The sequence below is a fragment of the Globicephala melas genome, chromosome 16, assembly GCF_963455315.2.
Source record: "Globicephala melas chromosome 16, mGloMel1.2, whole genome shotgun sequence".
In the NCBI taxonomy this organism is placed as follows: domain Eukaryota; kingdom Metazoa; phylum Chordata; class Mammalia; order Artiodactyla; family Delphinidae; genus Globicephala; species Globicephala melas.
Window position 1 is genome coordinate 34,613,038 of NC_083329.1, and position 144,179 is coordinate 34,757,216.

Below are 144,179 nucleotides of genomic sequence, written 5' to 3' on the forward strand. Positions count from 1 at the left end.
TTTGGAGGTGGGGGGATTGGAAACAGCAGTGGTATGGGAGGAGAACTCGTTCAATGGTAGCAACACACAGCACAAAACCCACATCCTGGTTCTTAAATGTCCCTGGTCTTTGCTTCTCTCCAGAATCCTGGCCTCTGCCCGTCTCGCTGGGTCCCCTCTCCATTGCGGTTGCCACAACGTCTCTCCATCCCTGGGCTTCCTTTGGGATTGCCCACAGTGACCTCAGCTGCTTCTCACATTATCAGGCCAGGCACCAAGTTCCCTCGGTCTAACTCCTCTGCCTCTGCACAAGCCCTAGCACTTTTTACTACAATGAAAAGGCCCATCAGAGTGTTGTGTTAAACAAAAGTCAGAGTTCTCAGCTTCCCAGCTCCCGTCCCTACATCCTCTGAAGCCTCTGGCACTGAGCTAGTACAGTTGTTCACGTGGACCATCGCGGTAGCCTTTTACCTGGCCTCTGTGACATCATTCTTGGCTCTCTCCAATGCGTATTTTATACTAAAGCTAGAGTGGTCGTTCCAAGACACTAATGTGCTCACATGGCTTAACATACATCAGTGGTGTCCCATCGTGCTTCAGACAACATCTAAATCCTCCGCGTGCTTGCAGTCTCTGCCTGAGTCCAGCCCTGCCCCCTCCCCACGCTCACCTCAGGCCACTCTTCCTCCCACTTTCTCCACCCACTGGTTTTCCTTCAGTTCCTCAGACACCTGCAGTTGTCTCTAGTGGCCAGACCTTGGTCATGCTTTTTTCCTCCACCAGCTCTGCTCTACTCCCTCTTTTCATCTGGTACCTGCCACTCCTCCTTTGAGTATCTGCTTGGAGAGAACTTCCCTGGCCTTGAGTTGCACCTACGACTTACTCTCCCTTTGTCATACTTATACCCTTAGAATTGTTTAACGCCTGCTGTCCTTCCTAGAGTGTGAATTATGTAAAGGCAGGAGCTATGACTGTCTTGCCCATTACTCCACCAACAACTCCTAACACAGTGTTAGGCACAGATACTCAACGAATAATTATAAATTCAACTGAACATCTGAGAGGATACCACTGGTGCCATGGACACTAGTGATAATGGAAAACCCCGGTAACTCCGAAGTGGACTCATCACTCTTCTAAGGAAATCAACAGGGCTGCATTATGCTCATATGCAGGTGCCATTTCGAAAGGGGGAAAAAAAAAAGAAAGTGCATCCAAAGCTGCCTCGCTGGTGCTCACAGAAACACTGCTCTGCAATTGTTCTTTCTTCACCCAGGGGAGAATATGTTTCAAGCCACGTTTCCAGAATTGTACAGTTGCATGTGAAATGCCTGAGCTCCTGCTGATGAAGTGATTTCTGCAGAGAACTGGCTGCCTTCCAAGAGGAAGGAAGGGCCCCTGAGATGTCTCTGAAAAAGATGAAAGACTATCCGAAATAGCAGCTTAATGTTGTGCCACGTATGGGATTTTCAGAGTCACAGCTGGTTGGAAAACCATTTCCGGCTTCAAGCCATTGACTTACTGTCTCCATGACATGAAGCTCTCAGAGCTTTATTTATTTCCTGGTTACCCAGGGGCGTCTCTCTGCCTTTTTCCTCCCCTGGTCATTCCTTCTTGTTGAGTATTTCCAGTTGTGTGATACTAGCATTTGTCTAAGTGTCCACATAGAATAGAAACTCCATGCAGATGGTACCATATTAGTGCTTTGTCTCTTTGATCCTGCATAGAGCTACATCTTAACATGTATTTTTGAGTAGATGAGTCCTCCATCAAAAGGTTGAGTCCAAACAAAAAAGCATACAGAAGAGAATCCCCTCTCGATATAAAAGAGAACATTGATACCAATCTAAACCCTCAACTTAAACATGCTTACTCATGCCTGTGTTATGCACAGTCCAGTTCCTATTGCTGTATACCAAATTATCCCAAAACTTAGTGGCTCAAAACAACAGCCATTTTTATTATGCCCACAGGTTCTTTGGGTCAAGAATTTAGACAGAGCACAAAGGGGATGGCTTGTCACTACTCCGTGACATCTGGGACCTCAGCTGGGAAGACTCAAAGCCTGGGGGTGACTCAAAAGGGAGCTGTCGACTGAAAAAATGCATAACCTAAAAGCTGAGAATTATATTTTACTTGGTGGACATGCTGAGGACTTAAGCCCAGAAGACAGCCTCTCAGATAACTATGAGGGACTGCTTTGAAGAGGTAAGGCAGGAGCCAGGATATATAGGAGTTTTTGCAACAAAACCCCAGGTAGTTGGAACATTGAAAGATTACTGTAAATTAAGGAAAACCAGATATTAATAAATTCATTAATTTAATAAAGTTAAATCAAGTTAATACATTTAGTGCTTTTCTATGTATGGGAAGATGCAATAGTCTGGGCTCATTGAAATCATTCCTTTGTTATACACCTTAGCTATCTAGGGCCAGTATCCTGCTTTTCTCCATCCTGAATCCCCTGAGGGTGCACAGTCTGGGACAGCTACAGTGGCTGATGACTCGATGGCCACAACATCCTTTGTTTACTGAAAGGCAGGCGACATTCTTCGTCCACAGGGCTGGAATCATCTGCAGTTTCCTTCACTTACATGTCTGGTACTGGGCTGATTTGACTTCAAGGCCAGGACTACTGACTGAAGCACCTACATGTGGCATCTGCATGGGGCTTGGGCTTCCTCACAGCATGGCCGCCTCAGGGTAGCTGGACTTCTTACATGACTATGAATTTCCAGTGAGCAAAAGGCAGAAGCTGCATCACTTCTTATGACTCAGCCCCAGAAGTCACAGCATTACTTTCCTGCCACTCAAGGGGAAGGGAAACTGATTCTGCCTCCTAATAACATCTTAGCAAGTCTGCATTGTAGAAAAGGATGTGGGAGAGGAGAGATTTTTGCAGCCATCTTTGAAAGATTCAATCTGGTACACTCCCCCAAGCTTCCCCTGCTGAGAGTTGGGGAACCAACTTCCAGGCATTGGGTACTGGCGGAAGGACCTGCAGCCAAGGTAATCTCATGTTCATACCAAATCTTTTTTTTTTTTTTTTTTTGCTGTACGCGGGCCTCTCACTGTTGTGGCCTCTCCTGCTGCGGAGCACATGCTCCAGACGCGCAGGCTCAGCGGCCATGGCTCAAGGGCCCAGCTGCTCCGCGGCACGTGGGATCTTCCTGCACCGGGGCACGAACCCATGTCCCCCGCATCAGCAGGTGGACTCTCAACCACTGCGCCACCAGGGAAGCCTGGGACTTTTTTTTTTTTTTTCCCAAGAAGAGGTCCCTATCTTTGTCTTCTTAATCAGGATTGATTTTTGGCTTACAAAATGGTTTTTGTTTAGATGTAAATAGACAGGCAAGATGAGACCAACTGTTCTCAACTGTGTTCTTTACCATGACGTTGATAAGTGTTTGTTGCGGAAAAAGGACTTAAAGTTTGGAAGAAGTTTAAAAATGATTTTACTCTTAGAAATTAATGCACATTAAAGACTGAGAAGCCCTGCCATAAAGAAACCTTTTAAATTTCAATTTGGGCACCTATTAGGTGACCAAGAAAATGTTAATTTTGAGAGACCAGAGTCTTATCCCAGGCTCTGCACTGACTGTCTCATGACCCTGGGGAGCTTGCTTCCCTTTTCTGGGCCTCAACTTATTCCATTTGTAGAATGAGAAAGTTAAATTACATGATAATGAAGGTCTGGTGGTCCCCAGGGGCAGCTATCCGTTCCCCAAGCCACCCCCAGATCAACCCACAACAGTGTGTTCCGTGCACACCAAATTTCAAGAGAATCCCCTTTTCAGGTGGCTGACCCAAAGAAATGACAATTTAGAAAACCTAGAGCAGATGCCAAAGGTCCGTCTACTCTTAACCTGCTGGGACAGACTTGCCCCATCAGCCTCATGGGGTTGTTGTGAGATTTGAGTGAGAGTGTGTAGCAAAGATGCTGCATATGCCAGACAGATGTTATTCACCATTGTAAGTAACATTTATCATAACAGCTCAGAGGCGAGATCAGAGTCTGAACTGACTCGTCTTTAGAGTGACCAAACTGAGGAGCGGGTGGATGATACACACCATTGATTACTTGAAGCTGAACCTGTAAACCTTATTCGTCAGGAAGAAAGTTTCACACAGGTTAGAATTCATGGGATGGAGGTGGGGCGAACAGGAGGGGTGTCGAAACCAGTTGAGCAAACACAAGTTTCCACAAAGCCTTTGTGACTTTGGGCAGAAAGGACCGATTTTGGTGGAAAGAGCCATCAGAAGCTTGTGGTTGTGGTTGCTCTCACTGTGGCCCCCGAGAGACCCTTGCCCTGTGTCATTACAGGCCATCTGGGATTTGGGTCGGGGAGTGACATGTACCAGTCAGCCTAGGCTGTATGAGCCCACAGGCTGTGACAGTAGCCAGCATTTAAGTGTTTAATAAATGCCAGGGCTTGAGCTAATCGTCTTACGAGCTTGTTGCATTTAGTCCTCCCAACGACCCTCTGAGTTGGGTCTTGTTATCATTCCCATTTTATGGATGAGGAAACTGAAGTTTAGGAAGGCCACATCCTTTACCAGGATTCAAACCCAGGTCTTCTAATTCCACAGGCATGCCCAAATCCTGCTCTGGCCCTTGGCTTCACAGAGTTTACACTATTTGCTCCTTGAAGGGGAAAAAAAATTCCTATTGAGCATCCACAAGGGGGGAAGCACCAAGCAGGCAATCTTCAATAAGCCTTCAATAGCCCTGTAAGGGGGGTGTTACCCCCACTTTATAGATGAGACTGTGCACAGAGATATTAGCATGGACAAAGAGACACAGCAGGAAGTGGGAGGTTTACACCTGATCTGCCCAACCCAAGAGTCCTTGCTCTTCATCTTTCTATGCTCCTGACCCTCCCTGAGCCATCCCGGATCTGCTCACAGATATGATTGTTCCCTTCTTGGGATTCCATGGCTCTGTGATGATTCTCTCCCACAGCACACCCTGCCATGAGCTCTATGGGACCAGTGCATAGAGATACCATCTCTACCAGGTGGAGAGCTCTGCCAGGGTGGGGCTAGGTCTTACCTCATCTCTGTTTTCTGTGCCCCGGTGCCAAGGGAGCAGAGAAGGCGGTCCAGAGCAGGACTGTATAGAAGCTTGGTTGTAGAGTCCTTGGGCAGAGTTCTGGGGGCTGAGACTAGCAGGAAGGATCCTGAGATCTTATAGGCAGGGAGTAGTAAGTTGGGTCAAAGGTCCCATTAATGGAGGGCAGAGGGGTGGAGATCCTAAGTTCTTTGAGGATTAAGCACCTGCACAAGGACTTAGGGAGGAGTGGGGAGGTCAGCAAGGGGGTCAGAGATACAAGAGGCTCTGAGAGCTGATGCCAGCCAACAGGCCAGTCCCTAGGGCTTTATAGACACACGTCCCCCACCACATCCTTGTTGTTTGGAATGCCCTTTAAAAGATGCCAGAGAGACCATTGTGTCGCCCCTGCTGTCACCCCTCTGTCCACACAGTGCTTCATCCGTGTCCTACAGTCGCTCGTTTAGAGGCATCAGACACAGTGAGCAGAGGCGGACTGGGGACAGGGAGACGGTGAGGGCAGCCCCCAACCCCGCCATGTGTCTCAGCTCTGGGCCAACCAGCACTGAGGAGCCAGGGTTACCAAACCCTCTTGCATACTGTCTGGGGCAAGGAATGATGCAACCGCGGGCCTTGCTGCAAGTTGACGTGGCTGCCAGAGCTCCAGGAAATCTTGAAAAGAGGAAGAGCGGCTCAGTAAAGGCCGAGCCACCAGGGGAGCGAGGGCAGAGCCCTGCCAGGACTGTGAGGCGACGGGGCAGCTTTTCCCTCCTGCAGCTGCACCCCGAGGGGCTGGATTGGATGGCTGACATTTTCTGCTTAGGGTTTTGGAAGCCCTGAGGTTCTGCAAAGAGGCCTCGGGGGAGCTGCAAGACAGAGGCCAGGTGGCCGGAGGCCTGAGTCCCTCACCCCCATGTTACATGAAGCCGCTCTTCTCTTTGGTTTGTGTGCTTGGCTGCAAGCGTCTCTCCCTCCTCCAGCCTGTGCTGTCCAGCGCTCTGCCTTCCTCCCCCGCCTCTGCTGAAGAGCCCATGTGCACATACACATGCACAAGCCATGAAGAAATTCCACTCGGTTCCTTACTGCACGTTCACAGTGACACATTCAAAATTCAGAATCCAGAAGGGGGTGAGGAGATGGTCTCCCCTTAGCGCTGCTCCATACGTGCGGGGCCTCGCAGAGCAGGTCCCCGGGCTCCCTCATCTCTGCTCACCGCCCTTCTCTCCTCCTAACCTGGACCCTGGCTCCTTCTAGGGGAGTACAGCCCACTCCCCTAGACAGGGAAGAAGCCTCAGGAAGGGAAGGCGATGCTGTGGTGAGTCATTCGACTCCTGGGAGTGGAGGAGGGAGGGAAGGCTGCCAAGGTGGTCGGGGGCCCAGTGGGGTGCGGGGGAAGCCACCTGCCCTTTCTTGCTTTCTGGCACAGCCTGGAGAGTGAAACTGAAAAGCTGACGTGCAAAGGTGGTTTACTCTCCTGAGATGATTCACAGAGCTCTGGGGGCCGTATTTGCCGTAAGATCATTCATCTCCTTTGTGAACTTGTGTACAGAGTTCCCAATGCTGTGATTCTGTTCCCTCCTAGGTGGTCTCTGAGTTCTGACCCAGCTTAGGAGGTTTCTGGTCCTGTGGGCTCCGACCTCCCTTAAGGTCAGGCTGCCATACCGGCCACGGTAAGGAGGCAAGAAAGAGGCAGGCCTGTAACAAATCAACCCATAGTGATACAGAAAGGACTTCACCATGGTCCCCAGGCATTTGAACAGAGGAACTCAGAAGGAATGAAATGCCTCCATCGGGGGATAGAGCTCCCTGATGTCTCACGTCTGCCCTACATGCCCCAGCCTGCTGTCCTGAGTAGGATTCTAGGTGGAAGACCCAGGCATGGGGTGCTTCCTGCTTATCGACACAGGCTTATAAGCTGTGTGTGTGTGTTGGGGGTGGCAGTGGGAGGGAGAATGGCTCCTTTTCCAGGGCCCTCTCTGTGCTCTTGGGTGGGATAGAAGGACCACCCCTCTGGCACAGAGAACAGCTGGTTGTCCTCCCCCACTGGTGAGTCCTTGAAAACTGGGATCGATGAGAACAAAACTGTAGGCGGCTCTGGAGGAGACAGTTCAGTGGTAAAAGAATGCTGATCTGGAGTGGACGCTCCAGTTCTTCTTCATCTCACCTCCACAGAACAAAGCACGTGTTTCCAGCTTTCAAGGGCCGGAGCAGGGCAGTAGCTGGACCCACGTGGTGTGGCGCCGGGATCCAAGTTCCTTGGAGACAAAGCTTGGTGATTTCCTGGGGTCAGGCTTTACTCACAGGTGGTGACACCCTGGGGGTGTCACACAGAAGCAGCTCTACCCTGCTCACCAACGTTATGTGTCCCCAGCATCCACCACTGCTTGCCCTGTCCTGGTTGGGGGAGGGGATGGTGGCCACATCAATACCAGCAAAGAGTCTGGGAAGAAAATGCCCGGCAGCATTTCCAAGCTGGTTACCAGCTGGGCTACCTTTCTGTCTAGATTCCTGCCCACTTGTGAGCCCTGGGGCAATTGCCGCTGTGTCCTGGGACCTCCTGTCCTGACCCTCTGGGTGGGTCTCAGGCTTTTCTGTGTGTGAGTCTTCCAGCTCACGTGATGCTTGGTACGTGATATAAACACCCCCACCCCCCAGTGATGTTTGGAAGCTGCGCCCGCTTGTCTGTACTGATAGTCTCACTAGCCAGAACCATCCTGGGATCCATGAGTCATATCATATTTAGGTCAGTCAAGAAAGTGGCCTGGTTGTAAAACTCCATATTTAAGGAGCCGAAATCCACCCAAGAGCTCATCAAGACGGCAGTGCATTGCAGCAGGGGCAGCCCAGCCACTTGTGACATGTGCATCTCTGGGCTGTGTGAGTGACAAATGCTCCCAGTCACTCCCTGTGGTCACCAGTGTCCCAGCCCAAGGTGAAGTGGGGCATGAGTGGGGCCATTACTGCACATCTGGGCTCTGCCAGTCTCTGGAGCCCCACGTTGGAATCCCAGGGAGGACCATGTTCAGTGGTTGACCGGGGGCAGTCAAGTGGCAAGGACATGACTTCAGGAGTCCCATGGACCTGGCTTGCATCCCAGTACTAGTGCTTACTAGCTGGTGACCTAGCTGTGGGCCCCAGGGTACAATGGGGGGCCCTGGCTTTCAGTGACCTCAGTGTCCCTCCCCTCGAGAAAGCTCTAGGATTCTGCCATCAAGAATGGGAACTGGCCTATTTTGCCCAAATGTACTGTTTTCCAAAGGAAATAAACCCTGGTTACTCATTACCTGACCTACATGCCCTGTGATTGCAATGGCTGGGGGCAGAGCTAAGATTTCTAAGGAAGAATTGGAAAGGAGGGAATGGACAGCACTCAGGTGAGGCTGGGCTCACATCAGTTGGGCAGAATACTGAAACTCAGGTTGACGCTATTCTCCAGAAAAAGCTGTATTTTAGAAGCGCCCCTTAGTCTTTAAACACAAATAAGCACTGTTCTATTTTTTCATAGTTACAAAAGGTAAGAAGAGTTTATTATATCTATCATATTATGTAATTATATTATTTATGATATGTTATATGTATTATGTCATATTTTTATATTGATATAATACACAGTAACTATATATTATATATGCAAACTTACGATTTTAAGTACACTATAATATATATAATACATATAACTATAATTAAACGTTACAGACATGATGATTTAGAAAGTGAAAGTCTCCTGGAGTTCTATGGCTGCCTCCTTCCTGCTGGCCCCAGCGCCCGGGCGAACACACAGTTGACAGTTTGGTTTATATTCTTGTGGGTATTTTCTATGTGAAAACAAAAATAAATCTTATGACTTTTATGGAAATTGGATCACACTAAACATGCTGCTCTGAAGGCTGTTTTTCATACTTAACCACCTGTTTTGGATATCTGTCCGCGTTAACACATATTGATTTGTTTCATTCCTTTTAACAGGAAGAGGTCTTCTTAATGCATTAGGGAATCTAGAAAAAGGAGGTAACCATGAAGTATATAAAGCTTGTTTTTTGTTGTTGTTTTTCTTTCATTTTCAGTATTGTTTCTGCTGTATTTAGGAAATGGAGAATATCTGAAATTAGTTTTTAAATACTTCAGTTATAGTTAAAGAAAAAGATCACAGGAACGATAGGGATTGCTGTAGGAAATCAGTGAATAAATGGAAGATGCACTTCCCTATTCTAACCATTCCTTATTATTTTGTTTTTGTCCATTTTGCCTTCAACTGGACTGTTTGGACAATGGAAAACTTTCTGTGGTAGGCAGAATAGTGGCTTCCAAAGATGTCCATGCCTTAATACCAGGAACCTGTGAATGTTACCTCACATAACATAGCAAGTGAGACTTTGCAGATATGATTAAATTAGGGATCTTGAGATGGGCAGATTATCCTGGATTATCTGGGTGGGCCTAATGTAATCACAGTGGCTCTCATAAGTGAAAGAGGAAGCAGGAGGGTCGGAGTGCTACACTGCTGGCTTTGAGGATGAAGAAGGAAGGGGCCATGAGCCAAGGAATGCGGGCAGCCTCTAGCAGCTTAACAAGGTAAGGAAACAAATTCTCCCCTAGAGCCTCCGGAAGGAATGCAGCCCTTTTGACACCTCGGCTTTAGCCTATTAAGATCCATTTCACATGTCTGATCTCCAGAACTGTAAGATGATAAATATGTACTGTTTTGAGCCTCTAAGTTTGTGGTAATTTGTTACAGCAGCAATAGGAAACGAGGACACCTCCATTCGTTTGTCTCTAGCATGCTGACACTTGGCCCTTCCTTGGATCGAAACACAAATGCTGTGTCTTACTTAAATCATGACGCATCTGTGGTTCCAGATGACCAGGAAGTAGCCAGTCGACTTGTGGGAATCATTTTAGGTTATCAAGATAAAAAAGAAAAATGACAGAGAAGAGCCCAGTGACCTCCAGAGAATGCACATGGACCTCCTGGTTTACAAGGCCACCAGAGAGGTAGGGAGACTTAGTATTCTGGCTCCATTTAATGGTTGGATCACGGAGGCTCTGTGAGGTCACTTGCCCAAGGTCACGGAGTGGGCTAGGGCCTGAGCAGGGCTGAGATGGTCTCTTCCACCTGGTTCTGTGATGGTTCCTGGGCTCCCTAAGGGGAATGACAGCTTTGGGCACCACTGAGGGGTGGCAGGAGGAGGGGAGGGCCCACATTTGCCCATCCAGCCAGGCCCTTCCTCACACACCTCAGCTGGTAGCCAGCCAGGTTTCCTGCTTGGGGAGGTGCCGTGGTACCCAATCCTGTTTCCAGATGACCAGGAGCTAACTCTCAACCTCCTTGGATGCTCAGGACCTGTGTTTGGCTGGAATTTCCTAATGTTCTCATGTAAGGGGTCAAAGAAGAGTGCTTGGCATCTGTGACCTACACATAGAACTGCCCAACTTTTCCTCTGACCACGGGAACCTCAGAAGTGACAGTCAAAAGGGAAAAGTAGGTCACTTGGTACAAAGTGGGGGATTTATTTCTAGGTCTCCAGATTTTTCTCTTGGACCTGAAAGTGATTGTAGGCCCTTGGTATCTCGGAGGTCAAGGCTGACAGGCCCACACATAAACAAGGGCAGTTGTGTAACCCAGTGGCCATTTTCATCTCCTCCTTTTACTTAATAAATCACTCCGAGCAGTGATGAGCGGGGCTCCAGTGGGGCTGGTCATGCTCTTGGAAGAAGCCCACCCAGCTGTGAAAGCTGGAGACGGAAGCCGCATTGATCGGGCACCTCCTGTCCAGGCACTTTACAGACATTATTGCTAGGGTTAGGTCCTGTGCTTGCCACCCCGATCCCTTTAGGGTCCTAGCAGGTGGGGTAAACCAGCGGCTAAATGAAGATCATACTGCCTGCTCTTATCAGGTAACTCCCAAGCACAGGCTCCTTTGGAAAGTCGGTTTGGAGAACGTGCTGAGATCTTGTCTGGTTGCCAGATGCCACCACACTTGGCTCTCCCTCTTCTTAGGCAGCGGGACCACATTCCTCCGACTCACTGGCAGTCAGGTGTGGCCATAAGAGGTAGACTGCAGGCCTCCAGAACCACGCCCCCAAGGAAGGCCTTGCTGCCCAGGGCCAGGAAGTACAGTCAGCAGAGAGTCCTGGCTGTCAGCTCCTTCGGGGTTGGCTTCAGCTGCGGAGAGCTGCCTCGCCCCATGTCCAGCCCTTCCAAGGGGCTGCCTGATTGCCTGAGGCCTGACAGAAAGGCTGGCCATTTCGGCCCAAGAGAGGACAACTCTGACCAGTAGTATTGGCTCCATTGCTTTGTCAGGACTGTGTTACAGCTTGACCTCTCCCACTGCCCAATTCTGCTTCCTCTCCTTTTCCTTTCACAGGTATTGATTCCCAGTAACCTTCGTGTGCCCCCAAACTTCATGTCAGCACCTGCGTCCGGAGAATCCAGCCTGCGACTGTGTGTGACCGAGCGTTCTCCAGGGTGGTGTGAGCAGAGTGGAGGTCAGAGGAGAGGGTGGGTGAGGGACAGAGCAGACCTGGAAGGAGAGCCTGAGTGGGGTGAATGTCTGCTGAGTAGGATCAACACGCTCCATGGCACACCCCTGCTTATTTGCAACTGCTTACTGTTTCTAATCTAGTGTGTCTTTCCTTTTTACCTGATTAATATTTGCTAGAAGTTTATAGATTTTATCAGCTTTTTCAAGCTCAAATCTCCTTTTGAGTTTATGCCGCAATTATACTGTTTCTATGTTTTCTAATTGAATTATTTATTGATGCTTTTATCTTCTTCTCTTTGTTTTTCTTTGTTCCCTCTCCATTGCCCCTTTCCCTGAAAGTTTATTTGTTGAATTTATTAATTTTATCTTTTAGTAATAAAAATATTTAGAGCTATAAATTTCCTCATGAATACCCTTTGCCTATAACCTAGGTGATCAAATATATAGTGTTGCCACCGTCATGGTTTTCTAAGTAGTCCTTATTATAGACTTAATTTCTTCCTTGACCCAGAGCAAATTCTAATCTGTACTACATTTTAAAATTCTAAGGATATCTATTACTTTTTCGGAAGACAAAAAAGGAAGCAAAAAAATCATTTAAGGTTATACAGCCATTAAGTGTCAGACTCAGGACTAGAGTTCACATTGACTGACTCCTGGTCCGAACAAGGAGAACGTGTTTTATCCATACCTAGCAGAATAGTTCAAGCTTGGGAGTTTCTGGAAAGCCTCACTAGCTGAGGGAGCATATGAAATGGGAAATCGTGATGTTTAGAGTCAGAGAGACATGAGTTCAAATTCTGCCTTGGCTCCTTGACGCCTGTGTGACCTTGGGCAAGCTTCTAGGTCTCTCTGAGTTTCAATTCCTTACCTACAGCATGGTGATGATAACATCAATTTTATGCTGTTGTAAAGATTAAATGAAACGTGAAATAGTGTACCTCATACACCACAGGTGATCAATAAACATCCATCTCTGCTCCTTCAAGTAATATTCTATAGATGCTTGAGGTACTGGATAACTGGTTTAAAAAATTAAACAAAATGGTTTCTTTTCTTATTACAAAGTGTTCATTGCAGAGAAATTAAAAAGAAACACACAACAAACAAGGCAAAAAGACAAAAATAAAATCATGTATAATCCCAGTGATAGCTACTATTAACAAAGTGTGATATGATCTTTCAGAACATACACACATTCATATATATTCACCCTCAGTCACACACGCACCCTCAAAAGTTGGATGATACCTTAGAGCTATTCTGCAACCACCTTTTCCCCCTTACACAGTTAATGCACAATGGCACTGCTGCTCACTGGTTTTGTTTCGTCTGGTGAACGAGCACTTGGTAACTGGAGGTGGGCAGGCTAAGGCTCTGTGTGTTGGGAGTGGAAAGGCCGGCCTAGACTGATGGGAACATGGTCGTAGACGGGGGTTCACAGGCATTTCCCTGAGGCTGACACACTGAAGCCTGGACAACCAGGATGACAGCAGGTTTGTAAGAATCAGGGCAAGAGGCTACAAATGAAAGATGAAACTCAGGCGGGTTTCTGGTTTGCTCCACTGATTTGATGAGTGTTTCACCTGCCCAGTCAAGTCAACAAGTCAGGTAGGGTTTTATCTGAGTTGACTGATCCCGTTCTGTGCTAGGTGGGGACACAGGAAATGCCTCTGTTCTCAAGTTGCTGATATGCACACAATGAACCACAGCAAGTTTGAAAATACTAAGAGCCACCTGAGCAATGAAGATGGGTAGGATGGGTGTGAAAAAGAGGGAGAGACGCCTTCCAGCTAGCTTTTTTGTTTGGGGGTTGGTGGTAGTTCAGGACAAGGTTTGGCAGGGGAGAGAAAATTCTATTCTGGGGAAGTTTGGAGTGCAGGAGACCTGAGCACCTCAGAAGCACGGGGCTGAGGAGTGATGTGACAGTGCAGGGTGTGCTCGGGAGACAGTAAAGGAGCGATCCTTTTGGAAGCCAGTACTGGGGAATATGCAAAATGAAAGTGGAACACACGCTAGGCTTTGGAGTTGGGAGGTCAGATAAGCACTTGATACCAAGGTACGTGGTAAGAACAGAATTTTATAAAGATTAACAGTAGAGACCTTAGGATAAATGGGGAAGAGTAAGCCTATAGTCAGAGAAGCCAGTCAGCTATGAAGGACTGAGGGTCTAAACTAAGAAGGGGTCTGTAGGAATGTAGTAGAAAGAAGGGTCAAACCTGAGAAACAGCATAAAGATGAGCCTTGCAGACATGAGGTTAAAGAGAATGAAAAGTCAAAACGAGACCAATGTTTACAAGCCAAGCGAATCAGGAGAATAAGATTGCCAGTGACAGAAATAGACACCTAAGGAAGGCATACTGAAGGCCTTATGAGCAGAGCTGGTCTATTTGCAGGTGGAAACACAGCACAAGATTATGCTCCTTGAGGAACCCTACTGAAATAAGTCTATATTTTTTTCTATCACAACGTGTGTGTGTGTGCGCATGTGTGTGCGTACATAGAAAATGTCAAGTTGGGTTGCCAAAAAAATCTAGCAGCTTAACTCAGTGGTGACTAATGCTTCTATGGTATGTATATCAGAGTTGTAATATCTAAATGGCAGGAAAACATTGATTTGTATAATTGTCATGTAAGTCCTGGAGAAATTTTCTTGCTATGATACACATTTTAATGCTTTACAAGGTAAGTATTCAGAACTACATTTGCTTCTTATGTTTGTAAAGAATAAGCAAATGACGTATGGAGCTGAAGATCAGCCTCCAGCTGAAATATAAGAGGCACTAAATACACAAATGTCAAATTAACAAATAAATAAACATTGGTGCAGATAATCTACAGAGAACAATGTATTTAAAAGTTGTATGCATTGGATAGGGTAAAAAAAAAAACCAAGGGGCAGGCCTTATAGGCTGAGATGAAAGGGAAGAGGCCATTTACTACTATAAACTTTTATAAATTTGGGGCAACATATAACTACAAAAATCTTAAGATATAAATGTCCAAGATTAAAAGGAAGGGAAGAAGGGAAGTCATCAGTTATAGGAAATGAGGAAGAAATGAAAAGTCAGAAGAAGTAAGCAGGATTAGGTGACTCACGGGGGTCATGAACTCTCTAATGGATTTTAATGCCCACATGAATTCAACAGATATGCCTTAAGCCTATTCAAGGTGAGGAGCCATAGCTGATCCCACTTCATAAAGCCTAGAGTTTAAAAGGGTTACTACGTCTATGAAAAGGGGATAGAAAAACTTTACTCATAACCCCCAACCTGTACCACTTAGGTGAGGGGGTCCAAATTTACACAAGTGGGGAAGAAACCCTAATCCAAGGAAAAAAAATTGGTGTGGGAAACCCATAGGGCCTTGGTTGAGAACAACATGAAACTACTCTGCTAGGGGCGCTTGCGCCATTCAGGGCACAAAATGAAATAAAAAATGCAAAAATAAAAAATTATAAATCACTCAAGGAACCAAATCACTATGAGAGCCAGTGTATGAACAAAACAAGAACTAGTACTTCGAGAACTGAGAAGAGTAAAACAATCTAAAAGAGAGTATCAAATAATTATGCTGAAAATTATTTTTAAAAAAACACATGAAAGAAAGAACAGTATGTAAAAAGAGCAGGTGGACTTGGAAAGGAACAAAAAGAATTCCTAGAAATAAAAAATACAACCACTGAAATAAACATTGGTTAAACAACAGTTTAGGCACCGAGAGGGATTTAATGGTTGAGTGAGATGGTCCAACCTATGTTTAACAGGAGAGGTTAGAGGGAAGAGGGAAGAGCAATATTCAAAGAGGAAATGGTTGAAGAGTTTTCTAAAATTGAAAGAAATTCCTAGTTTCAAGAACCATAACAAATCCTAAGAGGGATAAAAAAATACACAATATACACATCGTCTTTGATGTTTTGCAGTTTCAGGAGAAAAAAAATATCTTAAAAGTAGCCAGAGTAAAAGAGATTATCTACCAAGGAATGACAATTATACTGACAGCTAACTTCCTATCAACAATGAAACTCAAAGACAGTGGATTATACATTAAAAGTCCTAAGAGGGCTTCCCTGGTGGTGCAGTGGTTGAGAGTCCGCCTGCCGATGCAGGGGACACGGGTTCGTGCCCCGGTCCGGGAAGATCTCACATGTTGCGGAGCGGCTGGGCCCGTGAGCCATGGCTGCCGAGCCTGCGTGTCCAGAGCCTGTGCTCCCCAACGGGAGAGACCACAACAGTGAGAGGCCCGCGTACTGCAAAAAAAAAAAAAAAAAAAAAAATGCCTAAGAAAACAATAAGCACCACAATAGAAATGCATGCTTGATGAATCTATCTTTCATGAATAAAGGTGAAATAAAGTCATTTTCAGACAAGTGGAAAAAGAATTTATTACCAACAAACTGTCATTAAAACAGCTTCTAATACATGTAATTTAGGAGGAAAAAAATTGATCCCAGAGGTGGCTGTGAAGAACGATAGAAGAGGGAATGGTGTGCAAAGAAACTATAAATACGTGGTTAAATCTAAACAAACTATTAATATATAGAATAATATTTTATGGAGTGTATTAAAAATTCATATTATAAAAGACAAAAGTCTGGCCACAACTAGATCTCTGCAATGCATGAGCTATAATAATAAGGTAATAGTAATAATACCAAACGCATAATGCTTATTATAGGTTAGGCATGATATAAGCACTTCTTTATTTATATACATTTATGTTAAATATGTCTCATATAGGTATATATATGTTTTATGTATAAGCATATATCTATATATCTAATTCATATATATGCACACATTACTTATATTTATATAAAAGATATATACATATATATACACACACATATATACTTCTGTTCTACCTAGGCTTATTTAACAATTCTATGAGCTATGTATTATTATTTTCTTTATTTTACAGACAGGTAAACTGAGGTCAAGAGATGTTAAGTAATTTGTCCAAAGTCACATAGTCATTGACAGATCTGGGATTCAAACTGAAGCAATGTAGCTCATAACCGTTAACAAAGGATCAATGTCCAGAATAAAGAAGTAACTCCTGAAAATCAATGAGGAAAAGAATAGAAGTTAGGCAAAAAATATTGAACTGGCTATTCACAGAAGACATCTGAATGGCCTGTAAACATACAAAAATGTGCAACATCATCAATTTTGGAAAGACAAATTAAAACACATTGGTCAGATTAGCAAAAAAAAAAATCTACTAAAACCTGGTGTTGGGAGAACGTGGAGAATTACAACGCCTATAATGTGGAAATTCATGCTGGAAGCACTACTCTGGAGAGCAGCTGGATGATACCTGGTAGAGCTGAAGATATGCAGCCTGTGATCCCGCCACTCCACACCTGGGCTGCAACCTTGGGGGACTGTGCATGCATACTTAGTATAGGCAAGGTGCTCATCACAGCCTGGGCCACACTGGAGAAAACATGGAAACATTAGTTCTTAGGAGGATGGATCAACAAACTGTGGTATATTCATTTAACAGGATTCTATTCTGCATTAAAATGGGTGAATTAATGTATAATCAGGGATAAATCTAGAAAAGACAATACTGAGTATAAAAAGTTGTGTGAAGATAGGGAGAGTATGATATATGGTATATGCAACTATAACGATATTATATAGTTGACCCTTGAACAACATGGGTTTGAACTGTGAGGGTCCACTTATACACGGATTTTTTCAACAGTAAATACTACAGCGCTACATGACCTGCAGTTGGTTGAATCTGAGGTTGGCAAATTGTGGATACAGAGGAACCACGTAAGTTATATGCAGATTTTGGATTTTTTGACTGCACGATGGTCGTGACCCCAACCCCTGCATTGTTCAAGGGTCAACTGTGTTTAGAGAGACACATGTGTAGTACAAATGTAAGACAGTGTGGGAAGGATTCACACCAACTGCAGCTTAATGGGGAAAAGAGTGAGTATGTTGGGTTTGGAGAGGAGCACAAAAAGGGGCTGCCACTGCATCTTTAATTTTTAATTTTTTAAAAAATATCTGGCAGAATGTTAACATTTGTTAGATCTGAGTGTGGGGATGTGATGTTTTATTAAGTTAATCTCTGAAATTTTTCTCTATATTTGAAATGTTTCATTAAAAATAAACTACTCAAAACTAACACAACATTGTAAAGCAATTATTCTCAAAGATGCTAAAAAAATAAACTGCTCATTTAGTTTTGAATTTTAAAATGACATCTTGTTACACATCTGCAAAACAGTATTAAAAGCCCTTGCCTACTGAGACATCTATAAGGATAAATCCTAAAGCATTGTTTCTAGAATAAGAATATTCTCCTAACACAATTTTAATGCCTCAGAAACACTTTGTGTTCTTTAATCTGCGGTCACACCTGATGTCTGAGAGTCAAAAACCTCCAGAAGGCTTCAGAAGCAGTGGTTGTAAGATGTAATCCCATTGGTACCACGGTTCCTCTGGCATCACATTATCTGGTTTACTATATGCCAGGCACTGTGTAAGTGCTTTACACATCTTAATTCATTTATTCTTCCCTAGAACCCTATCAGAGAGATAGATAGGTTTATTATTTCCATTTTATAAATTATTTTCACTTGATAATTGAGGCATGGGCAGATTAAGTGACCTGCCCAAGGAAACACAACTATTGAACAGTAAACTCAAACCCAGGTAGTCTGGCTCCAAAGCACAGTTCTTAACCACTCACTGGACTAAAGGCTGTGTGTGGTCTGGGTGAATTGATCTTGTACCCTCCCCTGTGAAAACTCTCCTTAGTCTTCCACCCAGCTACCTTCTTCTTCCATCCATCACCCATGACATTCTCTCCTACTTTCTCATAATCTCCTCTCTTCTTCCATTAAGCATAGAAAATACGGGAAAAAAGGGCCAAATTAATGGATTTGGAGGGGAATACTTAAGATCTGAAGTTGTCTATCGGTGGCCAATGAAATGTCATACTTAGTTCATTTCTAGGTGGCCTTGATGGTGGTATAACGTTCATTTGGTGGAATATCTGTGATCATACAGCCATTGGCTACACATTGTTTTGTACTGAAAAATAATGCTAGAAGTTAGTTACATTTGGTGTCAACAACACATATCTTTTGAAGGTGTATGTATTAGCAATTTTCCTCAGCACCAGTTTAAGAGACAGTGTAACAAAGAGAGTAGTTTGCATTGATATTTTAAACTTGTGGTTTTAATTCATTGCCTAATGTTCAAAAAATGAACTGAAGCCTGGCTGATTATATAACTTTAATATCTGAAAAAAATTTATCCAGAAATTAACAACGTAATACAATACACATTTGTACAAAAAAGAGGGACTGTTAAAACTTCTGATCATACAGACAAAAATATGATTAATTAAGGAAAGATTAAAAAAGGACAGGACATTTTGTAAATACTGATAAATACTGTGCAATGCTTTAATTTACTGTGGCAGATACAAAAATCAAGAATTCATTAACAGATTATATATAAAAAAAAGCAACTATATGAATTTTCTAGCTGTTTAAATTAACGAAATGTAACAGTAGTGGCTCTTTTAAAAAATGAGGTATTAATTACACTGTAAACCAAAACCAGAGCATAAATAAATAAAGGCAATGTGCAATTTAGTGATAAATGATTATAAATTTCAACAACAGACAACAAAAATTTTCCAGTTATTTATGGACTCTGTCATTTAAAAATTTGGCTTGTGTACTTCTTATTTAAAAATGACATAGCTATTGATACACAAAGCACATCATTAAACATGCAGACCAAACCAACACAATTTTTCCGTCTCTACCAAATAAAAACTTTGTTTACATTTTATTTAAAACACTTAAATCTGGTTTCTTACACATGATTCTTTTGTGCTTATTAGTTAGTAGTAACCTATGTTAAAATCTTACTTTCTAGTTCAAGCAGTATAAGAGAGAAGCAGTTTTATTTGCATATGGATTAAAAACAGAGCAAACAAAACAAAACCAACATGCCTTTAAATCTTAGGTGTTCCAAAAATTGTAAGAAAAATCCTTTAAATAGTATGTCCAAGTGGAAAAGCGGAGTCACTTCTGTCTCAAGAGAACAGTAAACTAACTAACTCCTTTTCCTCTAAGATTCACAAGTTGGCTTCAGAAAAAAAGCAGAACAAGCTGATTAGTTCCTCCACCCTAAAAGAATTCTGCTGGTGGGGTGTAGGAAGCATAGTAGGAAGATAGTAGTGTAACTCAGAAAAAATTTGGGGAAAGTATTATTTGCATGTGAACCATGTGCTGGTACTAAGTGCTGGCTTCATTATTATTGCAAATATATATTCAGAGTTTTCTGAAGGAAAGCTATCAAAGTATAATAGAGAATTCTTGATTTGGAAATATCTATAACATGCTAATAAAACTGCTTCATTTGCTGTAAATTAAAAAGAAAACCATTTACTGTCTGACTTAAAAAATGCAGTTTCCTTTTACATGCTACTTTATTAAGAAACTCCAAAAAGGGTACTTTTGAATTTGCTATATTCAGAATCCAGTGGAAAACAAACATTTCGGCCAAAATGTTGAACTTTATTTTTACACCAAGCTACGTCATTTGGACACAAATATTATTGTATTCACTTTTGTCAAATATCTTATCCTACTTTTTTCCAAAAATTAGTGTTTCAGTACAACTGGTGATCAAAAAATATTAGAAATAAGTCTTGTACATCAATCAAAGTATATATAAAAACAGTTCTCTTTTTTTGTGCTTGTGATTGACTTAATTTATCAGTGATTAGTCAATTCTACTTCCTTTCTATATAATATTCTGACCCTTAAGAAGAAATGATTATACAAATATTACAGAGTGCTCCAAGTAACTAGCTTACTGCGCATATGCATGCAGACTAACAATATGTAAAAGAATATAACCTTGAATCCAATTAATCTGAAAATAGTTACACTCTTGTACAATCATCTTTATTGATTTGTAAAAGCTGTATACACATCTAAAACCCTGAATTTACTTTGTAAAAATAAATCTTTAGCAATAAATGGCACTATCAAAATCCCATTATTCTCAGGCTATTATGTAGTTATTTACATGCTTTTCAGCAATGGTTGAAAAGAATCTTAGAGGACCAAAGCCAGTATATCAAAAAACCCTGTAAATTGCATTTGCAATTATACTGTTGTTTAACCGCTATATGAAAATATGGCTACATGCCTTACATTAATGATAATGTAGCTATCTGTGTTGCTACCGTGTGCTAGCAGCGCACAAGGTGCCACTGGGCTCCACTCTGTCATCTGTGCATTCTTTACTGCACGATGCTTTCCCAGTGGAACACCTGTGACAACTACTTATGGAGAATGATAAAGTGCTATAAAAAAGAGGGACTGGACCCACACCTGTCTCTGCCATCTGGTCTTTTTCTCACTCAAGCAGTGTTGTGTTTTTAGAAAACCATGCCTCTACTGAACATACTTCATATTTGATTTAAAAAAAATCAGTATTTTAAAGTTGGTGAGCTTTGTCAAGGTGTTTTGAGACAGAAACATGAAAAGGTTAAAGGCACAGTAAGAGGGAAGTGAATGCTACATATAAAATATATTTCAAGTCTTCTAGGTTACTCAAGTCCAAAACCTTCTGAATTTGAAATTCCAATAATCAGTTTCTGTTTCAGGTCCTTTTTGCTCTTGTAGGGGGGAAGGCAAAGTTGATTGAAGCAGGTGTGGGCCACAGGCAACCTAGAGAAAAAAATTTTTTTTAAAGATACCAAGTCCTAAAACAAACACAGAATGACTGGTAAGCAACTTTCAAAGTACCTGGATACACACATTCAAATCTATTTTACTATAATGAGATGACTCATCCACTCCTTTACTGAACAAATACTTTTGGAGTACCTGCTGTGTATTAGGCACCATTCTAGACACTGGGGCTGGGTTTACCAACAAGACAATGTCCCTGCTCTCACAAAACTCATATTCTAGAGGCATTATTTTTGGAGTCAGACAAATCTGAATTTGAATACCATCTCCTGCACTTTCTGGCTGTGAGACCTTGTTCAAGCGGCTTCATGTCTCCAAATCTCAGTTGCCTCATCACCATCATAAGGCAAACTATTTGAATGGGTGGGAAGATGAAAAGAGCTGTCTACATAAAACACCCAGCAGAATAGTAGATAATATAACTGTTACTACTTTTTTAGTCTTGACTGTCAAAAAATAATAAAAAGAACATTTCTGGGACACTTGATACCCATGCTCCTCATGTTGCTGTCCTCAAGGTACAAGCAACATTCATCCTCTGAATCTTTTTGTTCAGCTCTCCCAACCCTCTACCCGATGACACTGTTATCTTTATTCAAAATTCCTACAGGTTTCTTAGACCCTTTCCCTCAGTCTTTAGGAACTCCACAGCATCAGAACAGCTGTCGGTGGCGGTGAGAAAGGAAAGGACAGATTTCAGTTCTAATTTATGAAAGGAAGAACTGACAAAGCTCAGGGAATATATGGGGCAGGAGAAAAAAATGATTATAATCAAAGTAGTGTCTACTCAAATTAGCTTTAGAAATTACAAGGAGATTGGGAAAAGAAGTAAGTAGATTAGCATTAACCCATCAACACTATAGAAAATAATTTAAAGCCATCATCGGCATCACTTTCATATGCAAAGAGCACTAGATAAAGAAAAAAAGACTAGCACTAGTGGTATTCCAGCACAAGAACTAATTATAACAGCCAAAAACTCACCTTAGTATTTTAAATAAAAAACACCTTTAAGTAAAAATGAAGGTTAGATAATCTATGAAAAGCAAGCTAGATTCTGGAAGCAACTACAAAGCAGTTGACTTATCAAAGTAAAAAGTTGATGCACAGGAATTATTATCAGTTCGTACTGGTAGTTCTCAAAATTCATACAGAACCTTAAGCCATAGTCTCTCTTATTTCAAAGCCATGCTTACTCCCAAGAGTTTTCTATGAAAACCATTTCAGAATCAAAGAATCCTCTAATTCCAAACATATTATTATTAGCCAAACCTACAGATTAAAAAAATTACAATTTGGAAATTTACCAGTTAGTAGAAGTTTCATTCTTTGAGATTTTAAAGTTCAAATCAGCCATTCCTCCTACAGGTACTCTGTCACTTCCTGTGGTAAAATGTAGCAACTTTTTTTGAAGATCAAGAGGAAATCCAAGCACAACATCCCAAAAGTATCTAGAGAACACCAAAGGATATTTATATAAAATGTCTTGACAAAAATCCTGCAGATCAGAATAAAGTAATATAAAGTAAGCTCTAGGGAAACAACTTCCCTTAAAGGTACATAATACCCTTAATGTGAAATTGAGGAATGACAGGCTTCTGATATAAATTAGATTTTTGACTAACATCATTATAAAAATAGTCCAACAGTAGAGAGTACAAAAGCCATTTTTCTCCTATATAATTTTCCTTATTTTTCAACACAGTGCTATTAAAAGGCTATTTATAAGCATGGCATCCCTGCAATTCTAGAACCAAAGTAATTAAAAAAAAAAAAGTCAAATCTCTATGCTTTTGTAGAAACTTACTTATATTACTTTCTCCTAAGGGGACTGCTAAGTGATTTCATATTTAATATTCTCACATTATTTTCAAGAGATAAAATAAAGCAGTGTGGGCTGTACAGTATTTCAGCTGACTTAACTTGATTCAAAGATTGTAAGTTATGCAAATAAACGAACCACACTCTCTTTCATTCTCTCTTCAGCACCCTCACTCTCAGAAGTAAAAAAAGCTCACCGTATAGTCAGGTCGGTCTTCGCATAGCCATCATACTGAGTACTTCTCTGCAGGGCGTGCATATCCAGTTCAGGACTTCCACACACCAGAATTTCAACCTCTTCTGGACGAAGCAGCTGCCAATGATTATTTATCAAAAATGATAAGAAAAAGTGATGATTGAAAAAAGTGAAATTGGAACTATTTTCACTGAACCAAAGAACAAAAATCATGACGTTCTTATAGTAAATCAAACCATTTTTGCTAAAGAAAAATCTCCATTCATATTTTTCCTACTAAGGTAAGGTATTTTTGCTTCTGAAAGTTTATAAATCTTGTCAAACTGTTAGGTTCCCCCTTTTGCAAATAATAGCAATTAGCAGTTTGCTAGAAAAACAAGCAGATGACTAAGCATAAGTCCAAATTACAACTCTTCCCTGAAACCCAGCCTGAAACTCTTTCAGCTATCAATACGCTAGCATCTATTGACATGCCTGGTTCCAACATCCATAAAGCCTCCTGTGTACACTGTAGAGTTTGAGTAGTAGGTTAGTCTGTCTTGTGTTGTTCACTCGTTTTTTTTTCACTTACATAGGTTGTCTCCCACCTAAAGAGATTACAATTTAAAAACAGAGACCTGCTATGCTATTTATTTATTTTCCCTCCCTCCACCCCCATAACTATAGTGCGTCACAGACCAAACTCAATTCGAAATCAACAGGTGCTCCATTTCCAAAGGTACTTTCAATAAACATGAGACAAAGATCACTCTAAAAGAAGCTCTCTCCTATGCAAAATAATTCACATTGAAGACCTTGCTCCCAACCCCCCTTATAAAACTGCATGGAGGTGCAAATGGCTTGATGGAGTGTGCCCAGGGGAGCAGCGGTGAAGAGAAAACACGCTTTTATCTTATGACAATTCCGACATTTCTCAACGGCAACTGACCCATACTCACAAGGCTAAGAAAAAGTCAAACCAACTGGAGTCCACCATGACTCTGGTGACAAACTACATCCTGTGGGTAAAAGGCAACTCAAGAGTTGCTGGGGGGACCCCTGAAGAGGCAGGAAGCAGTTATAAACCTGTTCCTTAAACAGTAAGAAGGTGTGGCTTTTGCCCTGGAGCTTATTGTTGACTAGTTTCTGTGCTTTGCCCTGCAGTATTAAAGACCTGGAGCCCTTGGGATCTCTTCATCCACGCTGCTTGAGGAAATTTTTTAAAGCCTTAAAAGCCATAGCATAAGACATAGTGTAAGGTGGAGTGGGGTGGGGAGGGAATGGAGTTGACTGGTCTTTTTTCCCTTTAGAAAATTAAGGCTGAAATGAGAGAACTATTTTTATTTCTAGCTCTGACTTTAAAAACTAGAAAACTGACTAGGGACTCTGTTGTGAAGTGCCTGGCGTGAGTCCTCCCCACGCGGCCCCTATGAGCAAGTGAAACAAGACTAAGCACAAAGGAAAAGAAAAGAAGAAAAGAGTCTTCACAGGCTGGTAGCCGAAGAGGAAGCCAGAGGGTTTCCAAGTACATGTTGCTGCTGGCTTTGAAATGGAGGGGAGCATGTGAGAGAATCGGAGAGAGCTGGGAGTCACCCCATCCAAGTCTTCAAGGAAATGGGAATTTTAGTCCACAACCACAAGGGACTGAATTCTGCCATCAATCTAAATGAGCTTGGAGGTTTGTATCCAGGCTGTGAGGGAAGAGGACAATACAAGTTGATGATCAATGATTTGTCTATAGACTTCAAGCCATATCTGTGGAACTCTTTATAAATATATATATATATATATTTTTTTTTGGTGATACACGGGCCTCTCACTGTTGTGGCCTCTCCCGTTGCGGAGCACAGGCTCCGGACGCGCAGGCTCAGCGGCCATGGCTCATGGGCCCAGCCGCTCCGCGGCATGTGGGATCTTCCTGGACCGGGGCACGAACCTGCGTCCCCTGCATTGGCAGGTGGACTCTCAACCACTGCGCCACCAGGGAAGCCCCGTGGAACTCTTTATAACCATGCGGCTGACAGGGTCTTGGTGCTCCGGTCGGGTATCAGGTCTGAGTCTCTGAGGTGGGAGAGCTGAGCTCAGGACACTGGTCCACCAGAGACCTCCCAGCTCCATGTAATATCAAATGGCAAAAGCTCTCCCAGAGATCTCCATCTCAACGCTAAGACCCAGCTCCACTCAACGACCAGCAAGCTACAGTGCTGGACACCCTATGCCAAACAACTAGCAAGACAGGAACACAACCCCACCCATTAGCAGAGAGGCTGCCTAAAATCATAATAAAGTCACAGACACCCCAAAACACACCACCGGACGTGGTCCTGCCCACCAGAAAGAAGATCCAGCCTCATCCACCAGAACACAGGCACCAGTTCCCTCCACCAGGAAGCCTACACAACCCACTGAACCAACCTCAGCCACTGCGGGCAGACACCAAAAACAACGGGAACTACGAACCTGCAGCCTGCAAAAAGTAAGATAAGCAAAATGAGAAGACAGAAAAACACAGAGCAGATGAGGAGCAAGATAAAACCCACCAGACCTAACAAGTGAAGAGGAAATAGGCAGTCTACCTGAAAAAGAATTCAGAATAATGATAGTAAAGATGATCCAAAATCTTGGAAGTAGAATGGGGAAAATACCAGAAACGTTTATCAAGGACCTAGAAGAACTAAAGAGCAAATAAACAATAATGAACAACACAATAAATGAAATTAAAAAATCTCTACAAGGAATCAATAGCAGAATAACTGAGGCAGAAGAACGGATAAGTGACCTGGAAGATAAAATAGTGGAAATAACTACTGCAGAGCAGAATAAAGAAAAAAGAATGAAAAGAATTGAGGACAGTCTCAGAGACCTCTGGGACAGCATTAAATGCACGAACATTTGAATTACAGGAGCCCCAGAAGAAGAAGAGAAAAAGAAAGGATCTGAGAAACTATTTGAAGAGATTATAGTTGAAAACTTCCCTAACACGGGAAAGGAAATAGTCAATCAAATCCAGGAAGCGCAAAAAGTCCCATACAGGATAAATCCAAGAGGAAACATGCCAAGACACATATTAATCAAACTAACAAAAATTAAATACAAAGAAAAAATATTAAAAGCAGCAAGGGAAAAACAACAACATACAAGGGAATCCCAATAAGGTTAAGAGCTGATCTTTCAGCAGAAACTCTGCAAGCCAGAAGGGAGTGGCAGGATATATTTAAAGTGATGAAAGGGAAAAACCTACAACCAAGATTACTCTACGCAGCAAGGATCTCATTCAGATTTGACAGAGAAATTAAAAGCTTTACAGACAAGCAAAAGCTAAGAGAATTCAGCACCACCAAACCAGCTCAACAACAAATGATAAAGGAACTTCTCTAAGTGGGAAACACAAGAGAAGGAAAAGACCTACAATAACAAACCCAAAACAAATAAGAAAATGGGAATAGGAACATACATATCGATAATTACCTTAAATGTAAATGGATTAAATGCTCCAACCAAAAGACACAGACTGGTTGAATGGATACAAAAACAAGACCTGTATATATGCTGTCTACAAGAGACCCACTTCAGACCTAGAGACACATACAGACTGAAAGTGAGGGGCTGGAAAAAGATATTCCATGCAAATGGAAATCAAATGAAAGCTGGAGTAGCAGTTTTCATATCAGACAAAATAGACATTAAAATAAAGACTATTACAAGAGACAAAGAAGGACACTACATAACGATCAAGGGATGAATCCAAGGAGAAGATATAACACTTGTAAATATCTATGCACCCAACATAGGAGCACCTCAATACATAAGGCAAATGTTAACAGCCATAAAAGGGAAATCGACAGTAACACAATAATAGTAGGGAACTTTAACACCTCACTTTCACAATGGACAGATCATCCAAAATGAAAATAGATAAGGAAACACAAGCTTTAAATGATACATTAAACAAGATGGACTTAATTGATATAGTACATTCCATCCAAAAACAACAGAATACATTTTCTTCTCAAGTGCTCATGGAACATTCTCCAGGATAGATCATATCTTGGGTCACAAATCAAGCTTTGGTAAATTTAAGAAAATTGAAATCATTCCAAGTATCTTTTCCCATCACAATGCTATCTATATCAATTACAGGAAAAAAACTGTAAAAAATACAAACACATGGAGGCTAAACAATACACTACTAAATAACCAAGAGATCACTGAAGAAATCAAGGAGGAAATATAAAAATACCTAGAACCAAATGACAATGAAAACACGATGACCCAAAACATATGGGATGCAGCAAAAGCAGTTCTAAGAGGGAAGTTTATAGCAATACAATCCTACGTCAAGAAACAAGAAACATCTCAAATAAACAACCTAACCTTACACCAAAGCAATTAGAGAAAGAAGAACAAAAAAACCCCAAAGTTAGCAGAAGGAAAGAAATCATAAAGGTCAGATCAGAAATAAATGAAAAAGAAATGAAGGAAATGATAGCAAAGATCAATAAAACTAAAAGCTGGTTCTTTGAGAAGATAAACAAAATTGATAAACCATTAGCCAGACTAATCAAGAAAAAAGGGGAGAAGACTCAAATCAATAGAATTAGAAATGAAAAAGAAGAAGTAACAACTGACACTGCAGAAATAAAAGGATCATGAGAGATTACTACAAGCAACTATATGCCAATAAAATGGACAACCTGGAAGAAATGGACAAATTCTTAGAAAAGCACAACCTTCCGAGACTGAACGAGAAAGAAATAGAAAATATAAACAGACCAATCACAAGCAGTGAAATTGAAACTGTGATTAAAAATCTTCCAACAAACAAAAGCCCAGGACCAGATGGCTTCACAGGCGAAATCTATCAAACATTTAGAGAAGAGCTAACACCTATCCCTCTCAAACTCTTCCATACTACGGCAGAGGGAGGAACACTCCCAAACTCATACTACAAGGCCACCAACACCCTGATACCAAAACTAAACAAAGATATCACAAAAAAAGAAAACTACAGGCCAATATCACTGATGAACATAGATGCAAAAATCCTCAACAAAATACTAGCAAACAGAATCCAACAGCACATTGATAGGATCATACATCATGATCAAGTGGTGTTTATTCCAGGAATGCAAGGATTCCTCAATATATGCAAATCAATCAATGTGATAAACCGTATTAACAAACTGAAGGACAAAAACCATATGATCATCTCAATAGATGCGGAAAAAGCTTTCAACAAAATTCAACACTTTTTTTTTTTACATTGCAAAATACTTCATGCATTGATTTATTTTAACAGCTTTATGGAGATATAATGCACATACTTTAGAAGGCATCCATTAAGTGTACATTTTAATGGTTTCAGTATATTTGCAGATACACACAATTATCACCACAATTTGTGACGATTTTTGTTACTTGAAAAAGAAACTCCTCTGCCCTTTAGCTATCATTGCTAATCTTCTTATCCTCCTCCAATGCCCCAGCCTAGAAAACCACTACTCTACTTTCTATTTCCATATTCTGCTCTTTCATATTAAAAGAATTATACATGGCCTCTTGAAGGGCTTCATTCACTCAGCATAATTTCTTCAAGAGACAACTATGTGTGAATATTTCCTTTGTTTTATGTCACAATAATATTCTACTGATTGGATAAAACATGTTGTTTATCTATTCACCTGTTAATGGACATTTGGATGTTTCTCCCGTTTGCTTACTATGAATCACATTATTATAAAATTCATATATAAGTTTTGATCAAACATGTGTTTTCATTTTCTTGAGCGTGTACCTAGGTGGGATTGATGGGTCATATGATAATTCTAGGTTTAATATTTGAGGATCTCCCAGAGCTTTATCCAGAGCAGCTTTGCCATTTTATCTTCATTCCACCCCATATGAGAGATCAAATTTCTCCGTGTATCCTCGATAAAACTTATTGCCTCACTTTTTGATTTTAGCCATCCTAATTGTTGTCAAGTGGAATCTCACTGTGGTTTTGATTTCCATCTCCTTGGTGACTAATGATATCCAGAACCTTTTCATATGCCCTTGAACATTTGTGTATTTTACTTGGAAAAATGTGTATTCAGATCCTTTGTCATATTTAAATCGACACCTCTTTATGATAAAAACCCTCCAGAAAGTAGGCAGAGAGGGAACTTACCTCAACATACTAAAGGCCATATATGACAAACCCACAGCCAACATCGTTCTCAATGGTGAGAAACTGAAATCATTTCCACTAAGATCAGGAACAAGACAAGGTTGCCCACTCTCACCACTATTATTCAACATAGTTTTGGAAGTTTTAGCCACAGCAGTCAGGGAAGAAAAAGAAATAAAAGGAACCCAAATCGGAAAAGAAGATGTAAAACTGTCACTGTTTGCAGATGACATGATACTATACATAGAGAATCCTAAAGACGCTACCAGAAAACTACTAGAGCTAATCAATGAATTTGGTAAAGTAGCAGGATACAAAATTAATGCACAGAAGTCTCTTGCATTCCTATACACTAATGATGAAAAAGTCTGAAAGAGAAATTAAGGAAACACTCCCATTTACCATTGCAACAAAAAGAATAAAATACCTAGGAATAAACCTACCTAAGGACACAAAAGACCTGTATGCAGAAAACTATAAGACACTGATGAAAGAAATTAAAGATGATACAAACAGATGGAGAGATGGAGAGATGTTCCTCCATGTTCTTGGATTGGAAGAATCAACATTGTGAAAATGACTATACTCCCCAAAGCAATCTACAGATTCAGTGGAATCCCTATCCAACTACCAATGGCATTTTTTCACAGAACTAGAACAAAAAATTTCACAGTTTGTATGGAAACACAAAAGACCCCAAATAGCCAAAGTAATCTTGAGAAAGAAAAATGGAGCTGGAGGAATCAGGCTCCCTGACTTCAGACTATACTACAAAGCTACAGTAATCAAGACAGTATGGTACTGGCACAAAAACAGAAACATAGATCAATGGACCAGGATAGAAAGACCAGAGATACTCCCATGCACATATGGTTGCTTTATCTTTGATAAAGGAGGAAAGAATATATCATGGAGAAAAGACAGCCTCTTCAATAAGTCGTGTTGGGAAAACCGGACAGCTACATGGAAAAGAATGAAATTAGAACACTCCCTAACACCATACACAAAAATAAACTCAAAATGGATTAAAGGACTTCCCTGGTGGCGCAGTGGTTGAGAGTCCGTCTGCCAATGCAGGGGACACGGGTTCGTGCCCCGGTCCAGGAAGATCCCACATGCCGTGGAGCGGCTGGGCCTGTGAGCCATGGCCACTGAGCCTGCGCATCTGGAGCCTGTGCTCCCCAACGGGAGAGGCCACAACAGTGAGAGGCCCGCGTACCGCAAAAAAAAAAAAAAAAAAAAAGGATTAAAGACATAAATGTAAGGCCAGAAACTATCAAACTCTTAGAGGAAAACACAGACAGAACACTCTATGACATAAATCACAGCAAGATCCTTTTTGAGCCACCTCCTACAGAAATGGAAATAAAAACAAAAATAAACAATTGGGACCTAATGAAACTTAAAACCTTTTGCACAGCAAAGGAAACCATAAACAAGACCAAAAGACAACCCTCAGAATGGGAGAAAATATTTGCAAATGAAGCAACTGACAAAGGATTAATCTCCAAAATATACAAGCAGCTCATGCAGCTCAATACCAAAAAAACAAACAACCCAATCCAAAAATGGGCAGGAGAACTAAATAGACATTTCTCCCAAGAAGATATAGAGATTGCCAACAAACACATGAAAGGATGCTGAACATCACTAAGCATTAGAGAAATGCAAATCAAAACTACAGTGAAGTATCACCTCACACCAGTCAGAATGGCCATCATCAAAAAATCTACAAACAATAAATGTGGCAGAGGGTGTGGAGAAAATGGAACCCTCTTGCACTGTTGGTGTGAATGTAAATTGATACAGCCACTATGGAGAACAGTATGGAGGTTCCTTAAAAAACTAAAAATAGAACTACCATATGACCCAGGAATCCCACTACTGGGCATATACCCTGAGAAAACCGTAATTCAAAAAGAGTCATGTACCACAATGTTCATTGCAGCTCTATTTACAATAGTTAGGACATGGAAGCAACCTAAGTGTCCATCGACAGATGAATGGATAAAGAAGATGTGGCACATATACACAATGGAATGTTACTCAGCCATAAAAAGAAACGAAATTGTTATTTGTAGTGAGGTGGATGGACCTAGAGTGAAGTAAGTCAGAAAGAGAAAAACAAATACCGTATGCTAACACATATATATATGGAATCTAAAAAAAGAAAAAAAAATGGTTCTGAAGAACCTAGAGGCAGGGCAGGAATAAAGACGCAGACGTAGAGGGTGGACTCGAGGACGTGGGGAGGGGGAAGGGTAAACTGGGACAAAGTGGGAGTGTGGCATGGACATATATACACTACCAAACGTAAAACAGATAGCTAGTGGGAAGCAGCAGCACAGCACAGGATCAGCTCGTTGCTTTGTGACCACCTAGAGGCGTGGGATAGGGAGGGTGGGAGGGAGACGCAAGAGGGAGGAGATATGGGGATATATGTATATGTGTAGCTGATTCACTTTGTTATAAAGCAAAAACTAACACACCTTTGTAAAGCAATTATACTCCAATAAAGATGTTAAAAAAAATCTTTATTATTTTCCTCAAAACAAAAAAAACCCTAGAAATCTTTTTTTTTTTTAAATTTTAAAAGCCTATCTACTAAAATATTTAAGGAATTATTTGTCAATATCATAGTATTACAAAACCTAACTGAAAGCATGAAGTTTTAAACTCACCATTAGGGCATTTGAAGCACACACACTATGAAATCCATAATAAAATGCAGCAAACTGCTTATAGATGGATTTGTTGAGAAGAAAGTCAATATAAAGGTGTACATATTCTGGAAAACAATTTTATATCTGTTAAGTAGTAAAAGTAAATGGCAAATACTAATGCGCTTTAATTAATAAATCGTGTTTTAACTTACCTTTCCTATTTTGATTGGTAACTGCAATTTTATCACCACCTGGCTTTAAATTATAGGACTTAATTATTCCGAATTCTTCTTGAAACACCTGATGGGAGATTCCAACACAGTGTATTTATTGGTATGCTGATATATTAACAGACTTCAGTGAACAGGTTTGTAAAATTTAAAAAGAAAACTTTTTCCCCCCTCTTCTAAATATACAAACTACAGAATGGCTAGGCTTTTGTGATATTTGTATTAAGAATAGAGTCGTGGAAGCATTTTGGGGTAAAAAAGTAGGGCCTTAACCCTCTTGAATACAGTTAAATACTTTACTGATGTTAACAAAATTTGCGCGGGCAGTTAGGGGAGCACTCAGGTCTTTGGAGCCATGTGGATTACTATAATTCCCACCTCCTGATTATTGTCAGGGGAGTGGAAGTGAGAGAGTTTTGGCCTGGTCGGTTAGCTTCTGCTTCTAGCTTCTTGCATTGAAGCGACAGAGGGCGCTTGTTGTTAGAAGCTGAAAAGCTCTGAGAAAGTAACTGAGTCAAGGACATAGGCCAGGTGCCTGGCAGAGTGCCCTCACCCTTGTTGATGTTCTTTAAGCACTTTCCTTGACTGCTCACCTATATGTGTCTGCCTCTTTAGCTCTACTTTATCAGGTTAAGATCCTTTAAGATAGGGGGTGGTATGTACTGATCAGTCCTTGTTCACCTTTTCTAATGGTGGGTGTATGGTAACAAAGGGTAATTTTCACATATGAAATACCTGATTAACGGAAAGCTATTTGCCCTTAAGGATACCTGAAATGTTGAATAGAAATCTTCTTCAACATTGCCTTCATATGACAGGAGTTCACTTAATCCATGGGCCAACTCCTATAAAGAGAAATCTGTTATCTGTGTCTTTAAATCAAATAGTACTACCCAAAATAGTTAAGCAGATCTACTACAGTTCAGTTACATGTGAGACAGTAGATAAACGCAGACTTTGAAATAATGATAATATTTGATATTTTTTTTTCCAGGGCACAAAATGCTAGTTAATGATTTCTACCATGTAAAAGGCTTGGAAAAATTTATTGGAAAAGGTCACATAAAGGAACATACTCAATTATACCCACAGAGGAATAATTCTGGGGTCTATTCTTATTCAGTGAGCTAAGAGCACGGTTTCCATCATAATTCACTGCTATCTGTAACATCACTGTTTATGAATTTGCAGTATTTCTCACTTTCCGTTTATATTCTTAAAAAACTCTGTTAATGTTTTAGGATTCATCTTTTAAACATAAAAACACACAGTTCATACATGTTAAGTGGTTTTTACATTTCAGTTACGGTGCCTTCCTCTCCCAAGAACAACTTGAGAACACTGGAGGAAATATTTTCCTACATTGTAACTCATGATTTCCCTGAACAGAGATCGAAAAATAGAAAAACTAAGCCAGTATTTTTTAAAATTTCAGGTTTTATGAAAAAAAGTTTTAATTTATTTTAAATATTAGTAGAAAATATAAGGAACAGCATGATTAGAATGACCTTACACACTTTACATATTAAAATTTCCATTCCATTAAAATAAGAAAAATTTAAACAAATCTAGGCTGGCATAGGTTCCGATATGATTTTCATCATTTGTTTCAATTATTAATAAAATTATGGATGCTGAAAATTATAATTGGGAGATTTGCAGTTTTTTAAACAATTCAAGGGACTAGTAGATGAATCTAATGGAAAGTATTTACCATCTTCTTTCAAAGATTAAATTTTTAATGATAAAATACAAAGTCAATTAGGTAGTACAATTATATACTCAGATCTGCTTTATTCAGGACTGTAGCGCCTTTTATTCCCAGCCTTTGTATTTTCAAAACCCAATTTCTGTTGATTTGTTGTTGTTGTTTATCTGTTCTTAGACTCTTAACTGTAATACGTTATCTCTAAAATATTAATTACCCGTATAGTTCAACACCTTTATAATTTTGTAAATGTAAAATTAAGAGTGTGTGAAGATACAGACTACTGATTTTACACACTGTTTGAATACCCTGGTATTATTTAATAGAGCATATTTGAGAGTGACTTAAGCAAAAAGAAAAGAGCTACTGCAGTTCCTGATTCAAGGTTACACTTAGCCTCTCCTCCATTCTCAACTAAAACCTCAAGGGTAATTTTCACAAGGCTGTGTGGGGAAGATTTGTTGCTGCTGCTGGACAGTTCTGATGCTTTGAGTCATGGATCCGTCTCTATAAAACCAATGGAGTTTTCATTAACATGGCCATCGAAAAGCACTGGCCTATTAACACTGTATTTATTGAAGGCTCCATCACTGAATATTTTGCTTACTTTCTGTATTTTTTGTCCTTATTCACAGATACTGTGTTTAAATTAAGAAATGTATCACTATACGTTTCTCTTTGCTTTCCTGTTTACTCTTCTTAAAACACATAGTGTACAAATACAAATGGTAAACAAAGTACTGAATAAAAAGGCACTTAAAACTTTTTATCGATATATTTTACCATATATGAAATGGGAATTAGGTGTTAATTTTTAATAGATGCCATTATTAAATCGATAATCCATTTTTAAATTTTAAAAAAATTTCCCACATTCCACTATCCTAACATGGCTGTTTTCTTGCTTCCTTTCAATCTTTATTCATGCATGCATAGAGACTCAGTTTTTTCTACAGTTGATCTCATAGCATATGCACAATCTTGATTCACTATTAAAGAGGCAATATAAGAACATGAAATTAACTCAGTATCACCTTCAGCTCCATAATATAAAACAACATATTGGTATAGTCATTCATAAAATATCCATTATTATTAACTAAAAACACCTGGATCTAAATGAGTCAAATTCAAATAGCTTTAATCATAAAATTAGACAATTTATTGGTAAAAACCAATAATAAAATTAGGAAATTTATTGGTAAATGATCTAACAAAAACTGCATATATGGGACTAAAAAATCACAGAAATCTAAATGAGAAGGTGGCTCATCTGTTAGTGTGTGTATATATATATATATATATAATATATACTAACTAGTATATATATCAGTGTATAGATATAACAATAACTCCCACTGTTACACAAATAAGGAAATTAATTGAATCGTCCAGGGCTCATAGGTAGTGTGTGGCCAAAATACAAGACTATAAAGGGCAAATCTTTCAGTTTCTTAAGTAGTCTGCTCTATACCTTTTGCAATTTTTTCCAACTACTGAGTCTTATAAAAATACAGATTTAGGCTCTTAATCTGAAAGAATCCAAACCAATTTCCAAAAATGTATCTGATATCACATGAAGAATGGTTTTCTAATTAGTCACATGTTCTGGAGAGGTTTCTCAACTTTGATAGGAAGGTTCCAACCCTACACCAAACTCATTTGACCATCCAGACACAGAGATATTTAAACAGGCCCTTAATCCACATCCAGGTACTTACTAAGAATATTATGGGGAATTCTCTGCTGACCAATGGCTACCAAAACCCAGCTGTAAAAAAGCATTATTACTGTAGAGGATTTTCAGGATGATGTGTATACTATCCATTCTTCTACTACGTTTTTGCACTGGATTAAACTTGATGATTGGAAATCTAATTTCTGAATTGAGGAATGTTATCAGAGACAGGCCTGTGAAATTCATTAATTTTATTCAGGGATGGTGTTGCAGATGTTGTTAACGATATTGCATAGTGACACGTTAATAAGAATCCACAGTAGCGATCAGGTACTAAGTACTTTATTATCTCATGTAATCTTCCCAGTATGGAAGTTCTACTATCCCATTGTTCACATAAGGAAATTAGAGCTCAGAAACATAAACAACTTATCCACATTCACAGAGCTAATACGTGGCAGAGGCTGGATTCAAATCTCTGTCCCTGACTCACAGCCTGTTCTACTAATGTTAGAGGAACTTAGAAGTGCTGCAAAGCGGGTTATGTGTCTCTATAAGGAAGGAGAAAATTAGACAAAAAAGGAGATGGGTTACAAAGGTAGAGGGAAACCATATTTAAACATAAGAATAGCGTTAGGAGGAGAGAGACTGCAGTAGAAGAGAGATGATCTAGAATTACGGGATAAGATGCTAAACGACTTTATACTTACAGGCATAATTTGACACAGGTCATCAGTGGTAACACTGCAGATGCCTACTGGCATACTTTGGTCATTAGGAACGATGGGAGGGCTCAATAATTTCTTGTAGCAGCAGGGGGGGAAACGAATATCCAAAGTAATGCTGTTATAAACAGCTAGTCCCATAAGCTATGCATACTAAATGTTAAGCATTAACATAAAATCCATGACAACAAATGAGTTTTGAATTATGCATCAGTCTATTTCTTGCATACTTCTTTCAGATCTAACACTGACTTTCTAATTAATCCCACATACTTCCTCTTTCCTTTCATTTATTTTCCCTTTATTTTACATAATATATTGATAATTACCAAAAATCATGTAAAAAGGAGAGGATCAGGTGAGAGTATTTAATCATTTCCCTAGAAAAGTTTATCTAAGATCACAATAGATAGCAATTTCATACATTTCTATAAAGTATTTAACATATAAGAAAACTTTCTAAATTTAAACAAAGATGTAGGTGATTTCATAAGCAGCAGCAATTTATTCAGAACTCACTGCAGAACACCACCATTGATTTTGGTGATCATTTTGGCTATTTTAAAACTAAATACAGGGCTTCCCTGGTGGCGCAGTGGTTGAGAGTCCGCTTGCCGATGCAGGGGACACGAGTTCATGTCCCAGTCCGAGAATATCCCACATGCCGCGGAGTGGCTGGGCCCGTGAGCCATGGCCGCTGAGCCTGCGCGTCCGGAGCCTGTGCTCCGCAACGTGAGAGGCCCGCGTACCGCAAGAAAAAAACAACCAAAAAAACCAAAAACCAAAACAAAAAAAACCCAACTAAATACAGGCTATGTAGAGAGAGCTGTATTGAGTAGTCCTATGGATACACACACACTGACATCTACATACACATGCACTACTGATATGTTAATAGGACAATTATTCTGCCACAGTAATACTTGAAAGACTTATTACTTGGAGTTTACTTAAAGTGTTAAAGTTAAAAAGCTACAGATGTTATATTTATAAACTTTGCCCGACTGCATTTTGTTTATCAGTTATACAGCAGAATGTAATTTATCCATTTTCTAAAAACGGTGTTTTAGATCAAATTTCATAATATTTCAACTGTCAAATAAACATTATAGTATCAAGTGCTTAAGGAAGTCAAATTTTATTGACTTAAAAGGAAATCTAAATATATGGGCTGGATAAATTATTGAAAACAATTTAAAAGATTAGAAGACAGCCAATAATTCAATTTGCTAAGGCAGAATGAAGGCTAATAATAATTTAAGGAACAGATATGTGATTTTACAGGTAACCATATCAACAGAGACTGAGCAATGTGTTCTAGGATAAAGATACTGAAATTAAGTTCTAATGTATGCCTGTAATTGTGATAATAGCAATAACAGTAATAAGCATGATACTACTGTAGTTACCATTTATGATCATTTACTATAGTGACAAGTTCTAAGCATTTTTCATTAAAAATTACAAAAAAAAAATTATAATCCTGAAGGAAGGTTTTTAACAGATGAGGAAGTAGGTTAATAGGATCTGCTTCAGGGCACTTCCATACCCAGAAGAATCATGCTGCATTTCGCACTAAATCAAGTTGCTCTGGTTGAAGCAGGGGTGGGGATGTTGGAATTCTGCTGGAGCCACTGAAGTGTCATGTGGTGCAAACAGAGCCGACTTTGAAAACCCTGCACTATATTATGTCGCCCCCTACCCTTAGTTCCAGTGCCCCTTTGGTAATTCTACTCCTAAAAAACTGTTAGATTATGGCTCTTCATACACTCTTCAAAACATTTTATAATTATTTCTATAGGTTTTACTATAACACTTCTTGTAAACTCCAAGGCCTTAATATTTAAAAATAATTATATTAGAAATACAATACTGTGAGAACTACTAGAACAATAAATCTTTGGTCCTGAAATTTAGAAACTGGAACTATGTATGGAACCAACTCTATTTTCTAAATCATCATACCTGTTACTTCTCAATTTTTTGTTCTCCTCATCTTTGACAGATCTCTCCACCACTTACGTGATCACAATCCACTGTCATCCCACATGTTTGTATATATTATCATGCTGTTTAGGGCATCAGTCTTACTTTCTGTAGGTTTCTTTTGTGTGTGTGAGATAAATACACATAATAATGAGATAATAGTGGCTATAATTTAATTTTAGATTGTTTAATTTGTAATATACAACATGTAAATACACTTAATATGCTCTTTTGGGTAATGATTGAATAGAAACTAATGCCTACTGCAAAAAAAAAAACACACACACACAAAAAGCAAATTCACAATATTACATATACCACTCTAAAAATGTGGTATAAGAGCTGATACTTTATTACAAATATTAGAAAGTCAAAGTATCAGCCAAATCTAAGCCATGATAAGAATGTAAAGTAATGACAAACATATTTATCAGGAAATTCAAGTAGCTCCTAGTGTGGTGAGAAGCATCAATGACTCAGGCCTTCAATGAAGTCGAAATATTCAACAAGTGACTACTGGAGATAAGAGAGTAAAAACAGGAGTCTAATAATTGTTAAACATTCCTTACTGTGGGCTTAGCACTTTGGACCTTTAGATCCGACAACACATACAAAATTTCAGATTAAGTTTACCATCACAAGGTGTGGTTTTCCTCACTACCTTTTCTTCCATCCAGCCTCTCAATTTTCATATACATTCTTCAGGATTTACTCCAACAAATGCAAGAAAGACAGACATTCAAAGCTCTCCATCAGATGGCTCTTAATTCTTATTTTGCCAGCACCTTCCATACCAGCACCTTCCATAACTCTCGGAGCACCCTCTGCTCCCATCAAGTGGACCTCTACATTGCTCTGTAACAGGGCCAGCACAACGCTGACTTGTCCCCAGCCTTTCTCCCAGTCTATGCCCTACTCTCTCCAGTCCTGTGTTAATTGGTTCCATTTTAAAATTTGGGAAGAACACACTGAATCGTTTCCTTCTCAGAACTCTTCAGAACTTAATGCCAAATGGTCATTTGACTCTGAGAACAGACCACCCTGAATTGGTGGTCATCTGTCTGTCTAGATGGTAAGCTTCTTAAAGGTAGTTTTCTTTTCCTTCCTTTAACCTATGTATCCCCAGTGTTTGCTTATTTATTTATTCTTCCCTCCTTTCTTCCACAATTATATTTTTTAGAGTTTAAAAATGAATGCAGAAGTCATCCTGTCCAGTCTCCCAGCCAATGCAGGAATGCCCTCTCCAACACACCTGATAGGGATCAGAGGATGGCATAGAAATTTATATAATTTTAAAAAACACTATAAAATAATGCCGTATGCTTTAAATGTTCCCATTCCATTCAACTTTTAATTTTTTATGAATGTCCCAGGATTTGAGGCCACATTAAGAGTTAGACTTAATTTCCATACTTTCAATTTAGAAAACTGGGTGAAATAAGCACAAAGCGAAAGAACTAACAGAAAAATAGTTCACTATGAATAGGAAAGACACTATGACTTTTAAAAAATGTCTTAAATTTCTGATAATTTAGGTTATATATGAAATAGGAAATAATATTTATTTTGAGATAAGGTTTTCAGAGAAAAGTATGAACAATTCAGTCACTCCTTCCAATTAACTAAATCTGCTGATATTACATAGCTGTGATATTACGAAATAATAAAGATTACTGAAAAATCTACCAGTAATTTGACAAGAATGTTTAATCTGAATAAAATGCTTATTAACAGTTTTCCAAAATTCAGATAAAATTCTTAAAACTCTCTAGTCTACTAGCACCTCCTAGTGGAAAGTTTAAAGGATACAATTCCAACCAATCGGAATTCAGAATAGTTGTCACATTTAAAGCTGCTAAACCAATGGCAGTATGAATCCTTATGATACGTAAACATGCCTGGAAAATAGAAGCATAATTTCATCAATATGATTGATTAAAAAAACCCAGAGCAGTAAACATGTACATGGCATCTCATCCATTAGAAGCAAAACATTTCAGCAACAGTTCTGTTAGAAACTACCTTTCATGTTAAAATGTATCAAATACACGTCCAACGAATTTGCAAGAGCACTTTATTGTTCACTGGTATCCTGAACCAGGGGTAGAAACAGGGTAAAAAGACAGAAACTAAATTAATCAGTTGATTTATAAAAACTATAATTTTATATTTTATAAGTTATGATCAAAATTAATTTTGAGGATTATCTGGAGGTTTCAATTTACCTCTGTCTTCTCCATTTCCCATTACCAGAGAGATGCTGTATATACATATACACCAAATTAGGAAAAATAAAGAATAAGAAAAACACTTAAAACTCTCTTTTGAAGAAAAACATTTAATGATACTAAGGATTATATAGGTGTTTTCTCTAAATAAAATATAATTAAATTTCAAAGGTTTATTTAATGATTCTTATTTATTAAAATGGCTCATATTTTAATGAAAGAGACTTTGAATATTAGTGAAGAGCAAACTATAGTTCTGTTTTTTAATTTTGAATGTTCTTTTTATTTCAGTGACAAATTTTCATGCATTTGGCTTAGTCAGAAAACATGTGGATGCTTCCTTGCAAAGACATCTTGTGTAGGATTCCCAGTAAGATAATGATTATTAGGTTCATCAATTTGGTCAGTTTAAAAAATGTAACTAACAGTCTTTAAAAAATCATTCAACATTTATGGTTGACAAAAAAATCTGTAAAATCATAGGCTAAATTAAAAATAAGAGCGACTACTTGAATCTAACAATTAGGGAGAAAACACTTTCATAAAAATTAACTACTCACCATAATCTGGATGAAAAATTTGGCGAATTAAAAGAAGGAACCATTCTTTAGTCAAGCCGCCCATATCCAAACCAGCTTCCCCTACAAACGTAACTTTCAACTTCTTTTTCAAGTCTGCTCTTTTCCGGGTTAACTATTTGAAGAAATTATAAAGTAGAGGAGAACAAAGGGCAGTAAAAAGGAAATTAATTTTTAAAATTTTGGAATATGTATTATCTTATTTACAATGTCACAAAACTCCATCCATCCATCCGTCTCCCAACACTGTATTAGTCAGGTATGGTAATGTTTGTTGTAGAGATCAAGGAACAGAATTAGAGAGCTCAGGTAGCTTGCCCAAGGTTACTGTCTCCCAGCACCATATTGTCTCCAAGATTTTAATTTAGCAGAATACAGTACAAAGTAGTTCATTGCCTTCAACGCTAAACTTAAAAAAAATCACATAACTAAATCAAATGTTATCTTAGGGCTTCCCTGGTGGTGCAGTGGTTGAGAGTCCGCCTGCCGATGCAGGGGACATGGGTTCGTGCTCCGGTCCGGGAAGATCCCACATGCCGCGGAGCGACTAGGCCTGTGAGCCATGGCCGCTGAGCCTGCGTGTCCGGAGCCTGTGCTCCGCAACGGGAGGGGCCACAACAGTGAGAGGCCCGTGTACCACACACACACACACACACACACAAAAGCAAGCTGGCATACAGAAACAAAAGATAGCTTACTAAGATTTTAGTAATAAGCCATATTATCAAATTTATTTAAAGCTTTAATCAAATAATACTATTCTGGAATAAATGATCAATACCTCATCAAGAGAATCGCTGACCAGATGTGTCCGCCTTACTTTCATATTTAGAAATAACATATTCATATCAGGTCTCTGTCTTCGAGATACTTTATCCACCAGACTTTGCTAATTAAAAAAGAAAGCAAACATTTTCATTTATACTTAAACTATAATCTCATTTAAAACATTTAAACACTTTAGTAAAAATCACTTATATTCCTCTCTTTGCCATCTCTCATAAACAATTTCATAAACTCGATTATACAAATTTTGATTTATGAAAATGCCCTACAATTATTTCATTTGGGGACAATAATAACCAAAGGGGATCCAAAATGGAGGACCTAAAATAATTCATCTTCTTTAGTAAAATAATGTTGCATTACTGTTTCTGTATGTCTCATCTCTTAAATGGCAAAGTTTTCTGTTTAGTAAATACAAACAAAGTGGGAACATTGGAAACAAGGTATATACTTCTGACGATAAACTTGGCTTAAGCTTTTTTAGATACTGGATTTACTCTAAAAGCACAATTAGTCTACTTTTAGAAAGTAATTTTCAACATATTTCAGAAACCATTAACAATGCTCATATCCTTTGTCCCAGTAATTCCACTTCTGGGAATTCTAAACACAGAAAATATTTTATACAGTGAGATGTTCATCACAGCATTATCTATAAGAGCAAAACTTTAGAAATATCTTAAGTATGTATCTCTCTAATGGAATATAATACAGCTATCAAAAATGATGTTCATAAATACTATGTAAATAACATGGAAAATGTTTAGGGAATATACAACTGAAAAAAAAAGTGGAGAAACAAAATTGTATACACAATATTGTTTAAACTCTGCTGCCTTTTAAAGACAATATAGGTAAAAACTATCAAAAGAAAATTTCCTAAAATGTTAACAATAGTTATGCTTGAGTGATGGAAATATGATTTAAAAAATATAAGGAATATATAAATATCATGCTTGTATATTTACTTTATCTAAATCTTTTTCAGACTACCTCATCCTCTTTGGTAACAAAGAAAATGAATTATTGTACAGATTAAAGATGAACACTTCAGACATTTTAAATACATGCAGCAATTTGCTTACTAGGTAAAATTTTAATACCCCAAATCTATATAAGGCTACTTTCATGATTTTGTAGATTACTATAATAATACACTAATTCAGAGCCCTTCCTCATCTCTCCAATATTCAATTCTAAAGGCTTTTAGTAGTTTTTATTTCTTCTCTGTGTCCTCTCTTTTGTGCTCAAAGAGATCTATATTTCCAGGATAGTATGCTGTGTCATGGTCCTGTTTTCCAACCCTTTACTATCTTCTGTTCCCAGTCTAGCTCCTGGGAAGCTGTCACACTGGAAATATCCAACACACAAATTTCAATTAGGATGCTAATGGAAGACAAGGCTTAGTGGCTACTCCTCCCATCAGGAATTCATATTGAATAGAAAGTGTTTCAAATGAAAGAAATAACTAACAATGGTAGAATTCTAGACATAGTCTGATGAGGAAGTTATTTTTAGGCTGGGGAATGTCTTTTGCAACTTTAAAGTATACTATATAAGCTCTTGCTTGCATTAACTACTTATAAGGCTGTCCTTGTGTCAAAATAGTTACCAGTCATTAATTCCAAGTGGTATGGCAGTTTACAAGTTAAAATGCTGGGAAACACCCATAACCGACAATGCTACTTGACACTTCAATTGCTACTCATTTGTGCCCATGCCCTGTGGAAGATAGCCTGGGACACAGTCTACAGCTGTCACTCTCCTTTTAATTGGAAGAAAAGTTAAAAGAAGATTATTTAATATTTTAAGTGTGAGTGACACAGCAGAAGACTGCTCAGAGGAACTTAGATAAACTTCTAGCTCTTTGGATTTTTCCCTTATAAATATAAAAAATCATAACCCAAGGTTAAAAAAAAAAGCACTAAAAAGGCACATGAAATTGCATAAATGCAACTAACCGAAAACGTCAAAATGACAAGCTATGTAGACTAATCTTTGAGCCAATATCTACCCAAGATTAGGTAATAATTCTGGTGCTAAATATACCTGTTGAAATCTACTCTTCAGCAGGGTAATGTGGCTATGTTACTCCTTTGGTACACATAGGCAATAACATTTCTTGTAATATTCCAATACTCAGTGTAAACTGACTCTCGGATGTCACTAGTCACTCGAATCTTTTGTCCCGCTCTGTGACAGGAAAAAATACTCACCTTCTGGTGAATTACTGAAGAATAAACAATTCTTATTTTTATGGTATTTTGAAGTATTACAATTTATGCATTAGGATTCTTTTTATATTCTTGGACAAGACACAGAAATCATTTCCTTTTACTCTATGGGTCTGTCTTGGGTCTCTTTATTTTAAGAAGACTACAGCCAAACCTTCCCTCTAAGTTTTAAAGTTGCAAGTAATCATGTCACAAAAGCAGATACTCAAAATATATGAGCATTTAAATGTATAGTCTAGAGCTCTAACCTAAAACAAAAAAGCTCAGTCAATCTGATATATATTAAAGTATCTAACTTTACTGTGCTGTGCTGAAACCATGGTAGGCTGTGAACAGGACAGGCCCAGAGATGAACTTCATCCTGCTCCATTAATTTGTCTAAAGCCAGCCTGACTGCTACCCCAGTTTCAATGGGCCCCCATGCATTTTGGTTCCCTAAGGATCATTAAACATCTCTCGCCTTCTTTGGACATATTTTCTCAGTTTTTCAAGACTATACTTTTTGTTACATTTTCTAATTTTTCAGTTGTTTCTATTTGACTGTCATAAAATCTAGAAAATGTGTCAGTGGTTTGAGTAGTTTGCTCTTAAGGACACTCCTTTCCTTGTCCTCACTGTACTTCTTTCTCACCAGTGCTCTGCTAGTGACCCTGGAGGATGTTATCTACAAAATGATGTCCAACAAGTTCTGAGTACTTTGGATCTGTGAGAGGCATTTAATCTCCATGCTATATTTATAATATAATGAGAAGTTGATGAGGGGTATCTTTTCCCCATATCATGAACAGGTTTAAGTACTTTTTGAGGGAGTATGATATGAATTTTACTTTTAACATTTCCTGATTATGCTAGAACAATTCACAAGACATTTGACTTATTTGTTATTTACTATATATTGATTATAGTCAGCATAAATGTTTTCATAGCTGGCTTACCCTTGCGATGCTTATCATCTGTTGCTCTGAGTCTCTTTGAATAATGATTTTTTTTGCAGCTATAGAAATAACGAATGGGTACTGACAGAAGGAAAACCTGCTCAACAAGTGAAAACAGAAAAAGCAAAATGGTGTATTTTTAGCAAAATTATACTAAGGGAATCTAAGGTACCCCTTCTAACAATATTAAACATTACTTTTGTATTGTGTTTTACCATTCACAGAATGATTTTATGTTCATCACTTCTTTGAATCCCCACAGCCCTGTGAAGTATGCTTCATTATTAGATGTGCAGTGCCTTTATTCTCTAGAGGAAGCTACACCTAATGTTCTGAAATATGTGCTAACTGCTTATATTGTTTGTACAAATAATTTCAGTTTAGATAGTCACTTGTATATCATTACCTGGGAAAAATATGGGCAACAGCAGAACCAGGAGGCAGAAGTGTTGATGAAGGATTTAGGACAGAAAATTCATGTGCAGAAATTAATATAAGAATCCATTACTATATGGATATTTCTGATGCGTGAGCTTCAGAAATGAGGAAATCTAGCAATAACTATGGTAGGAAAAGTAGTAAATTTAAGAGCAATAAAATAAAAGTTAGAAAAAGGTGTGTTGCTTTAGCACTGTATTTAATGATGTAGTAAGATGAAATGGTATGTATTTGTAAAAATACAACATATGATCAAAAGTTATGAAAATAACTTCTTTCCTGGGTCAGAGCTCATTCTATGTTATATAAAAGAGCCACAAACCACACAGAGAAATGCACTTAGAGAGAACTAGTATCGTAGCAATGACACTTCAGGAGTTAGACTCCCCCCAGAAGTGGCTGTAATGCATCCATCAGTTACAGTTGGAATGCACTGAGGACAGTCAAGCAGTGCATCTGTGACCACTGTGCAAGATAGGGATTACGAGGAAAAAGGAAATAGCCCTAGAGTGAACTGAAAATGAAATGGCTTTCCCCTTGGGATGAAACTGTTAAAAAGCAGTAAGAAAACTGTTCAGTATTAATGTGTAATAATTTCGAATCACTAAGTGCTAACTAGAAATTTGGAAATAAAAAGAAGTGCAATGAACTTAGTAGGATAATGTTGGTCTTATGTACTTTAAAACAGTGCATCTCAGCCTTTCCCTAGTCATGGCACGTAGACACCATACTATGTGTATGACACACTGAGATAAACAGATGAGGCTGCCCATGGCTAGACATGTGACTTGCCCTGGGGCTCCGGTCCCCCTCTAGGTCCAGGGTGGCTTCCCAAGGGCTGAAGAGATCATAGAATCAAACCTCTGTTAACTCCTTTTTGGTACAACAACGCTATGGCACAGTGTTTAGAGGAGCTCTGCATTAAAAGATGTCACTGAAATATGCACAATAACTCTCGCAACTGTATTGTGGTTTTGTCTACAACATTACAATTACATTAAAGTGTAAAATAAACTTTGTCAAGAAAATATCCATCAGACTGACCAAGGTCCCCACAAACGGAATTCTTAGGTCAGGTGTGGACTGAGATACGTCCAGAAAGCTAGTCTATGTTTTAGGCCAATTCTGGTAGAAAGGGTCCCTGGGAGCTCGAACCAATTTATGAAGTAACCTGACGTTTTAGATTACTTATATCCACATCCTATTTCTTAGTCAGTCTCCTTTAGAATAATGCATTCTGCAGGATATCTTGTGGTCTGGGAATAAATTAAGTCTGGGATAGTCTTGCTGGTTTAATCCAAAATGTAAGTGTGGATATAAGGTGCAGGCCAAGTGTTTCCAAAATCTATTATACTACTGTGATAAATCATTTCTAGTAAAGCCATTTCTCTGTAACATCCATTCTTTTAATACTGTGTATAAAGGACAAATACTTCATCCACAGAAAAAGGGAGAAAAAGAGTGAATGTATGTGTGTATGTGCACGCATGTGTGATCATTGTGTTAGATCAGGCACCGGCACCCTATGGCCCATGGGACAAATACAGCCTACAACCTAGGCTTGTGAATAAAGCTTTTGGGACACAGACATACCCCTTCAATTACATATTTTTTAAGGCTGTTTTTCGTGCTATAATGGTAGACCAGAGACTGTATAGCCCAAAGAGCCAGAAACATTTATAATCCTGTACTTTGCAGAAAAAGTTGGTCGACCTCTGTGCTAGGTGATGGCACATAGAATAAGAAGATATAAGAAACTGCATACTAAGATAGAACTTTTCCCTTCTTAAAAAGATGCTACTAATCAAGCCAAAACCATATTAACGTAACTATAAATTCAAAATGTAATAGAAAAAGAAAATGCTTTAAGAAATATAATGATATTTCAAGGCTGGATATCTAAACTACATTTATAAGTTTATATGCAAAGGTATGTGTATATTTAAATTTATTTACACAAACTTAAAAGCCAGTCATTATTTTGAATAGCATTTTATTTAGGTGAGTAATCAGATGAGCTTTTGATCATACCTGTGAGAATTTCCAAAGCTCTGCCAGGTGTGGTATTCTTCCATGAGATCAATATGATCCAATGTAGAATTATAGAAATCAGTATAAGGAATAAGGGGAGGATGAACCAAATTGTTTGCAGTATCTGTAAAGATAAATTCTAACATAATGATCTTTCCTAACATGTACATGATTCATTCTAATAATAAGAAGAACATTTTAATGCCCACCAGAAAGCTTTATCTAGAAATTCGTATTTTAAGCAATTGTAGTGCCAAACGAAAAGGTAGTTTTAAAATTGTGGTCAAAATGCAGCCAATAATTTCTTGCTTTAAAAAAAAAAACTTGAATCGTGGGGATTATAATCGTATAGTAAAGGGAGTATGCAGATGGCCAGCTACGCATCCTATTTCCCCATCAGGGTGTTCTCGGGGTCCGCAGGAATGAATGGAAGTTCTTGTATTCTTAGGAATCACTACTTAGCAGGTAGTATGCAGCTGAGAGCCATAAAACAGAAATATTGCCCAATAAAATGCATAAAGCTTTTTCATGCTTATACATTAATTGTGAAACCCATTAGCAAAATAGAAAATAAATCACTACAACTCTTCTCCTCAAAGGAATGGTTTAAGATGTAAGAACGCCTCTATAGTATTTTGAGATCCTTATGGAAATGTTCTTATATTTAACAAAAGAAAAGTAAAGATGATTGAATAATAAAACCTACTAAGTAAAGCCAACACTTTAGATGCTGATGGGATCCACCAGGAACACTTTGATATAGGTGGAAATTCTTCAGGCTTTGCAGGAAACAGGCGTAAAGAAATAAACTGCAGCAATCTCTCTACCAATTGTTTGAACCTCTTCTGGGATAATCTGGTAAAGATTTTGAAATAATTCCAATCAAAATTCACATTTTCTATTTTGGCAATATATTTGTTAGAGATCAAAGTTCATCCTTTATACATAAAATTTTAGACTATTCCCCCAAATTCTATTTCTTAAATTGCCAAAATTTTGAAAAGATGCAAAATCTTACCTCGAATATCATTTCTTAAATAAGAAATAAACACCAAAATTACTATAAAGTTAGCATTAAACATTTCACTTTTAAGGCTTTTAGTATTCAGTCAATCCTCATTCGCAGACTTTGTATTTGCAAATTCACCCATTCCCTACAATTTAATTCTAATCCCCAAATCAATAATTGTGGCGCTTTCGTGGTCATTTCATGGCTGTGCAAAGAGTGGCAAAAAATGGGAGTTGCTTATGCCGAGGCTGAACAAGGCCACGCTCTGCCTTCTTGTTTTAGCTCTCATACTGCAAACAAGTGTCCTTTATGCAGTCTACTTAGGGTCATGTTCTTCAAATTCTTGTGCTTTCTGTTAGCGATTCTGCTGTTTTAAAACGGCCCTTAACTATAGTGCTAAAGTTCTGTCTAGTGTTCCTAAGTAAAGAAGGATGTGATGTGCCTTATGGAGAAGGTACTTATGTCAGATAAAATTTGCTCAGACGTGAGTTATGGTGCTGTTGGCCGTGAGTTCAATGTTAATAAAACAAAAATTTATATCAAATAGGTGTCTTTAAATAGAAATACAGATAAAGCAAGGTTATGTACTGATTGGTTGATAAAAATGTTGTGACCAAAGGCTCGCAGGAAGCTAACCCTGTATTTCACTGTTCACCAATTCAGTGTTCCCAGTAGCTTTATAGAACATAACTATTGTTAATAATAAGAATTAACCGTATTTAAAATTAATTTTGGGAATATTTAGCTTCTTTAGCTTTTATTAGTCATGGGGAAATGTAAATGTTAATGTAAGTATTGTTCTGTGGAAAAAAAGTACTGTACTTTTATAAATTGATATTGATGGCCAGTATGTTTTACAATGATGTTTTAGGTAAGGAAAAGGCATTGTGTAAATAATGGTAAAATTTATTGATAGGAAATAAAAAGACACAAATTAAAATAGTAATGTATGAGCAAATCCAGTCACCATCTTTGAGATATATGAAAAATCAATGATAGGAATGTGCTGTATAAAATGCAAAAGCAGTGGACAGAAATCTCAACAACAGCTGGCACAAGCAAAACGATTACTTACATACAAAACAGATCTTTAATGTATCCTCTATGTAGTACTAAAGAATATGCTTATAATTGGCTTCTGAAGCACTGTGAATTATAAGTATCATTTCTCAAGACCTGAAAACATTTAATATATTTTCTTATAAAGTTACTAACAAACTTAAAACTTTAAGATTATAAAAGTTCTTAATATCATAGAATAATTTACTTTTTAAACCAGTGAACTAGGAAATGATGGTCAGCTTCCACTAAGGTAGCTATCTGTCGTAGCAAGTGAGCATAGATGACATATGTAGATGTGTTATTAAATTGAGGATTCTGAAAAAGATATTAAAGATAATTGCGTTAAAATTTTGTTAACATGTAAAAGGAAAGACACTATGCTTAATGAGCTAAGTGGCGAATTCAGAAAACTAAATTTGAGATTATGAAATACTAGGTGAAATCCTTGAAAACAAGAATCTATTTGTTTAATTATTTAATTAACAGAGACTTGGATTTCCACTATGGTCCAGTGGCTTTGGAATTAAGACAGATCTGGGTCTGAGGGCTAATTCTACCACTTACTACTCTATATGCCCTTAGGAATGTTCCTTAAACTTTGATTCTCAACTTCCTCATCTGAAAAATGGGAATGATAGCATCTATCTTGGAGGTTGTTTTGAGTATTAAAAAAAACTGTATGTAAAGCACGTAGCTCACTGCCTGGTACAAATGGTGGCAATCACTACTATCCAACTAAACAAAAACCTGGCTCTTCTTTGATTAAAAAAAAAAGGGGAGAGAGAATGCTAGAAAAATAAAAGCTGGTAATGAAACATTTGCCATTGTGAAATGAGTTATTTGCATATTTCACAAAGAACAAGGGGAGAACCACATAATAGCTTCAGAGAACTTTTAAGCGTTAGAGTAGAGCTTGTAAACCAAGCAAAACCTCTAGTTATATTTCCAAAATCTAAAACTCCATCACAGTGTACATTTCACAGCTCCATGGGAAAAATGAGTATTAGTGAACAATAAACCAAAATTGTAAAAAATAAAAGAGCACCATGTGTTTTTCAAAATTGACTTATGGTCAGGATGGTTCAAAATGAGGGAGTGACCCCAGATGATAAACTCATCAAGTGATAGCTCATAAGAACAAGATGTCATGAGCAGAGCTTACTGTTGACCAATACACTCACTTAAAATTTTGAGCTTCATGTTGTCACTTTCTAGCTTTTACTATTCTCCAGGTATATTTCCTCTTTTTTCTAGTTTTGTCTTTCTCCTCTTACCTCTTTACTTCCCTTCCTCTCCTTACATCCCTCAACCACCTCTTATCTATTTCCCCTTGTTTTGTTTCCTCTCTCCTCCTTCTTCTACCCCTATCTTCCATATTTCCTTTTATTGGACATAATATTGAACTAAATATCCTATCTTATTTAATATAATTTTTTCTTATCTTTAAATGAGATAATAATTTATATGAACACCTTTGGTAAATTGTAAAGAATAATACAAACATAGTATGCTAGCTATGGGAATAACATACTTCTCAAAAAATTATAAAAACTAAAATTGCTTTTCATTTGTTTGGACCTTATTTTTTTTTTGTATCAATGAATCTGTATTTCTCAAGAGGAAAAAATTCATCATATTTGCTTTAGCAAATATAAACAACCACTTTGATTTTTCCATTAGAATTCTAGTTTAAACATTTATTGAAAATACACAGAAAAGTTGGAAACCCACTAATTGGGAAATAAAAGAAAGTTTGGGAGTCCCTTAAAAAACTAGTTACAAGAAAGGAAGTTGACTGGAGGAGGAAAAGTGCTTCCATTCTGTTTCTTCCAGAATCCCACAGCAGGAAGGCAAGTTAAAATATTAATCCTGGAGATAATTTAGCCTTCCACTGTTAATTTTTATAGCTTTAATTCTCTGGTTGCAAGTAATTATAATCTAAAAAAGTATCAAAAATGTTGCTCAAAATAATACTTAGTATTTGATATCATTTCACTTACACATGCATAGATTGAGATATGAATTACACACTTCAACTATGTTTTTGCTTTCTTACCTGTAAAAGTATAAAATATGCTCTAAGATCATCTTTTGTTCGTGGACTGAAACAGAAATAATTGTAATTGATCAGAGATGAATGTTTAATCTTACAGTATCTAATAAAAAATTATCAATGTTTCTGTGAGAATTGACTTGATAAAAGCCAAAAACTAGACTTAAACCTGAAAACATAAATCATTGCCCAAAGTGTACTAGATGATCTTTACAAGATATAAAGCCACATCATCTGAAATATAAATATATAACATATGTATCACATTTTGAAATTGATATATATACACATGTATATATATAATTTTTAAATTAGCAGTAATATTTCTCTGTGGAAGAATTATCTTGACTGAATAATGATTTAAATTATTTAGATTTAAATAAAATCTAAACTATTTCTTTCTATACTATTCTACATAATTGCCAGATTATTTTCTCAATAGGATTACTGTTTTGTTTTAGAAATTATATTTGAAAACGTTTTAAAAAGCTCAAAGCAATTCATAAGTATTAAAATTCCTGGTGATAGGAGAGTCCGTTTTTTGTTTTCCCATTTTATAGCTGTACCATGAAAACTTCCATTTTCCTGTTCTATGCACTAGTATTTTAGTACAGTATACAGTTCTGGGTACAGAAATTGTAGTTAAGATCACAGGCTCTTTTTTTTTTTTTTTTTTTTTTTTTTTGCGGTACGCAGGCCTCTCACTGTTGTGGCCTCTCCCGCCCGTTGCGAAGCACAGGCTCCGGACGTGCAGGCTCAGCAGCCATGGCTCACGGGCCCAGCTGCTCCGCGGCATGTGGGATCTTCCCGGACCGGGGCACAACCTCGTGTCCCCTGCATCGGCGGCAGGCAGACTCTCAACCACTGCGCCACCAGGGAAGCCCCACAGGCTCTTTTGCCAGACAGCCTGGGTTCTAATTCTGACTCAGGCACTTACTGTGTTAACTTGGGCAATTTACTTCTCTGTAAATTAGTTTCCTCAAGTGTGAAATGAAACTAATCATATTACCTATTTCACAGGATTGTAGTGAAGATTCAATGAGAAATACATGCAAAATCGTTTGAAAGGTGCCTAGCCCATACTAAACAGTCAATAAACTGTAGATCTTGTTGTCGTTATTATAAATCCAAAATAAAACAAGATTTTGGGGGTAAAGACCACATGATCCTTTGATAAGTAAGTTGCATCAAATTATTTTAATCTGTCTCCAGCACACATTTGAGGAGCAGGGGTTAGAAAGCTGTGTGAGCATGCTTGGAGGGGATTGAGGTCCCAGCAGTTTCAGACCACTGGACTTCCTCACTCTCCTAAGTGTTCACTTTACATTCCAAATTTTCCTCTTCATTTTCAATGAAGCATTATGTATTCAACCAGAGACATGAAATTCAAGGAAAATGCAAAAGTATTACTAGAATGATAAACTAGGAAAATACTGTTAAGTTAAAAATCACATGAAAGATACAGTATGATTTCAATTGTTTTAAAAAGATGACTAGAAAAAAGCTGCAAAATGTTACATTTTTACTTTTTTATACTACCTTGACTTTTCTCAATTTTCTATAAAAACCACAATTTTCTCTGAAAATTGGAACAATGTTATTAAAATATATAGGGTACATTTAACATTATAGTTAAGAACTCTAGTTTGGTATTTTCAAATTGGGCTCAATATAAACATTTAAATTATAATTTAATGGTATTATTTGGCTTTAATAGAAGCTATCATTTAAATTATAATGTTAAGTAACACCAATTTAAATCATATGTACTTTTAAAAGTATATTTTTGTGTTCTGCATATTCACAGTTCAAAACATTATCAATTACACTGTCCATCATTCCTTACATAACAATTCAATATTTAGTTCCAGGAAAAAATATTTCAGTAGCTAAATTTACTTCTCTTATATTAGAAATAAGAAAAGTTTTGCTCTGCTACCAGAAAGCCCAAGGCTAAATTTAACGCCCATATTATTTCATTCTAGGTGACTGATTTAAGTACCCATCCTATTTTTGTAAAGCACATATATCTGTACATGACAGATCTTATATACAATTTTAAAGAATTCACAGATCCTCTGAAGCTCACCTGTGGACCATCCTGAGAAGTCATAAGTCTCAAGTTAAAAAGCTTTGTTATAAATGGTTTATAATTTCATTCTGGTCTATGTTTTTATCGTAGCAACTAAAATCTTTTCTGAGAGTAAAACACATACGTATATATTAAAGATGGATGAGCTGTGTATATTAACCATCTATACTGATTAGCCAAATATTAGTTTCAGTTACCCTTTCCATTCTCGTAACAGGCTGTTAATGATTCCCTTTAATACTGTCTTCTGAATGTCTTGAGGCTGTAGGCAAAAGAAAATCATGAAATAATTAGGATTAGCTATTTAGGTGACTTTTATATGCTAATTATATTTACAGATCTGTTTCAATAGTTAAAACCAGACTTGATGACCAAGGACTACCACTTAACGGTAGTCTCAATTTCACATCTGAGAGATTATAATGAGAATGCTCCCTGGAATGTGCACTGTACAACCTGCACAAACATACATGGTGGCTGTTTGATGACTACCATCAGTTATATATAACACTGAAAACAGAAAAAGAAAAACAATTTCACTTTCTCTGGATTGACAGGATAAAATCATGAACATAAGTCTAAGAATAGCATGTTTAACAATATAAAATGACTGCATACGTTTTGGACATATTTAGCCCTACCAATACCATGTTATAATTAGCAGTTAAGCCCACAATTCATTATTAAGTACAACCAAATTATGTTCAATAAAAAAATGACAAGATAAAGATTTTTTGTTATAGGATCCAAAAAAGGTACTAAATAACATTTTTTATAGTTTAATGATTCAAATATTAAAAAAAGTTAATTACTACCAAACATGTCCCATAAGAATGAATGAAAACACATCTAGATGGTGCTTTTAGCTTATAAGAAGTAATGACTAAAACCTTCATTAACTAGAAGCTCCAAACAGTCATTAAAATTTCTCTGTCATATTGTTATATGAAAGGGGCAAATGTCAAGAAAACAAGCATATATCATGGATTTATTTTTTAAAAAAACACAATCATCACTTCTAAGACATGTCTGTCAGCACTCATTCAGCCTAGCACCTTTCTTAATATACTTATTTAATACATCATTCCTTTCTCCTCCTCTGCTTGCAGTGACCCTTCACACCCAGCAGGCAAACAGCACCCCAGAGCAATGGAAGGCTGCAGGAGAAAAATCACACAAATGTGCTGACTAGACACACTGAGTTTATGTCACAAATCTCAAAAGGACACTCAACACCACTGACAGTCCTTCAACATTTCCCTAGTTCATCTACTTCCCTGCTCTCCAAGACAACTATTTCAAACCTTTTTCTCATTCCTCAAATCTCCAACACCTCCTTCCCATCATCACTCTCAGCTCTGATCCTGCCACACACTTTAGAGAGAAAACAGATGCACCCAAATGAGAACAGATTCATCTTGCCACTATTATTCTAATCATTTACCTGCACTACAACTGACCAAGCCCAACCCCCTCACTTGAGCCCTATGCTCCATCCTCTCTCACCTTGTCAAGGACCTGGTTATTCAGTTTTCTTCTATCTCCCCCATATCATCCATTTCTTCCACACTACTAGGTCGTTCCCATCAGTAGAACACTACATCCTAATACCATCTGCACAGATGTGTCTCTGCATTTTCACTCTTCTCCACCCTGATCTATGCTCTAAGAGGCTGACTACTAAGGACTACATCAACCAGACTCCTTTGCCTTTTTTTGCCTTCTGGTTGGATTCAGCCATAGGGAACACTGACAGAAGAGGGAAGAGAGGAAAGTTGGGGTATTTATTCCCCCAACGCCCTCCCTGCAAGGTCACCATGGGCTGGCTATGCCCCTCATCTCCTGTAAGGCAGCCCTCTCCCCCCGACAGCTCATCTCCAGATTCACTCTACAGTACTACTCCTGAGGGCCTCCCTTGTTCTGCTAATACTTTTGTAAACAGTCCTCTCCAGGTTACCAGTTAGAGTGTGTCATCTGTTTCCTGCCAGGACCCTGGCTAATATATTGCTCATGCTAAAAACCTTTCATTTGGACCCATGTACTCTTTCAGCTAACCCTTAATTTCTCCGCTTCCCTTCACAGCAAAACTCTCCAAGAGCTGTCTGTATTCACTATCTCTACTTCCTCTCCTCTCATGGTCCCTTCAACCCATTCCAAGTAGGCTTTGTTTCCACAACTTCACGGAAACGGCTCTTATTAAACTCAGTCATCAATTATTCACCTTATCAAAGACAGTGCTCAATTCTCTGTCCAAATCTTACTAAATCTCTCAGCAGCATTTGACAGGATTAATTATTACCTCTTTGAAACACCTTTTTTCTCTCTGCTGATAGCTAAGCCCCATCCATCTAATTAAATGGCAATACCATCTACTCAGTTTCCTTCTTCCCTCAAGTCCCACATCCAATCTACAGAAGTATGTTTAGCTCTGTTCCATAATATACTCAGAGTCTGAATACGTCTCACTAGTTCCACTGCCAAAACCCTAGTCCAAACACTGACCGTCGTTTAGGTTTCAGCAATGCCTTCCTAACTCCTTTCTCTTGCCCCACTATAGACCATCCTCCACATAACATCCAGAGAGATCTTTCTAAACTATAAATCATGTCCGTCATCCCTTTGTTCCCAGCTTAAAATCTTTCAATGACTTTCAATTATAATTACAATGAAATTCAAACTCACATGGCCATAGAGAGCCCCCGGATCAGAAGAATCAACATATCCTGGAACTTGTTAGAAACACAAATCTTTCAATGACTTTCAATTATAATTACGATGAAATTCAAACTCACATGGCCACAGAGAGCCCCCCCGGATCAGGAGAATCAACATATCCTGAAGCTTGTTAGAAACACAAATTTGGGGGCTCTATGCTAGACCTACTGAATACTGAGAAGCCTTTTCTGTGATTCTGATACATGCTAAAATTTGAGAACCACTGATCTACAGATTCAATGTAATTCCAATACAACCAAATAATTTACCTCCTTTTGCTGAGTCAGTAAAGCATGATTTTTATCTTAGCAAGCCTTTAAATAAGGACTGAACATAAAAGTATTTTCTACTGAATTTTCATTTAATTAGAAAAATATAAGAATAAAATAATCTAACTCTCTGAGAATTTCAACTAAATTTACCAAATATTATATCAGAGTTTCTCATGTAATTATGTTACAAGGTGAGTTTTACAATATTTGTCTGGCTGCTTTTAAAATACAGAAGAGTCAAACAATTATGCTGTTTGCATGTGTTCATAAATAATACTTACAGTATTAAGTAAGGCATCATATACAGCATTCACAAACTTAGCATTAATCCCAGAGTCTTCGATAGTATTAAACGAGGCAGAGGCATCTTTCTGCAAATTCAATTAAAGAACCAAGTGTATATAACATTTTAAGAACTAATCTAAGTAATATCTGAACCATAACTATTCCTACATAATTTCTAATATTCCTAGTATGATGATAAAAAAGGACTGTCAGGGCAAGATTGCTAAAAATAAATATATAAGGGTTATTTTAATAACTTTCTTTTTTAAAACTGAAAGAATGGAGTCAAACATTAACATTAGTACAAATAAAAACAATCTTTAAGATATCACTTAAGTAATACTTGTTTGTGATACATACAATTTCAGAATTAATACCTATTTATGTTTGCTTAAACAGCTGCTTAAGCCAATACTGGGTAGAAAAAGAAGTTAATTTATAGTATCTTTTTTTGGAAAATTTAAACTAAAAGTGAAAAATATGCTTTATGTATCATTACCTTAAATGCAGCATTTAGTTCTGGGAAAGAATCAAACATTGTGAGATAAAAATCATGTACTGTTTTCCAATCTCCTGATGACTTAGCTTTTTCTACATCTTCCCTAAAATAAAAACATTTATTAGCCATAACAGATAAAAATGTTATTCAGATAAAATAGCATTAATTCTTTATAGATAAATGTCACCCAACATGCAACCTGAAATAATGAAGCTGAATACAGAAATGTGTTCCAGTTAATGTAAAGGTAGCTTATGAATTTATAATTCTTAATTGCATTAAGGTATTAATCCAGCTTCAACTTCCCCATTTATTTGCTTTTTAAAAAGTTAATTTTTGACATGCTCCTTACAATTATCACTCTTCCGTTCCTTCACTTCAGAGCCAAATTTCTTGACAGATTTTGTTTACATTCTGTCCCTACCTTCTCTTTCCCACTTAGTCCTTCAAGTGTCCATTTGGGTTTTTTAGTAGTTTTTACTACTAACATGGTTTTTATGATTTATATGTCACGTTCTATTATTTTATTACCACCTTTACCTCCTCTTGACTGTTTTTCTTCTTTAAAATTAATTAATTAATTTATTTTTGGCTGTGTTGGGTCTTCGTTGCTGCACGTGGGCCTTCTCTAGTTGCGGCGAGCGGGGGCTACTCTTCGTTGTGGTGTGCGGGCTTCTCACTGTGGTGGCTTCTCTTGTTGTGGAGCATGGGCTCTAGGAGCGTGGGGTTCAGTAGTTGTGGCATGTGGGCTCAGTAGTTGTGGCTCACGGGCTCTAAAGCGCAGGCTCAGTAGCTGTGGCACACGGGCTTTGTTGCTCCACGGCATGTGGGATCTTCCCGGACCAGGGCTCAAACCCGTGTCCCCTGCACTGGCAGGCAGATTCTTAACCAATGTGCCACCAGGGAAGTCTCTCTTGCCTGTTTTGACTCATTTTCTCTTATTTAGTGTCTTTTGCTGTAACATTATCTATCCCTTACTGGTTAATTATATGTTTGTTTTCACCTTCAACTTGAGACAGGTAGTCTTTTGTGTCTTCACTCTTGGCTAATACTTTATAATGAGCCACAAGTTCAATTAGTTTCTCACACAAAAATATTAAATTATGTAAAGTGCTGACATGCAGATGACTATGTGTCTACATGTAACAGTGAGCCGAAACTTACAGAAAGTCTTTCATAGTTTTTGGCTGAACGGGAAGGATGGGTTCTGGAAGAACTGGGGTCTTCATTTCAGATGATAAAGCATCTGTAGAGGTGCGCTGTTTCTGTCTAACATCAAGGCAAATTGGTGGTAGGTCTCTCACTGTGAAGGATAAAAAAGTTTTCAATGTAATTGATCATAAAATCTTTCCAAATTATAAAATGCCAGGCTAACTCAACATGAACAGAAAACAACGGATTATTTTGTATTGCATTCCCTTGGGATCATATAACAGAAACACCCAGCACACTGAAGGGCACTTACTGGAGGGTCTGTTGCCACCTACCCAACTTCACCCATAGCAGATAAATTAGGCTGTATCTGACATTAAAAGTTATCTGTAGATACAATCCAGAGTTTTTCTTTCATCGCCTCCCTTCCCATAAATTTTCTTTCAGGGATTATTTCACTGAGACTAGATGTTTTTAGTGTTTATTAGCTTTTGAATACACTTGCCCCTTTATTGATGTGGAGTTTGGGCACCGATCCCCCATGTAACTTTACAGCTGGCCCTCCACATCTGTGGTTCAGTATCTGCGGATTCAACCAAACACAGATTCTGTAGTACTATACTATGTATGTATCGAAATTTATTGAAAAAGTCAGCACATTAAGTGGACCCACTCAATTCAAAACCATGTTGTTCAAGGGTCAATTGTGTATGTACATCATTTATTTATATCCTCTGCAATTCTTTATTGGAGATTTAGCATTTTATCATCAATTTGCATGAACATTTTATGTATTTTTCTTTTTTTCCAAATATCCGCCAGTTCATCGTTTTCCTTTTTGTTGCATTTTATAACCTTTTAATTGTAAAATAAAACAAACACAGAAAAATCTCACAAAACAAATGTATGGCTTAATGAATTACTGTAAGGCAAACACCTCTGAAACCACTAACCAGTCAAGGAATAGCGCTACCAACCCTTTCTTGTTCTGCCTATTCTAATTTTAATTTCTCTCAGTTTCTTTTTATCTCTTTCCTCATTTCTTTTTAAAATTTTACATACTTCCTTCTTCTCATCTTCTAGTTCTCTTAAGGCATTATCTGTTACATTTGTTTGCTTTTGTGTTCCTTCTAGTTTATTTCTAAAATTTAAAAAAAAATCGGATTATTTCCTTTACTGTCACCTCACTTTTCATTTTTTGCAATTCTGATTTATGGCATTCTTTCAAGTGTCATATCATTTTCTTAATGAGCTTTAGCTCATTTTGAAATAGTATTTTATCTACTTTTGTGGGCATGTGTTTCTGATGTGCTCCCATTGTTCAAGAGGCTGTTATTCTGTTTCTTATTCTTTTTTATTATAATACAATTTTGTAATTAAAAATTATAGAATTTGACCTTGTTTCTTTTCTTTAGCCAATTTTATTTGAAATTAATCTTCCCAAACTTTCAGAAGGAGGTGTGGCACCCCCTTTTTTTGTTTTTATGTAGAACTCAAATACATGGTAGCTTCTTTCTGGGATTTCCAGGCCCTGTTTCCCTCTTCCACTTTTGTTCAGGTGATCTCTGTCTTTAATCTTTATTGTCCCAGTGATGCTCAAATTTGATTCTAATCTCAGAATGCGCCCCTCCGCCCCCCCTTCCTGGAAGGGATCCCTAGTTTGGAGAGTTCACAGGGGTTACCTGCTCCCTTCAGATCTCAGCATGGGCCCTCTGCATTCACCTGTTCTTGGCAAAACCCCTCCCAGTTTCAGCTTTTGTTCTCAAACTGGGCTCCTGAGCTTTCCAATGAATACCTGTTGCTTATTCATTTCTTTTCTTTTCTTTTTAACATCTTTATTGGAGTATAATTGCTTTACAGTGGTGTGTTAGTTTCTAACAAAGTGAATCAGTTATACATATACATATGTTCCCATATCTCTTGCCTCTTGCGTCTCCCTCCCTCCCACCCTCCCTATCCCACCCCTCTAGGTGGTCACAAAGCACTGAGCTGATCTCCCTGTGCTATGCGGCTGCTTCTCACTAGCTATCTATTTTACGTTTGGTAGTGTATATATGTCCATGCCTCTCTCTCACTTTGTCACAGCTTACCCTTCCCCCTCCCCATATCCTCAAGTCCATTCTCTAGTAGGTCTGTGTCTTTATTCCTGTCTTACCACTACGTACTTCATGACCTTTTTTTTTTTATTTCTTAGATTCCGTATATATGTGTTAGCATACGGTGTTTGCTTTTCTCTTTCTGACTTACTTCACTCTGTATGACAGACTCTAGGTCCATCCTCCTCAGTACAAATAACTCAATTTCATTTCCTTTTATGGCTGAGTAATATTCCATTGTATATATGTGCCGCATCTTCTTTATCCATTCATCCGATGATGGACACTTAGACTGCTTCCATGTCCTGGCTATTGTAAATAGAGCTGCAATGAACATTTTGGTACATGACCCTTTTTGAATTATGGTTTTCTCAGGGTATATGCCCAGTAGTGGGATTGCTGGGTCGTATTGTAGTTCTATTTGTAGTTTCTTTTTTTTTGGGGGGGGGGGTACACAGGCCTCTCACTGTTGTGGCCTCTCCCCTTGTGGAGCACAGGCTCCGAACACGCAGGCTCAGCGGCCATGGCTCACGGGCCCAGCCGCTCCGTGGCATGTGGGATCTTCCCGGACCAGGGCACGAACCCGTGTCCCCTGCAGCGGCAGGCGGACTCTCAACCACTGCGCCACCAGGGAAGCCCTATTTGTAGTTTTTTAAGGGATCTCCATACTGTTCTCCATAGTGGCTGTATCAATTTACATTCCCACCAGCAGTGCAAGAGTGTTCCCTTTTCTCCACACCCTCTCCAGCATTTATTGTTTCTAGATTTTTTGATGATGGCAATTCTGACCGGTGTGAGATGGTATCTCATTGTAGTTTTGATTTGCATTTCTCTAATGATTAATGATGTTGAGCATTCTTTCATGTGTTTCTTGGCAATCTGTATATCTTCTTTGGAGAAATGTCTATTTAGGTCTTCTGCCCATTTTTGGATCAGGTTGCTTGTTTTTTTGTTATTGAGGTGCATGAGCTGATTGTAAATTTTGGAGATTAATCCTTTGTCAGTTGCTTCATTTGCAAATATTTTCTCCCATTCTGAGGGTTGTCTTTTGGTCTTATTTATGGTTTCCTTTGCTGTGCAAAAGCTTTTAAGTTTCATTAGGTCCCATTTGTTTATTTTTGTTTTATTTCCATTTCTCTAGGAGGTGGGTCAAAAAGGATCTTGCTGTGATTTATGTCATAGAGTGTTCTGCCTATGTTTTCCTCTAAGAGTTTGATAGTTTCTGGCTTACATTTAGGTCTTTAATCCATTTTGAGCTTATTTTTGTGTATGGTGTTAGGGAGTGTTTTAATCTCATACTTTTACATGTACCTGTCCGGTTTTCCCAGCACCACTTACTGAAGAGGCTGTCGCAGATGACATGATACTCTACATAGAGAATCCTAAAGATGCTACCAGAAAACTACTAGAGCTAATCAGTGAATTTGGTAAAGTAGCAGGATACAAAATTAATGCACAGAAATCTCTGGCATTCCTATACACTAATGATGAAAAATCTGACAGTGAAATTAAGAAAACACTCCCATTTACCATTGCAACAAAAAGAATAAAATATCTAGGAATAAACCTACCTAAGGAGACAAAAGACCTGTATGCAGAAAACTATAAGAAACTGATGAAAGAAATTAAAGATGATACAAATAGATGGAGAGATATACCACGTTCTTGGATTGGAAGAATCAACATTGTGAAAATGACTACTACCCAAAGCAATCTACAGATTCAGTGTAGATTAAAACTGTAAAAAGTTTTACAGTTTTACTGCTTTTTACACTGTAAAAAGCAGTGTTTTACAGACACAGGATTAGATAAGTTGACCAGTGGACTAGAGAACCCAGAATCATATCCATCCACACATGAAAGTTCAATATATGAAATATATGGCAGATCATTGGAAGAAAGAAAGGATTTGAAAATATGGTTAACCACATGGGGAAAAAATGAAGTTGGATTCCTATCTCATACCTTAAAAACTAGGAATAGGAAAATCCTTCTGATTTCGGGACAGAGAAATGTTTCTTTAAGAGAAACTAAAAAGTGCAACTATAAAAAAACAGACATTTTTGACTATGTTAAAATTAAAAACTTCTGATCATCAAAGATACCTTGAATTAAAAATATAAGTTACAAGTTGGAGGGAAAATCTGAAACACATACAACAAAGGATGAGCACCAAGAATAGAGAGATATTTCCTAAAAATCATTGAGAAAAAGAGAAATAATCCAATAGAATAATGTGCAGAAGAATCAAACAGGCATTCTAGAGAAAGAAACACATATGCCATACACACATCAAAAGACATTCAGTCTCATTAGTGATTAAGAAAATGCAAATAAAGAACATGAGACACAATCTTATATCCACTCAACTGGCAAGAATTAAAAAGTATGATAATGTTAGAGAGGATGTAGATTAATTTGATATTTCATGTATTGTTGGTAGGTGTATTAACTGCCACAAACACTTTAAAAAACTGAAAAGCAGGGCTTCCCTGGTGGCGCAGTGGTTGAGAGTCCGCCTGCCGATGCAGGGGACGTGGGTTCGTGCCCCGGTCCGGGAAGATCCCACATGCCGGGGAGCGGCTGGGCCCGTGAGCCATGGCCGCTGAGCCTGCGCGTCCGGAGCCTGTGCTCCGCAATGGGAGAGGCCACAACAGTGAGAGGCCCACATACCGCAAAAAAAAAAAAGGTAATAATTTCCAGCAATTCACTCCTAAAAACATGTCCAAGAGAAATTTTGCATAAGTACCTCAGAAGACATATACAAGAATATTCACAAAAGTATTGTTTCAGGAAAAAAAATCTGAAAATAATCCAGTTATCCATTACTCAGAGAATTGAATACATTGTGGTATATTTAGACAACACAGTATTTACACAGCATGCAGTGGAAATAAACTATGACACTGTAATATGTTATATTATACTATATTATACTATTTCATATCTCTATTATTAAAATAAAGCAACCAATAGAGCTCTGCATGGACCAAGGTCAGTGTCATGAACCAGAATTGTGATTAATCAAATTCTGTACATCGGAGGATCAAAAAACTGTTTTTCCCTAAACTTCTAGAGTTGCCATACTTAATTTTATAATTAAACTTTTTAAATTTTGAGATAACTGTAGAATCCCATGTAGTTGTAAGAAATAATACAGAGACATCCCATGTACCCCTGACACAGACAGTCAGATATAGAACATTTCATCACCGTGTTGCCCTCATGGTACCCTTTATAGCCACACCTACTTCCCCCTGTCTCCACCTTGCTTAATCCCTGGCAACCACTAATCTGTTCTTTCATGACTATAATGTTGTCATTTCAAAAGTGCTATATAAACAGAATCACATATATGTAACCTTTTGGGATTGGCTTTCTTTTACTCAGCATAATTCTCCAGAGATTCATCCAGGTTGTTGCATGTATGAACAGTTTATTCCTTTTCATTGCTGAGCAGTAATCCATGGCATGGGTGTACTACAGTTTATTTAACCATTCACCCATTGAAGGACATCTGTTTGGAGTTACTATGAGTAAAGCTGCTATAAACATTCGTGTATAGGTTCTTGGGTGAGCTTTCACTTCTCTGAGATAAATGCCCAGGAGGGCAATTGCTGGGTTAAATGTTCATTGCATGTTTAGTTTTTTAAGAAGAGCTGGAGGAATCATGTTCCCTGACTTCAGACTATACTACAGAGTTACAGTAATAACAGTATGGTACTGGCACAAAAACAGACACACAGATCAATGGAACAGGATAGAAAGCCCAGAAATAAACCTACACACTTATGGTCAATTAATCTACAACAAAGGAGGTAAGAATATACAATGGAGAAAAGACAGTCTCTTCACTAAGTGGTGCTGGGAAAACTGGGAAAGCTAAATGTAGAAGAATGAAATTGGAACATTCTCTAACACCATATACAAAAATAAACTCAAAATGGATTAAAGACCTAAGTATAAGACTGGATACTGTAAAACTCCTAGAGGAGAACATAGGCAGAACACTCTCTGACATAAATCACAGCAATATTTCTTTGGGTCTGTCTCCTAGAGTAATGGAAATAAAAACAAAAATAAACAAATGGGACCTAAAAGCTTAAACACTTTTGCACAGCAAAGGAAACCATAATATGAAAAGACAACCTATGAAATGGGAGAAAATATTTGCAAGCAATGCGACTGACAAGGGATTAATTTCCAAAATATACAAACAGCTCACACAGTTTAATATCAAAAAAACCAGACAACCCAATGAAAAAATGGGCAGAAGACCTAAGTAGACATTTCTCCAAAGAAGCCATACAGATGGGGGCAACAGGCACATGAAAAGATGCTCAGTATCACTAATTACTAGAGAAATGTAAATCAAAACCACAATGAGGTATCACCTCACACCACTCAGAATGGCCATCACCAAAAAGTCAGATTTTACAATTTTTTCCTTTTATGAATTGTGCTTTTGGTGTCAAGACTAAGAACTCTTTTCTAGCCCTAGATCCTGAAGATTGTCTCCTATTGTTTTGTTTTTTTTCCCTAAGTGTTTTATAGTTTTATATTTAAGTCAGTTATCCATTTTCAGTTAATATTTGTATAAGGTGTGAGATCTGGGTCGATATTTATACATGTTCAATTACGCCAGTACCAACTGTTGAAAAGGCTATCTTTCTTCTATTGAATTGCTTTTGCTCCTTTGTCAAATTGTAACTGGGCATATTTACATGGGTCTGTTTCTGGGCTCTCTATTCTATTCCACTGATCCCTGTATTTATCCCTCCACTAATACCTCACAGTCTTGATTACTTGTAGCTATATGGTAAATCTTGAAATCAGGTAGACTGATTTCTCCCACTTTATTCTTTTTCAAAATTGTTTTTCTAGTTCCTCTGCCCTGCCACATAAATTTGAGAATAATTTTGTCTATAGCTGCTAAAAAAAAAAAAAAGGTTTATGGGATTTTGATACAAATTATATTAAATTTGTATATCAATTTGGGGAGAATTGGCATCTTTACTACATCGAGTCTTCCCATCCCTGAACACAGTATGTCTCTCCACTTATTTAAGTCTTTTAAAATTTCTTTCATTAGCAATGTGTAATTCTTAGCATATAAGTCTTGTAATGCTTGCTAGATTTATACTTAAGTATTTTATTTTTTAATGTGATTATAAATGATATATATTTTAAATTTCAGTGTACATGTATTTATTGCTAACATAAACACAATTGGTTTTTGTATGTTATATCCTTCAACTTATTAAACTCGTCTATTAGTCCTAGGAGTTTTGTTGTTGATTTCTGGGGATTTTTTTATGTAGATAATTATATCATCTGCAAATAGGGACAGTTTTATTTCTTACTTTCTGATCTGGATGGCTCTTCTTTTTCTTGCCTTATTTTGCTGACTAGAACTTCCAATGCTATGTTGAATAAGGGTGGTGAGAACAGACATTTTTTTGCATTGTTCCCAATCTTAAAAGGAGAAAGCATTTAGTCTTCCACCATTAAGTAAAATGTTAGCTGTACATTTTTTATAGATGCTCTTTACCAAGTTAAGGAAGATCTCCTCTATTCCTATTTTTTGAGACTTTCTTTTTGTTTTATGTTTTATTTTTTTTTTACCATGAATGGGTGTTGAATTTTGTCAAATGCTTTTGATATAATCACATGATTTGTATTATTAGACTGCTAATATAGTAAATTACATTGATTGATTTTCAAATATGGAAACAGTTTGCATTTCTGGAATAAACTCCACTTGATTATGGTGTATAATTGTTTTTATATATTGCTGAATTCTATTTGCTAATATTTTGTTAAAGATTGGTCTATAATTTTTTTTTTTTTTTTACTATACTTGTTTGGTTTTGGTGTTGGAGTAACATTAGTTTCATAAAATGAAATGGGAAATGTTCTCTCCTTACCTACTTTGGGAAGACACTGGATAAAATTGGTGTTAATTCTTTTCTGAACATTTGGTAGAATTCTCCAGTAAAACTGTCTGGACCTGATTTCTTTTTTAAGAGTTTTAAAATTATGAATTCAATTTCTTTAATATTTATAGGGCTATTCAAACTATATACTTCATACTGGATGAGTTGTGGTAGTTTGTATTTTTTTGAGGAATTGGTCAATTTCACGTAGGTTGTCAAATTTATGCAGAGTTGTTTGTGGCATCCCCTGCCCACCCTTTTTACTGCCTGTAGGGTCTGTTGTGATATCCCATTTCATTTGTGATATTGATGAGCTATGTCTTCTTTTTGTCCATTTTATGACAGAAGTTTGTCAATTTTATTCATTTGTTAAAAAAAAGCCCAGCTCTTTGCTTCACTGATTTTTCTCTTTTCTCTGTTACTGATTTTTTGTTCTTATCTTTATATTTCCTCTCTTCTGTTTGCTTTGGATTTCATTTGATCTTCTTTTTCTAGGTTCTTAAAGTGGGAGCTTAGATGTTGGTTTTGAAACTTTCCCTTTTACCTAATGCATGCATTGATTGCTATACATTTCCCCTTTCCAAACTGCTTTAGAAGTATTTTGATATGCTGTATTTTATTTATTTATTTATTTTTTGCCGTACGCGGGCCTCTCCCGTTGCGGAGCACAGGCTCCGGACGCACAGGCTCTGCGGCCATGGCTCACGGGCCCAGCTGCTCCGCGGCATGTGGGATCTTCCCGGACCGATGCACGAACCCATGTCCCCTGCATCGGCAGGCGGACTCTCAACCACTGCGCCACCAGGGAAGCCCGATATGCTGTATTTTAATCTTCATTCAGTTCCATTCATTTTTAAAAATTTCCCTAGAGACTTCCTCTTTAACCCATGGGTTATTTAGAAGTATGTTGTTTGGTTTCCAGGTGTTTGGAGATTTTCCTTTTATTTTCTGTTATTTATTTCTAATTTGATGCAACTGTGGTCAGAGAACATATTCTGCATTATTTCAATTTTTAAAAATTACTGAGATTTGTTTTATGGTCCAGGATGTGGTGTTGGTACACATTCTGTGGGCACTTGAAAGGCATGTGTATTCTACTGTTGTTGGGTGGAACACAAATGTCTATTAGATCTTGTTGGTTGATGATGCTGTTGAGTTCTTCTATATTCTATATCTTTGCTGATTTTTCTGTCTAGGTCTATCAAACCCACAGTTACAGTTAGAGACTTCAACACCCAACTGTGGATTTTTCTGTTTCTCCTTTCAGTTCTACCAGTTTTTGCTCTATATATTTTATAACTCTATTGTTTGGTATGTACACATTTATGATTGCTATATCTTCTTGATGATCATCCTTTTTATCACTACATAATATCCCTCTCTGCCTCCAGTAATTTTCTTTGTTCTAAGTCTACTTTATCTGATATTAATATAGCCATTACTGTATACCTTTTTCCATCCTTTCACTTTCAACCTGCCTATATTGCTACATTTGAATTGAGTTTCTTGTAGACAGCATATAGTTGGGGCATGTTTTTAACCTACTCTGCCAATCTCTGTCTTTTAACTGACCATTTACATTTAATATAATTATTGATATGTTAGGGCTTAAGTTCTACCATTTAATATTTTTGTTTTCTATTTGGTCGTTCTTATTTTTCCTGCCTCCCTGTGAGTTACTTGAACATTTTTTAGAATTCCATTTTGATTTACCTGTAGCGTTACCGAAAGGTTGCTCTAGATGTTACATTACATACACTTAACTTATTTTAGTCTACGGTGTCATCGTTTTACCAGCTGGAGTAAAGTGTAGAAATTGTACCTGCTTTTACACCTCTTTACACTTCTCTGTTTATAATTCTCTTAAGTATTTACTTACATACATTTAGAACCATACCAGTGTTATAATGTTTGTTTCCAGTGTCAACCATAATTTAGAAAACACAAAAGGAAAAGGAAAGTCTATTGTACTACCTAGTTTTTGCTTATCATGTTATTTCTTTTTCTTGATGTTCAAGGTTCCTTCTTTTGTTTCTTTTCTGTTTAGGGAACCTCTTAATGCACTCTGTTAGACCATCTACTGGCAACAAATTCTATTTGTTTTCTTCCATCTGAGAATGTCTTGATATCCTCTCCATTCCTGAAAAACATTTTCACCAGGTGTAGGATTCTGTGCTGGGAGTTCTCCCAGCCACTTCATTCTGGCCTCCATGGTTACTGATAAGAAATCTGCTGTTATTTGAAAGGTTTTCCCCTAGCAGTAAAGGTATCCTGTTTCTCTGGCTGCTTTTAAACATTTTGTTGCTGTTGTCTTTAGTTTTCAGAGGTCTAATTATGATATGACTTGATGAGGATTTCTTTGGGTTTACCCTGTATGGGATTTGGTCAGCTTCTTGAACCTACAGGTTCATGTCTCTTGCCAAGTATGGGAAGCTTTCAATTACTTTTTGAGTACTTTTGCAGCCTACCTTCTTCTTCCTCTCCTTCTAAGACTCCAATGACAAGAATGTAATGTCTTTTATATATACTACCAAATGTAAAATAGATAGCTAGTGGGAAGCAGCTGCATAGCACAGGGAGATCAGCTCGGTGCTTTGTGACCACCTAGAGGGGTGGGATACGGAGGGTGGGAGGGAGGAGATATGGGGATATATGTATATGTATAGCTGATTCACTTTGTTATAAAGGAGAAACTAACACACCATTGTAAAGCAATTATACTCCAATAAAGATGTTAAAAAAAAAAGAATGTAATGTCTTTTGTTATAGTCCCACAGGTCTCTGAGATGATTCTCTTTTTCTTTCCAGTCTATTTTCTCTTTATTGTTCAGACTGGGTAATTTCCATTGTTCTATATTCCAGCTCTTTAATTCCTGTCTCTTCCATTCTGCTGCTGAGTCTATCCACTAAGCATTTTACTTTGGTCACTGTATTTTGTCAAGTATTAATACTTCCAAACCAATAGAATAGATGAATATTCTATAGATTCTAAATTCTACAATAATGAAATGTAGTTCCATTCTAATGTAATCAAAATATATTTTCTACTAAGCAAACAGAATCATCAATCATCACAGCAGTAACACAGCTATAAGGTCCTCCTTCCTTCCTTATTCACTCCCCCAATTAAGCAGCTAACTTTGGATCTATCACTGACTTCAAATTTTATTAGTGTTAAGAGTATCTTTTTTTTTAATTTAATTTAATTTTTGGCTGCATTGGGTCTTCGTTGCTGTGTGCAGGCTTTCTCTAGTTGTGGCGAGCCGGGGCTACTCTTTTGTTGCGGTGCACAGGCCTCTCATTATGGTAGCTTCTCTTGCTGCGGAGCACGGGCTCTAGGTGCACGGGCTTCAGTAGTTGTGGCATGCAGGCTCAGTAGTTGTGGCTCGTGGGCTCTACAGCACAGGCTCAGTAGTTGTAGTGCATGGGCTTAGTTCCTCTGTGGCATGTGGGTTCTTCCCGGACCAGGGATCAAATCCGTGTCCCCTGCATTGGCAGGCGGATTCTTAGCCACTGTGCCACCAGGGAAGTCCCAAGAGTATCTTTTAAAATAACCTTTCACATTAGAAGATAGTACAGAGATGCCAATTTCTTATACTCAACAGCAACGGTTTTCAAACTTTACTGTTTATCAGAATCACCTGAAGACCTTGTTGAACTAAAACAAATACTACTAGGCCCTCTCAAAGTTTGTGATTCAGTAGGTCTGGGGTGGGGCCCAAGAATCTGCATTTCTAACATGCAAGTCTGAGGATCACACTGAGAAATGTTGTTCAGTGGTTTAAGGAGAGAACAATGATGCCGACAACATAAAACAGATGATTAAATTTCTTTAATTTAGTTCTATAACTGAGTTTTAAACCCTTTATTAAATGTGGAAATAACTAATTTCTAGCAATTTGTACTTTAAGCACAAATTGGACAGAAGTTCAATTTATTAGTGAGTAAAATTTGGTATCTCTGTAAATTATTTGTTATGGGTTATGTTTGGCAATCATTATTAAAGGGAAAGAATGTTGCAGACAAGAACCTCTCTCCAACACCAGTCTTTTATTATTATATTTTGAGGCTCCTCTACAGTTTCTCTTCCTCTTCACCAGGCTTACCCTTTCCTATCTCTTCCTGCACACCTTTCTCAACCTGGCTATAAACACCCACTATTAGAAACAAACAAACTCATTCATATATAAATTAACTTATTCACTCATAGAGCATATATACACATTTTTATACCCACTCATTTTTATTAATACCATACTGAGGTGGAAGAGTGAAATTTTATTTAGTAAGAGAACTGGATTTTGGCAAAGACTGAGAGTGGGGAGATTCTTACATAAGAGAAATCGCAATGCCAAAGCCGAGAGGATTATAGGGTGAGGTTAGAATTAGAGGCCTAGATGGAATTTATTTTTAGTTTGGAAGGTAACTTGGACTGAAGAGTAATGCAGAATGCTAACGTACGATGTTAATGGGACTTGAGTCAGAAAGAAAGGCAGACTCCTTTGCTCACATTAGTGAATGAAAGCCAATCTACAGGATGTGACATTCAGCTATTAGGAAAGGAAGAATAACAGCTCACAGCTGCTCTCGCATCCCCGAATATCAAGGCATTGTTTCCAGAGACAGGCTTTCAGCCTGTTCTCGCAGATGGTTATTAAAATCTAATTCAAAAGAGAAAATCAATAACTGTGGTGATGAAGGATTAATTAAATCTCAAACCGATATTATAAATAGAACAGGCAGATCTTTGTTCTATCATATGCAGCTTTCTTTGCAATACAGAATATTGTAATACACTGAGAAAAGTCAAAATATATTTACCAGTGAACCTGTCATTTAGGTTTCATTCAGCCAATACTTGGGACTACTCTGTGCTAAATTGATAAACGGTAATCATTCTCCCTTTCTTTTAATATAGTGTTGCCAATTTTACTTGGTTGCTTAGAAACATTAAGTAAAACACTTAATGCCATGCAAGAAGAATAAGGGTTATGGTGGGGGCTGGTAGTGTATTTTTAAAAATGTGAAGATCATAATATAACGATATACATGGGTGTGAGATTATTAGCCAAATTTTACCAGCTCACTGTTTTCAAGAAGCTAGTGCAGGTTGACTCTGGTTGGAGATGAGTAATATGTAGCTTTCCACAGCTGCACCACCAGGATGAAGACTGACACTGTAAACTGGTCATATGATTAGGAGACTGAAGACAGTTCCTGGTCGGCCAGCACAGGTAGCAAGAGCAGCATCAAAGGTAACAAGAGTCTCTATGTAGGTTAGGTGTCCAATAGGAGTCACCTGGGTCTCTGTTCCTTAACCCCCTACTGCTGGAGAGGAAACACTGATATAAAGGTTTGCTGCTGGTGACACACTGTTGCAAAATGCTATACCCTAAGTGTCATCTCAAATAATTTGTAATTAAATAAGTAATAAGTAATGGAGAAAGCACCAGCCTTGGAAGTAAGGCCCTAGGTCCTGTTGCTGGCTAGGTTACTAACTTTCATAACCGTGGACAAGTCAATGAAACTCCTTGGGCCTCAGCTGTGACATTATAAAATGAAACAGATGGCCTAAGTCTGTTGTTCCCAAGGCTCCTAAGAAGAACTTCAAGGGCCACCTCAGGGGAATGGTGCTGTGTCGACGTGTCTACTCAGGGAAGCTCAGCTTTTCTCTGCTTAATACAATGATGGTCTGAGAAAAATTGTTTTTCAAAAAGTATTTAGCTCCGAAAATAAAAGTAACAAAAATAGGTTTGAAAACCACTGGTTCAATAATTTCTAACTTCCATCTCTAAAACTTTTAAGAACAAAATGGACAGGACTTATAAACTGACCAAAACAGGTAAAAATTCTCTATTATACAATATAATATAATGACCTATAATAGAAAAATTGAAGGAGCCTGGAAACTTAATATGAATATGTCATTTAAACACCTGATTTTAGTTACAACCTCCTGTCCTACAACAGGGTAAAGGAAAAAGTTCTGAAATAAGCCTCAGAAGACCTGGCTTCTCTTTCTGGATCTGCATCTTACAATTCGCATGATGTGGTACTTTTAAAATATGTCCATAAATTCTTTGATATTCCTCGCATCAAAAGATGGAGTCTAATTCTTTTCCCTTTGAACCTGGGCCAGCTTTAGTGGCTCTCTGAGGATGAAAAATGTGGCAGAATGCTGTATGACTAGATTACAGAATAAAGCTGAACTTTCTATCATGTATAAAAACAAGTAGCAAAACTGAATCCTAAATTTACATGGAAGTAGGTGCTAGTAAACTATGAAATGTCAAACAAAACTCAACAAGGATCAAACAAAATCAGTATGTTGGAAAATTAACCCTTTAAATCAAAAAACTCAGGTGTAGAAGATATTTTACAACTCATAATTCTCCATTTTCTCAGTCTATAGATGAGTAAACAAAGGGTCTCGAGGGCTAGGTTTAACGTCTAAGGTCCCAATGACAGCTACTAGTAGTAGTAAACTCAAAGACGCAGTTCTTATTTAGTATCATAATTGACAACCTGCGAGTGCTGGGCAGACAATAAGCGAGCTACAATCTGAAGGATCCCTCTAGCAGTTCAGTACTCTGTACTGCTTCTGACTACTTCAGTAGTGGCAAGCCGTGGAAACAGGGAGAGACCAGAGTGGATTACTCATAACAGGTGGTGTTTACATCCTTGTCTATAGGATGACTTTTCTGAACATTTGGCAAAAAATAAAATTGAAGGTGGGAGAGAGAAAGGAAGAAAGAAGGGAAAAAAAAAACCCACTCTGACTCACAGGACTTTAGCCATCAGAGCCAAATAAAGTGACACATTCATTAGTGTTTGGAGATGTACTTTTTACTAAGTTCAATGGTATGTGTGTTTGTAAAACTACAATGAAAGCATACATAAAATGTTCTTTTATGGGTCTAGTTATAAAAATATTCAAAAGTCCTTTTTATACAAGGTTATCTCTAATAGAATAGATGCCCTATACTGGACGTATCTTAGAGATCTTATTGTAGCCTTGAGATAGGTTACAGGGTGAACTGGCCAGAAACCCAGAAAAAGTACCTCCCATATATTTCCTCATTCAGTAAATTATTTACTGAGTAAAGACTCTGTGTACCATGGACACTGGATCCTGGAGATACCCAGAAATTGCAAAGGCACTTACTGTTGGACTCAACAATTCCACTTCTAAGAAATCCTACAGATAAACCTGCACAGGAACAAAATGACATCTGTACAGAGCCATTCATTGTGGCATTGTTTACAATAGCGAAAGACAAAAAAACAACTAATTTATTTTAATAGGCTCTTAGTAAGCCCAATACAATGGAATATAACTATAAAAAAAGAGTAAGGAAGCTCTTTATGTACTGACATAGAAAGCTATCCAGGGTACATTAAGAAAAAAAACCAATGTGCTGGATAATGTGTAGGTAGTTAATTTATTTTAAGATAAAGTGGAAAATCAGAATGAATATTTATATTTGCTTTCATTTACATAAAGAAACACAGGAAAGAATACAGAAGACAGCAGGGAAGAGTGTGAAAATGAGACATCTGAAACATACCTAATTTTATAGTTTTGATTTTTGAAACACAGAAGTGTGCTACCCATTCAAAAAATTAACTTTAATATAAAAAATATTAGACTAGCCTTTTCCCTCTCCAAAAAGAAGCTTAAGGAGTTTATAGACTAGTAAAGAGACAGACGAATCAACAAATTAATGCAGCAAGGTACTCTAAGTTCTTGACAGATATATTGCTCCCATAGGCATGGTTAAGAAAAGCTAAGTCCAAGATTACTGAGGGACCTACAAAAGGATCTTGGAGATTTAGTCCAAAATCAATTCATTCTCCCAGGAATCCTGGAAATGGGGTCATTTGAGGCCTTGGAGATACTTCTTCTAAGATGGAAATCCTACAGCAGTTATTGTGAGTACTTTTCTCTCCCCAGATGGCAAGTCCTGTGCTGGGTTTCTTCTCACAGTTTGTTTCCCTGTCTGCCTCTAAAGCTGCTTTTGGAGAAACTGTGAAAACTCTGTGGTACTTCACCTGTGAATAGATCACAGCATCCCACCACACACAGATCCAGCACCATCTGAGCTGAAGACCACTCTGTTCTCTTGGCTCTTTCAGAGCAGCAAAGAGCATGGGATGCATTTCTCCAGAGCGTGTAAAAACTGCACAGTTCATTATGTCACCTCAGGGCTCTTCTAGAGTAAACTCATAAAACAGACTGAGCTGGGAGAGGAACAGTGCCCCGGAGCACTGTCAGAGTTAATGTCAACTCTTTCTGAATTACCAAGAGCGCACAGATATTTTAAAAGGTTTGGAGAGGAATTATTTCCTTTCTTTTAAAGATGGTCTGTGCTGTTTAAAGATGTTTTAAATAACCTGACAGGAGCATAATCACTGTAGAAAGGAAGGTACAAAAGAGTAAGAGAGGATGTAGTGCTTACCACCCCACACCATTACTTACCATTTACATTGTTTTTCTGAAGATGTATCATCTCCAGCAGCTGTTATAGTAGGTAAAACTCCCACACTTGTCTGATCTTTAAAAGGACAGCCAACTCGAGAGGCATACCTAGTCATGTGATCTACAGGGAGGAAAGGCATCCCTCAGCTGTTAGGTAAACCCACGCTGGGCTTTTGCAGCTTCTCTAATACCATTTGAAGATCAGACGGGGAGACAAGCTGTTAGAGAATACCCAGCACAGGTCCCGCTAGAGGGAGGGAAATTGTAATAAATGCCAAGAATGAGGCATCTTTGAGGAAACAAACTTATTGGCAAGAGAGGCTTTGCAAAAGATCATGGAATTATAAACACTTACATTTGGAAGACTTTGTCTAACTCCCCACTCAATAAAAGACTTTTTTTTGCAGCAGCCTTGACATATGAACTCCATGCCGAATTCAAGCAGCATCCAGACAGAACAGCTAGGAGAAGTCAGCACTAGGAGTTCCAACATGGTAAAGGAAGTCAGCTAACAGGTCTATTCCTATAGAGTGACATATATACAAATACTCCAAGTTTAGGGTCGGGCTGACTGCAGATTCCACAATAATGGAACAGATGAGAGGGAAGCAGACAAGTGGCGGGAGACCAAGTAGGTGGACCACATTCTGAATCAATACATGCACCCAGGGAGGAGACAGGCAGGTGTGGGCAACACGCTGGTGAGCTGGGCTCAGAGATTAAGATAGTAGCAGTGTAGAAAGAATGGAGTATAGTGTCAGTGGGAATCAAAAGCTAAGGAATTTGAACAAACAGCCCAAACGAAGAAGGTTATGGCTATGCATCCTTTCCTTTTGATTCCCCATCATTCTCCTTAGCAGACAATTCAGTGTTCATAAGGTTTCTAACCCTCTGCTGTAGGCTGAACTGTGTCAGCCAGAAAGATATGTTGAAGTCCTAAACCCCCAGGACCTGTTAATGTGACTTTATTTGGAAATAAGGTCTTTGTAGTTGTAACTGAATTAAGATGAGGTCACACTGGATTGGGATGGGCCCTAATCCAGTGACTGGTGTCCTTACAAGAAGAGAGAAATTTGGGCACAGAAAGACATACAGGAGAGAAGGCCATGTAAAGATAGAGGCAGAGATTGCAGTGAGGCATCTACAAGCCAAGGGACACCAAGAGTTGCTGGCAGCCAGCAGAAGCTAGGAGAGAGGCATGGAACAGATTCTCCCTCAGAAGCTTCAAAAGGAACCAACCCGGCCAATACCTGCAGTTTAGACGTAGAGCCTCCAGAACCAGGAGAGAACAAATTTCTATTGTTTTAAGCCAGCAAGTTTGTGGTGCTTTGTTGCAGAAGCCCTAGGAAACTAACACATTCTCCAAGGAGATGACTAAATTCATGGCAAGAAAAACTTCCATTTCCTTCTCCTACTCCCTCTCTTCCCTCAAGTCCATAGTCTGAGCAAGAGGTGCCCTTCTTTCCTTGTTGGAGTCAACACCTCAACCCCTGTGCTTGTCTTCATCCTGGATCCTATTCTCTCTGTTCATTTTATTATTTTACGTTCCCACTGCAACTTTAACCTCTCCCTGTGCCAGATCTTTTTGCTTGACCACACTACCCTGCAAGATTCCACTGTTCTAGTTTCTGCTTTATAACACATCATTGTAAAGCAATTATACTCCAATAAAGATGTTTAAAAAAATTTTTTTTTGACTTGGCTTTAAAAAAAAAATTCCACTGTTCTTTCTTTCTTCCTTCCAGTTCAAGCTACTCTAAAGGCTGTCTACACTGCCCCTAGATCCTTACCAGATTAGTGGTAACACCATTTATCAGCTCACAGCTCTTTAAGTCAGAGGTCTTGGTGGGTGTGCCTCGGTTTTCTACTTGGGGGTCTCTCAAGGTGGAACCTGGGCTGGACTCTGGGGAAGAATCCTCCTCCAAGGTCCTCAGGTTGCTGGCGGAACTCACTGTTTGTAGTTGAGGCTGAGGTGCCGTCTCCTCGCTGACTGTCAGCCAGGGCTGCTCTCAGCTTCCAGGGACCCTCACAGGTTGCCACGGGCTGCCCCCAGGCCCTTTGGCGGTATCCCAGCCTACTGTTTCAGGGCTGGCAGCAGGATCCCTTGTGTCGAATCCCCTTAGTGCTTCCAGTGCCTCTGCCTTTGTCTTCTGCAACCAGTGGGAGAAAGCTCTCTGCTTGTAAAGGCCTCACGTTACAAGGTTTTGCCTACCTGGATAATCTCCATATTTTAAGGTCAACCAATTAGCAGCCTTAATTAGATCTACCCTTAACTTTTTACAATTTGAATTCTCCTCATCCCATCCTACTGAAACTGTTCTCAAAGTCACCATAAACCCATTAACCAACAAATCCTTGGCTCTGCCGCAGTGCTTACTCATCTTGTCCTCTCTTACCAATGGCATTATTGACTAAATCCTCTTCTTTAAATTTTCTTTTCCCTTGAATTTCCAAGTCATAGCACAACCTGGGTCTCTTAGCTGCTTCAGGGCTCATTTCCTTTTCTTTTTACCAACTCTCCTTCTTTTAAACTACCTTTGACTCTCTTTTCCTTTTTCTGTTTCTGCCATTCATTAGCTACATAAATTCATGCAGGGCAAGCACTTACAACTCTCTGTGGCTTAAGTTTCCTTACCCTTGGACTAGGAAAATAATTCCTATCTCAGGCTGCTGTAGGGACTACTGGAGTCTATATCTGTGCAGTGCTTGGAATTGTGCCTGACACGCAGTGGGCACTATATGAAGTCGCTGATGTGGCTGCTGTTGATACTGCTCTGGTGCACCCACTTGCACAGCTCTTTCCAGTCCTGAGTTCTCTCTTGTTTCACCCTATGCGATAAATACATGCTAAGATCCCCTGATGAATAAGCGGACTGTCCTAGGCTCTGCAGGGGTTACAAAGGTATTTATTCCCTCATGAAACATACAGTCTAGGAGATTAAAGTACACAAGTGATACTACACAAGGTTGAGAGACTAAAAGAGGTGAGAAAAAAACCCCTAAATTGTAAGAAGGGAAGAATTACATCTGGTTAGGGAGAATCAGTAAAGGTTTAGTAAAAACGTAGCTTTGAAGAACAGACAGGATCTGACAGGTAGAGAAGAGGGGACAGAGTGTTCCAGGCAGTGGGAAAAAATTGCAAAAACTCTGTGGTAAAAAGGTGTGAGGCATCCCAGAGAATAGTTGAAATGTAAGTATGTAGGAGAAAGACAGGAGATAAAGTTGAAAAGCTGTCATATTACGAATATCCTTGCGTGTAAAAGTAAAAAATTTTTATTTAATTTTGGAAGCTAGGGAGTATGGAGATGATGTAATTAGAGTTGTGTGATTAACGTGATATGATTAATCAGCCAAGAGAAACAAGTCAATCAGGAGTTTCCTCTGTCTCTCAGAACAAGAGTTCTGTTGTCAGAAAATGTGGGATTGAATTGTGGTTCTGTCACTTAGCAGCATGACTGTGGCCAAGTCACTTACCCTGTCTGAGCCAATTCTCTTATGGGTGTGAGAAGCAGAATTTTAAGATGGCTGGACGATTCTCAGCCTCCTGGTGTTCCATCCTATCACCTTGCATAACATGACAAAAGGGGTTGTGCAGATCTAATTCAGGCTACTAACTGGTTGACCTTAAAATAGGGAGATTATCCAGGTAGGCAAAACCTTGTAACGTGAGGCCTTTATAAGTAGAGAGCTTTCTCCCACTGGTTGCAGAAGGCAAAGGCAGAGGCACTGGAAGTACTAAGGGGATTCGACACAAGGGATCCTGCTGCCAGCCTGAAACAGTAGGCTGGGATACAGCCAAAGGGCCTGGGGGCAGCCCGTGGCAACCTGTGAGGGTCCCTGGAAGCTGAGAGCAGCCCTGGCTGACAGTCAGCGAGGAGACGGGACCTCAGTCTCAACTGCATACAGTGAGTTCTGCCAGCAACCTGAGGACCTCAGAGGAGGATTCTTCCCCAGAGTCCAGCCCAGGTTCCACCTTGAGAGACGCCCAAGTAGAAAACCCAGCCACACCCACCAAGACCTCTGACTTAAAGAGCTGTGAGCTAATAAATGGTGTTGTTTTTAAGACATTAGGTTTGTGATAATTTGTTAAGCAGCAACAGAAAACTATATGGCAACGATTCTAATACCTATTCTATTTTATGTGATTGCTCAAAGAAAATTACATGAAAGGTTTCCCTAAATTGTAAATATTATACAAATAAAGGTTACAGTTAGTATCTAGTTCATGCCTAAAATAGAAATCATCTCTCTCAACTCCTCTCCCCCATCAAATAGGCTCACTTTATTTATTTATGGTATAATGGTATCACAATTATAAGTTTGTTTTGTTGTGTGTTGCAGGACTGTGACATACGGGCACTGGTGCCTCCTTAGAATAAGACTGAGGTAATGAAATATGCTTGTATGTGTGTATGTAAATAAAAGAAGAAAGACCCCGAATAGCCAAAGCAATCTTGAGGGAAAAAAACGGGCCTGGAGAAATCACTCTCCCTGACTTCAGACTATACTACAAAGCTACAGTAATCAAGACAATATGGTACTGGCACAAAAACAGAAATGTTGATCAATGGAACAGGATAGAAAGCCCAGAGATAAACCTACACACCTATGGCCAACTAATCTATGACAAAGGAGGCAAGGATATACAATGGAGAAAAGGCAGTCTCTTCAATAAGTGGTGCTGGAAAACTGGACAGCTACATGTAAAAGAAGGAAATTAGGACACTCCCTAACACCATACACAAAAATAAACTCAAAACGGATTAAAGACCTAAATGTAAGGCCAGACACTATCAAACTCTTAGAGGAAAACATAGGCAGAACACTCCATGACATAAATCACAGCAAGATCATTTTTGACCCACCTCCTAGAGTTATGGAAATAAAAACAAAAATAAACAAATGGGATCTAAAGAAACTTAAAAAGCTTTTGCACAGCAAAGGAAACTATAAACAAGACAAAAAGACAACCCTCAGAATGGGAGAAAATATTTGCAAACGAATCAATGGACAAAGTATTAATCTCCAAAATATACAAACAGCTCATGCAGCTCAGTATTAAAAAAACCAACAACCCAGTCAAAAAATGGGCAGAAGACCTAAATAGATGTTTCTCCAAAGAAGACTACAGATGGCCAAGAGGCACATGAAAAGATGCTCAACATCACTAATTATTAGAGAAATGCAAATCAAAACTACAATGAGGTATCACCTCACACAGGTTAGAATGGGCATCATCAGAAAATCTATGAACAACAAATGCTGGCGAGGGTGTGGAGAAAAGGGAACCCTCTTGTACTGCTGGTGGGAATGTAAATTGATAGAGCCATTATGGAGAACAGTATGGAGGTTCCTTAAAAACTAAAAATAGAATCACCATATGACCCAGCAATCCCACTACTGGGCATATACCCTGAGAAAACCATAATTCAAAAAGACACATGCACTCCAATGTTCACTGCAGCACTATTTACAATAGCCAGGTCATGGAAGCAACCTAAATGCCCACTGACAGACAAATGGATAAAGAAGATGTGGTACATATATACAATGGAATATTACTCAGCCATTAAAAGAAACAAAATTGGGTCATTTGTAGAGACGTGGATGGACCAAGAGACTGTCATACAGAGTGAAGTAAGTCCGAAAGAGAAAAACAAACATCGTACATTAACGCATATATGTAGAATCTAGAAAAATGGTACAGATGAACTGGTTTGCAAGGCAGAAATAGAGACACAGATGTAGAGAACAAATGTACGGACACCAAGGGGGGAAAGGGGGGCAGGGGTGGTGGTGGTGGTGGGATGAATTGGGAGATTGGGGTTGACATATATACACTAATATGTATAAAACAGATAACTAATAAGAACCTGCTGTATAAAAAAATAAATAAAATAAAATATAAAAAAATAAAAATAAATAAAAGAAGAAAGAAATTATCAAAGGCAAAGGTTGATAAATGAGACAATATAAATGCTAACTTGCAAGAGTGTAGAATAGGTCTAGCAATCCTTTGGAGTGTCAACAGAAAATATGCGGAAGAATAATTTATGCCATGTGCAGCTTATGGACACAGCAATTTACCAGGAACAAGGTCCTTAAACATTCTGAGGTTTGTTGTTTTTTGTCCAGGTGTGAGGGACATCTAAACCTTTGCAGATTTGTTTTGTTTCATTACAGGGCAAGGGGCACTTAAAATTATGCAAGTAGTATATATTCTCTGTGATAAAACAATATAGAGTTATATAAAGAAATCGAGCATATTAATAATATCCACCCAATCCTACTTTACTGAGGAAACCATTAACAGGCTGGTGGGCATCCTTCCATACTTCTTTATTCTGCTCAAAGAAGTATAAAAGGTTTCCCCACACTTAAAAAAACTGGAGTCATATTCTACCTATTACTGTGTAATTTGCATTTTTCATTTTACAATGTATTATAAGTATTTCTCCTAGAAAATTTATACACCTGTCATCTCTTAATAAAAGCATGGTATTTACAATATGGATTACCATAATTTAGTCAACCAATTCATTTAGATTGCTTCAAATACCACTATTATAAACAATGTACATTCTTTCCATAGGTCTTTCAACATACGTTATTTCCTTAGAATAAATTCCTAGAAATGTAACACTGGATCAGCGAGTATATGAACATTTTAAAAATTGAATGTATGTCAAATAATTTGCTCTCCAGAAAAGTTGTATCAATTTCCAAGCCCTCTACTCATAAAAGTGCCCATTTTCACACTCCCTAGACAACCCCACAGATACACATGTCTTCATTCTCTGCCACTGAGTAGGGAAATGTTAACTACTTGTTTTAATCTGTACTTCCTTTAATACTAGTGAGACTGAGCATCCTTTCACGTGTATTAATTATTCATATTTCCTTTTTTGATGGGTCTGTTCATACACTTTGTCTTTTTTTCCTAATGAAATGTTCATTTTACTGATTTATTAATGATCTCTATGATTCAAGGATTTGTTTTCACTGACTATGACATCTTACTTTAACTTTGTTTATGACCTTCTAAAATTCCTATAGAACTTTTAAATTTTCTTATGTCTTCAAACTTTTCAATTTTTTTGTTTTATGGCTGTTCACATTGCTATCATTCCAAGAATTTTATTATAAAAACAATTTCCTGTGTTTTCTTCTAGTACTTTTGTAGTTTTTAAAAATCTAAAGTTACCATTTTCAAAAAGTTGGCTAGTTGGCCTAATTCCATCTTTTGAATAATTTAATATCATTTATATACACTATGTTTTACTGATCCGTCTCCATGTATTTGGCTACCTTGGTGGTAGTCCTACCATTGGTACAGCTTTATAATATATAGTAATACGAAGGAATGGGTTCCCTCATTACTTTTCCTTGCATTCTCTCATTTATTCTTATAAATCAAATAGAGCATCATTTTCTTAAGTTTCCCCCTAAAAAACTGTTGAAAAATTCATTAAATGTTAGAGAGTAAATCGGGTGTATCTGAGATCTCTATGATATTTAAGTTTTTCCGTTCAAACCACCTTTTAGTCTTTTGATAAAGTTTCATAGTTTTTCTTCGTATAGGTTTTGCTCACTTTCTCCTTGGTTTATTTCTAAATATTTCGTATATTTTCCATCAACTCTTCTGATTGATTACTGCTCAAATAAAGGAAATCTACTGAATTTTTGTATGTTTATATTGTGTCAGGCTCCCTAACCAAACTTTCTTATTCATGAGCTTTGTATGTGATTCTCTTACTCTAGGTAACAATTACCTAAAAATAATGATTTTGCTCCTTTCTGTAAATATTTATAGCTTATTTTTTATTGTATTAACTAACTAGACCTAGTAGAACAACACTGAATAATTAAAATCTACTTTTTAATAGTTCAATAATATACTTGCGCCAAGATACACATACTACATATACTTTTAATAATTGTAACTACATTAATTTTTAAAATTAAAAATTTCTTACCATTCTTGATGTTAGGGAAAACAAGATGTGTAGGTGAACTTCTGTTTTCAGCAGCTTCTTTCTTCTGGTTAACAGTTGAAATAAAACTGCTGGAAGTAGAAATCTGGCCTTTGGATCCCCTGTCCAAACCCTAAAAACAGAAAAGTTAACATTGCAGCATAATTCCTAGTCACTCTATTTAAATTATTTTACTGCAAAAATCATAAACATTTAAAATAGAGATTTTAATCTGATGATAGATGCACGATAGATAGATAGATAAAACCTGTATATATTATTGACTTACCTTTTCCAGGACCAAATTGTTTTAAGTATAAAAGGAAAACAGTCATGCCATCTAACTGCTTACAGGTTGATAAAGTTTGGAAATGGGGATAATAACAGTACCTTCCTCACAGGGTTACTGTGAGGTTTAACTGAGATAATGCATGTAAAACAATGAGCAGAGTTCCTTGCCCACAGTACACGTTTCATTCATGTTATCTGCTATTTTAACTTGGTATTTAGGTAACACTGTTTTTGTGACCTCCACAAATATTTTTTCAGTAGTTAACATGCATATGATACTTCGCAGGTTGATTGATTAAAGGTTTTCTAGTCTTGATGCAACTTCAAAAGCTCAGGTCAAAAGATAAATCTTTTAGAGTTCATTTATTTCTCTAAACACGAGATTGGACTTTGGGTGTAAGGGGACTTAAGAAAAATATGGCTAGGCATTCTTTGCTTTCAGAGTAGAGAGTTTTTCATTTCCTCCTTCCTCATTTACCAGACTGATTTCCACTTAGCTTTTTAGAATCAACTCAGATGCCATGTTGCAAAAACATTTACACTCACCAAATATTCACTTTCCCACATCGCCCACTCTCTTACAGCTAAATGCAGCCATCTGATTAATTCTAACAGGCCAGAAGCAGAAGTGATGTCTGCCATTTTGGGACCAGAAAGTACTGATGCATTTAAGGCTGGTGGGACAATCTCCAGTTCCTCTCTCTTTTCTTCTACTGTAATAATCCCAGAGGCTACAAGCTGAGATGCTAGAGCATTCGTTGGCTTGGGTCCCCGAATCACTATGTGAGGCAGAGCCACTGCTGACCAACATTAGATTATACCATCAGCAATAAATGCACCTTTACAATTTTCAAACACTGAAACTTGGGACTACCTTGTAAATGCAGCCTAACCCATTCTATCATAACTTCTCTGCAAAGCTTTTTCTGGTGGTCACCATTTCCACAAAAATCAATCACTCTTATTTATACTTGTGATTTACTTAAATTATTCCACTGAAATTATAATTGGTGTCATACTGGTCCTTCATGCTGGACTAGAAATTCCTTATTCATCACAGAGCTTGACGTTCAGGGAATCCTGTGCATAGATCCTATACTTCAGAGTAAATTTATTGTTTTTTCTTTTTAAGAGATTAGTATAGAAAAATAACCCATAAAAAATTCAGATGCTATACACATAGAATTTAAAAGTTTCTGGACTTGAGATTTCTAGAAATTAGTTATTTAACTCCTTTATTTCATAGATGAGGAAAATGGAATTGAGACTCACCTAAAGTCATTCAGCTAACAAAACAACAGAGATGTGAGGGGCACTAAATGAGAACTTGAGGAATGCTTCCATAAGGAAAGTACATATGCGATTTTGTGTGTGTGACATCTGTGGCTGCTCAAAGAATTTGGGTTGGTTTGTTTGTTTGTTTGCTTTATTTGTTTTTGCTTGCTTTTTGGCTAGATTTAGGCTCAGTGAAGTCTGAATCAACATTTCTGTGTTAGGATTAGGCTACGTGATCCAGCCTAAAAAAAGTTAAACATATTGCCCAACTGAAATAAAGTCATCTTCTAACAGATGTAGGATATGAATCTGAAGTTTCAGAATCACAGACAACGTCATCTAGGGTCTTGTACAGAACATATGACACGCTGAGTGTTTCACAAATGGTTACTCCTATGATAATAACTCACTAAAACAAGTCATGTATTGAGTACTAGGTATATGCCTACTATTATATTAGGTGCTTTAATACAACATTCCTATGAGTTGCATATTTACACTTCATTTTACAAATGAGGAAACTGAAGTACCATGCCGAAGTTCACAGAGCTGGGAAGTGGGAATTCAAACTCTAGTCTGAATAACCTTAATGTCTGTATTCTTAAACCACTATAGCTCAGAGTTTCTCACTACAGTAGCTATCACTTATTAAGGATTTATCATGCGATAGGAAGTATGTTACATATATCAGCCTGTTTTCACAACTCTTGTGGTTGATGTTATCTTCTCTACTTTTATAGATATATGCTGAATGAAATATAATAGCTTCAGGAGCAACTCACCTAACCAGAGGAAATTAACATAAGCAGAAAAACTAACTGTACTTTAGGAAAATCTTTGATATTCTAGCAATCTGGGAAAGACTCAATATTTTATTTTATTTTTCTCCCCCTTCCTCTACTCCTTCTTAATAAAAGGAGATCCCAAAGAACATTGCTTGGTTCACTTGTGGAATCTTCAAATAATTAAAAAAAGAACCCACAAGTAACTGATTCAATCAATAAAGCCATTTAACAACTATCAGTTCTAATCTCTAACAGAGATGTAGATTCCCAAGGAGGACAGAGAAAATTGGAGAAAGAGATTAATAAAATAGTGATATGCAATACTTTTCTATAAAAGTCTTTGTAAATTACATAATTTGCATAATCTTGGTAAATTAAAACAATATGCTCAAGTTCACAGACCTAGCTAATTAGAAAAATAAAATTAAAATAGCCTATACATTTGAAAAAGTATATCATTCCTTGTTATAACTGCCCCCTGCAGTGGACGCCGTGCAGTCCTAACCAATGCACGCCAGGGAAGTCCCTAAACCAATCTTTGATAAAAGAATAATTGCTGGCTCTGTTCCATCATGAAACACTTTTTAAAGTCATAATATCTCACTATATTAGAGTACCTGAAGTAAAATTTTTTTAACTGTTTACAAAATTCATTATTTTGTAATGTTTACAAAATTCATTATTCACAACATATTTTAAACTACTAGCTTTGCAACCAGCTGGAAATGCTAGCATTTTAAATCATATCAAGTAAAAATTAATGTTGCATTCTAGCTATTAGATAAGTGAGACTGGCAGAAGTTTTATTTACTATAGAGACAACACACACAAATGCACAGGTAGATGGATTCTCCATAGAGCTCTTTGGTTTAGTTGGCTGTGCAAAGTTGTCATAGGGGATCCAGTCACCAGGATATGTTAAATTATGTTCAGTATCTTCTATTTGAGAAGAGATGTACATAATGTTATTTCAGAAAATGTTCCATACAATCAATGACTGGGTATTCTAAAATGTCCAACAACACTTGGCTAGTTGGAAAATTCACTTATGTAGAATATCTGTCATCAGTAATACCAAATAAAAAGCATTAATGGTAATAATACAAAGGAAATTCTACATACACTAGCATAGTGGTTCTCAAACTTTCTAGTTTCAGGACCTCTCTGCATTCTTAAAAATTACTGTATGTATGTACAATTCCTTTTAAAATAGAATAAACCCATTTATGGACAAGTAACTATTTTCCCAAACAAAAATCAGTGAGAAGAGTGGCATGGTTTACATTTTGCAAATCTATTTTTCTATCTGTTTCTGCATTCAGTTTGTTGCAATATCATGTGTCACACAGAAAACTACACCGTACACTCGAGAGAATGAGAGAGAACAAGGCAACACAAATAACATCCCAGTATCGTTACAAAGGTAGTTTTGACCTCATGGACATTTAAAAGGATGTTGAGGACCACATGTTGAGGACTGCTGCAGTAGGAATAAACAGTAATTAGAACGAAGAATGAATCTAAGAAATCTTGGGAGAACAAGAAGACAACATTTAAATCTGCACTAATATAACCATTTGCTACTGAGCACTTGAAATGTGCTAGTAAGTGTAAAATACACAGTGTTCAAAGGCTTAGTATGAAGAAGAGATAAAATATCTCATTAAACGTCTATATTGATTAAATGTTGAAATGGTAAATTTCTTGATATACTGTATTAAATAAAATACATTATTAAAATTTATTTTACGTCTTTATTTTTATTCTTTTTAATGTGGCTATTAGAAAACTTTAAATTATGTACGTGGTTCACATTCTATTTCTATTGGACAGAGCTGATATAGATGAAAGAATACTTTCCTAAACTAGATCCAATCCAACATACAATCTTAGGAATTAGGACAGAATTATTATTCTGATTTCCTCATTTCCCTGCATCATTCTGGAAGAAAAGATTTGCTGGACAGGTAGCAAATTTAAATACGGTATAAAATATAGACGAAGAATCAAAGATATCTGAAGTAATAAAAACTGAGTTTCTTGCTTTGGTCATTTCAGATATGTATATAGGGACAATGGCAATCTGTACACTTTGGTCACACCTCAATGAAATTTATTTTTCAAACCCAAAGATGAATAGTTCAGCAATACATTAAGTGCTCTTAATATAAAGCAGGGATCCTTCAGTCTCAATGAGTCCAGGGAACACCTATGGTGCATAGAAAAACTACTTTACAAAAGACTTGAGTGGCTTCCTGAGATACTGAGCAAATGTTACTATGTCAAAAGATTGGTGAACAAATGTACATTTATATGTTTTAAGTTAAAATAAAAAGCACTGAATATACTTTGCTTTACCAACTTTTAAAATAAACTGACCTAAACTACCAGTTAGGGCCACACCAGATGAGAGGCCTTAACTGTATTTAGAGTCTACAAAGGAGACTATTTTAGGCCCTGTTCCTGGGTAGAGGTATTTTGTTCTTCTTTTTTGTATGTTTTTTCACAGTTCCTTATTAGGATACTAGGTTATAAAATCAGTGCTCTATAACCTTCTACTAAGATGTGAAAAGTTGGCTACTTTCAAGGTGTGAAGAATCTCCCTCCCCAACTAAATAGCACCGGCCCCAGTGAAATTGCTTTCTTTAAGTGATATAAACCACATCTTTCAAAGGAGACTAGGAAGGATGTGGATTCTGAAACAAAACTTTAACACTCAAAAAAAAAAAAAAATCACAATGCAATTGACCTTACAGATAACTGAAAACTAACTCTACTTAATACAAAGGAAACGTTAGTCCTGATGCTCAGAAATTTCAGTGTTTGCTTATCAGAAAGGCAAACTGGCTTGGGTGATTTTATTCACTTATTTCACAAGATGGGAAAAAAGGAAATTGCATCAACAGATTACCATTATAGGATAAAATACTACTTTTAAAATGTGTGATTTGAGGTAGTCACAATTCTCAACCAATTTACTGTTCTTTAATAAAAATGTCTGGATCAAAACCAAGTTAATTTGAAACACAGCTTTCTTTAATGACTAGGTTCAAACTTCACAATGACTTTTCAATTAAGGTGAATTAGTAAAATTTTAATAGTTTCTATTTTTAAAAGGCACAGACATTTATTATAATTATTCCCTGCAAAATGTTTTTTGACTGCTTACTAAACTGTCACCAAGTTATAAATATCAACTTAAGAACAACTAGTTATTCATATAAGGCTTAGCAGTCTAACATTTTTATAGTGCAAGAAGGGATCCTTATCACAGGAGAAAAAGTAGAAAAATCCAAACTTTCCAGAGCTTTCTCAGCTCCACCTCCTTCTTCATTCATCTTCTGTTGATCTTTTGCTACTCTCTCTTCCTCAATTCAAGTAAATATAAGCAAGTTAATTTCCGTACACTATGCCAGACTAAGCTGCTACACTGGAACAGTGAGCAGTACCCCTTTCTGAAGCCATTACTGTTCCCTTTCAGAAAAATTCATATGTACCATACCCCAGTCCTGAAGAGTTCAGAGAGCGCATGACATCCCTTAATTCAGAGAGGGCCCGTGTGTGTGTGTGTGTGTGTGTGTGTGTGTGTGTGTGTGTGTGTGTGTGTGTGTGTAGGGGGGGTGGTGCAGGTAGGTTGATAAAGGTGGTATCTGTAGAGCTTGAGGCTTGATAAAGAAGGTTCTAAAGCAGTTCCCTAGTGGCTTAGTGGTTAGGATTCGGGGCTTTCACTGCTGTGGCCCGGGTCTGACCCCTAGTCAGGGAACCAAGATCCCGCAAGATGCGTGCAAGTCGCAGCCAAAAAAAAAAAAACCAAGAAAGCTTGTAAAGGAAAGTACTGAAGCCACAGGACAGGATGGGAAAGGGCTGGCTGGCTTATGTGAATGCTTACTTTGTCAAGGCTCTTTCTTAAATACTTTATGTGTATTAACTAAGTTAGTCTTCTTATCTACCCTGTGAGGTAAGTTCTATTACTATTTTCCCCATTTTATAGAAAGGGAGCTACAAATAGCAAGGCAGTATCATACTGGACACTTCTAGAGGTTCTCTGGTTCATAAGTTATGTTTTTTTTTAAATAAATAAATAAATTTATTTATTTTTGGCTGTGTTGGGTCTTCATTGCTGTGCACGGGCTTCTCATTACGGTGGCTTCTCTTGTTGAGGAGCACGGGCTCTAGGCGCACGGGCTTCAGTAGTTGTGGCTTGCGGGCTCACTAGTTGTGGCTCGCGGGCTCTAGAGCGCAGGCTCAGTAGTTGTGGTGCACGGGCTTAGTGGCTCCACAGCATGTGGGATCTTCCCAGACCAGGGCTCAAACCTGTGTCCCCTGCATTGGCAGGCAGATTCTTTTTTTTTTAATTAATTAATTAATTAATTTATTTATTTATTTTTGGCTGTGTTGGGTCTTCGTTTCTGTGCGAGGGCTTTTTCTAGTTGCAGCGAGCGGGGGCCACTCTTCATCGCGGCGCGCAGGCCTCTCACTGTCGCGGCCTCTCTTGTTGCGGAACACAAGCTCCAGACGCGCAGGCTCAGTAGTTGTGGCGCACAGGCCTAGATGCTCCGCGGCATGTGGGATTTTCCCAGACCAGGGCTCAAACCCGTGTCTCCTGCATTGGCAGGCATATTCTCAACCACTGCACCACCAGGGAAGCCCCTGGTTTGTAACTTATAATGACCATTTTTCTTCAACTGTAAATATAGTCAAATTATTCATGTCCTAACATCCTGAGTTAATTTTGAATGGGAGGATAAGTAGCAACTACAATGTGGCTTTGCAATTAAAAAAAAAGTTGGCAGACGACTTTACAACCCACTCAAAATTAGACACACCTTGGTTATGTATTTATGTAGCGACAGCCTTCCCTTTTTGTGTCTTATGAATCTCTGATCACTCTTCTTTAATGAGATTGCTTTATTTTACATAGAATTTAATGATACATTCATACCATAATTAAAACTGATATTATCAGATATTCTAGAATACATATTTCTCTCCCATAACAGTTCTATCTCTAGGAACAAAGTTTTGAACAAATTTGTCCCTGGGCCACATCCTTTCTTCTAAACTAGGAAATACTGCTATAGGTACGGGTTCTTTGAACCCCACGGTCTCTGACCACAGATACAGAGTACGTGGAATAAGGCAAAGAGCATGGCATTTTTTTGAGCCAGAAAAGTCTCAATTGAAACCGAGCTCTGCCCCTTACTAGCCATTTTACCCTCTGGCAAGGTATACTACACATAACCTGACTCTCAGATTCCTGTTAAGTGGGAACAGTATCTTCCTCATGGTCACAGCAGTTAGGTGATTGGCTTTGGTTGCACTAACTGACTAGATGAAAGATACATGGAAGATGCCTGGCACAGAGTAGGTACTGAAGTAAATGGTGGCAATCACTTGTATTATCTATATGTATTACACATATGCATAAATGATGCATTTTTGTAATATCTGTGGTTTATTAAATTGCTTAAGACACTTTTACCACCATAGCCTTCATTCTTTCCCATCTCATCTCGTTTGAAAAGGGTACAAAATTTTCCAAAAATAAGTTTGTTCCAAACACCTAGATGGGCAAGTTTTATCGAAGTTCACACATACACATTTATTTGGAATGCTGTTGGCCTTTTTACGTAAATGTTTTTCTCTGAGAGAACTCATCTGCAAACTTTAGAATCCTTTTTCTTTATTAATCTTCCTTCTCTTTCATCCCTGTTATCTAGGTTCCACTAGATTCCACTTCGTGTGGATTCTTCCATCCCTTATACCTTATCACATGGCCACAACTCTAACGGATGCCCCATGATCTCCAGTATGAACTGCAGAGCTCCTTCCTTGCCCTCTTTCTCCTTCCTCCTCCAGTCTAACTACCTCTAATTACTACCACTAATTTCATTATGTTGTTCCTCTATTTAAGAAACTCCAATGGTTTCCTGCTAAGAACAGGAAAAAAAAAGTCCCAACTTCCCCACCTGCTGATTTGGTCCAGCCCCCATGCAATCTCACTTACCTCCCACAAGTTGCCAGCATGCTCCCATTGGGCTTACTTTATTACTCCCTAATTCTTCCCTTTAAGCCTCGTTCACATTGTTTTCCCCACTGGATTACTTTTCCCACTTGCTTTTGCCCATCCAAATCCTATCATCCTTCAATGGCCAGCCAGCCTAAATAATTACCTTTACTTTAAGCCCTTTCTTTACAGTTCTGCACCCACTGATATCCTTTCTCTGATCTCCTACAGAGCAAATTGTTTCTATGGCACATGGTGGCTTTTACACATTGCTTTGCTTTGCTGTGTTTTCATGTGTCAGCCCTGCCTACCCTGAGGCAGGAATCTTTTTTTTTTTTTTAAACTTTGTGTTTTCTGTAGCATCTAGCCCAAAGCTCAACATAATAGATGTTCAATAATTGGTAGTTACATTTTGGCCCAGAGGTTCCATCAAGCCCCTTTAAACACTCCTGACACAACAAGTACAAACTTCTCACTCTTGTTACCGACTTCCTACCAAATCCTCTCCACATACCTTAAGCTTTGCTCTCACCTTCCCCCTGCTTGACAAGTCTCCTGACCTTCATTGTGGGCAAACTTCCCTTTACCATCCTAAAATGATTTCCTCCGTTTCCTTTCACCTCCCTGACCTAAGTAAAGTCTAGCTCTTTCTTGAACCCTATGCCATGGAGAATCTCCCTTTCTCTTCTCACCTGACTTAAATGATGAAGTAGACAAACTCATCCTCACTCATCACTATTATCTGCTCCTCCTTTCACCCTTTTCCTCTTCCCCATTCACCAATTTTTTCTAACTTCTGTATTACAGCAGCAACTACTTTATAATATTCTTCTCCACTCTAATCTGTCAATTTCAGTAAATATTCACATCGTTAGCCCTTCATATTCCTTATTCCCCTTAGCTCTGTAGGCCTACATCACCTCTCCACAGCAGCAAGGCCAACCCCGAACACTGAGAGGCCTCTGAGGGCTCTATCTTGGACCTGTGAGCACCTCTAACTAGAACCACCTTTGCTGCCATTTCTCTCAATTCCCCACTAAATCTGATTTCTGCTGTGCCTCATTCACTTAACCCATACCTTTCACTACTCCATTTCAAATGCTGCTCCATTAACTAAGCAGACTCGGGGCAGTGTACTTAAAATACAGACTCCAAGGAGCTTTTAATTCACTACACAGAGCGTCAATTTTCAATCTTAGCTACACCTGAGAATTTAAAAAAAGAAGATGCCTGAGCCCCACTCCCAGAAATTGATTTAACTGGCCTGCATTCGGGCCTGGGCAATGATGGCCAGGTTTGAGACCACCGTGTTAGGCACTTGCTGGCTAGAATGGACTTCCTGCACACTTAGGCAGTCTTAGGATCAATCATGTTAGGCCTGTTCTTTCCTGCACCCTCAATCCCACCCCTGCACCTTTTTAAAAAATTTTGGGATACAATCCCAACTCTTTAAGCTTAATTGGGGTCATCATAACCTGACCTTCTACTTATTTCAGGGAACCGTCACTCTAAACTATTTCCAAACTCTCACAGAAATGTGATACAATGATTATTGGAAAAAGCTAGTACTGTAGGGCTACAGTAATTGAGTCATAAACTTAAACTACATAGAAAGAGCTGTTAACCTGGGGCAAAAAGGAAGAATCACTAAAATGGTTCAAAGAGATAAGTTATTGATGGCAATCAGGTTCCTAAGCAAACCTCCAGAAGCTCTATTTGATCCACATGGAGGCTGGAAAACAACCAAGCAGGCCACAAGCTGTCTTTCCCTGCCCCCCACACCAAGGCATTCTCCACCTACAGATGAATTCGGACATTGTGCCAGCTCCCTGTTTTCTCGCCCTCTGGAGGACCAAGCACAGATTTTCTTGACTAAGGCTTTACATTGCTGTAGCTCAGAATTCCAGCTCTAGAAATCTCTGACAAATACATACCACATATCATCATCGATAAGTTGCTCATCTCTCCCTTGCTCTCCTAACTCTTGCTGCAAAACCTAAGTCCTTTTCTCTCCTGATGTGACTCAGAACATCAGTGCTAATGATAAACCTCTGTCATTTCTAAGAGGCTTAAATTCTGAATGTCACTTAAAAAAACAAAAAAACAATGCTACCAACCCTGCTTGTAAGGCACCAGAAACTGCCTTCAGAAATCTCAAGTGTTGCTATTCATTCGTATCCTCTTCTGATTTAACCGGTCTTTTCAAGGTTTTATTCAAGATCTTAAAAAACTTCTTGCACTCTATTCTTCTGTTTGTCTAGTAGTACAAGTCCATATTCCTTTATTACACTTCCAAAATCCTCTAAGCTCTTCAAACTGAAAGAGCTTATTTGGTGATAAAACATGTACCTGATCTGAACTCTCCGACAATCCAACCTGAGCTGAACTGACAGGAAGCTACTTATAGACCTTACCTCATTTGGTGTGAACAACACATACATTTCACTGCAGAGCTGTTAATATGCTTGATTATGGGGAAATGGCCAGGACCCCACTGTGGATATTATACATAATATAGGTACTGAATTACCTTTCTAAAATCCGAAGAACTCTGAATTTCAAAGCCCCAAGGTTTCAGATAACAGTCTGTAGACCTGTATCCACACTGTATCAATTTCTCCAAGTTTTTATTTCAAGCCTTCAGTTTTTCAATTACACAGAAATAAATAAGTTTGGGGGAGCGTGCTTACTTGAGGATCTAAATTCATTCACATAACTGTTCCTATAAGCATGTATGCATTCACTGTTTTAAACTGACTTAGAAATGAACTGTTGAAACACTGCCTATTTGCCAGTTAAGAACTTCCCAGATAAGCTCTGAAAGCCCAGGAAACCAACAGCAAGAACTGGGTCTACAAGCAGTTGGGTGACAAATTCCTACAAAGCATTTCCCAAGGTAATTTCTACCCGCAACTCCAACTTATCAATCAACTGTACTAATTTTTTAAAGTGTCATTTTATCACTGTCTACACTCTGCTGTGCTCATTTAACGTAAAGAGCTTGTTCTAACAATTTCCAGTTCACAGTCCTTAGACATTTTCGAAAAACCTACCAAATCAAAACATTATTCCTATAATACTTTAAATTAGAGTGAGCTATTTTAGTAAGTTCTTAGTCATTTAAGAGGGAGGTTTTAAGAAATGAATTGCAAGCAGGAATAAACAAAATGTACCATGGTCTCTAAACTTTTACCATTTTGTCATGCACGGCTGCATGACAAGTCATGCGCTTTAAATGTACTAAAGTTTCAAGAAGTATTTAAATATGATGTCAAATAAAAATCTCAAAAATCAGAGGTTAATTTTGTGTGTGTGCTCCAAAGTAAACAGTCAAAACCACCAGTAGAAACGGGGAAGAGGGGCTGTCCCATTACATCATCTGGCAATATGTAGTTTGAAGCCTGAGAGCGCTCTCCAAATAATCCTTAAAAAAATCCATCTGGGAAACCATCCCCGTGAAGCTTAGATCACTTGAGTTTAAATAAAAGGTTAAAAATGCTTCCCCACCTTACGTCACACGCCTGTATCATATGAAAAATAAAACCACCATCGAGGCTGACAGTAACGGAAAGGTCACAATTAGGTGGAAACTCGCCGCAGACTGTTCAATCTGAAGGGGGAACGGAAAGAAAAGCGAGGAAAAGGGGGAAATATTCGCTCTCCCAAGCTCAGCGGAAAACCCACTCCCGCCTGCCTGACACCTTATCCTTATCCAACAGATGATGCCGACTCCAAGATGCTGGTCATTTCCTTAGAGAAAGTGGGAACCCCCCAAGCCAGAAAATAACCGAAAACAGCCAGCGTATCCGGCCACCCCGACATTTCCCGAGGGTGGAAGGTGCAGATCGCGAAGTGATCACGGCTGCCCACGAGGCACAACTCTTTGATTTCGGCCCGAGAAAGGGGAGCCTGAGCGCTTCTCCCCGGGCGGGTCCGGAGCTCCCCGGAGGATACGCGGGTCCCCGGGCACCCCTCTCCCCCCGTCCCGACCTGCCGTCGGGGCGCCCCGCGGCCCCCGCCCGGCACCTACCGCAGTCGCACCGGCGCCAGCCGACACGATGGGCGGCAGCTTCTCGCGCTCCGGTTCCTTCCCTTTCTTCTCCTCGGGCGCAGTCGCCGCCACAGCCGGCGGCGCGGCGGGCGAGGGCACCCGATCCACCTCACTCATGTCAAGCTGAGCAGCGGGAGCGCTAGGCGGCGGCGGCAGCGGCGGCCGGGCTGCTGCTGGGGCTGGCGCTGCTGCCGCCGCGGCCGCGAGAGGGCTCTGCGCCGTCGCGTCCAACCTCAGCCGCCGCTCCGCCCCCGCCCGCGCCCGCGCCCGCGCCCGCGCACCCGCCGCGCACCCGCACCGCGCGCGCGCCCGGATGCCCCGCCCCCGCCCCCGCTCGCTCCACCCGCCAGCCGCTCCCGCCTGCTGCTCTCCTCAATCGCCCCCGCCCCGCCCCCTGCTGGGCTCGCGGGTCGCGCGTCCTGGACGCTGGCCGCGGCCGCCCTTACTAACCCCTGGGGCCAGGAGACGAGGCGCCGCCGCCGCTGCGCCGCCATGTTGTTTGCGGACTGTCGCCCCAGATGGCAAGGAGGGGGTTCGGACTAGAGGCTCGGGACTGGGGGGGACAAGGCGAGGCCTGCAAAGGGTCGCGCAGGGATAGAGCGTTCCCGAGTGGCGCCTGTGGGGCGGGGCGAGCACGGCAGCCTCCTCTGCACGGACGGCCCTGACTTGGGGCGCGTAGACCCGCGGGATCTAGGCTGGTGGCCTTTTCCTCCCCAGCGCCCGCAAAGCCGTCGCCTTGGGGCCAATGCTTGTCCCTGCCACCCCTGCCCGCCCACACGCCCGCTTGCCCCAGGAGAGAGGTCTCGAGCCTGCGCATCCTTTTTTAGTCGACCGACCCTTTCTAGATGCCCAGAGATCCCCTACCTACAAAGGAAAAGCCTAGGGTGGGGGGAAGGGAAGTGAGACGTCGTGGGCCCCACCTTCCGCACCGCAGGGTGGGACGGCCAGGCCACACTTTCCATTCCTGTTCCTCTCGTCCCCACTTGGACTGCCAAATCCGCCTCTCCCTTCCCGTCCCCACGCGCCTACATCTCGCTCTCTCCCTGCATCCCTTTGCTGCCTCCGATCCCTTCCTTTTATAAGTTACAGATGGACAGACCCAAGCTCTGCCGCATTAATGTCATCATTAATATGGGAACGAACTTTAAAACCGAGGAGGAAAGCTTTTAATCATGATACTAAACCACCCCCAGCCCCGCCTCCATCCCCACCCCCACGATGAAGCCACATAGACATTTCCTTTCCTTTCCGCCCCTCCTTTTGCTTTTCTCAGTCTGCTGGAGCTGCGGAGACACCTGCTGATTTAAGGGAAGGGAGAGAGCAAGAATGCGCTGCATCGCCTATTAAAAGTAGGGAATTTCTTGACGTTCACATCTTCAGATTTTTCGGTTGCGGCTTTGTTATTTTACTTGAGATTGAGTGAATTTTCAGATCAAGGATACCGAGATCCAAATAACCAAAAATATCTCTGAAACATGTTTGAGACGATGTTTGGGTTATCTATTATTTTACATAATTCAGAGTTATTAGCATAACTAAGTACTAGTTACAGTGCATCGTGAAATGAGGTTGCATGTTTTTCAAACCCAGACTTTGTAACAAGCAGATCTGAAGCAAACCATGTAATGAATATAATAATTAGTATTCCAGATTACCTTCTAAATTGTAAATTCTGACGTTCATTTGTAGAAAGGCTTTCTAGTTTTACTACAGTTGCTGTCATCACCTATTTAAATGTTAGTTAGGAAAAGGTTTGAAGTGCCATATAGTCGGCAAAAAGTATTTCATTGCTAATTAGCTTTGGAGGGAAATGATGTGGACACATTACTTTGAAGCATTCTCCTTTCTATTTTTCTTGAATTCTTTTTCAGAATTTTCTTTCCTTCTTAGACCTCTGAAATACTCATTCTATAGGGAGGAACATACAGTTATTTCCTACTTTTAGCAGGTGAGTGTGCTGATCTTTTGATGCAGCAACAACTGAAATGTTATTTTATAAACGGAAGACTTTACAGTTCAAGATAGTCTATACTGCGAAGCTAGGTTAATAGAACAAATAGTAGGGAAAATAGCACAATCAGCCCTCCACACCCACAGGCTCTGCCTCCACCGATCGAAAATATTAGAAAAAAAATTCCAGAAGTTCCATAAAGCAAAACTTGAATTTGCCACCATTTGTATAGCATTTACATTGTATTAGGAATTATAAGTAATCTAGAGATGATTTAAAGTATGTGGGGGGCTTCCCTGGTGGCACAGTGGTTAAGAATCCGCCTGCCAATGCAGGGGTCACGGGTTCGAACCCTGGTCTGGGAAGATCCCACATGCCGCGGAGCAGCTAACCCCGGGCGCCACAACTACTGAGCCTGCATTCTAGAGCCTGCGAGCCACAACTACTGAGACTGTGCTCCAAAACTACTGAACCCCGCGCGCCTAAATCCTGTGCTCCACAACAAGAGAAGCCACTGCAATGAGAAGCCCACGCACTGCAAAGAAGAGTAGCCCCCGCTCGCCACAACTAGAGGAAAGCCCGCATGCAGTAATGAAGACCCAATGCCGCCAAAGATAAATTTATAAAAAATAAATGAATAAAGTATGTGGGACCATATGTGTAGGTTATATGCAAAGACTATAACATTTTATAAGGGACTTGAGCATCCTTGGATTTTGGTATCCACAGGGGCCCTGGAAACAATCCCCCTTGGTTGGAGGGACAACTGTATCCTTTTTCCTAGTGTTTTCAACTAGATTTAGTAATCGGTGATTAAAATGATTGGATGAGAAACCACATGAATTACATGCCTTATGCCTTCTCTTTTCATGTGTGAGACTAAAAGTTTGTACATGTCACATTCAATAGAACAAAATGCTTTAATACTGGCAAAACAAGGCAAGTCGGAAATTTTAATTTCTGCTACTGCACCAGAATAGATAATCCACTTCTACACAAGTCCACTGATTAATTCACCTGTGAGTTACATACAAAAAAATGATAATTCGTTGATGTTCTCTTTTCCTGTTAAATACCTTGCTCTCAATGCACCACCTCATCCCTTCTTCATCCTCATGAGCTCCAGGATGGAGGCTGGAGAGTGGGAAAGGGGCTGCTGGAAAGCTGCAGAGTGATGGCTCCAGTGGGCTTGAGCAACATACTCCTACCTGCCACCAACATGCTTCTGAAGGCCCAGGTAGGAGTGAGAGGGTTGTGGTACAGGACATACAGAGAGCTCTGGTCATTCTGTACAGAGGTGTGCAGAAGATGCCTTTCAGCTCTGCCAAGTGTCAGCAAAAAGTGCAACAGTGATGGCATCTAAGTACAAACCCGTTAGCCCAGGAAAAAGTGGGAGTGAGGCAGGAGAAGCATTTCACCTTCCTAAGTCCAGGAGGAAAACGTGAGCTCATTCATATACCTGTGGGGTATAGGAGTTTGGGGCCAGGGTGGGGAAGCTACAGATCTGGTTATTTCCGTGAAAGAAAAGCAAAGACCAAATTACAAGGTAATGAAAGGTATAAATTATAGATAACATTCTACTGTAATTATATACAGTGATACTACAGTGAACAGTAGCAAAGTAAGTTCTGACAGGTTGGTTAAAAGTGGTTTATAAATAACACCTTAATTATATAAGGTAAAGCTATGAATTAGTGAACTTTTTTTTATACAGCATGTTCTTATTAGTCATCCATTTTATACACATCAGTGTATACATGTCAATCCCAATCACCCAATTCATTGCACCACCACCACCACCACCACCACGGCTTCCCCCCTTGGTGTCCATACATTTATCTCTACATCTGTGTCTCATTTTCTGCCCTGCAAACCGGTTCAGTGTACCATTTTTCTAGGTTCCACATATATGCATTAATATATGATATTTGTTGTTCTCTTTCTGACTTACTTCACTCTGTATGACAGTCTCTAGATCCATCCACGTCTCAACAAATGACCCAATTTCATTCCTTTTTATGGCTGAGTAATATTCCATTGTAGAAATGTACCACGTCTTCTTTATCCATTCGCCTGTCATTGGGTTTCTCTGGGTATATGCCCAGTAGTGGGATTGCTAGGTCGTATGGTAATTCTATTTTTAGTTTTTTAAGGAACATCCATACTGTTCTCCATAGTGGCTGTATCAATTTACATTCCCACCAACGGTGCAAGAAGGTTCCCATTTCTCCACACTCTCTCCACCGTTTGTTGTTTGTAGATTTTCTGATGATGCCCATTCTAACTGGTATGAGGTGATACCTAATTGTACATTTGATTTGCATTTCTCTAATAATTAGTGATGTTGAGCAGCTTTTCATGTGCTTCTTGGCCATCTGTATGTCTTCTTTGGAGAAATGCCTATTTAGGTCTTCTGTCCATTTTTGGATTGGGTTGTTTGTTTTTTTAATATTGAGCTGTACGAGCTGTTTATATATTTTGGAGATTAATCCTTTGTCCGCTGATTCATTTGCAAATATTTTCTCCCATTCTGAGGGTTGTCTTTTCATCTTGTTTATAGTTTCCTTTGCTGTGCAAAAGCTTTGAAGTTCATTAGGTCCCATTTGTTTATTTTTGTTTTTATTTCCATTACTCTAGGAGGATCAAAAAAGATCTTGCTGTGATTTATGTCAAAGAGTGTTCTTCCTATGTTTTCCTCTAAGAGTTTTATAGTGTCCGGTCTTACATTTAGGTCTCTAATCCATTTTGAGTTTATTTTTGTGTATGGTGTTAGGGAATGTTCTAATTTCATTCTTTTACATGTAGGTGTCCAGTTTTCCCAGCACAACTTATTAAAGAGACTGTCTTTTCTCCATTGTATATCCTTGCCTCCTTTGTCATACATTAGTTGACCATAGGTGCGTGGGTTTGTCTCTGGGCTTTCTATCTTGTTCCATTGATCTATATTTCTGCTTTTGTGCCAGTACCATATTGTCTTGATTACTGTAGCTTTGTAGTGTAGTCTGAAGTCAGGGAGTCAGATTCCTCCAGTTCTGCTTTTTACCCTCAGGACTCCTTTGGCTATTCGGGGTCTTTTTTGTCTCCATACAAATTTTAAGATTTTTTGTTCTAGTTCTGTAAAAAAATGCCATTGGTAATTTGGTAGGGATTGCATTGAATCTGTAGATTGCTTTGGATAGTAGAGTCATTTTCACAATATTGATTCTTCCAATCCAAGAACATGGTATATCTCTCCATCTGTTGGCATCATCTTTAATTTCTTTCATCAGTGTCTTATAGTTTTCTGCATACAGGTTTTTTGTCTCCCTAAGTAGGTTTATTCCTAGGTATTTTATTCTTTCTATTGCAATGGTAAATGGGAGTGTTTCCTTCATTTCTCTTTCAGATTTTTCATCATTAGTATATAAGAATGCAAGAGATTTCTGTGCATTAATTTTGTATCCTGAAACTTTACCAAATTCATTGATTAGCTCTAGTAGTTTTCTGGTGGCGTCTTTAGGATTCTCTATGTATAGTATCATGTCATCTGCAAACAGTGACAGTTTTACTTCTTCTTTTCCAATTTGTATTCCTTTTATTTCTTTTTCTTCTCTGATTGCCATGGCTAGGACTTCCAAAACTATGTTGAATAATAGTGGTGAGAGTGGACATCCTTGTCTTTTTCCTGATCTTAGAGGAAATGCTTTCAATTTTTCACCATTGAGAATGGTGTTTCTGTGGGTTTGTCTTATATGGCCTTTATTATGTTGAGGTAGGTTCCTTCTATGCCCACTTTCTGGAAAGTTTTTATCATAAATGGGGGTTGAATTTTGGTGAAAGTATTTTCTGCATCTATTGAGATGATCATATGGTTTTTATTCTTCATTTTGTTAGTATGGTATATCACATTGATTGATTTGCGTATATTGAAGAATCCTTGCATCCCTGGGATAAATCCCACTTGATCATGGTGTATGATCTTTTTAATGTGTTGCTGCATTCTGTGTGCTAGTATTTTGTTGAGGAATTTTGCATCTACATTCATCAGTGATATTGGTCTGTAATTTTCTTTTTGTGTAGTATCTTTGTCTGGTTTTGGTATCAGGGTGATGGTGGCCTCATAGAACGAGTATGGGAGTGTTCCTTCCTCTGCAATTTTTTGGAAGAGTTTGAGAAGGATGGGTGTTTGCTCTTCTCTAAATGTTTGATAGAATTCACCTGTGAAGGCATCTGGTCCCAGGCTTTTGTTTGTTGGAAGGTTTTTAAACACAGTTTCAATTTCATTACTTGTTAATGGTCTGTTCACATTTTCTATTTCTTCCTGTTCAGTCTTGGAAGGTAATACCTTTTTAAGAATTTGTCCATTTCTTCCAGGTTGTCCATTTTTTTGGCATAGAGTTGCTTGTAGTAGTCTCTTAGGATGCTTTGTATTTCTGCGGTGTCTGTTGTAACTTCTCCTTTTTCATTTCTAATATTATTGATTTGAGTCCTCTCCCTCTTTTATCTTGATGAGTCTGGCTAATAGTTTATCAATCTTGTTTATCTTCTCAAAGAACCAGCTTTTAGTTTTACTGACCTTTGCAATTGTTTTCTTTGTTTCTATTTCATTTATTTCTGCTCTGATCTTTATGTTTGCTTTCCTTCTGCTAACGTTGGGTTTTGTTTGTTCTTTCTCTAGTTCCTTTAGTTGTAAGGTTAGATTGTTTATTTGAGATTTTTCTTGTTTCTTGAGGTAGGCTTGCATAGCTATAAACTTCCCTCTTAGAACTGCTTTTGCTGCATCCCATAGGTTTTGGATCGTCGTGTTTTCATTGTCATTTGTCTCTAGGTATTTTTTGATTTCCTCTTTGATTTCTTCAGTGATCTCTTGGTTATTTATTAACATATTGTTTAGCCTCCATGTGTTTGTATTTTTTACGGTTTTTTTCCCTGTAATTCATTTCTAATCTCATAGTGTTGTGGCCAGAAAAGGTGCTTGATACAATTTCAATTTTCTTAAATTTACTGACACTTGATTTGTGACCCAAGATGTCATCTATCCTGGAGAATGTTCCATGCGCACTTGAGAGGAAAGTGTAATCTGGTGTTTTTGGATGGAATGTCCTATAAATATCAATTAAATCTATCTGGTCTATTGTGTCATTTAAAGCTTCTGTTTCATTATTTATTTTCACTTTGGATGATCTGTCCATTGGTGTAAGCGAGGTGTTAAAGTCCCCCACTATTATTGTGTTACTGTCGATTTCCTCTTTTAGAGCTGTTAGCAGTTGCCTTATGTAGTGAGGTGCTCCTATTTGGGTGCATATATATTTATAATTGTTATATCTTCTTCTTGGATTGATCCCTTGATCATTATGTAGTGTCCTTCCTTGTCTCTTGTAACATTTTTTATTTTAAAGTCTATTTTATCTGATATGAGTATTGCTACTCCAGCTTTCTTTTGATTTCTATTTGCATGGAATATCTTTTTCCATCCCCTCACCTTCAGTCTGTATGTGCCCCTAAGTCTGAAATGGATCTCTTGTAGACAGCATATATATGGGTCTTGTTTTTGTATCCATTCAGCAAGCCTGTGTCTTTCGGTTGGAACATTGAATCCATTCACGTTTAAAGTAATCATCAATGTGTATGTTCCTCTGACCATTTTCTTAATTGTTTTGGGTTTGTTTTTGTAGGTCCTTTTCTTCTCTTGTGTTTCCCACTGAGAGAAGTTCCTTTATCATTTGCTGTAGAGCTGGTTTGGTGGTGCTGAATTCTCTTAGCTTTTGCTTGTCTGTAAAGCTTTTGATTTCTCCATCGAATCTGAATGAGATCCTTACCGGGTATAGTAATCTTGGTTGTAATTTCTCCCCTTTCATCACTTTAAGTATATCATGCCACTCCCTTCTGGCTTGTAGAGTTTCTGCTGAGAAATCAGCTGTTAACCTTATTGGAGTTCCCTTGTATGTTTTTTGTCGTTTTTCCCTTGCTGCTTTCAGTAATTTTTCTTTGTCTTTAATTTTTGCCAATTTGATTACTATGTGTCTGGGCGTGTTTCTCCTTGGGTTTATCCTGTATGGGACTCACTATGCTCCCTGGATTTGATTGACTATTTCCTTTCCCATGTTAGGGAAGTTTTCTACTATAATCTCTTCAAATATTTTCTCTGGTCCTTTCTCTCTCTCTTCTCCTTCTGGGACCCCTATAATGCGAATGTTTTTGCATTTAATGTTGTCCCAGAGGTCTCTTAGGCTGTCTTCATTTCTTTTCATTCTCTTTTCTTTATTCTGTTCCACAGCAGTGAATTCCACCATTCTGTTTTCCAGGTCACTTATCCGTTCTTCTGCCTCACTTATTCTGCCATTGATTCCTTCTAGTGTAGTTTTCATTTCAGTTATTGTATTGTTCATCTCTGTTTGTTTGTTCTTTAATTCTTCTAGGTCTTTGTTAAACATTTCTTGCATCTTCACGATCTTTGCCTCCATTGTTTTTCCGAGGTCCTGGATCATCTTCACTATCATTATTCTGAATTCTTTTTCTGGAAGGTTGCCTATCTCCACTTCATTTAGTTGTTTTTCTGGGGTTTTATCTTGTTCTTTCATGCGGTACATAGCCCTCTGCCTTTTCATCTTGTCTATCTTTCTGTGAATGAGGTTTCTGTTCCACAGGCTGCAGAATTGTAGTTCTTCTTGCTTCTGCTGTCTGCCCTCTGGTGGATGAGGCTATCTAAGAGTCTGGTGGATGAGGCTATCTAAGAGGCTTGTGCAAGTTTCCTGATGGGAGGCACTAGTGGTTGGTAGAGCTGGCTGTTGCTCTGGTGGGCAGAACTCAGTAAAACTTTAATCTGCTTGACTGCTGATGGGTGGGGCTAGGTTCCTTCCCTATTAGTTGTTTGGCCTGAAGCAACCCAACACTGGAGGCTGCCTGGGCTCTTTGATGGGACTAATGTTGGACTCTGGGAGGGCTCACACCAAGGAGTGCTTCCCATAACTTCTGCTGCCAGTGTCCTAGTCCTCACGGTGAGCCACCGCTGCCCCCCACCTCTGCAGGAGAACCTCCAACACTGGCAGGTAGGTCTCTTTCAGTCTCACTTGGGGTCACTGCTCCTTCCCCTGGGTCCCAATGTGCACACTACTTTGTCTGTGCCCTCCAAGAGTGGAGTCTCTTTTTCCCCCAGTCCTGTCAGAGTCCTGCAATCAAATCCCGCTAGCCTTCAAAGTCTGATTCTCTAGGAATTCCTTCTCCCGTTCCTGGACCCCCAGGTTGGGAAGCCTGACGTGGGGTTCAGAACGTTCACTCCAGTGGGTGGACTTATGTGGTATAACTGTTCTCCAGTCTGTGAGTCACCCACTCAGCAGTTTTGGGATTTGATTTTACTGTGATTGCACCCCCCCTACCGTCTCATTGTGGCTTCTCCTTTGTCTTTGGATGTGGGGTATCTTTTTTGGTGAGTTCCAGTGTCTTCCTGTCAATGATTGTCCAGCATTTAGTTGTGATTCTGGTGTTCTCGCAAGAGGGAGTGAGAGCACGTCCTTCTACTCTGCCATCTTGGTTCAGGGCCGTGAACTTTTTTTTTTTAAAGAAAACATCTTTTTCACATTTCAACTGAGTGTTGTTCTAAAGTAGTAAACTTGGAGAAATGAACTTTAGCCATGTTGACACTGTTGAAAGACATTGTTAGAACTCTTCCTTAGATTTAATTGCTGTGGCTTTTAAAAACTACTGTTAAAAAATATAGCTTACCTTTATTACATGAACAATACATTTCCATTGCAGAAAAAGTTATAAAATACAGATCAGCAAAATGAAGAAAGTAAACTCTGGATCCTTCCCAACTTCAGGTAGTCACTAAGACCTTGGTCTGTATGTTTACAAAATCTCCCATCTGTCTGTCTGTCTACCTATCTATCTAAACACACACATAGTGTTTCTTGCTTCGTTTTTATAAAACAGAACGTCCTGAAATACTGTTTTGTATCTGTGCAACTCATTCTTGAGAATACCCTCAGTGGTGCGGTAAATATATCTTTTGAGGATGAATTTTTAAAAATTACTCAATGTTATGGAGGGCCAAGACTGAGGAATAGAGTGGATGATGATCAAACTTTATATTTTGAATCAGATCTCTCTTGAATCTGCTCTTTCTCTCTGGATTCCCATGGCTGTTAACCTAGTCAATCCCTTAACATCTCTAACCCAAATTATTTCCATAGCTTTCCAACAGGTCTTGCCTTCAGTGTTTTACCTGCTCCTATTGCTACCAGAATGCCCTTTTCAAAATACATAACTTCTTGTCAGACCTTTCTTTAACAATACTTCAATGATGTCTCAAAGCAAAACTCTGAAACCCCTAGTGTAACATTCACCTGAATTCTTTATAAAGAGCTCCTTTTCTTAATGTCCTAACTAGAATCAATTGTTTCTTTCTTTCTGCTCCCAGAGTGTTGTACACACATATTTATGCACCTATTACACTACATTGTAGTTATTTGTTCCCCCAGTAGGTCATGGCAGAGAGGGGAAAGGCCATGTCTAATTGCACCTTGAATCCCCACATGTAGCACACTATCTGGAGTGTGCTGTTGAGAAGGCACTCAGTAAACTCAGAGTAAAGGAAAATAAGATGTTTTCTTAATGTGACATTTAAGGGGCTCTGAAAACTGTTTCCAAAGAGGAATGACAAAAATGCTTCAAGTGATGAGATGCACTTTTTTTTTAATTGAAGTTGATTTACAATGTTTCAGGTGTACAGCAAAATGATTCAGTTTTATATATATATATGTATATATATATTCTTTTTAAGATTCTTTTCCATTAGAAAAGAATACGTTTTTACAAGATATTGAATATAGTTCCCTGTGATGTACAAGAGGTCCTTGCTGTTTATCTATTTTATATATGATAGTGTGTATCTGCTAATCCCAAATTCCTAATTTATCCCTCCCATCCCCTTTCCCCTTTGGTAACCATAAGTTTGTTTTCTATGTCTATGAGTCTATTTCTGTTTAATAGATAAGTTCATTTGTATCATTTATTTTAGATTCCACATATAAGTGATATCATACGATATTTGTCTTTCTCTTTCTGACTTACTTCACTTAGTACGATAATCTCTAGGTCCATCCTTTTTGCTGCAAATGACATTAGTTCATTCTTTTTTATGGCTGAGTAATATTCCATTACATATATATATATACACACACACACACACATACATACATCTATATATATATATCACATCTTCTTTATCGAGCTGCACTAATTTAGATGATTTGTTCTGGTATTGCTTCTTAAAAAAGTCTTGATCTTCTAGCACAGTGCTGTCCAATAGAACTTGCTGCAACAGTGGAAATGTTCTCTATCTGTACTGTCCTATATGTAGCCACTAGCCACATGTGGCTACTGAGTACTTGAAATGTGACTATCGTGACTGAGGAACTGAATTTTAAATTGTAGTTAATTTTAGTTAACTTGTATTTGAGTAGCTGGGTGTGACTAGTGGCCAGCATATTGGACAGCACAGCTCTAGAGTGTGAACTTGAAAAGAATAGCCCCAAATTAGTGGCACCCTTATTAATAAACTTTAATGTATCTTTAATGTATCTTAACTTCATGCTTCAGAATATATGCAAGCAAACATTTCCCAAATGATGAGGGCATGTCTAAACGAGCTCTAAATGGCTAAGCCTAAAAGACTAAATAGCTTCTTTCTTTTTTTGAGGGGGACGGTTCTTTTCTTTACTATTTTCACAGAAATTTGCATTTTCAGAAGTGGATGAGATTAACTACTTTTGACTGCATCTTGTCTTAGCTCAGTGCTATGTAGAAATGACCTTAATCTGGTGCTATGGAAAAGAAAGTGTTAATGGCAGTAAAGTTGAAATGTTTGTATATGTTTTCAAGTTGGTTTTGGATGCCCTCTTTAGACATTTCCAAAGAAATAACAATATCCAAAGAGATAAATATATCTACATATATTTATACCTCATCTAAATCTTAATCCCAATTTTGCATTTGCTTTCTACACACGAGACAAAAAAATTAAACAATAAATTTCACAATAAAAGCATGCATTTATTTATAATTTTAATTAATTAATTAATTTATAATTCCATGCATGATGCACCTATTTCAAATTTTCATGAGTCTAAGTTAACAGAAACTCTCTATGTCCTAAGGTTGCTGAAGATGGCAAAACAAGTCAGAATGGCAGACACTGTTATTCATTCTTTCTTTTTGTGTTGCTAGCAGAACACTGATTTAATTTGGCATGGCAATATGCCCAGTTAAAAGTGGTTTCTTTTCTGGACTTCCCTGCAGCTAGAGGTGGACACGTGACATAATTCTGACCAATGAGGTGTAAGCTGAATGGTTTAGGGGAAGTTTTTGCTACCTTTGTCCTGCCTGAAATGAGGGTGTGATGTGTGTATATGGTGCTACAATCTTATAACCATGAGGCTGCAAGCATGAGGATGAATGTCAAAGGACTCAGGACAGTGTAGTGGGGAGACAGAAGGATTTGGGAACATTCATGAAATTGGGGAACTGATATACCAGCTTGGATTGTCTATATCTGGTTTTTCTGTCATTTGTAGCTAAACACATTTCTTTTACACTCAGCTTGCACACATACTAACCCACAATTTTTTTTTCTTAGTTGATCCCAAAACTAGTTAATTGGTTGGATTTCTACTGGTTTAACCTGTTGTTTCAGTTATAAAGACACACCCTAATCAAGTAAAATGTCTCATCTTAATTCTAAGATTTTCGGAAATTGTAGTAACCTTTATAAAAGCATGAACTTTATTGTTCAGAGTTAGAAAAGATGCCTCTAAATTTCAACTCAAGGTACTGGAAAGAGTTAAATTAGGAGTTATGAAGACTGGCTTTTAGTTTTGGTTCTTCCAGTTTTTAACTAATTAAACTAACTAACTTTGAGTTAGCTTCCTGATCCTTACATGGGTGTTGTGAAGCAAAATGAGAAAACAAACAAAAGTGCCTTTTGAATTACAATGCATTTTAATAAATCTAACTTAATGAGCTCTTACTAAGTAAGAGAATCTGCTAAGCACTTTCCCAGGATAGGTTCATGTATTCTCCTTAGGAATCTACTTTTAATATTGCCATAGAATAGGAACTCATCCCCATTTTATAGGTGGGGAAATTAAGGAATCATCTAGTAGACTGTGCAGATTCATCTCTTTACTTCCCACAAAGCACAACATAGTTGCTCAAAAAAACCCCAAAAACTTCAGGCAGGAACAGATGTGCATTTTATTCCTTTTGAGATCCTGTAATTGTATACCATTTAGGATGTTGTAAACTCATAGATTTGGCCATGATAAAGGATGGCTACTGAAGGCTTACCCAGCACCTCCCTCTTGCCTGACTTCCTAATGGAACATTTTCTGCTACAGATACTGAAATAATCATCCTTTATTAAGGTGGCAATCCAAGTTCAGCATCTCTGGCTAACAATTTCTCTTGCCTCTAGATGTTTTTGAGGACAGATACAGAGGATCTCCAGCCTTTTGTAACCTCCTGGCCCACAGGCTCAACAAACATTTTTGAATGGATGAATGTTAAATGTTTCACCAAGGCGCTGCTTTTGGAGGCTCTGCAAATGTTACTATGTTACAGGCATGTTTTGATCAGGAGAGCAACAGAGAATATTCTGGAAAGATCTGAGTAAATCTTACATTATTTAAATATATTAGGTATTAGAGTTTATTTCTGAAGGGCAGGCGAATATGAACTTGGGATTCCCAGTATCACTGTTTAGGTGGAGGCATTAGCACTTGGGGGATACACTCACATGGTAAATTTCCTCCAAAAACAAAAGAGATGCATTAAACCTTTCTGGGATGACTCTATTTCTATCAGATTTTTCTTCATAGGAAGCTGAAGCCCTGAGTCCCTTCATCAGTGGCAGGATAAAGGTACCCTGTGATGTGAGGATTGCCAACATGAGGACACCTTCCAGAATGTCAAGGAGTTCCTTGCTTAAGGGTCTGTGCTAATGCATTCTGATGATTATGGACCATTGTTTCTTATCTCTGAGCCTTCTTTTCACCATGCAGGAGCTTTGCTTTGTGACAGAACGCTATATGGCACTAAAACATCTACTTGAAAAAAAAAGTGCTGTCAACGTAGAAGTATTAATACATGGTAAAAAACTCATGATGAAAGTCAAGAAGTTCCGTGACTACCTTGATACTCAAATACTTTTATAATTATATTGATTACAAACCTCTTTTGGAAACCCATTTCTAACGACAAATTTGTACTCTTCGTGATGGCCCTATCATAGCGTTAGTTTCTTTTGTCCATCGCTGCAGATGGGACACTAGTCTATAAGCCCAGAAAAGCCAGGATGAATGTCAATGCCCTCGGCTATCTCCCACTGTAGATAATGTGCCGCTGAAAGTTTTAATTTTAGAAGGCCTTCCTGACTGTTGCCAAAATGTGGCCTCTGTACCCTGGTGCTGCAATAAATCTTGGAGACAAAGTTTTGGGTGAGGTAGAAAAGAGTAGCTTTATTGCAGGGTGCCAAGCAAGGAGTCCCAGGCAGCTAGTGCCGAGACCCGAACTTCCTGAAGTCTTTCAGGGAAAGGTTTATAAGACAGGATGAAGAAGGGGGTTTGTGCAGTGTGTGATAAGCTCGTGGGCATTCTTTTATTTTATTTATTTATTTATTTATTGGCTGTGTTGTGTCTGTTGCTGCACGTGGGCTTTCTCTAGTTGTGGTGAGCGGGGGCTACTCTTCCTTGCGGTGCAAGGGCTTCTCATTGTGGTGGCTTCTGTTATTGCAGAGCACAGGCTCTAGGTGTGCAGGCTTCAGTAGTTGTGGCACGTGGGCTCAGTAGTTGTGGCTCGCAGGCTCTAGAGCGCAGTCTCAGTAGTTGTGGTGCATGGGCTTAGTTGATCTCTGGCACGTGGGATCTTTCCGGACCAGGGCTCAAACCCACATCCCCTGCGTTGGCAGGCGGATTCTTAACCACTGCGCCACCAGAGAAGCCCCATGGGCATTCTTCGGATTGATTGGTGGTGATGTAATTGGGAGTCAGCATCATCAACCTTATGGTTCTAATTGGTCTGGGGTCTACGTGCTTGTGGGCAGCATACAGTTAACTTCTTCCACCTGGTGGGGGGTTTCAGTATCTGCAAAACAGCTCAAAGGACATGGCTCAGAATGGTTATCTGTAGTCCTTGAGGAAGAACTAAAGGTCCTTGACTTTGTTTAATGGCTAAAGTATTATTATTTTGTCTTGCTTTACTGTTTTCCTTTCTTTCTGCATTTTCTCACTTCTCTGATTATATTTTTACTAAAGTTTTTCTACAGACAAAAGGCAGCCAGACGACATGCATAGGGGCTTATTCTGGGAAGGCCTCATAGGGTCCTGCTTGGTTACATGACCACCTTTATCTGGTTGATAAAATTGATAATTCAATCACCAATTAGCCAACATTACTGATCGCTTACTATACAGCAGGCAACATATTGGACTGGGTGCTTAGGATACAAGATTATGAAGCTATCCCCAGAAGTTTACAGTGTAGTGCCATGGTCCCCAAACTTTCGTGTAGCAGACTCTCTTGGTAGCTTTTTAAAATGCAGACTTTCAGACTTCACCCAGAGATTAAGACTGTCAAATTCCAAAATCCTCAGGTGGGAAAGGGGGAAGGGTAGGCCTTCATGCTGTAGTCAACAGAATAGTAATCTCTAGAATGTGAATGTACCACCTCTGTGCCTGTAGAGTCTGGGAAGTCGAGTGGGTGTTGTAGAGTCTTCCTAATAACCATTTCCCCATCTTTTGGTAAATACACATTCCTCATATACACATTCCCTATCCCCACCCAGTGTGCTTCAGGAGACCGTGTCACCATGTCTGGTTGTCTGGGTCCACACGTTGCTCGGAGTTCATCAGCACGATCCCATCTCTCCATCACAGTATTTGGCTTGGGAATGGGCACCTGACCCAATAAGAGGTGAAGAAGTGTTTTATGGGAACTTTTAGGGGAGGATGTGTTCTTACATAGACCACGTACAGGAACAACCTCCTCTCTTCCAAGATGTGGTGGAATAAGCAAGTTCCCAAGGAGTTCGGGATACCGCTCTTCAGAATAAAGCTGACCCCATGGAGGACAGAGAAGGAAAAAAAGGGACCAAATATTTAATGACTGACGAGCCACTCAATTTCTTTGGCTCATTAACTCCTGTTTCTTTTGAGAAACAGTGTATGTGTGTGTACGTATGTGTGTTTGTGGTGTTTTTTGTTTGTTTGTTGTTCAGTTGTCGTCATTACTTGCAGTGAAATAAGTCCTAGCTGTTGTGGTAACTGTGAGGTTGCCCCAGGAATCCTCGTTGTAAACAAGCTACTCCAGGTGATTTTAAACTAGGTGGCCATGAACCTAGTCTAATACGTTTGGATAGGTATCATTTTCAGAGAGTAGAGGTGTCTGCCTCATAAGCTTATTTTTGAAAACTAAGGAAAATATGTAGGTTAATAAAAAATGTTTAATCAAATCATATTTAGTGAGTTGTGTTTTGAAGCTTTGACTCATTTGTCCATAATGCATCCATCAAGGATAAATGACTTTTGAAACTTAAACTCATACATTTTCTGCTCTGCTAGCATAAGAAATGATTTCACTGCAACCACAATGACAACAATTGTCATGTCTCATGTGGTGAATCGGAGAAAATGAGTTTTAAGTAATCATTACTTAGGGAAAATTGAACTGTCACCTTAAATAGCCAACAGATCAGAAAATTTAAACAAAGCTAAGAGTTCCTTTACTCTTCAACTCCATTAAAGTAAAAAATGCTGTATAAAATTGCAATGCACCATCATTGCCATGTCGCCCTTGCAGATATTGTTACCAGTCCAAGCTCATACTGCTCACCACATGATAGGCCAATAAATCGAGAGACGGGTTGCTGGGGCAAGGAGTAGCAACTTTATTCGGAAAGCCAGCAGACCAAGAAGATGGCAGACTCCTGTCGCAAAGAAACATCTTGCCTGAGTTAGAATTCAGGCTTCTTTCATACTGAAAGGGGAGGGAGTGAAGTCAAACATTTCCAGGGTCTGGTCAGCCCCCGGAGGGGATGTGTTAATTTCGTCCTCCCTGCAGGCCTTCACAGGTGGGCCTGGTCAGGATGTTTCCTGTAAGCTAAGCAAAGGTATTTTAGCTTAACACCCATTACCTGGGAGGCAGGGTTCCCAAAGATGGGCAATTATGTATAATTTAAGCTTATAGGCAACATGCCTTTTGTGATTAACTTGTAATAGAATACAAAGTTTCTTCCCTATTACAATATATCTCACTGTTGATGAGATAGTGAAATACTAAAATCTAATCAATCATAGATCAAAATGGACAAAAGAAAATTGTGTTGATTATTAACTCATACCTTGGAGGATTAGGTATAAAAAGATTTCCATAAATGACAACTCATTAATATTAATATTCTTTTTACTTGAAGGTACTCGTTGTATCTGTGATTAACCTGTTACTTTCCCAAAAAGATATTTTCTAAGGAAAAGACCTGAAGGAAAAGGGACCAAAACAATCTTAAAAAGTTTTCTATAAAATTCCAACACGCACTATTAAAAGACCTCTATTTGGTTAAATAAAATAACCTTGTATGATTCTAAAACCCTTATCTGTGGCACAGGTCTGAAATCTTTCTGTCTGGCAACCGAGGTCTCTGCAAGGCTGATCACTTGAGGCAGAAGTTCCATTGGTCAGTATGGTAGGCAGAATTTCTGAAATGCTCCCCCAAAATGTCCCACCCTAATCCCAGCCCCTGTGAATGTGACGCTCTCTCCCTCGTGTGATCGTGTTATGGGAAACAGCTGACCCTAGGGGCGGGAGATTCTCCAGGTGGACCTCATCGAATCATACGGGTCTTGAAAAGCGGAGTGCTCGCGCTGGCTGGCAGCAGAAGTTGGAGAGATTCAAAGTGTGAGTACGCTGCCGTGTGCCATTGCTGGCTTTGCCTCTGGAGGAGACCACGAGAAGGAATGTGTAGCCTTAAGGAGCTGAGAGAGGGGCCCCAGTGACTGCTAGCCAGGAAACAGTGACCTCAGCCCTACAACTGCAAGGAACTGAATTCTGCCAACAGCTTGAATTCGTTTAAAAGTGAGATCGTCCCAGAGCCTCCACAGAAGAGCCTCCACGCAAGGCCAACACCCTGACCTCAGCCTTGTGAGACCCTAAAAAGAGAACCCAGCCAAGCCCACCTGGACTTCTGACCTAAAGAACCGTGAGTTCATAAGTGGGTGTTATCTTACACCCCTAAATTTGTGCTATTTTTTTATATTGCAATAGAAAACTGATATAGTCAGGAAAAATACGACCAGAATATTTAAGGTAGAAGGAACCTCAGAATGGGTCTAGTGCCCTAGCTCCCTGGACAAAGGAGGTCTCTAGACACAGGAAACAGTGTAAAACCGCAGGCTATTTCAAATATTTAGAAGTCTACGTTGTCATACATTTATTATCAAATACTGCTGTACAGATTTACTTGATAACCATCGTTTCTCTGTTTCTAGCCCCACTAGAATACATAGTACCACTAGGGCAGGGATGCTTTCTCTTTTGTTCACCATTATCCCTAAGAACAGAACCTGATACCCAATGGGCACTTAATAAACATTTTTCAAAAAATCAAATAAATGACTTGGGCCAGGATTATATCAAGTCAGTATTATAACAACAATTATTCAGCTGTTGCCAATTACTTGTTTTGAACTCATTAGAGAGGTAATGATAAACGTATTTGTATTGTAAATGAAGTTAGATTGGCCAGATGATTCAAATCATAGGCTTCATGGGCAGGGGAAAGTAGTAAAAAAAAAAAGACATCAGTTGTTAATCTGTTTTCAAGATTTCATTTGAAGATTTTCATTTCATGTTGTTTGTCCACATGTTTGTCCACATCCTACCTCTAACCATACAGATGAGGGGAATTAGTTAGGTTAAATGAGTCTGTAACTGTTAGCTAAATTGTGGTACTGGCTCTAAATATTTATACTAAGAAGTTTTTTAATCAAACAAAAATCTTTCCAAATTTAAAACTGATAAGTGCTACTGCTAAATCAGCTGTGTGAAGGGAAAGTGGAAACAGACTAAAAAAAGCAGCTTCAGATTCACAGTTATTGGAACGGGAACTCAATTCCATTCAATTTAATTAAATGAAATTTACTGAACACCGACTATATGTAAGATATTAATAGACACTCTTTGGATCATGAGGATGAGCAAACATGCTTTGATCCCGGAGGAACTGCGGTGTAGGAGGGGAGCTAAGGCTTGTACCCACATACAAACAACACGAGGTAGAATGTGAGGGGAGCTATCAGGGAGTCACAAAGAGCTGTGGGAGCGAAGTGGGTGGAGGGCTCACTTGAAGCTGGAAGGGGCAAAAATGTTTCATGGAGGAAGCGTCATCTGGCACCATGACAAGGACCACTGAGTGGAGTTTCCTCCAAAGTTTATTTACATGTTCCAGAAGAGATGTCTCATTAGAAACTTGCCCCTTGAGTTCTTGCCTTATCTATGGCCTGATATGTAAACAGAAGGAAAACCAGCTGTAGAGTTGCTATGCCTCAGAAATAAATAGGCAGGAACTTTTTAGACTGAAAGTTGCACTCGATTTGTATTTTCTCAGCACTCACTTATTCCCCTGTCCCTCAGTTTTCACTTACATGCAGTGATGCTTAACTTTACCCTGGGATTAATGTGGAGGATCAAGCATTTTAAAATGTGAAAAGATACAGCACTAATATCAAATAGCTGCTTCATATCTGAGAGGAAGTAAGAGCATCTCCAGTCAAACTTGTAGCTGGTAGTTTCTTCTCCCCGGGTCAGGGAACTGATCCCTAGACTCCGCACTCTGGCACTTAGCCCGTTTCAAGGGTTCTTTTTACGTTTGTGGAATGTTTCCTCAAACTTAAATACAGAATTGATGAAAAGACATGGCAAAAAATTACAAAGAACATCTGAGAAATAATATACACTTTTTAAAAGCTACTTTCCTTTTTCATCTTGGAACTGTATCAGTGGTGTTTCGTACTCTTGATTACATTGCCCTCTAGTGGTATCATGAGGGTGTAAGTGCAATAAACATTTCCTTTTAGTCTTATTCAACATTTATTGAGCATCTATTGTATACTTAGCACTGAGGTAGGCTCTGAGAATACTGAGATGTTAAGACACAGTTTCTACTCTTGTTGAGCTGTTGGTCTAGCAGTAGGGGTATTTAACAATAGCATAGTGTGAAAAGGAACTACAGGAGAAGTACGTACTGTGAGTGTGCAGAGAAGGTAACCAATTCCCCTTAAGTGTGTCTGGACGGGCTTTTCAAACAAATTACACTTAAGAAGCACCTTGAAAAATGCATAGGAGTTTTCCAGACCTGTGTGTGTGTGTGTGTGTGTCTTCGTGATTGAAGAAGCAGCCTGAATAAAGGAAGCTGGTCCTTTATTAACTATTAAAATGCATAATGTGTTCAGGTGACAGCTAGGTGCCTTTCATGTGAGATTCAAACGTGCTTCGTCCTGTTGTTATAATCCTGCATACTCACATATACTCACAAAACACTTCACAGACTTCCTGCAGGTTGTATATTAGAGAGGTTGGGATAAACTAAATCAAATAGGCATCTACATTAAAGTCAAGATTTTGCTCTACCATGATTATACCTATCATGATTCTAACAATAATATATCACACATATAATACAATTTTATAATAAATTATAAGTGATGTGTTCTTAATGTAGATCACTGTTCTAACGCACACTATAGTTCCCATCCTCCCCTTCCTGGATGTATAATACTTTCTTTTACCATCCCTTTTAAAATTCCTATGTCCTTAATTTGTGGGGGAAAAAATCAGAGCTTGAAAAAATACAATTACTTAACTATTAGACTCCAGTGTTTTGTGGATTGGCTGACTGACTTTGTGGGTATATCTTTTGTTGTGCAGAAAATGCAGCACCTTTCTGGCTTCTGGACATCTAGTCAACACTTGTGCAGATTCTTGGGCCGTCCCCAGCTCTGCCACCATTGAGATGCATGCCTTAGGCAGCTTCTCCTGGTGCCCATTCCCGCCCCCCCCCGCCCCCACCCCCCACCCCCCCTCAGGTCTGTGGAATGGGGGAGGGATGGAGGTGTGATTATCTATAATCTATGACCCAAGATTCTTTCCTCTGCAAAAGCAGCATCCTGTAGGGGGCAAACTTGGGTTCTGAAGGCAGACAGATTGGGACCAAATCCTGGCTCTGCCATTTACTAGCTGTGTGATACTGGCAAGTACCTTGGTCTTTCTGAGCTCCAGTTTCCTCATCTGTAAAATTGAGATATTAACGTCTACCTCCAGGATTACTGGAGGGATTAATAAGAATACATGAAAAGTGCCTGGCACAGAGAACGTGATCAGTAGAGATTCATTCCCTTCCCGACGCCCTTCATTCACTGTCATAAGCATAAGCTGTTCCAAACTTCTGCTTAAACGTGAGCACCGCAGAACAACGTTTACGTGTATTCCGTTTTGCCAAAACTACCTAACATCCAGAAAGGGCCTTACCACTTGCAACTCAATCTCAAATGCCTCATCTCATTGAATCCTCAGCCAGCCCTGTGAGGGAGGGCATCTCAACATCTCTCAGCCACCATTGACTGAGAATCTGCTCTGTGCCAAATAAAATGCTGGGAGTAAAGCACTAAATCCCTGCCCTCCAGAAGCCCCCTCAGTCAGGTGGGAAGAGGTAGATGAGAAAACCAGCTGCAATTCAGTTTAACAGGTGCTGTGATACAGGTAGAAGGTGCTAAAGAAGCAGAGAAGAAGGGCACTTAATTTAAATTGATCCTTGGGGTGAGGTGGGCAGGTAAAGTGAATCAGGAAGAATGCATAAGAGTTTTTCTTGTGAATAATGAGAGAAATATGCATGGGGCTTGGGGGGAAGGGAAAGTGCGAAGGTGAGGGAGAGGGTGGTGGAGGCGGGTGCTGGAGGGGGACTTTTCCAGGAAGAGAAAGCACAAATTATTGAGGCTAGAAGCTGAAGTCCACACTTGTGGTCAAAATAAATCTTCTAGGTCGTCATATTTTGGTCATTTACTTATGTGTACGTTGGACATGGTACTGTGAGATGAATGGGCTGTGTAGCCTGGCTAATTGAAGTTTCTTAGAAAAACCATTACCTCTCTCTGCAATAACTTAGCTATGTTCCAATGAAAGATGAAACAAAACTATTAAGTCACCGGTCTCTCTGACCCTAATCAGAATAGGGATAATCGTCCACGGAGTCATGGTGCCAATACTATTATATACACAGATATTCCTGTGATGGATTTTTCCTTAAACCCATGCGTCTTCTAGATGACAAAAACTACCTTAAAAAGTGGCAAAAGTTGCTTAGATAACAATATGGCTTATTTATTCACTCTGCCTTTGCCCATCCCATCCATGTAACCCAGCTCTTCAGTGGATGTGGACATCTTAGATTCGCTTCTCCTTTTGCTGAGCTGAAAAGGGAGCGCTCACAAATTAGAATGCCAATTGTGAGGTAAATGAGCACCACAGCAGCATGACGAACAGGCTTCCAAGCCACGACGGTGATGGAGTTGTGCTGTAAGAGACATAGCAGATTTTTTTCCCTCCCTAACTTGGGCAGGGATGCATTCACTTCTTCTCCAGCCTTGATTCCTGGCATGAACAACCGAGCACTTGCATTTTTAGAGTCCTTTTTTGGGGTGAACGCTTGGTGTGTAGAACTTTTCCTCCAAGGATAATTTTAGCATTAAATTATTTCAAATCCTGGCAAATTTCAAAATATGAGTGGGTGACTTAGGAAGGATATATTCTCAAGAAATAACAATGGTGTCAGTACAATCCAAGAGACTTGGAAAAGGGTTTACATACACACATGTACATATACTCCTTCACTTCCCAGAAATTGAAATTGATTTAACACATTGAGATTAAATTACGTGGGTGTTTCTTTTAAATGCCAAAGAATAAATTTACTTTGTCATTAAGGACAAACATTTCTAACCCACAGAAAGAGGGCAGAGAGTTTGGGCTTAACAAGTATTTTAGGAGAATTACTGTTGCAAATGCACCCCCCATCCCCAATACACCACTCCCCTCTCTCTCCTGGGGTTTTCCTTCGTGGAACACCAAAATCAATAAGGCAATTAAGGTAGAGATTCAGGGTATATACTAATCATCCTGTGTGGTTCCAGAATATACATTTGCAAGGGCTAAATGAAATGCCCCCAAAGAATAAGTAACTACACATGCACACATGTAATTACCTCTATTTTCTTGCATTCCGCATTCCCTTTAATTTCTCCTCCTACCTCCCAAGTTTTGAGAAAGAAAAGTTGTATTTTTCTATGTACAATATCCTCCCAGTTGGGTTGTCATTGGTAGCAGGTAAATAGCAGACTTGAAGTGACTGCTCTATTTCTGTGTATTCCGTGGAGTCCAAAACAATGTAAGAGCTCAGTTTAGTATTTCTGTGCACTTATGTGAGGGCAGTTAGTCTACTGACATATACCAGTTTAACCCAGGGGATTTTTGTTTCCAAAAGACAGGAGAAAGTAGATTATCTTTGAAAATTCATATCTTTGGCCTCGATTCCTGACATAGATGTAATAATAAGAATTACCCATAATCCCACAGCATAGAGATGATCATTGCTAACACACACGCACATCACGTGGATGTCATTTATTTATGCCTAACAACATGGCTGGGTGGGTGTGTCTGTATAAATAAATTACATGCCAAGTTACATACATAGGAGGGCCACGATGAGGTGGTCACCAGGCCTGGGCTGCAAGTTTGCCAAGGGGCTGCATTTCTGGGTACTTAGCTGAGGTGGAGCGCCAGTAATGCTCTACACTCCACAGCCTCTACAGCTTTGTATTATGACAAATACAAAAAAAAAAAAAAAGGCACACGGAAACACTAGAACTAGAAAGGGAAGCCTCTTCCTCCTACAAAGTCCCTCTAGTGTCCTATGCTGATAAAGCTTAACACTGTCCTTTTGGCAAAGGAAAGACACTCAGGGTCCATTTGCATCATCACAGATCAGGTAATGAAGAGTGTATTTGGAACTGAGAGGCAATAAATGGATAACAGACACCCCCCCTTCCCCCAAGAAAAGGGAAGCATTTTTCCAAGCTGTTCTCAGAGGGCCACTCATGGCAGGTGACCTGGCCATCTATTTATCAAGATTTCAGGCTATATGGTTTGAACTCCTTAGGTTTCTCTTCCCTCGGCCTCAAATGTCTTTGCTTTGTTTTGTTTTCTCTTTACATCTTTGAGGAAATACTTCTTGCATTGCCTGGCATAGCCCTGCTGAGCAGACAGTGGATAGGCTCTTGCCCTCTGGCCATAGTTGGTTACAGTCTGACTCAAAGCTAGACCTTCCAATGGCCAGGACTGGCCAATCTGGGTCTCCCTTTGAAAAATTAAAAAGCACAAAGATTGCAACTCACACCTATATACAAACTTGAACCACAAACTGCATGCGGGGGAAGCAGAGAGTGGAAGGAGGAAATCAGGCAGGTGAGCAGAGAGCTGTGACCCCAAAGTGAGCAAGAGGGAGAGAACGTCTTCCAAGTCACTTTCCAGTTCCTATGAAGCTATCCCTCCGAACTTAGGTTCTGGGAAATTCCCTTGAATCCCATCAATAACCCCTGAGTTTCACCTGTGCTGCTTTTAATGGATGTCCGTTTCATGGTAACGTTTGGCCTCTTTCTAGGCCCAGGTTTCTCATCCTTGGCGCTATGGACATTTGGGGTGAGAGAATTCTTTGCCATTGGAGGGAAGGTGGGTGGGCTATCCTGTGCATTGTAGGATGCTGAGCAGCTTGTTTGGACTCTACTTACTAGATGCCAATAGTTCCCCCTGTCATGACAATCAAAAATGTCTCTAGACAGTGTTGAATGTCCCCTGAGGGGCAAAATCACCCCCAGCTGAGAATACCTGTTCTAGACCAATCTCTGCTTAGGCTCTCAATGCTTGTCCCCTTGCCGCCTCTGAGACAGGCCACATCAGTTCCTTGCCTTTGACCTACAAACTTGCTCCAAGCCCTTATCCTTCCTTGGCCCAATTTTTCTCAGCAGGCACTCTTCTCTTTCTCTCCTTCCTTTAAGTTTGAAGTACACTTGCTGCCCTTGGCTTACAATCCTCAGCCTCAACTAGTCTGATTTTCTCTGTAGGAATCTCTAAGACTTAAACTATCCTTCAGAAGTCACTAATGACCTAACTCTATATTAAATCCAAAATACTCACGGGGCCTCACCTTTTTCCTGCAACCTGTGCTCTATCATTCCTTTCTATTCACCTTTGCTCTTAGATTAGATTGAACAGGGGATGGCAAGGAAGCAAATACATTGACACGTACACTCAGCAAATTTATAGCTTCCTTGGTATAGCAAAATGTACCCACAAAACGATAAGAAAATCAACAAAGAAAAATATAATAAAATTCTCAATTGAATACCATTGAAGATCAAACAAGGGAAAGGGAGAGTAAGTTAATCAACAATATTAAACAATTATGACATGCTCCTCCCCATTTCTGATGTTATGGGGAATAGAGAAAAAAACTACTGCTTTCAAGAAGTTTACATTCTAATTAAAAATCCAATGCATATATATATGAAAGAATAATTGAATAGATAGTATATAATAGATTCATTTTGCAGTGCAGAGATAACAAATATTACACAAAGTTGACAGAGCACCAGCATCAGATTACTTCATGTGTATATGCTATTTTTACCATTCTTAGAGGACAGCCACATCACAGTGACAATGACCGTTTATTGAGTATATACTATGCTGCCTCTGTGTAGCGAATATGACATTATTCGCTTTGTTCTACATAGGATGAATATTGAAAGGGACTTTTCCTAAGATCTTGGACTTTTAGATAAGGCCTACAAATCTGAGAACAATGGATGATAATTAGCCCCACATTTTAAAAAAATTGAAGTACAGTTGATTTACAATATTGTCTTAGTTTCAGGTGCACAGCATAGTGGTTCAGTATTTTTGCAGGTTATACTCCATTATACAAGATACATGTATCTTGTATATTATTACAAGATAATGGGTATAATTCCCTGTGCTATACAATAAATCCTTGATGCCTATCTATTTTATATATCGTAGTCTGTATCTGTTAATCCCATCCCCCTAAATTGTCTTGCCTCCCACCCTCCCCTTTGTTAACCACAAGTTTGTTTTCTATGTCTGTGAGTTTGTTTCTGTTTTGCATATACATTCATTTGTGTCCATTTTTAGATTCCACATGTAAGTGGTATCATATAGTGTTTCTTTCTATGACTTCTTTCACTAAGCATAATATTCTCTAAGTCCATCCATGTTGCTGCAAATGGCATTATTTCATTCTTTTTTAAATTCACCCCACATTTTTAACCGGAGTTTTTAGACACATCCCTGCAAGACTAGCTGAGAGGTTGACAAACTGGTCTTTCATCCCTTACTGCCGTTACCCATCCATAGTCTTTGTAAAGAGAAGGCTGGAAGAGAGAGAAGGCTGAAAATGTCATTGAGGCAGAAGAGGTATTGACTCGGTGACTTAGAGCTAAGTTCTGTGCTCCACCTTCCCCTAAGGTTGGTGAAGTGCGAGCCAAGAATGATTGGGGTGCTGCCACGAGGAGACTGGATCTCCTGCCTCAGCTGGATGCTGGCTGAGCTGCCTTTTGCTTGGAGATTCTGAAGGTGGGTGCTAGGCTGCAGCTGCCCACAAGGGCAGGGGGAGAAGAGAGTGTGGAGGCCACAGCATGTGTGCCTAGTACCGGTAGGGCAAAGATACACAAGGTTTTTCAGGGCCAGTTAGATGTTGGAGAAGAAAAGTGGGCTCCTCCCATCTTTTTTTTTTTTTTTTTTTTTTTTTTTTTGCGGTATGCGGGCCTCTCACTGCTGTGGCCTCTCCCGTTGTGGAGCACAGGCTCCGGACGCGCAGGCTCAGCGGCCATGGCTCATGGGCCCAGCCGCTCTGCGGCATGTGGTATCCTCCCAGACCGGGGCACGAACCCATGTCCCCTGCATCGGTAGGCGGACTCTCAACCACTGCGCCACCTGGGAAGCCCTCCTCCCATCTTAATGGGACGCCACTGAAGTGAAAAGGCCTTCTTGCCAAGGAGAGACACCCACATAAAAAGCAAAGGGGGTGTGTGCTCCTGGGCAGAGGATCTAGAAGCCGGCGGGGAACACATCACCTGCCGTAAGGGTCTGTGCAGTTCAGAGGTCCTTGAGGGGTCTCCAAAGAATCCACACATCTGCACCCCACACAAGAGCCAGGCTTTAGTCTTCTGTCATGGCAGAGGCATCAGTGTCTAAGAGAGCGCCAGCTAAGTGAAAAGACTTTGCCACATTTTTTTCTATTTCTCTTTCCTCCTGCCCTGACTCTGGAAGACCCAGAAGCAGGTAAAAGAGGAATGGGAAGACCAAGAAGGAATGAGAGGGTTCCTGAGTCACAAGTCAAGTTGAGTTGAGTCAAGAATGGGGGTGAGGAGAAGCTTTTAGGTTCGTATTTGTATTGGGCAGTACTTTTTAATATTTGGAAGTGAGGCTTGTCCTTCTAACCTGAAGTTTCCATAAATCTGCTGTTCAAGGGCCAGGAAGGGAGAAGTGATATAACATGGTGGAAGGCAGGAGCTGGAGGAAAGTAAAACCGTTTCCTGTTTGTCCCTCATCAAGTTCAGGTTAACAAACTGGTTGAAAGTACGAAAACCCTGTGAAGTATGATTATTGTCTACTAGCACTGCAGTTCAGAGAAGTTAAGTTACCTGCCCAAGGTCACATGGCTGGGAAGTGGTCTCCAAGCTGGAAAGCTGGGACCTGTGACACCACGCCTAGTACCTTCTCACTGTATCCCAGCTGCCCACTTGAAACAGAGCCAGGTTTGAGGTTGGCATTTTAAAAAGAGGTCGAAGTTTGAAAAGAGTACATGTGAGGGCACGGCAGGCAGGTATGAGGGTGAAGCCTTGGGACACTGGACCAAACTGGGCCAGAATACAGAGAGAAGGGTGTACCACTAAGGGAGGGGTCCGGTGGAGCAAGGGTGTTGAGATCTGGGAAGGGGCGCCTGGATCTAATTGTCCTTGTAGGATTCTGAGCCAGCAAGTGACATGGAGAAAGCCACCAAGAAGCTCTCTAGTGGGGCTGAGGGAAGACAGCACAGAAATCAGACCGGCTCAGAGCCAGGATGTGAGATAATGAGGATTAGAGCAATTAGAACAGAAATTGGCAGCACATGATGACCAGTTTGATAGCGGGAATAAAGGAGAAGCTTAAATAACAGGTTACTAAAGAAAAGAAGCTGTTTGGGGGCTGTCCCTAACCTATTGAGGTAAATAGCTTGAAGGGCAACCTGTCAGTCATGGCTGCTATTAAGAGCCCAGGACTGCCTGGGAAGGAAGATTGGTCTAATCTAGTTTAGCCTTTCTTCTGCTTTTTTCCTTGACTGGCGATGCAATGTGAGTGCTAATGCATGTGGTTCAGAGGATTCACAGCGACATATCGCCCAGGAAAGCCAGCCGGCTGCCAAGACAAAGCACAGGGTGACACTCACTGGAGTGCATTGAACACAGCAGAGCAGCTGGCTTTAACCCTGTGGGCGGATGAGTTTTTCCCTCCCCCTTTCCCTGGGCACCGCACGCAGCCAGCTCCTCTGGGTCGGGCACTAAACAAGGATAACAGAAAGCGGTCTTTTGTCAACAAGATTCCGCCACCAGCAGGGACTGGAAACTCAGCAGCTGCATCCCACGAGGGGGAAGAGAACAGAAAAGAGACAGATTAGAATGATTGACAACATAGACCCAAAGCCAGGAGGGAAAGAGAGATCAGAGAGAGGAGCAGACGGATTTGAAAGACGAGAGGTGGCAGGGAGTCAGAAGCACTCGGTAAAGGGAGGGACTCCCCAGTGCCCTGGGAAAGGATGACGGCGTGGGTGGCCCTGGAAGTGGAGAACAAAGGCCGGGCGGGGGCGGAGCTCTGCGCAGCATAGACGCTGTTGGAATTAGAGCAGATGGTAGGAGCAGGAAGTTACTGTTCTGAACATTTTTCTGGACGTGTCGGTGCGTGAGATCGATTCAGCTGACAGTAAGGCTCCGTTTCTGTCATGCCAAAAAACCGTTTCCCTCCGCACCACGAGAGGAGAAGCTCTGCTTTCAGGAGTGACCAAAGCCACAGAAATAAAAATATAAGTGAATGCCGATATACTGGTTTATAATGAGAAAGACAGCTGTCGACAGAGCAGAGTCTTCATGTCAGCAGATCCGTAGGTTCCCCCCCTGCAGGCAAGTGACAAGGGGAGTCGAATTGTGGCCTGAAGGTCGTAGATAAGTCCACAGCCAGAACAACGGTGGTTCGCTACATCAGTTACAGTAGGCATGTAGCCAACGCAGAATGACTATCCCCTGGGCAGTGCTTACATGACCCCAGCAACCTTAGGTGCTCTAAATTTCCCCATTTTATTATCTAGGCCACTGTTTCTCAAAGTCTGGTCTGAAAATACCTGCATCTAAATTCACTGGGGAACTTAAATATTCATGTTCCCAGGTGTCATCCCAGATTTTCCAGAATCAGAATGGAGAGGCCCTGGAACCTGCATTTTAAATAAGTTCTCCACAGGATTTATGAAGGCTAAATGTAGCTTTAGGCTGACCATTCACTTTCCTTTCAGTCTTTCTTCAAGTGAATTACGTTTGGTTGATTAGATTTGCCCAACTAAACTTACGATCTACAACATCTAGGAAGCCAATAGTCCTCCTCCTCTCTGGGTGCTGATCCATTGAACTATCAGTATAAGAAGTGAAATGGCGATCTAGGTGTTGGTTTTATTTAGCACTCTTTGGTCAGCTTAGGTTGACATATGTGCTGGGGCCTCCCAGCTCTCGCTTTGAACTTAGACTTGGGTGCTTTTCCTGGCCTGAGATTGGAAAACGGAAGGGAGGCCCTGACAAGGAGGGCTTTCTGCATAGAGAGTGGGTGTGGGGTCAGATACAGCAGGGTGGGTCCAGAGGAATCGAGAGATAAGAGGCTGAAGTATGAGGAACAATGGTGACTACCTGGTGGACAGTCCCCAAGAGGACAGGTGCTCGCAGAAGAGTTTCCCCTCTGGAATCACATTGAAATTCTGCTGCCCTGGGCTACTGTAAGTTGGATTCCACCTGACTTTACAAGATAGACACATGGCTTAAGACAGTCTTGCAAAGAAACCACAAATTACTAAGAAGCTTTTTGCAAAATGGACTGGGAGACAGCTCACAGCAAATGGCTTCTAAACCGTATGAAAAGATGATCAGTCTTACAGTGAAAAATGCAAATTAAAACTACCATTTTTTTTTTCAAGATACCACCTCCCACCTATCAGATCTGTAAAAATCCAAGTTTGACTCAATACTCTATTGGTGAGACTGTGGGGAAACCAGCACTCATATAGAGGGTGGGTGGGGGGCCCGATGTGGGGTAGTGCAAAATGATACCACCCCTATGAAGACGATCTGGTTCTATTTAGCAAAATCACAGAAGCCTGAAATATCTTGTCAAACTAGATAACAAGGAAGCTATCAAGGACTGTTGGACATATCAAAAAGTTGCAAGAGTCAACTTGAATAGCCTCCCACTGGCCGAAGGTGGGACAAATTGAGCATTAACAAGAATAAGTGCAATGGATTGAAACACATTAAATATGTTTAAATGCATGAGGTCATAATGATACAAAAAACTTGGGGTTCCTTTTGGAGGATGATAGGGAGCAATCGTTACTTTGAGAACTGGTAAATAAAGGGGAAGCATTAAGCATGTATCCCCTTTTTCCTGTACAATTTCTACCCCTTGGGGAAAAATAGTTGAAGTTAACAAGTATTTACTTTATAGAAATATTCAATTTACTAAATAGAGAAGGCATGAGAGAATTAGAATATAACCATGAAGAAAAGATTGCCTTTACACATGTATTCCAGCTAATATATGAAGAAAGAATGATAGAATTAGACTAATACCATAGCCCTAATGAATTAATGCAATCATTTATGCAATGATTATCCAGGGCTGCTAGCATCACAAAATGTGCCTCCTGATAGAATTATATGCTACCCATGAAGTAGTTTCAGCAAAACAATTGAACCTGAATTTGATCAAATCTCTACATATAATGACCAATTTATGGGAAATATAGGGAACTGAGGAATGGGTTAAAATGATACCCAACCCCTAAGCAAAATCCAGGTGGTGGGAAACTCTACAGGACAAATTTATATGTTTCTTTGACATGTAAGTTGCAGAGAGAGAGAGAGAGAGTCAGTGAGTGTGAGAGAGGAGAAAAAAAATGGAGCAGGGAATCTTTCAATTAAAAGAGACTTAAAAGACATATTAACCATTCACAATATATGAATAGTATTTGGATGCTGATTCAAATAAACACAAAAAACCCAAGAAATTTGAAATAATCAGGAAAGTTTGAAGCTGGATTGTATATTCATGATATTAAAAAGTTATTGTTATGTTTTTAGGTGGGGATGGAATTGTGGGGTTTTTTTAGATATACACAACTAAAATAATTATAGATGAAGTGATATGATACTTGGGATCTATTTCTGAATAATCCAGGGTCAGGGAAGATGCTGGAGAAGTGGGTGGGAATATACATGAGACGAGATTGCCTGTGATTTGTTAATTGTTGAAGCTGAGTGAAGGGCAGCCCAAGGTTCATTATGCTATCCTCTCCACCTTTGTATATGACTGAATTTTTCTATAATTAAAAACAGATCTTTATAGATAAAACAAATTGAAGATAATACTAATAAAGCAAATACCAACCACAAAATAGCAGAGCTGACACATTCCTCTTAGTATGGGTCTTTTGTCAGCCATCTAATGAGATAAAAATGATAGTCTAACTAGAGCCGACACAAAGTTGGGGAAAATCTTCTGAGCTACCAAGACTATTTGAAGTATGTTTAAGGATGAACCCTTATATATTTAACTGTATATTGTGCCTTAGGACATTAGCCACTGCTCAAAGATCAAAAACCTCTGTTTCCACCTGTTTTTAAAATCACTTGACTGTAAAAAACAAAAAAACAGGCAAAATATATGAAAGAGTGGTTTTCACACATTGGATGATAAACAGTGATCCCCACAAGAAGGGAAACAAATGAAGTGAGCCCTGCAGTTACCCTCACTGCTCAGAGAGAGTTTCCAGGCCAAAGCACAGGGAGGGAAATCCCAGAGCCTGGCAGACACCCTGTGTTCAGAAGATGGAGTTGAGAATTCAGAGAAGCCAAGTGGCTAGAATCCGCTAGGGCAAAGCACTGGATAGGAGGAGCATCACAGAGATGGAGCTCTGGAAATTGGCAGAGGGGTCCTTTTGCACTTCAGCTGAAAACTGATTCACACAAGTGTGTAAGAAATTACCTGAAGCCACCAGAAAGGAGTAAAGAAAACAATTCTTGGATATTCCACAGGGCTTGCAATTGTTCACCTTCCCCATGGCCAGAGCAGAGAAATCTCTTAATACACAGGACATGTGAGTGCTAGGTAGAGAGCACTCGGTAGGGTGTTGTTTTGGTAATGGAGCCAGAATAGCCCTAGACTATGGTTTCTCAATCTTGGCTGTATTGAGGCTTGGGGCTAAGTAATTCTTTGTTGTGCGGGGATGTCCTGTGCATTATAGAATGTTTAGCAGGATCCCTAGTCTCTACCTGCTAGATGCCAGTAGTACTCCCACTCCTGTAGCTGTGACAACTGAAAGTGTTTCCATACGCTGCCAACTGTCCCCTTCTCGTAGGGTCAAAATTGTTCCTGGTTGAGATGAGTTGCTGAGACTAAAGGCTGCTCTGGTCCTGCCTAATTCAGCTTAAAATCAAGCTACAAAAGGATTAAACCATTTCTAAGGCACGCCACTGCATTCCAGAATGAAGTTTAGGAGTACTGAAAAAAATACAAACAATCCAGCATGGCAAAATACAAAATTCACTGTGTCTAGCATCCAACCAAAAAATTCCAGACATGCAAAGAAACAGGAAAGATACACCACCATGAGGAGGAAAATCAATCAATTAGTAACAGAGTCAGAAATAATACAGATGATAGGTTAAGGAAGAAGAATGTTAAAATAGCTACAATTAATGTACTCTATATGTTAAGTATGTAAAGGGAAACATGAGCAGTTTTAGGAGAGATGTAGGTGTTAGAAAAAAGGCCCTTATTGAAGTTCTAGAGATGAAAAAGACAATGTCTAAAATGAAAATACACTGAACGGGATAAACAGAGTAGATACATCAGGAGGAAAAAAATAGTGAACCGGAAAACATAGCATGGAAATTTTTCCACTAAAGCACTAAAGAGCATGAAAGCCATGGAATAGCTTCAAGTGGCTTAATATAGACATAATTAGAGTTTCAAAGGGAGAGGAAAGACTGGGGACAAAATTTTTTGAAGAAATAATGGGTGAAATTGTTCCAAATTTGATGAAAACTATATATCCACAGATTCAAGAATCTCAATGACAAGCAGATGAAAGAAGAATAATAATACACCAAGGCACATCCTAATCAAATTGATTAAAATAAGTCAAATAGGAAATTCTTTTAAAAGAGAGTAAAAGCACAAATTACATACAGAAAAACAGAGATAAGAATGATTTCTTGTTGGAAAAAATGCAAGTAAAACAGATAGCAGAGGGCTTCCCTGGTGGTGCAGTGGTTGAGAGTCCGCCTGCCGATGCAGGGGACACGGGTTCGTGCCCCAGTCTGGGAAGATCCCACGTGCCGCGGAGCCTGCGTGTCCAGAGCCTGTGCTCCGCAACGGGAGAGGCCACGACAGTGAGAGGCCCGGGTACCGCAAAAAAAAAAAAAAAAAAAAAAATCTCTGTAGTACTGAAAGAAAAAAAAAAATCAGTTAACTTAGAATTCTATAACCAGCAAACATATCTTTCGAGAATGAAAGCACATAGAGATTTTTTTCAGGCATATATTGGGTTGGCCAAAAAGTTCGTTCCGGTTTTTCCGTAAGATGTTGCAGAAAAAATCCAAACAAACTTTCTGGCCAGCCCAATAAAAGCTGAAAAAAATTCACTGACAGCAGACCAGAAATACAAGACATCTCAAAGGAAGTATTTAAGGTAGAAGGAAAATAAAACCAGATAGGAATTTGGATCTTTGCAAAAACACGAGAGCACCTGGAGTGATAAATATGTAGGCTAATACGAAAGACTTTTGTTTCTTATTTTTGTTTCTTATTTTAAAATTTTGTTTCTTATTTTTGTTATTTTAAAATTTTGTTTCTAATTTTGTTTCTTTATTCTTTTTAAAGAATCTGAATTTTATTTTAGTGAGCGAAAAATGTTTTTTCTGAAATCAGTAAATAAAATAACATGATTTTATCTCACCCTTTAAACATTTCTGTTTTTATATTTTATGTATCACCATATTAGTGCAGTGTTCATGCATAGTAATCAAATAATGAAATATATCACTAACATTGTATATTATATATAGGAGTTGCATACTCGTTTTTTTCAGACAAGAATGAATAATTAAAATCTTGGAGATGACTGCTAGGTTTATAAAGACCAACTGGAATGTTTAGAATAGTGATAGAATATTATTATTTGATTTGGCTTTTAGAAAAATCACTAGAGTTAACAATATGGACAATTACCTGAAGCAATGGAGAACCTGGAATGAGATTGAACTGCTAAATGTAAGCTCTCAAAATTTGAGGTCACTCAGAGGACCTTGGGTTAGCTTTACAACAAGTGATTTTGGTGACTAAATTAAAAAATAAAAATATATGTTTCACATTCTGGATAGTTGTTTTGACCTGTTTGCAAAAAAAAAAGTCTCTGAAGTATTAAGCATTTTCAGTGTCTTAAAAATAAGCTAACACGTCTTACATTTTATGAATTTGGAAACTGAGGCCTACTGGGATGAAGTTATTTGCCTAAAATCACACAACTAGTAATTGGATTGCATTTGGCAGGCATTCACCTTATGTACTGGAGTGTGAGGGTACCAACACACATAATTTTAAGTAGCAGGATCACTCTCAGTTATGACATCCTCAGGACTCCTTGTCTGCTACGCAGAATTTTGGTCACTTGGTAGCAACCTAGACAACAGCATCACCTGATCCTGTGATTTCTCCAGTCTTGATTACCCATTTAAGGCAAGTTAACGATATAACAAAGTCACTCTTTGTTACCATAGAATAAAGAAACTTCCTTAAAAAGTTACCTGGCTGTGACTGAAAGTCAAATAAACATGATATTCAGGGTTGGTAACAAATAAAAGAAAAAAATGTAAACACGTTTAGGAAAGATTGTGGATTTGTGTACTACATTAGCATTCCTCCCCCAGTAAATTAAACAGCTCAGCCTTCCAATGTACTCACTAGAAGTCACATAGAAGCTTCCAGTTTCTCCATTTCACACAGTTACAGTTGTTTACCTTGAACTAACTTGCTTACCACAGGGGGAGTCACTCAGGTCAATTCCACCTCATAAACCTCTCGTGAATCTCTCACTTCCTCACCGTCTTCACTGCTGCTTCCCTGGTCCAAGTCTTGCTATGGCTCTCTTGGACTCTTACAATATCCTCCTAATTTGACTTCCTGCTTTTTCAATCTCCACCCATTTCAAGTTAATTTCCCACACTGTTGTGTGAGTAACCTTTTAAATTTTGAGAAAATATGAATTTTATGAAAATATGAATCTGTAATCTGCTTGAAATGCTTCATGGGAGTTTCTGGATTATTCACCACTGTTTTGAAAACCATAGGAAGTGATTCAGATAAATTAATAGCACCATTAATTTATCACCTAATGTTCAGAATGAAGCTCTGAGTCAGTAGTATGGAGCTACTCCCTCTACCTCATCAGAGAGAGAGAGAGACAGAGACAGAGACCCCTTATTATACAAGAGCTGCTTCCCAGGGTTGCCAGACTCATGGACATTCCCCCTTCTCCTTACTTCAGAGCTACAGTTTCTGTTAATATAAGATGGCTGGGACACTTATTTGGGGATGTGAATTTGGTTGTGGCAGGGGACTGAGTCTGAAAGAAGTGTTTCTGAAAGGTAAAGAAATACTAAGGGTTTCAAAGAATTCTGGAATAAACTCCACTCCTCATGGAAAGATAATCAGGCAAAAAGATCAAAAGACATTTCCTAAGGACTGCAAATTTATACTAAGTAAAAGGCACGAAATCCAGAAAATTACCTAGGAGGTAGATTTTTAGCTTGTGAGTGAAGAGAAGCATTCTGATGGTAGTTAGACAAATAATAAAAGAGAGCAAAGAGAAATTACACACTCTGTTTATGGACAAATGCTGGGAACTCAATACAACTTTCCTTTCTTAGGGCTGAGAAAACAACATAAAACAAAAGAAAATTTCTCTCTAGCATGAAAGATGATAATATTACACTCTAGAGGGTGAAAAAGAGCTAACTTTTGATAAAGACCTACTTCAAGAAACTAGGTAATTTTAGAAATCATTTATATTTTGCTCTTAAAAATGTGGACTACATGAAGCAAAGTATCAAAGATAAGAAAGTAAAATATTGAAATGGGAAAGGAGCTGATTGAATGATGGGTGGAAAAGGACTTGGATAAAAACTGTCTAAAGGTAGTAAAAATGTAAGCATAAAATAAAAAATCAGAATCAACAGTAAAGAATTAATGCTATAGAAAATCAAATCAATGTCAAAAGTCTCCCAGGATACAGAGGAAAAGGACTAAGAGAAGAACATCCTTAAAAAAAAAAAGAGAGAATAATGGATGTGGAGGGTAAAGAGGAGAGACCTGAAAATACAGACAGGATAAAAGGCTGGAACTAGTGGAATTGAAGCAACAATTTCAAACATATATGAACTTATGAAAGGTTAGTTTGAAAATGAAAGTGATTCATAGTGGTAAAAGGAAAATGTTTATGTAAAGGGACCAAGACCTATATAAATCCTGGCGAATCTTTTTTAACTGAAATTTATATTGAGATCATTGTAAGTTCATCTGCAGCTGTAATAATTTAGATTCCATGTACCCTTTACCCAGTTCCCCTTAATGGTAACAGTTCACAAATTATAGTATAATGTCACAACCACTATATTAACAGTGAAACAATCCACCAATCTTATTCAGATTCCTCCAGTTTTACTTATACTCATTTGTATGTGTATGTATTTGATTTGTATGTGTGTGTATTTTGTACAATCTTACCACATATGTAGGTTTGTGTAACCACCACCATGGTAAAGATGCTGAACATTTCCATCACCACAATGGTCCTTTGTGTTGACCTATTATAACCACACCAACCTCCTCTCACCTCTACACAGTGTCCTTCAATCCCCAACTCCTGGCAACTACCAGTCCATTCTCCGTTTCTAAAATTTTTTCATTAAGAATGTTGTATAGATGGAATCATATACAGTATATAACCTTTTGGGAGTGTCTTTACTCAGCATAATTTCTTGGAGATTTGTCCAAGTGTTTGCTTGTATCAATAGCACATTCCTTTTGGTTGCTGAGGAATATTCTACAGTATGTATGTGCCACAGTTTGTTTAAATGTTCACCTGTTGAAGACTGGTGGCATTAAAATTTTTAAGTATAAAGAAAAAATTCAGTATTTCTCTAGGCAAGACAGCAATTATACAAATTTTTATCAACAAAAAAGTAAAAAATCAGAATCATTTTAGATTCTTCCAAATATTTCTATTAATTGATACTTTTTGTCCTGATGTTTGCACTACTAGTTATAAATTTTATATAGGCTTAAATACTTGTGCTATTTTTAAAAATTTAGATATAATTGATGTAAAACCAGTTTTAGGTGTGTAACATGAGTCAATATTTGTATATATTGCAAAATGATCTAGTTAACATCCATCACCATACATAGTTAAAATTTTTCTTGTGATGAAAACTTAGGATCTACTCTCCTAGCAACTTTTAAATATATATGTAGTATATATAATAATAATAATTGTAATTACTGTTTTAGTTAAGTATATATATTATGGATATTATTAATGATAACAGTAATTACAATTATTATATATATAAAAGGACAATGAAAGTGAGACTGAGCATGCCAATTATGACAAGTGTAATAGAGTTAAATTCTCTTGTTAAATGGCAAAGGCTCTCAGATTAATTACAATCTATATGTAGAGCATTTATTAGAGGCAGTTCTAAAACAAAATTTAAAGAGAGTGGAAAGAAACGTGGATTTTAAAACAATTCCCATTTTCCTTGTGATTGGGTCTAGCACTGACCTCTCCTCATTCTGCTGTAAGAGCACCACCAGCTGGTGTGCCAGCCATCTCCCCACAAGGCTTTCTGAGAAATGTCATTTCAGTAGAACTGACACTCCTGCCTACCCATTCCTTTCCTCCAACGAAGAGGGCTTTAAGGTGGAGGAGGGGGATTAGAAGGTTTACTTTTAGGAATACCCAGAAGTATTCCTAAATACTCCTGTTTGTAAAGATCAGGAGTACTCGACTGGTTCTCCTTCCCACAGGCAAAGAAGAAAAGCTAGGATAGAAAGCTAGGATTATTTATAAAGTTTGAGGGCTTTTTCCCCCTTCTGTATGAAAAGGAGACTAATGCTTTGCTCTCTGATTGAAAGTCCAGAAAGCTATAGTGATTGCTGAGCTTCCCCAGGTGAGGAAAGAGCCGAACTGAGAGAGGGGACAAGAGACTTCTCCAGGGAGGCCTCCCTTTTGGGTTCCTGAGAATTCAGACTATATATCCATTTAGTTCGTTCAAGCCCCCCAGGGTTGGGGTTAAAGACTGTAGATGAGGCTGGGAGGTGGAGCTGGCTAGAGACTGCGTAGCTTGGGTCAACATGTATCAAAAGAATGTCATACACTGCTGGGTTCCATGTGGGGATCAGGGGGAGGATGCATTTGAATCTGCATGGGCTTACCTGTGCCTAGGGGAGATTCTTGGGATTGAAACTCTTACCAGCCACCAAGTCTATAGATAGTGAGCTGGTTCAGCCAGGATGAAAAGCAATAAAGAGTTAGCTGCCTTGTCACCACTGACTAGTGGTTGCTCACGAAAGAGAATAACATTTACAGCCAAGAAATCAAAGGAACTGTAACTTCCCTTGCACAGTCACATAAGAGAAAGTGTTTTCTCCTTTACCAGTGGAGGGCAAGTCATAGAAATGACGAAGAGGGCAAGAGAGCATAACACATGTTTTGCTGACCTCCCCTCCTTCCCCCACCCTCACCGACTCTTTCCTATCAAGCTACTGTAAGCACAACTCCAGCATGTGCTCCGAGGAGGGGAAGAGATCAATATTTTGACTGGGGAACTTCAATAACCTATTAGAGACTGAAAGTTACAAGATCAGACTGAAATATTGTAAAGAATCTATTCAGTTCAGCTCATAACAGTTATTTGTATAATAAAGCTGTTCCCTGTTGATACCCAATGAGTCAATATACCTCAGTCAAAATGGTTAAAAAAAGAAGAGTCATTATAATATTAATGTAGAATTCAAGAGAAAATGCAATAACTAGTAAACAAACAAAAAACCCCAAAACCCAAAAACTTTTATTTTGATAAAGTATAGTTTCCTCAGCAAAAGATAGTCATGGGTCCTTATGAGCCAATAACATTCAATGAAGATTTACAATAAAACATTGAAGGAATACAAGAGAAATGTAGAAAATCATTGTAGGTATAAAGCCTTTAAAATATGAGACAACTAAAACTGGACAAGGTGAATTTGCTTGCCCAGATTCAGGCAGGAAGAGAATGGCAGAGTCAAGCCTAGAACCCAGATCTGTTGACCACTGGTCTGTGTCCTTTGCATCTTCACAAGCTGACTTCCTTCCTTGACGTGTGCACATGGGTACCCATACCTACAAATTAAGACATGTCCCCATGCCTAAAGCCAACATTTAGGGAATTGTTGTTAATTGTATATGCAGGATGAATCTCAAAAATTGTGAGAGAGAAAAGGTTCTGTTGTCTATGTTTAGGAAAATTATTGTTTCAATAGGCAAAATAACTTTGGAAGCCTGGGGTAACTTAATGATATTTGGCTTTTATAAATCAGTTTTCGTTCCTCAAAGCAAGAGCATATAAGCAGCCAAGCAGCAAACGAAGGTAATAAAAAGCATCTTATTGCATATGAAAGTGACTGGCATATGGCAACTGCATTCTCCCTCCCTGTATTCCTTCTAAATAATTAGGGTAGTAAATGAAACTAGAAAGGGAAAACTCTTTAGTTTACTCTCCAGACCCTTGAAATAACATTGTAGTCTGGCAGTCTGCTACAGACCAGATGCTGATAGACACACTGTCTCTTCAGCTGTATTCAGAAAATGCCAGAACAAATGGCTCCGAGTGTAACCAAAAATGTTCATGTCTAAACAAAGTTTTCTCTTTGTAGCTATCTTTGTCTATATGGAATTAGCAATTGGAAATCATATAAGTTTCAGTAAAAGAAGGAAGGAAGGGAGAAAGGGAAAAAGGGAAGGAAGGGAGAAAGGGGGGAAGGAAAGGAAGAAAAAAGAAAAGGAATTTCATCATTTAATATATAAGACACTGGAAAATATCAGAATCGGTCATCGAAAACTTCTAAATGGCATGAAGTGGAATGAAATATGAATCATTCAATCCCATTCTAATTTTATTGATAATGCATAATCATAAAATAAATCCTAGTTCATTGGCATTTCTTTGGAATTTTACTTTCTGGGAAAGAACAAGGAAGAAATTATGATGCTTGTGCTTTTAACAGAAAGTAAGAATTCCCAGACCTAAGGTTCTTTATCCTATGGTTCACCTATATAACCTGTGAGTTCAGGTTTCTCATTATTTTATCAGGATGGGGGTAGAGTAGGGATTGGATTTGCCTAGAGCAGGGAGGTCTCAGTGCTACCATGTATAAAATTATGTCAATGCATGGTTCTCGTAAGTATTCATGATTTAGGCTTAGTAGTTAGAAGTGAATAATCTCATAGACCAAGAGGATATCCTTGTCACTCATAGATCTGAAAACTCCTTGTCTGTAGACCTGCTTAAATTCAGCACTTTAACTGAACACTTCTTTTAAGTAGTCTGCTTTTCCTGATATAGTACTACCATACATATTGCTATATGCTAAGTAGTGATGGAGCATTGAGTGTCCTGTGGAATAATATTAGCAATGAAATAAAAATAGATGACAGTCTATTTTAAGCACAGGTAGATTACCAAATCAAATATTTAGAGTGACTAAAGAGGAGAACATCCAAACATGTAAACTAAACCTGTCTCTATCTACCTACCTACCTATGTATTTAACTACCTACCTACCTATTGTTACCAGTGACCTGAGTAGATCTATGATATATCTAGAAATTTACAAGAACAAAGCATTGAATCCCAGTTACGTTTTCAATACCTATGATTCAAGATGCATGAATTGCATGCTGCCTTTTTGGTGGTCATTAGACAAGAAGATTTGTCTGGAGATACGATATGGTGGTTTTGATTCCCATGAAAAGGCCTAACATTAGCAGCTTGTTCCTAAAAATACCCTGTACTTTGGTTGTGTAAATCTGTCTCGTTATCTTACAGGGAGCAAATGTGGGGAGGGGAGTGACTCAGGCATACAGGAATAGGAGAGAACAGTGACTTCTTAGAAATGAAAAGTTGAAATAAAATCTTTTGAGTCAACAGGGAAGATGCCACAATTGTGTGCATGCACACACACGCAAATCTATATTTAGAGAGATGATTCGCAGCCAGGAAGAATAGAGATTTTATATTCATACCTTATAAAATTCCCCCTTTCCCAGCTCTTCATGGATCAGTATGAGAGAATAGGTGCTTTTCTGTACCTTGGGATATTATAAATTATGCACACGTTACTCCTCACAGTCTCTAATATGTAGCAGAATCTCAAGATTTTGTCTAAAGTATTTATGTTTGAAAAGTAACACTGGATATGCCAATGCATCACATCTTGAATGCAATGGTGATGTTTTACACAGTGTCATTGCTGTCTGTGTTGGAAGTTACTGATCTCACTCTTCCTAAGATAACTTGGGATAATAATTATCCCAAAGGTGATAATTTCACAAGAACCTTTGTGGCCTGTTTTTCTTTTGAGTCTACTTGGAATCCCTCGGGAGTGAATTCAAACCAAGGAAGGCTAAAGAGTCATAGCCAGGATGCTGAAACTGGTCAGGTCATAACCAGAAAGTAGAGCAGATTCAGGGCCAGTGAAGGAGTTCAGAGCCCACTGCAGCACTAAGGGGAAATATGGACAAGACTTCCCAGATTCTTTGCTTCCAGGCCAGGGATCAATCACTAATGACCAGTGTATATTTCCATGGAATGTCTGGATCAGTATATATCTTAGGGTAGCCCTGTGGTTTCCCCACATTGTCTTAGTCCCCAGCATGCATCATCATGGAACTTGTTGGATTATTTTGCAATGGAAAAAGTAATATACATTAAAGGCAAGAAAGAAAAGACAGGAATATGGGTACTTAACAGAGGTCTAAATGATGCAATCCAGAGGGATGAGAACAGAACTAGATTTCTCATGACTAAGAACATACTGGCTAAAGGACACCTGTAGTCAAGTTTCTAAGTTTACAGGAGATATTAAATTGTTTCAAGGAGTGAAATGTAAACCAGCAAAGATAATCATAGGGAGCTCACCAGAAAATTAGCAGCTGAGTGTCAGTGAGGGTGAATGGAAAGTAGTATGTGAGAAAATAAAATGGTTCAAATTTTGCTTTGAGGGATAGACTTTGAACTATCACATATGCTCAAAGAAGCCCTAAAGTCACTCTGTCCAATGTCTGTTGAATGAAATGGATCACCTTTTTGTTGTTGTCTGTTTCAGAAGCTAAGCTTCTAGGACCTCCCTCAGGGACAAAGGAAGACTGGGCCTGTTTGGACTAGTTATGTTATTGAGCCAGATTTCCCAATTCCAGACTAAACAATGCAGTAGGCAGCCCTGTATGGCAGCTCAAGACATCCTAGTCTTTTCATCTATTTAATGGCATAAGATGTGGTTTGCCCAGTTATTGCAGTTTTATGTTTCTAAGAAGCTGACCCTGAGATGGAGACTGGCATGCAGACATTTTAGGGCATGCCTTTGAAATCATCCCCTGTAGAAGGGAAGGAAAGGAAGCAAGACTGAGCAGAGGAAAAACTGAGCTGTGAAGCAATCTTAACAGATGCCTTATCCAATCATACGGGGAGTTATGAAGATGGAATGAAACTGCAGGGGTGTCATGGGCTTGGCCTTTCTCCCACTGTGTTAATCAGTCATTAGATGTGGGACCCCTTAGGAAGGAGAGGCGATCTTGGTCAGGCAGTTTCCTTTAGCTGAGCCGATCCCTAAAAGGCATCCCATTCCTGATTTAGATGGTTGGACAATAGGATTCTGCTCAGGCTCTGATTAGTGAAAGACCAGGGCTTAGCTGTCAAGTACAAGACCAGCTCTTGGGGAAACCAAGGAGTTGACAGATTTGTCATCAGTGACCCCGGCTTCCCTTCCTGGAGTCCTTGCTCCCTTTGTCAATGCCTCTTTCTCTCTCTGCTCCCCTGCTTCCTTGCCAGGTGCTCTTCTGCTCACCTCCCCATGTCTCTACCACACCCACCTTTCCAGTGCAAATGGTTTGATAAATTCATTCACCCAAACCTGTCAATGACAGGAACTGGCTTTGCATTTCAATGTAAGGATAGAGTCTTTGCGCCCAAAGAGTGAACCCCTCTGGAACTTCAGGCTGTCCTGGGTGAGTAGAGGCATTGATGGGGGGAGAGGGGAACACCTTCCTGAGCCATAGGAATGAAGGGGTATTGGGAGTCTTTAATCCCTGAAGGTTAAGCATGGCCCAGGTGAGATCCCACAAGATTGGTGAGGGTGGGGCTAGCAAAAGAGAGAAGAAAAATCAGCTTTTCATGGAGGCTCCTACTGCTGGCCATGATTGGCAACTGCTGATAAGAGCAAGCGCTGGCACCCTCAGCGTGGGAACGGCTGCTGCCTAGCAACTTGGGCTAAAGAATCAAAGCAGAGGTTTTTCTACCCTGAACTAGGAATTCAACCCTGGTCAGTTCTGATGAGTTTGTTAAAGTGAGTCCAGGTGGGGACTAGAGAAGTTAGACCTCTCAAAGTGATAATAGTGAAGGTAGTTTGCATAGGACTAGGGTTAGTTCTTCAGCCTTCCTCCCCCTCAGTAGAGGTCCCCCCCTCTTCTGGCTGCCAGCCTTCCACTTTTCAGTAGCAAGAACCTTTGATGACTTAAAAGAAGACTTTAAAAAGGAAGAATTTTAGAATATCTTATTGATACATCAAACCCTTCTGTTGTTTAAGGCGGGGCAACTTTCTCAAAGATTTCATGTGCTCTAATAGGCTGTAAAACTGTGTACAGTCTCCATCTGATCCATCTTATTATTTGGGGGAACTTAATCTCTTCCTTTGATAGTCTGTAATTTACACCATCAACAACAAGCTTGACATTGTATTCAGAAAAATCTCACATTGCTTACATTTTACATATCAGTGGGTTATTTCCTAGAAGAAGCACATGGGAAATAAGTGAGTTATTAAAGGAGTAGATTTGAAAAAAAAAATCTAGCTGAATTCACTTTCAATTCTGCTTCATATCACACCTCTTTATTTTCAATATAATTCTTCTGTATCAATAATAATATATTCTTACATTCCACTAGAATGTAAATCCTATGGGAGCAGAGATCTTTGCTTGTTTTGTTCATAGATATACTCCTGTACTGGGAACACAGGGAATCAATAAATGCTCGTAGAATGAAATTTATATTTCTTGTAACCAACTAGAGGCTGAAAATTCTCAAGCTGATTTTTGGCTTCTCATAATATCTTATTTTAGCTCCCATCCAAATGTAACTGTCTTTGCCCCAGTCTTTCTCTTTGCTGCTGATGAATCAACTAGTAATCCTTTTGGCTTAGTATATGCCAAAGAGTTGACTAGGAGTCGTGATTCCCAAGATTAATCAAGTCAACTAATAATTAGTTGGGCAACCTTGGATGAGTCATTTAAATTTTGTGGGTCTCCATTAGTTCATCTGTAAAAGATGATTTAATAATTCCTCTATCTTGCAGGACATTGGATTGGATCGAATAGCATAAAAATAGTTAAATGGTTAAAAGCAAGAACTCTGGGTCTAGACTCAAATCCTAACTTCTTACTTGTTAATTGTATGACCTTAGGCCAGATATTTAATCTTTTTATGCTTTAGTTTCTTCATATGTAAGATAGAAATATTTATAGCACCCCTCTCTTAGAATTATTGTATAGATAAAAGTAGTCAATACATGCAAAATACTTGAAACAGTGCCTACCACATAGAAAGTACTCATAATAAATATTAGGTATTATTAGATGTAAAACAGTTTGGAAAATGTGAATTGCTCTACAAATGTAAGGTAGGTAGATTTCCATCTAACAAGTCACCAATGGCTCATGCTGAAATGAATGACTAATGCTGAAATTTTAGGCCCTATGAGAAGTGAATGATTTGACATCTCTCAAATTGCACCTCATAGCTGGCTATGTATACTGTCTATTCCCAGGGCTGGCCTGAGTTGTCCATGTAATAGGGAATAATTGGTAAACTTACAGTGACTCTGCCTTTCTGAGTTCTGCCATCACCTACCTGTGTGATGTTGAATAAGTCAATTAACTTTTTTGATTCTGAGTTTCCTCATTTGTAAAATGGGAATAACAGTTTATTGCCTTTTTCAGAGGGTTAATGAGAGGCCCAATTAAGAAATTCACTATTCAAATATAGGTACTATTGTCCTTTTGTTTATTCTCCTATACATTTTTATAGACCTTTAACTCTCCTGCTCTACAAAAATAGTAGGCCATTTATGCTGTGCAACTCTAAGTGTAGCCTCTTACAGACTCAAATGTTTATTTTTCTATCTGGACTTCTCCATTATGCAAAGTTGAAAACAGACCCTATAAGCCACCCACTCTACAAGCCTCCAGTTCTGATGGATGGTTTGGGCCGTGGTGGTAGAGGAGGGCTTACTGGCTAATCATTCAGCCTCAATGGCCCATCTCAGAGCAGTACAGTGTTTGCAAACGGCCAGGTTGCTCTTTTTGTCTTACTTTTGCAAGTTTTGTATGTTAAACTCCTTAATGAAATAAAGCATTTACATTCTTTTTATGTTTCATAATTATGAATATTAAAAAGTTGGAAAATTGGATGTAGAACATGAAAGAGATTCCAAGAATGTTTTCATTTTTGGTTTTTGGTTCAAATCCTGGCTGGATTCTGCTTTGGGGTTGTGATTAGAATAACTGGTATTGGATTATCCCTCCTGTGATAAACAATCACAAAACTGGAAAAACTTGTGAGGCAACTATTATCAGACATTGGAAACTAGGCAATGCAAAGGATGATCCTTGAGAGAAACTTGTGAGGTAAGCCCCACATGGTTGCAGCTTTCTGCTTGGGGATATTTTCCCGACTGTGGTGTGGAGACCTGGGATCTGAGCAGAGAACAGTAGTCCTAATGAGCTGAGGAAACACAGATCAGAGTTTGGGGTTTCTGAAGTGGCTGGAATCTGCAAAATAGGAGAGTAGAGAGGAGGAGCCACATAGAGTAGGAGGGAGCTCGCCCTGAATCCTTGGCTGAAGACTGTGCTGCATATGTACAATGAAATGGTAAATAAGAGGGTGCATTTAAATGAAAATGTTATTTTTTCTTTTCATAATTTTCTTAAAAGTGAATGGACTTTTTAAAGCAAAATTAATAATTTTTGTAAGGGGACTTTACATTTGTAGAAGCAAAAGTTATGACAACAGCAAAAAGGACAAGGGTGATTAAGCAAATGGAACTATATTGGAAGTTTATTATACTTGTAAAGTGCAAAGTGGGAAGTGAAAAGTATCAGGTATAAAGTAGGAAGGATGAAGTAGGAAGTGCAAAGGTCAGATATGAAGTGTGAAGTTTGAAGAAGTACAATATGACTCTAAACAGACTTTGTTAAGGATACATATTAGCCTGAGAGCAACCACTAAAAATTTAAAAGGGATATAACTAAGAAGCCAATGGGAAAATAAAATAGAAGACTTAGAATACTTAAAAATATTCAATTAACCCAAAAGGAGGCAGGAAACAAGCAACAGACACAAAACACAGAATAGGCAAATGGAAAACAAATAGCAAACAGGTAGATTTAAATCCAACTTTATGGATTATTTCAATAAATGTAAATGGACTAAAGTCCAGTTAAAAAGCAGAAATTTTATAGTTGGATAAAAAAGCAAGACCCAGTGTGTGATATCTAGAAGAAACACACTCTGAAAATAAGTAGAACAGAAATACACCATGCAGCAGTAAGCATGGCAAAACTGACATTACCATATTAGTATCAGATAAATCAGACCTCAAGATAAAAAGTATTAGAAGAGGGCTTCCCTGGTGGCACAGTGGTTGAGAATCTGCCTGCCAATGCAGGGGACACGGGTTCGAGCCCTGGTCTGGGAAGATCCCACATGCCGCGGAGCAGCTAGACCCGTGAGCCACAACTACTGAGCCTGCGCGTCTGGAGCCTGTGCTCCGCAACAAGAGAGGCCGCGACAGTGAGAGGCCTGCGCACCGCGATGAAGAGTGGCCCCCACTCGCCGCAACTAGAGAAAGCCCTCGCACAGAAACAAAGACCCAACACAGCCAAAAATAATAAATAAATACATAAATAAAAATTTAAAAAAAAAAGTATTAGAAGAGATAAAAAGGGTAATTCATCAAAAAGAAACAGTAATCCTAAATGTGTATGCACCTAATAAAAGAACTTAAAAATCATGAGGTAAAAACTGAAAAACCAAAAAGACAAATTCACAGTCATAGTTGGTGATTATAGCATTTCTCTTTCAGTAACTTGATAAAGTGGAAAAAAATCAGTAAGGATATAAAAATCTTAGTTACACTATCAATCAAATGTACCTAATTGGCATTTACCAATTGGCTGTACATCCCCAAACTACAGAATATTCATTCTGCTCAAGTGCACTTGAACATTTACTAAAATAGCCATCTGCTGAGCCATAAAATAAACCTCAGTAAATTTAAAAGGATTGAAATCACATATATTCTCTGACAACAGTGAAATTAAATTAGAAATCAATTACAATATGCTATCTAGAAAATCCCCCAAATATTTAGATATTGAAATAATGCATCTATCAATAATCCATGGCTCAGTGAAAAAAATCACAAGGGAAATAAGAAAATATTTTGAACTTGATAATGAAAACATAATTTATCAAAATTTTGAAATTCAGCCAGTGCAAGATATAAAAGGAAATTTAGAGATTTAAATACCCATGTTAGAAAATAAAAAAGTTAAAATCAAGGATTTAAGTTTCCAAATTAAGCTAATAAAAGAAGAGCAAGTTAAGTAGGAAGAAGGAAATAATAAAGATAAAAATAGAAGACAAATAATAGAGAAAATTATCAGAGCTAAAATTTGTTTTTTTGAAAACCACATCCTGACCAAGGCACAAATGTATCTATCAGT

General features: G+C 38.9%; 1 protein-coding gene and 1 long non-coding RNA gene across 5 annotated transcripts; one reads left to right on the forward strand and one right to left on the reverse strand.

Moving 5' to 3' along the window:
* Window positions 1-18,760: 18,760 nt before the first annotated feature.
* HECTD2 (HECT domain E3 ubiquitin protein ligase 2) lies at window positions 18,761-95,867 on the reverse strand. Of its 4 annotated transcripts, none has more exons than XR_009559243.1 (21): window positions 95,656-95,867; window positions 83,271-83,400; window positions 58,796-58,934; window positions 57,632-57,734; window positions 57,129-57,218; window positions 54,058-54,122; window positions 51,772-51,817; window positions 49,921-50,030; window positions 48,351-48,499; window positions 47,645-47,768; window positions 45,176-45,272; window positions 42,002-42,109; window positions 41,203-41,335; window positions 40,224-40,312; window positions 36,414-36,572; window positions 33,088-33,162; window positions 32,300-32,387; window positions 32,106-32,212; window positions 23,278-23,393; window positions 22,567-22,757; window positions 18,761-21,235 (listed from the first exon to the last, which is right to left on the reverse strand). XR_009559243.1 is itself a non-coding variant. In XM_030865071.2 (21 exons), the coding sequence occupies exons 1-21, from the start codon at window positions 95,791-95,793 to the stop codon at window positions 21,115-21,117; spliced, it is 2,331 nt and encodes a 776-aa protein (XP_030720931.1). In that variant the 5' UTR covers window positions 95,794-95,867; the 3' UTR covers window positions 18,761-21,114. The 4 variants fall into 4 exon arrangements, 2 of the variants coding, with proteins under 2 accessions (XP_030720931.1, XP_060141910.1); XM_030865071.2 differs by having other exon boundaries at window positions 22,567-22,710; XM_060285927.1 differs by lacking the exons at window positions 18,761-21,235; window positions 22,567-22,757; window positions 23,278-23,393; ... (1 more) ...; window positions 32,300-32,387; window positions 33,088-33,162 and having other exon boundaries at window positions 36,462-36,581.
* A 204-nt stretch (window positions 95,868-96,071) lies between these two features.
* On the forward strand, window positions 96,072-98,355 carry LOC132593631 (uncharacterized). The gene is made up of 3 exons (XR_009559357.1): window positions 96,072-97,025; window positions 97,548-97,624; window positions 97,963-98,355. It is a non-coding gene; the product is annotated as an uncharacterized lncRNA (long non-coding RNA).
* The last annotated feature ends 45,824 nt before the right edge of the window (window positions 98,356-144,179 follow it).

Excerpts from the sequence above, each read along its gene's own strand:
- HECTD2 (XM_030865071.2), bottom strand. The coding sequence starts at position 95,793 with ATGAGTGAGGTGGATCGGGTGCCCTCGCCCGCCGCGCCGCCGGCTGTG. Across the intron at positions 48,500-49,920 it reads CTAGTTCACTGGTTTAAAAA|ATTATCCCAGAAGAGGTTCA; the intron begins GTAAATTATTCT and ends AATCTTTACCAG. Across the intron at positions 32,213-32,299 it reads TACCAATCAAAATAGGAAAG|AATATGTACACCTTTATATT; the intron begins GTAAGTTAAAAC and ends ATTGTTTTCCAG.